At 44.1% G+C, this 129,381-nt stretch overlaps 8 protein-coding genes and 4 non-coding genes across 24 annotated transcripts in view; 9 read left to right on the top strand and 3 right to left on the bottom strand.

Moving 5' to 3' along the window:
* Window positions 1-13,147, top strand: part of LOC124005234 (neurobeachin-like) — a 418,832-nt gene extending 405,685 nt beyond the window's left edge. For all 7 annotated transcript variants that reach the window (XM_046314300.1, XM_046314299.1, XM_046314297.1 and 4 more), the window contains 4 exons: window positions 3,918-4,019; window positions 5,151-5,347; window positions 9,378-9,529; window positions 10,147-13,147. In XM_046314300.1, coding sequence (XP_046170256.1) covers window positions 3,918-4,019; window positions 5,151-5,347; window positions 9,378-9,529; window positions 10,147-10,237 — 542 coding nt within the window. In that variant the 3' untranslated portion in view covers window positions 10,238-13,147. The remainder of the gene's footprint in view (window positions 1-3,917; window positions 4,020-5,150; window positions 5,348-9,377; window positions 9,530-10,146) is intronic.
* Window positions 13,148-16,557: 3,410 nt separating this feature from the next.
* LOC124005823 (serine/threonine-protein kinase DCLK1-like) lies at window positions 16,558-48,317 on the bottom strand. 3 transcript variants are annotated; one of them, XM_046315400.1, is made up of 18 exons: window positions 48,044-48,317; window positions 47,077-47,439; window positions 39,270-39,616; window positions 33,347-33,446; window positions 33,126-33,224; window positions 32,860-32,954; window positions 24,015-24,102; window positions 23,317-23,495; window positions 22,795-22,914; window positions 22,400-22,546; window positions 21,882-22,015; window positions 21,718-21,795; window positions 20,596-20,692; window positions 20,432-20,512; window positions 20,159-20,272; window positions 17,549-19,702; window positions 17,344-17,498; window positions 17,247-17,278 (listed from the first exon to the last, which is right to left on the bottom strand). In XM_046315400.1, the coding sequence occupies exons 2-16, from the start codon at window positions 47,435-47,437 to the stop codon at window positions 19,451-19,453; spliced, it is 2,292 nt and encodes a 763-aa protein (XP_046171356.1). In that variant the 5' UTR covers window positions 47,438-47,439; window positions 48,044-48,317; the 3' UTR covers window positions 17,247-17,278; window positions 17,344-17,498; window positions 17,549-19,450. The 3 variants fall into 3 exon arrangements, with proteins under 3 accessions (XP_046171357.1, XP_046171356.1, XP_046171358.1); XM_046315402.1 differs by having other exon boundaries at window positions 20,596-20,686; XM_046315401.1 differs by lacking the exons at window positions 17,247-17,278; window positions 17,344-17,498 and adding an exon at window positions 16,558-16,674 and having other exon boundaries at window positions 17,580-19,702.
* Window positions 48,318-56,846: 8,529 nt separating this feature from the next.
* LOC124005284 (spartin-like) lies at window positions 56,847-65,413 on the bottom strand. 3 transcript variants are annotated; one of them, XM_046314399.1, is made up of 8 exons: window positions 65,276-65,413; window positions 64,049-64,860; window positions 63,304-63,501; window positions 60,943-61,087; window positions 60,634-60,828; window positions 60,298-60,456; window positions 59,878-59,968; window positions 56,847-58,713 (listed from the first exon to the last, which is right to left on the bottom strand). In XM_046314399.1, the coding sequence occupies exons 2-8, from the start codon at window positions 64,856-64,858 to the stop codon at window positions 58,509-58,511; spliced, it is 1,803 nt and encodes a 600-aa protein (XP_046170355.1). In that variant the 5' UTR covers window positions 64,859-64,860; window positions 65,276-65,413; the 3' UTR covers window positions 56,847-58,508. The 3 variants fall into 3 exon arrangements, with proteins under 3 accessions (XP_046170355.1, XP_046170356.1, XP_046170358.1); XM_046314400.1 differs by having other exon boundaries at window positions 65,280-65,371; XM_046314402.1 differs by having other exon boundaries at window positions 58,573-59,292.
* A 9,676-nt stretch (window positions 65,414-75,089) lies between these two features.
* Window positions 75,090-78,668, top strand: LOC124005283 (pannexin-1-like). Its single transcript, XM_046314398.1, has 8 exons — window positions 75,090-75,692; window positions 75,814-75,929; window positions 76,081-76,265; window positions 76,450-76,636; window positions 76,724-76,824; window positions 76,908-77,127; window positions 77,887-78,205; window positions 78,304-78,668. Exons 1-8 carry the CDS (start codon window positions 75,512-75,514, stop codon window positions 78,387-78,389), a joined length of 1,395 nt encoding a protein of 464 aa, XP_046170354.1. The 5' UTR covers window positions 75,090-75,511; the 3' UTR covers window positions 78,390-78,668.
* Window positions 78,669-83,072: 4,404 nt separating this feature from the next.
* aamdc (adipogenesis associated, Mth938 domain containing) lies at window positions 83,073-86,203 on the top strand. Of its 2 annotated transcripts, none has more exons than XM_046313669.1 (4): window positions 83,073-83,416; window positions 84,070-84,257; window positions 84,348-84,425; window positions 85,831-86,203. In XM_046313669.1, exons 2-4 carry the CDS (start codon window positions 84,126-84,128, stop codon window positions 85,969-85,971), a joined length of 351 nt encoding a protein of 116 aa, XP_046169625.1. In that variant the 5' UTR covers window positions 83,073-83,416; window positions 84,070-84,125; the 3' UTR covers window positions 85,972-86,203. The 2 variants fall into 2 exon arrangements, with proteins under 2 accessions (XP_046169625.1, XP_046169624.1); XM_046313668.1 differs by having other exon boundaries at window positions 83,077-83,416; window positions 84,330-84,425.
* Window positions 86,192-99,949, bottom strand: ints4 (integrator complex subunit 4). Of its 2 annotated transcripts, none has more exons than XM_046313665.1 (24): window positions 99,813-99,949; window positions 99,057-99,251; window positions 96,964-97,081; window positions 96,743-96,849; window positions 96,483-96,615; window positions 96,180-96,280; window positions 95,859-95,909; window positions 95,691-95,779; window positions 95,296-95,416; window positions 95,130-95,201; window positions 93,099-93,273; window positions 92,727-92,932; window positions 90,731-90,873; window positions 90,504-90,619; window positions 90,275-90,408; window positions 89,638-89,795; window positions 89,305-89,398; window positions 89,108-89,188; window positions 88,418-88,548; window positions 88,281-88,340; window positions 87,866-88,025; window positions 87,644-87,787; window positions 87,041-87,161; window positions 86,192-86,750 (listed from the first exon to the last, which is right to left on the bottom strand). In XM_046313665.1, exons 1-24 carry the CDS (start codon window positions 99,864-99,866, stop codon window positions 86,572-86,574), a joined length of 2,943 nt encoding a protein of 980 aa, XP_046169621.1. In that variant the 5' UTR covers window positions 99,867-99,949; the 3' UTR covers window positions 86,192-86,571. The 2 variants fall into 2 exon arrangements, with proteins under 2 accessions (XP_046169621.1, XP_046169622.1); XM_046313666.1 differs by having other exon boundaries at window positions 87,995-88,025.
* On the top strand, window positions 99,920-105,436 carry LOC124004839 (40S ribosomal protein S3). The gene is made up of 7 exons (XM_046313667.1): window positions 99,920-100,043; window positions 100,678-100,808; window positions 101,726-101,819; window positions 102,470-102,564; window positions 103,296-103,483; window positions 104,434-104,640; window positions 105,365-105,436. Exons 1-6 carry the CDS (start codon window positions 100,014-100,016, stop codon window positions 104,631-104,633), a joined length of 738 nt encoding a protein of 245 aa, XP_046169623.1. The 5' UTR covers window positions 99,920-100,013; the 3' UTR covers window positions 104,634-104,640; window positions 105,365-105,436.
* Window positions 102,048-102,196, top strand: LOC124006539. The gene has a single exon (XR_006833794.1). It is a non-coding gene; the product is annotated as a small nucleolar RNA SNORD15 (small nucleolar RNA).
* On the top strand, window positions 102,939-103,085 carry LOC124006557. The gene has a single exon (XR_006833809.1). It is a non-coding gene; the product is annotated as a small nucleolar RNA SNORD15 (small nucleolar RNA).
* Window positions 103,669-103,817, top strand: LOC124006556. Its single transcript, XR_006833808.1, has one exon. It is a non-coding gene; the product is annotated as a small nucleolar RNA SNORD15 (small nucleolar RNA).
* On the top strand, window positions 104,944-105,090 carry LOC124006540. Its single transcript, XR_006833795.1, has one exon. It is a non-coding gene; the product is annotated as a small nucleolar RNA SNORD15 (small nucleolar RNA).
* Window positions 105,437-107,954: 2,518 nt separating the features above from the next.
* Window positions 107,955-115,908, top strand: kctd14 (potassium channel tetramerization domain containing 14). Its single transcript, XM_046315340.1, has 5 exons — window positions 107,955-108,112; window positions 108,927-109,157; window positions 109,310-109,444; window positions 109,743-109,895; window positions 115,048-115,908. Exons 1-5 carry the CDS (start codon window positions 108,059-108,061, stop codon window positions 115,201-115,203), a joined length of 729 nt encoding a protein of 242 aa, XP_046171296.1. The 5' UTR covers window positions 107,955-108,058; the 3' UTR covers window positions 115,204-115,908.
* The last annotated feature ends 13,473 nt before the right edge of the window (window positions 115,909-129,381 follow it).

The raw sequence follows: 129,381 nt of genomic DNA, 5'->3' as shown, positions 1-129,381 counted from the left end.
GAAAGTTAATACGTTTTGTCAGACTTCAGTGCACAGCGCCCTAGAGGCTCTAGAAATGAAAAGTTAGGAGAGTATTATATTGGACAATGTTGATGTTGTAAACCGCAGCAGGGAGAGAACAGTGCCCTCTAGTGTTGCAACTACATCGGCCTGCATCTGTCCTTAAACCTGGGGCCTCATTTATCAAAAAGTGTATGCGCACACAAAAGACCAAACCTTGCGTGCACCAGTTTTCCTGTGAAGGTTGCGATTTATAAATGTTGAACGTGATGGGAAAGTTTGCGTTTCCACGCAAATCTCAGACCATGAGCATGCATAACATCTAGTGGTTAACTGTATTGCAAGCAAATATTGTTATTTTGAGGGAAATTGAGGTGTTTGATGCAGAGGAATTGTTATAATGGTAGGCTAATAAAAACATAGGCCTAATTATAACAAATGCATTTCCCATTGGTAAGGAGATCACAGAGCAGCATGTAGACTAATGTGTTTATTTTACTTTAATTATACGGTGCATTCGGAAGGTATTCAGACCCCTTGACATTTTCTACATTTTGTTACGTTAAAATTCTCAATACACATAATACCCCACAATGACGAAGTGAAAACAGGTATTTATGCAATGTTTTAAAAATTTAAAACAGATACCTTATTTACATAAGTATTCAGACCCTTAAAGAAACTCGAAATTGAGCTCAGGTGCATCCTGTTTCCATTGATCATCCTTGAGATGTTTATACAACTTGATTGGAGTCCACCTGTGTTAAATTCAATTGATTGGACATGATTTGGAAAAGCATCCACCTGTCTACATAAGGTCCCACCGTTGACAGTGCATTGCAGAGCAAAAACCAAGCCATGAGGGTAAAGGAATTGTCCGTAGAGCTCCGAGACAGGATTTTGTCGAGGCACAGATCTGGGGAAGGATACCAAAAAATGTCTGCAGCATTGAAGGTCCCCAAGAACACAGTGGCCTCCATCATTCTTAATTGAAAGAAGTTTGGAACAACCAAGACTCTTCCTAGAGCTGACCGCCCGGCCAAACTGAGCAATCGGAGGAGAAGGACCTTGGTCAGGGAGGTCACCAAGAACCCAATGGTCACTCTGACAGAGCTCCAGAGTTCCTCTGTGGAGATGGGAGAACCTTCCAGAAGGACAACCATCTCTGCAGCACTCCACCAATCAGGCCTCTATGGTAGAGTGTCCAGATGGAAGCCACTCCTCAGTAAAAGACAGATAACAGCCCACTTGGGGTTTGCCAAAAGGCACCAAAAGACTCTCAGACCATGAGAAACAAGATTCTCTGCTCTGATGAAACCAAGATTGAACTCTTTGGCCTGAATGACAATCGTCACGTCTGGAGGAAACCTAGCAACATCCCAACGGTGAAGCATGGTGGTGGCAGCATCATGTTATGGGGGTGTTTTTCAGCGATAGGGACTGGGAGACAAGTCAGGATCGAGGGAAAGATGAACAGAGCAAAGTACAGAGAGATCCTTGATGAAAACCTGCACCGGAGCGCTCAGGACCTCCGACTTGGGCGAAGATGCACCTTCCCAACAGGACAGCGACCCTAAGCACACGGCCAAGACAACACAGGAGTGGCTTCATGGACAAGTCTCTGAATGTCCTTGAGTGGCCCAGCCAAAGCCCGGACATGAACAGAATCAAACATCTCTGGAGAGACCTGAAAATAGCTGTAGATAGATCCTCTCATGCTCCCCATCCAACCTGACAGAGCTTGAGAGGATCTGCAGAGAAGAAAGGGAGAAACTCCCCAAATAAATACAGGTGTGCCAAGTTTGTAGAGTCATCCCCAAGAAGACTCAAGGCTGTAATCGCTGCCAAAGGTGCTTCAACAAAGTACTGAGTAAAGGTTCTGAATACTTCTGTAAATGTGATATTTATTTTATACTTATGCAAACAAAATCTAGGCTTTGTCATAATGGGGTTTTGTGTGTAGGTTGATGCAGGGGGAAAAACGAATCCATTTTAGATTATGGCTGTAACGTAACAAAATATATAAAAAGTCAAGGGGGCTGAATACTTTCCAAATGAACTGTATAGGCCTAAATCATAATCATACCACGGGACATTTATCTCCATTTCTGACATGACTGGTTTATTTCCGCTACACAACAAATATTAGGCTACCATTTATCCATTGCTTATTCAATAGCCAAATATGATTGAAAGTAAATAGACCGGTATTCAAATGTAACAGTAGGGGTAGGGTACAGTACTGCTTTGCGATAGGAGCGCAATATCATAGTCTATTTAAATTCAGAGCCTATACCAAGGCAGGAGACAGAAACACAAACGTCTATTGATAAACAAAGTATTGTACAATGTTTTTCACCTATGAAGTGTGCTACAGCATTTACTTTTATACTGAATAAATCAAACGTGTAGAATGCACTGCCAGTGTTTGGCAGGCGCTATAGGCGGGATGCATTTTTTAGTTTTTGTTTAAAGTAACTGAATAAGAGAAAACATTCTGCCCACACCTCTACATAAATGTCGTATTTGCCATTGCGCTTTCTTCAGAAACTGTCATGAGTCATGACATATCCAAATCAACGTATCCAAATCATACAGCAAATGAGGGCGTTTATTTTGCTTAAAAAAGGTGAATGGAGGTCATTTACCAGGTGGGGTTGTAACACACTGTAATGTAGACGCAGGGAGTCAGGAAGCAGGTGCAGTTGGGGAGTTTAATGTAATCGAACCCATAACGATACAAAAACAAGGAATGCGTCTGAACATGGAAGCAGAGACAATAACGCCTGATGGGAAATAACAACTGAGTGCTACAGTATAAATAGGGGGAGTAATCAGGGAAGTGGTAAGGTCCAGGTGTGCGTAATGAAGGGTTGCCCGGACCGGTGGTTAGTAAACAGGCACTGTCTAACGCAGAGTAGTGGTGACACGTTCGAGAGCTCACAAATATAGTATAGCTCTGATTTAGAAATGAAAACATGCATATATTTTGTGGCAGTTTGATAAATCACAATAATTAGTTGCACAAACAAATCCCAGAATCTCCACATCTGCCAGAATTTAGGGAGGAATGTACATATTTAAATGAGGCCCCTGATCATTAAAATAACTTCCAGCTCACTCCCCCTCCGCCTCTCAGGCCCAGCTCGGCCCATACCACTGAAATGTGAGGCCGTGTGGGGGAGGTAGGGGTGGGGTGGTTGTGTCGGCTGGCTGGCTAAGGGGGGTTGGGGGAAGGGGGGCGGGCTCAGTGCTGGCTGATTGAATCTTTTGTAGGGCAGGTGAGCTGGATGAGTCCGTGGTCTCTCTGGAGCCTTTCTTTGACACATGTCCCATCAGCCACCTCACCGCTGTCCTAGGACTGTCATGTCTGCTCTGGTCCTACTCTCTAAGGGACTGGAGAGGAGAGGGGGATGAGAGGAGAGAGGGGGGGAGAGGAGAGGAAAGAGGGGGTAAGAGGAGAGAGGGATGAGAGGAGAGAGGGGGAGAGGAGAGGAATGAGCGGGTGAGAGGAGAGAGGGGTGAAAGGGAGTAGAGGGGAGGAGAGGAGAGGGGGATGAGAAGGGGAAAGACTCCAGGTGTCCAGGACCCCCCCTCTTTAACCTCTCCCCTAGTCGTCATCAATCATGGGACAGTGTGAGGGGAGGGGAGTTGGGGAAGAGGGTGATCTGTCGTCACAATATTTAAATGACAATTAACCAGGACCTCGCTGGCAGCAGCTGGGTGGGAGTCACTCTCACCATGATTGTGGTCAGTTATTTATCAACATAACAACACATATGCTCAGTCAGTTCTTAGTTCATTACATTACTTTCAGTTGCTCCTTATAAGTCCATCCTCCAGTCAAGTGCACTCTGTTGCAACAATCTCAAGCAGTTGTGTGTTGTTATTAATAAAACCCAACTGTTGTGTTCCAGGTGACTACCCGGCACCGCGAGCTGTGCTGACTGGCCATGACCATGAGGTGGTGTGTGTCTCTGTGTGTGCTGAGCTGGGACTAGTCATCAGTGGAGCCAAAGGTCAGCAGAGACAGCTGGAGTTCTCTGTTCCCTGTGTAGGGCACTTCTTTTGACCAGGGCCCAAGGGCTCTGGTCCAAAGTAGTGGTGTAAAGTACTTAAGTAAAAAATACTTTAAAGTACTACTTAAGCATTTTTTGGGGGGTGTCTGTACTTTACTTTACTATTCATATGTTTTACTACTTTTACTTTTACTTCACTACATTCCTGAAGAAAATAATGTCTTTTTTACTCCATACATTTTCCCTGACACTCAAAAGTACATTTTGAATGATTAGCAGGACAGGAAAATGGTCCAATTCATGTATTTATCAAGGGAACATCCCTGGTCATCCCTACTGCCTCTGATCTGGAGGACTCACGAAACACAAATGCTTCGTTCGGAAATTATGTCTGCGCGTTGTAGTGTGCCTCTGGCGATTTAAAAAACAAGAAAATTGTGCCGCCTGGTTTGCTTAATATAAGCAATTTGAAATGATTTATGCTTGTACTTTTACTTAAGTATATTTTTCAAATTACATTTACTTTTGATACTTAAGTATATTTAAAGCCAAATACTTTTAGACTTTTACTCAAGTAGTATTTTACTGGGTGCCTTTCACTTTTACATTTTCTATTAAGGTATCTTTACTTTTACTCAAGTATGACAATTGGGTACTTTTTTCCACCAATGGTCCAAAGTAGAGTACTACAGTATAATCTCCATCTAATAATAATAATTCATCTTGTATATAAAGTGCTTTTCTCGCACCCAAGGCACTATAGAAAAGAAGTACTATAAAAACGAAGTCACAGTATTTAAAAAACATAACTATGCAGAACTGTCAAAGATGCGAACCAGAACTGGGAAATAAGCTTCCTGGGCGTTTTTGTCACCAGCTGGCTCTGAGAACAGACTCTCTTTTCAGCTAGGATCGCAATGGATATAGTCATAGCTATTAGCTGTGGTACATGGCTCTGATAAGGTGATGGTAATGGTTAGTTAAGGTATGTGAGTTGGCTGATAGGACTGTAATACCACAGTACATAGATATCTTAGTTATGTGTGGAACGTTGAGTAACCTTCTTGAATAGTGTGTGTGCATGTGTTTATGCATCCGTTCGTGTGTAACTCTATCATGCTCCCCCTCCAGAGGGTCCGTGTCTGGTCCACACTATAACAGGGGACCTGCTGCGAGCCCTGGAGGGCCCAGATAACTGCATGTGTCCCCGCCTCATATCTGTGTCCAGCGAGGGCCACTGTATCATCTGCTACGAGAGAGGACGTTTCTGTAACTTCAGCATCAACGGAAAATTACTGGCTCAGATGGAGGTCAACGACTCAACACGGGTAAGACCACAGATACAGTACGTGCCTAGTGAGAGTCAACACGGGTAAGACCACAGATACAGTATGTGCCTAGTGAGAGTCAACACGGGTAAGACCACAGATACAGTATGTGCCTAGTGAGAGTCAACACGGGTAAGACCACAGATACAGTATGTGCCTAGTGAGAGTCAACACGGGTAAGACCACAGATACAGTATGTGCCTAGTGAGAGTCAACACGGGTAAGACCACAGATACAGTATGTGCCTAGTGAGAGTCAACACGGGTAAGACCACAGATACAGTATGTGCCTAGTGAGAGTCAACACGGGTAATACCACAGATACAATATGTGCCTAGTGAGAGTCAACACGGGTAAGACCACAGATACAGTATGTGCCTAGTGAGAGTCAACACGGGTAAGACCACAGATACAGTATGTGCCTAGTGAGAGTCAACACGGGTAATACCACAGATACAATATGTGCCTAGTGAGAGTCAACACGGGTAAGACCACAGATACAGTATGTGCCTAGTGAGAGTCAACACGGGTAAGACCACAGATACAGTATGTGCCTAGTGAGAGTCAACACGGGTAAGACCACAGATACAGTATGTGCCTAGTGAGAGTCAACACGGGTAATACCACAGATACAATATGTGCCTAGTGAGAGTCAACACGGGTAAGACCACAGATACAGTATGTGCCTAGTGAGAGTCAACACGGGTAAGACCACAGATACAGTATGTGCCTAGTGAGAGTCTACACACGCCTTGCACAGTCTTCACATGTTACAGTCTTAAATGACATTTCAAAAATGGGATTCAGTGGGGGGGGTCTACTGATCTCCAGAACCTACTCCACATTTTCAAAGTGAAAGAGAATTATAGAACATATATATTATTAAAGTATCTTGATTGCATATGTCTTCACACCCCATGGTGGAAGCACCTTTGCCAGCCATTATAGTTGTGAATAATTTTGAATAAGATTCTACCAACTTTGCATATAGGGCAATATTTTTCTATATATATTGTTTTTATTTTTTTATTGCTCAAGCTCAGTCAATTTGTTTGGGAATCAGTGTTGAACAGCAATATTCAAACCTAGTGTACTACATAGTGACTAGGGTCTAAACGTCTAAAGTAGTGTACTACATAGGGCCTAGGGTCTAAACGTCTAAAGTAGTGTACTACATAGTGACTAGGGACTAAACGTCTAAAGTAGTTTACTACATAGGGCCTAGGGTCTAAACGTCTAAAGTAGTGTACTACATAGTGACTCGGGTCTAAACGTCTAAAGTAGTGTACTACATAGTGACTCGGGTCTAAACGTCTAAAGTAGTTTACTACATAGGGCCTAGGGTCTAAACGTCTAAAGTAGTGTACTACATAGTGACTAGGGTCTAAACGTCTAAAGTAGTTTACTACATAGTGACTCGGGTCTAAAGTAGTGTACTACATAGTGACTAGGATCTAAACGTCTAAAGTAGTTTACTACATAAGGCCTAGTGTCTAAACGTCTAAAGTAGTGTACTACATAGCGACTAGGGTCTAAACGTCTAAAGTAGTTTACTACATAGGGCCTAGGGTCTAAACGTCTAAAGTAGTGTACTACATAGTGACTAGGGTCTAAACGTCTAAAGTAGTTTACTACATAGTGACTCGGGTCTAAAGTAGTGTACTACATAGTGACTAGGATCTAAACGTCTAAAGTAGTTTACTACATAAGGCCTAGGGTCTAAACGTCTAAAGTAGTGTACTACATAGCGACTAGGGTCTAAACGTCTAAAGTAGTTTACTACATAGGGCCTAGGGTCTAAACGTCTAAAGTAGTTTACTACATGGTGACTAGGGTCTAAACGTCTAAAGTAGTGTACTACATAGTGACTAGGGTCTAAACGTCTAAAGTAGTGTACTACATAGTGACTAGGGTCTAAACGTCTAAAGTAGTGTACTACATAGTGACTCAGGTCTAAACGTCTAAAGTAGTTTACTACATAGGGCCTAGGGTCTAAACGTCTAAAGTAGTGTACTACATAGTGACTAGGGTCTAAACGTCTAAAGTAGTTTACTACATAGTGACTCGGGTCTAAAGTAGTGTACTACATAGTGACTAGGATCTAAACGTCTAAAGTAGTTTACTACATAAGGCCTAGGGTCTAAACGTCTAAAGTAGTGTACTACATAGCGACTAGGGTCTAAACGTCTAAAGTAGTTTACTATAATATATAATAATAATATATGCCATTTAGCAGACGCTTTTATCCAAAGCGACTTACAATCATGTGTGCATACATTCTATGTATGGGTGGTCCCGGGGATCAAACCCACTACCCTGGCGTTACAAGCGCCATGCTCTACCAACTGAGCTACAGAACCCACAGGGCCTAGGGTCTAAACGTCTAAAGTAGTGTACTACATAGTGACTAGGGTCTAAACGTCTAAAGTAGTTTACTACATAGTGACTCGGGTCTAAAGTAGTGTACTACATAGTGACTAGGATCTAAACGTAAATAGTGACTAGGATCTAAACGTCTAAAGTAGTGTACTACATAGTGACTAGGGTCTAAACGTCTAAAGTAGTGTACTACATAGTGACTAGGGTCTAAACGTCTAAAGTAGTGTACTACATAGTGACTAGGGTCTAAACGTCTAAAGTAGTGTACTACATAGGGCCTAGGGTCTAAACGTCTAAAGTAGTTTACTACATGGTGACTAGGGTCTAAACGTCTAAAGTAGTGTACTACATAGTGACTAGGGTCTAAACGTCTAAAGTAGTGTACTACATAGGGGCTAGGGTCTAAACGTCTAAAGTAGTTTACTACATAGTGACTAGGGTCTAAACGTCTAAAGTAGTTTACTACATAGTGACTAGGGTCTAAACGTCTAAAGTAGTTTACTACATAGTGACTAGGGTCTAAACGTCTAAAGTAGTGTACTACAAGGTGACTAGGTTCTAAACGTCTAAAGTAGTTTACTACATAGGGCCTAGGGTCTAAACGTCTAAAGTAGTGTACTACATAGTGACTAGGGTCTAAACGTCTAAAGTAGTTTACTACATGGTGACTAGGGTCTAAACGTCTAAAGTAGTGTACTACATAGTGACGGGTCTAAACGTCTAAAGTAGTGTACTACATAGTGACTAGGGTCTAAACGTCTAAAGTAGTGTACTACATAGTGACTAGGGTCTAAACGTCTAAAGTAGTGTACTACATGGTGACTAGGGTCTAAACGTCTAAAGTAGTGTACTACATAGTGACTAGGGTCTAAACGTCTAAAGTAGTGTACTACATAGTGACTAGGGTCTAAACGTCTAAAGTAGTGTACTACATAGTGACTAGGGTCTAAACGTCTAAAGTAGTGTACTACATAGGGGCTAGGGTCTAAACGTCTAAAGTAGTTTACTACATAGTGACTAGGGTCTAAACGTCTAAAGTAGTTTACTACATAGTGACTAGGGTCTAAACGTCTAAAGTAGTTTACTACATAGTGACTAGGGTCTAAACGTCTAAAGTAGTGTACTACAAGGTGACTAGGTTCTAAACGTCTAAAGTAGTTTACTACATAGGGCCTAGGGTCTAAACGTCTAAAGTAGTGTACTACATAGTGACTAGGGTCTAAACGTCTAAAGTAGTGTACTACATAGTGACTAGGGTCTAAACGTCTAAAGTAGTTTACTACATAGGGCCTAGGGTCTAAACGTCTAAAGTAGTGTACTACATAGTGACTAGGGTCTAAACGTCTAAAGTAGTGTACTACATAGTGACTAGGGTCTAAACGTCTAAAGTAGTGTACTACATAGGGCCTAGGGTCTAAACGTCTAAAGTAGTGTACTACATAGGGCCTAGGGTCTAAACGTCTAAAGTAGTGTACTACATAGGGCCTAGGGTCTAAACGTCTAAAGTAGTTTACTACATAGTGACTAGGGTCTAAACGTCTAAAGTAGTGTACTACATAGGGCCTAGGCTGTCATTTGATGTAGATGTTATGATTATTACTATGATTATTTATTTATTTGAATGTAATGTATTATTATGATGTGCTCCCTAGGCCATTATGCTGAGTAGTGACGGTCAGAACCTGGTGACAGGAGGAGACAACGGGGTGGTGGAGGTGTGGCAGGCCTGTGACTTCAAACAGCTCTACATCTACCCAGGCTGTGATGCTGGTGTCCGTGCCATGGACCTCTCTCACGACCAGAGGTTAGTCCTGTTAGTCTTCCTAGTCTGGTTTCCTCTAATACAGGATCAATGGTGTGTGTGTGTGTGTGTGTGTGTGTGTGTGTGTGTGTGTGTGTGTGTGTGTGTGTGTGTGTGTGTGTGTGTGTGTGTGTGTGTGTGTGTGTGTGTGTGTGTGTGTGTGTGTGTGTGTGTGTGTGTGTGTGTGTGTGTGTGTGTGTGTGTGTGTGTGTGTGTAGAGCAGTATGTAGGCTGTAGAACACTGAAAGGGCCTGTGTGTTTCATGCTTGTCAGGGTACATTTGGGGGAATGGAACGTTCGCAGTTCAGTGAGCTTTGTTTTCTTTAAATAGAACCAGTTGCCATAGAGACATAGAAATTGAAGTGAAAGGTCCTGAAAGCGCACTTGCCTTGGAGCAATACACACAAGCGTCACTTTCCTCACACACACACACATACATCCACACACACACACACTCACTCACACATGCAAACACACACACCTATTGTTTGATGTTAGTAAAGTAGATTCATGTTTGGGAAATAACTAATAAATGACAATGAGCTAATATAATTATTAACGGGTCATATATAGAGGTAGATTGTGTATGTATAGACTGTATTGTGTGTGTCCCCTCCCAGGACTCTCATCACTGGCATGGCATCCGGCAGCATTGTGGCGTTCAACATCGACTTCAACCGGTGGCACTACGAGCACCAGAACAGATACTGAGGGTTACAGAGACAGAGAGGCAGTACAACATGGCTGCTGGTTTGGAGGACACCTGGACACTACTGTTAACTACTGTTGACCAACTATACAGGTTAACCGCTGTTAACTACCTATACAAGTTAACTAGGGTTAACTAACTACATGTTTAAGTGTTAACTAACCATACAGGTTAACTAACTAACAAACTAACCATAAGCTGTTAACCAGGTTAGTAATACAGTGGGGTCTGAATAATGACTGTATAAAATAAATCATTCAAATACTGAGCTATATGATATGCGCCCAAAAAATTGAAAATTATATTATTTTATACTAATACAATTGCTTAGAGAAAGATATTTTGTTTAACAAGTAAACATTTTTTTCTCAAAAAGGTAGGGTTCAAAATGATTGACATCCCTAAATATTCTTATAAATTCAGTAGTCAAAAGTTTAGTATTTGGTCCCATGTTCCTAGCCCTTAATGATTACGTCAACCTTGTGACTACAAACTTGTTGGATACATTTGCAGTTTGTTTAGGATGTGTTTCAGATTATTTTGTGCCCAATAGAAATGAATGGTAAATAATATATTCTGTCATTTTGGATTCACTTAATGTAAATAAGAATAGAATATGTTTCTAAACTCTTCGTAATTAATGTGGTTACAGATCACCATGATTACAGATCATTCTGAATGAATCGTGAATAATGATGAAAGTTACAGAGGGTCAAAGATCATACCATTACCAATAACAGGGGAGGTACGCATGTCTTGGGGTTATGATCTTTGACCTTCTGTGACAATCTGAAGTAGATGTCTTCTGATAGATTACATAAAATCCTTAAAAGATACCAAAATTCTGTTAGTTATTGGTAAACTTCAAAAGTTTCCAGGAAAAAAAACAAGTATATATTACTTGTTAAACAAAATCCTTTTCTCTGAGCAATTGTATTAGTATAAAATAAAATACATATTTTTTTATCATACAATATAGCTCAGTATTTGACATTTTTATTTTATACCAGTAAATATTGCTAATCTTTATCAAGGGTGTCAATCATTTCGTACCCCACCGTATATCATAATGCCTAGAAACAGACAGTTTCAAATATAAGTCATATCAGAAGAAACTCTTAAATTGAAGAGCTTAGAAGAAGAGCTCAGTCATAGCGCTACAGTGACAGTTTCAAAACTGATTCAAAAATAACGAATGTACGATTTTATTCAACTGGTCATATTTAAAACTGTGAAAAATACAAATAAACAAACCTACAGTTAATAACATTTATACAACATTTGTATGTCAAATACATATCAAACTTGGGACACTTTTCTAGGAAAAAAAGTAAAAACTGCTGTATATAAGGATGATGTAAGGAGTTTATTTCCAGAAAAGATTTGAAAAGAACAAGACTCCATTTAGTCTCCATTGAGTCTCCATTTAGTCTCCATTTAGTCTCCATTTTGACAGTTGAACCATAATTCTCTGTTCCAAACCGTGACATGACTCTCTCACATCAAATCTTAGTTTGCTTCCCAAATGGTACCCTATTCCATTTCTAGTGCACAACATTTGATCAGGACCCATATGGCTCTGGTCAAAAGGCTTGCACTATAAAGGGATTAGCGTGCCATTTGGGACAGAGATTTAGTTGGTTAGTAATAATAGCTGATAGTTTGTCTCCCATCATGGAAAACAGTAGTCTATCAATGTACTTGTCAAAAATGACAAATTGTTCTATGTTCATGTGATAATGTGTTTAGATGTCTGTACGGGCAGTTTCAGAACTATACTTATCGTGCAAAATGTGTCCATTGTAATTTGTTTCTTAATCACGTCTCACATTATCAGCAGGAAGTAACGAACCTTGTAATGATTTCTGTACCATTTCTTGTTCTGTAACTATTTTATTTATATTTCAACAAAAGCAAGGGTTTAAAATGACTTTTATATACTTTTAAAATCATTACCACAGGCTAGTCAGATTTAGCACGGAATTCTTTAGTCATCATTGTTTGTATTTCCAGATAATAGATTGATAAGGAAGACATTTGTAGAAACACTTGATGATCACTAGCAATACCATGAGTTTGTTAAAGCCTGCAATCCAGACCTGTTTGGTACTAACATTCCACTCATTGTACTCTGTGTTAAATGCCAAACGTGACATGATGTTTGGCATTGCAAGTAATGGAAAGGAGTGGAATGTTAGCACAAACAGCCAGGCTAAGTGAGAGGCATGTAGCTAACCTGACCAAGAACAGGCTATCGTCATCCCAAAATGATTCTTAACTATTTTGAATAAACAGAAAACATTATAAGTTTGTTTCAGTGCAACAATGTAAAATATGCCACAAGTGTGAGTTGACAGTAAGATGAAAAGGAAAAAAACGAATCACAATATGCAAAGAGTTTGGGTTTCCGTTGTAATGGTACAGACAGCAGCCGAGCTAAACCAGGGACACCGCATGCAGAGAGCTACAGTGGCTGTAATATCTATCTGACTTTACTGCTTTGGTTCATAATACCCATCAATATGAATTTGACATACTGGGTTTATTTTGAATATTTGACTTAAATCTTTGTGTAAGGAGGATTTTGGATAATTTTGCTAAATAAATGCATTTTATTTGTGTTGACATTGTTGCTTTAAAAAACACATTTGGATTTTTTTGTAAAATATTTTGTTGATCTGTATTTTTGTTGATTTAAGTATAGATTTAAGTATATCATGATTTTACAAGTTATTTGTATTTACATGTTGTTTTTTTGTGTAGATTGCAATGTCTGAGGCATTTACCTTGTGTTTGTTTGGAGCTGTTATACATTAACTTATGACAATATATAAAGATTGATGAACAGTAACATTTTTTATTGTTTTCCTTTTTGTTGTGTTTATAATAACAATAAATAAAGCAAGCTCTTATGCGACTGAATTCTCAAATGTTAATTGCAGTTTGAACAAAACTAGTAGTTTGTTTTTCGAATATTCTGACATATAGACTTATAACCAGGCAAGTCAGTTAGGAATAGTGGGTTAACTGCCTTGTTCAGGGGCAGAACGACCTTGTCAGCTCAGGGATTCAATCTTGCAACCTTCCGGTTACTAGTCCAACGCGCTAACCCCTGGGCTACCTACCACCCCAATAGAATATCTATATGTATATTACTCATATCTTAAACAACAAAAAATGGAATATAACCCCATGCACTTAAAAGGTATCTCAATAGTGGAAACTCAAAATGCATGTGTTTGTTGTCTTATTACTACCTTCTAGATCTGGTACAGATTATCCTATACTGCCATCTACTGGCTGGATGTTGTTATTGCTGCGTCTGTGGCTGCTGTTTGTAAATCCCAGATTGTCCGACTGTAGTCCCCCTGGACGGACGCAGTACAATGACCAGGCTCTCAGATTGAGGAAGTGGTTTATTCACAGGTTTGGCTTGGTGATGACCACTGTTAAAGGGTTGCTATACAGGAACAATGACCATTCACTACCATCATCAGGAAAAAAGATGTGCTACTGGTGATGAATCCCGATCAAATTGGCTTCACATGTAGTCACTAATTCTTACATATCATTGGGTATCAATACATATTTTGCATAGCAACATAATTTCAATCTGTACTTTTTCATTCTCTCACAACAGAAATTTGGACAATTACATTCAGCAGATAGATACACTTCACTTCCTCTGTTTCTATGATTAAAACTCGGTACTAACATAGTTGTTTGTCTGTCCTAGAGGACAAACAAGTGTTCCACACATCAATCATCTCATGCTTCTCTTGTGCGTTTTGCTTCTCTCTCTAGACCTGTCTGAATTACTGTTCTTCTCTCCCTAGACCTGTCTGAATTACTGTTTCTCTCTCTAGAACTGTCTGAATTACTGTTCTTCTCTCCCTAGACCTGTCTGAATTACTGTGCTTCTCTCCCTAGACCTGTCTGAATTACTGTTCTTCTCTCCCTAGACCTGTCTGAATTACTGTTCTTCGCTCTCTAGACCTGTCTGAATTACTGTGCTTCTCTCTCTAGACCTGTCTGAATTACTGTGTTTCTCTCTCTAGACCTGTCTGAATTACTGTTCTTCTCTCCCTAGACCTGTCTGAATTACTGTGTTTCTCTCTCTAGACCTGTCTGAATTACTGTTCTTCTCTCTCTAGACCTGTCTGAATTACTGTGCTTCTCTCTCTAGACCTGTCTGAATTACTGTTCTTCTCTCCCTAGACCTGTCTGAATTACTGTTCTTCTCTCCCTAGACCTGTCTGAATTACTGTGTTTCTCTCTCTAGACCTGTCTGAATTACTGTTCTTCTCTCCCTAAACCTGTCAACTCACTGTTCTTCTCTCCCTAGACCTGTCAACTCACTGTTCTTCTCTCTCTCTCTCTAGACCTGCCAACTTACTGTTCTTCTCTCTCTAGACCTGTCTGAATTACTGTTCTTCTCTCTCTAGACCTGCCAACTTACTGTTCTTCTCTCTCTAGACCTGCCAACTCACTGTTCTTCTCTCTCTAGACCTGCCAACTCACTGTTCTTCTCTCCCTAGACCTGTCAACTCACTGTTCTTCTCTCTCTCTCTCTAGACCTGCCAACTTACTGTTCTTCTCTCTCTAGACCTGCCAACTCACTGTTCTTCTCTCCCTAGACCTGTCAACTCACTGTTCTTCTCTCTCTCTCTCTAGACCTGCCAACTCACTGTGCTTCTCTCTCTAGACCTGTCTGAATTACTGTGCTTCTCTCTCTAGACCTGTCTGAATTACTGTTCTTCTCTCTCTAGACCTGTCTGAATTACTGTGCTTCTCTCTCTAGACCTGTCTGAATTACTGTTCTTCTCTCCCTAGACCTGTCAACTCACTGTTCTTCTCTCTCTCCTTCTAGACCTGCCAACTCACTGTGCTTCTCTCTCTCTCTCTCTCTCTCTCTCTCTCTCTCTCTCTCTCTCTCTCTCTCTCTCTCTCTCTCTCTCTCTCTCTCTCTCTCTCTCTCTCTCTCTCTCTCTCTCTCTCTCTCTCTCTCTCTCTCTCTCGAGACTTGCCGACTCACTGTGCTTCTCTCTCTCTAGACCTGCCAACTCACTGTGCTTCTCTCTCTAGACCTGCCAACTCACTGTGCTTCTTTCTCTCTCTCTCTCTCTCTCTCTCTAGACCTGCCAACTCACTGTGCTTCTCTTTCTAGACCTGCCAACTCACTGTGCTTCTCTCTCTCTAGACCTGCCAACTCACTGTCCTTCTCTCTCTCTAGACCTGCCAACTCACTGTGCTTCTTTCTCTCTCTCTCTCTCTCTCTCTCTCTCTCTCTCTCTATACCTGCCAAGTCACTGTGCTTCTCTCTCTAGACCTGCCAACTCACTGTGCTTCTCTTTCTAGACCTGCCAACTCACTGTGCTTCTCTCTTTCTAGACCTGCCAACTCACTGTGCTTCTCTTTCTAGACCTGCCAACTCACTGTGCTTCTCTCTCTCTATACCTGCCAACTCACTGTGCTTCTCTCTCTCTCTCTAGACCTGCCAACTCACTGTGCTTCTCTCTCTCTCTAGACCTGCCAACTCACTGTGCTTCTCTATCTAGACCTGCCAACTCACTGTGCTTCTCTCTCTCTCTCTCTCTCTCTCTAGACCTGCCAACTCACTGTGCTTCACTCTCTCTCTCTAGACCTGCCAACTCACTGTGCCTCTCTCTCTCTCTCTCTCTCTCTCTAGACCTGCCAACTCACTGTGCTTCTCTCTCTCTCTCTCTCTCTAGACCTGCCAACTCACTGTGCTTCACTCTCTCTCTCTAGACCTGCCAACTCACTGTGCTTCTCTCTCTCTCTCTCTCTCTCTAGACCTGCCAACTCACTGTGCTTCTCTCTCTCTCTCTCTCTCTCTCTCTCTCTCTAGACCTGCCAACTCACTGTGCTTCTCTCTCTCTCTCTAGACCTGCCAACTCACTGTGCTTCTCTCTCTAGACCTGCCAACTCACTGTGCTTCTCTCTCTAGACCTGCCAACTCACTGTGCTTCTCTCTCTAGACCTGCCAACTCACTCTTCTCTCTCTAGACCTGCCAACTCACTGTGCTTCTCTCTCTAGACCTGCCAACTCACTGTGCTTCTCTCTCCTGCCAACTCACTGTGCTTCTCTCTCTAGACCTGCCAACTCACTGTGCTTCTCTCTCTAGACCTGCCAACTCACTGTGCTTCTCTCTCTAGACCTGCCAACTCACTGTGCTTCTCTCTCTAGACCTGCCAACTCACTGTGCTTCTCACTGTGCTTCTCTCTCTAGACCTGCCAACTCACTGTGCTTCTCTCTCTAGACCTGCCAACTCACTGTGCTTCTCTCTCTAGACCTGCCAACTCACTGTGCTTCTCTCTCTAGACCTGCCAACTCACTGTGCTTCTCTCTCTAGACCTGCCAACTCACTGTGCTTCTCTCTCTAGACCTGCCAACTCACTGTGCTTCTCTCTCTAGACCTCCAACTCACTGTGCTTCTCTTGGAAGCCAACTCACTGTTTCCAGACCTGCCAACTCACTGTTTTTTGCTTCAGTTCCATTGTTCTAGACCTGCCAACTCACTGTGCTTCTCCAAATTAGACCTGCCAACTCACTGTGCTTTCTCTCTCTTTTAGACCTCCAACTCACTGTTTCTCTAGACCTTGCCAACTCACTTGCTTCTTTCTCAATCAGTCTCTATAGTAGCTTGCTAGACCTGCCAACTCACTGTGTTCTCTCTCTCTTCTAGACCTTATAACTCACTGTGCTTGTTGTCTAGACCTGCCAACTCACTGTGCTTCTCTCTTTTGACCTGCCAACTCACTGTGCTTCTCTCTCTAGACCTGCCAACTCACTGTGCTTCTCTCTCTAGACCTGCCAACTCACTGTGCTTCTCCTAGACCTGCCAACTCACTGTGCTTCTGACCTGCCAACTCACTGTGCTTGTCTTCTAGACCTGCCAACTCACTGTGCTTCTCTATTGGTAGACCTGCCAACTCACTGTGCTTCTCTCTCAGACCTGCCAACTCACTGTGCTTCTCTCTCTCATAGACCTGCCAACTCACTGTGCTTCTCTCTCTAGACCTGCCAACTCACTGTGCTTCATCTAAAGACCTGCCAACTCACTGTGCTTCACACTGGCTCTAGACCTGCCAACTCACTGTGCTTCTCTCTCTAGACCTGCCAACTCACTGTGCTTCTCTCTCTAGACCTGCCAACTCACTGTGCTTCTCTCTCTAGACCTGCCAACTCACTGTGCTTCTCTCTCTAGACCTGCCAACTCACTGTGCTTCTCTCTCTAGACCTGCCAACTCACTGTGCTTATATCTTCACCTGCCAACTCACTCATCAGACCTGCCAACTCACTGTGCTTCTCTCTCTAGACCTGCCAACTCACTGTGCTTCTCTCTCTAGACCTGCCAACTCACTGTGCTTACACCAGGGGTTGGAAGCAAAAGTATTTTCCAATCGCATCGTTTTTAACAAAAACATTTTTTTTGTTCAGTTCCATTGTTCTGACCAGCAAAATAAAGTTCTGAACCGGATTGATTCCCCAAATTAGTAGCAGTTTATATTGTTCCTTTCTGTTCCTTTTTAAACCTCTGCAATCATAGTTTCTAAAAAAACATTGAACTCAACATTAAATTACTTTACCAATCAGTGCGGATATAGTAGCTTGCTATGGAGTGGGCAAGCTGTAGTTGTTTACATGCATTGGACAGACAATTATAGGGAGTGAGATGTGACTAAAATGTTGTGGGTGGGAAGAGAGGGCGGAGGAGGAGGCTTGAAGTGCTGGGCATCTTGTTTTGAACTACATTATTTTCCGGTTTTCAGTTGTGTTCACTGAACCGGTTCCAACCCCTGGCTCACACACAGCAAGCTGAAAACTCAGGCAGCACTGAAAGACGCTGCCATAGCACCTCTGTTCTGACATACATTCACAATGTATGGATTGTTTATAGTTAACAATAGCTTGAAAAAGTCTGTGCTGTCTAATATTGGTGAGAGATCCAGAACCTAATTGCACATGGTCCATTGTGTTCAGGCCAATAATCGTACTTTAAATAGGTAATTATTTCACTATCAACATATTAACATATTAACTGAAACAAGGCTAATTATGTACAAAAGTAAAAAGCCATGAAAATGTCTGTTAATACTCTACCAAATACACAACCTTTTTCGTAGTCCATTAAATGACGACTGTACATGAACTGGCACACTGGCATAACAGTCATGGACAAAAACACAATCAATCAACCAATAGATATGGTATCGCAGAATGCCTGGAGAGCTTCCAGCGCCCCTCTCTGGTCCTCTGTAAAGTGTGTAGTATATTATGTCTACAACAGCACCAAGAACTGGAGAATAGCTGAACACTAGACAGTTGGATAAATGAAAGTGGCCTGGAGTGGACATGACCGTAGTCACATGTCCTTCCAGACACACGTAGATTATATCTTCACGTTACATCATACAGCATGTCTTATTGACATGGAAGTGTTTTTCTACAGAATGAACTGTACAAGTTGTAATGAATTGAGTGCAATATAACTTCACACAAATAGATACCTGACTTGATGCATACATTGTCAAAGTGAATAATAATACGCGGCATTTTGTTTATACAGCACTTTTCAAGGACCCAACGTCATTATTATTATCATTATTATTTTCAAAATGTATGTGTAATCACATAAATACTCAAGATGCCCTATTTAGGGCGTATGAGGTCCCGTCAAGTTAAATGGAAGATTTTGATCTGTAGGTTAGTTGTGTTGCAGTTTAAGCTGTCCTGTTAGCAGGTTGGTTGGCCTGCAGTACTCACCTCCCAACACCAGGGGACCTCAGTGGATCATTATTCAGCATTTGCTGAAATAAGGCTTAACTCTTGTATGCCTGTGTGGTGTCTTAAAAAGATAAGCAGATACAGATTCTCAGCCTTAGTAACCTCTCAGGGCCAGAGCAGAACCCATCCAGAATACACCTTTATCCTTGACCCTAACCTCTAACCTTTAACCCTAACCCCACCCTAACTGACCCCTATGCATGGCTCTGACCCCAGTGTATCTTTTGGTAAACTGACACTGTAGCCGGAATGGAAAATGTTTAATGTTTAAGTAATTGGCAGGCATCTTGTCAGTGTCGTTCGTGAATACAGGGACATGGGCTAGTGTTAGTACAGGGACACGCACCCCCTATCCTTCCTCGTTCTCCCTCCATCCTCCTCTCCCCTCTCTCTTCCTTCGGGGTCTAGAAGGGAGAGGTGGGGGAGCGGACGGTATCAGCGGAGCTAGGAGAGGTGGGGGAGGGGCTGGGGGAGTAATCTTCTGACTCTGAGGTAAAGTCAGCGGGAGAGAGGGCAGGGTTATTGGAGCTGTGGGCAGAGCTTTGGCTGGCACTGGTGGGGAAGCCGGTTGGTTGGGGGCAGGGGCGGGGCTTCAATCTCACATCCTGCTGGTGTCTTAGTCTGAAATCCTGCCGCTCCTTATCAAGAGGGGTGGTCTGAGAGGGAGAGGGGAGAGAGAGGAGGGAGAAAGAGGACAAAGACAGAGAGGCAGAGACGGGGATAGAAGGGCAAATAAAGAGATTCAGAGAGAGAAGAAGAGAGCGAGGAGGGAGAGAGGCAGAGAGACGGGGAGAGAGAAGGGGGGATAAAGAGGACAAAGAGAGAGAGGCAGAGAGACAGGGGGAGTGAAGGGCAAATAGAGAGAATCAGAGACAGGAGCGAGAGAGGAGGGATAGAGGCAGAGAGAGGCAGAGAAGGGGAGAAAGAGGCAGAGAGAGAGAGAGAGAGAAGGACATGCATTAGATGTCAGGGTTACATGTGAAGAACCTAATGTTTTGGGCTGTACACATTCTGAACAGTCCTAAACACCTACACAGCCTTGAGTAAGAATGACTAAGGGGGATCCTTACTGTGATAATAACAGTGTGGTGTGATGGTGTGTGTGTCCCTACTGTGATAACAGACACTCCAGCAGTGGTGCTGCAGGCTTTAGGACCCGTGTTGAAGTGTTTCTTAATCTTCCCAGCCACAGAGAGCTGCTGGTCGTTCACTAATCGCCCATCATCCTGGAACACAGACAGAACCTCTGATAGAGCTGGTCAAGGAACACACACACAAGCACGCACGCATGCAGACACGCACGCAGACACACACACACGCAGACACACATACACACAGTAGACCTACCATATGTATGTTCTATGAGGTATGTTTTAGGTACTCACATTGACCCAGGGGTGATCCAGAACCTGCAGAGCTGTGTATCTCTGTTCCACCTTCACCTGCAGCATCCCAGTAATCAGCTCCTACAATAAATCAACTTGCTTATTTGTATTTATTTTTTTACAAACATGTGTCAATAAGTGCAGGGATAGAACCATAGACCAACCTTAGCAGTGACAGACACGTTGTCCCAGGACGGGGAAGGGAAGTCTAGTTGTCCCGTTAGAATCTGGTCCAACAAAATCTCCTGGTCCTCACTGTTCCTGGACAAACACATGAAAGTAAGTAATTATCATCAGTATTATAATGTGATTTTCTATCTGGGTATACTAAAATACTATGAGCAGCACACTAAAACTTCCGCCGACATCAGAAGCTTTTACTATGAATGCGATCTCTGCAAACTTATGGGAAAATGCCTTTAAACAGCTTATTGTCGGTTGTCTAGTGCGCTGAGTTAGAGCATGTCTGGGATTGAATCCCGGCCTATGACAAATCAGACATAGAGGAGATCTGACCCACTAAAGGGTTATAATGGTATTGTCTAGCTAGGTATCATAGAGCAGTACTGACCCACTGAAGGGTTATAATGGTATTGTCTAGCTAGGTATCATAGAGCAGTACTGACCCACTGAAGGGTTATAATGGTATTGTCTAGCTAGGTATCATAGAGCAGTACTGACCCACTGAAGGGTTATAATGGTATTGTCTAGCTAGGTATCATAGAGCAGTACTGACCCACTGAAGGGTTATAATGGTATTGTCTAGCTAGGTATCATAGAGCAGTACTGACCCACTGAAGGGTTATAATGGTATTGTCTAGCTAGATATCATAGAGCAGTACTGACCGACTGAAGGGTTATAATGGTATTGTCTAGCTAGGTATCATAGAGCAGTACTGACCCACTGAAGGGTTATAATGGTATTGTCTAGCTAGGTATCATAGAGCAGTACTGACCCACTGAAGGGTTATAATGGTATTGTCTAGCTAGATATCATAGAGCAGTACTGACCCACTGAAGGGTTATAATGGTATTGTCTAGCTAGGTATCATAGAGCAGTACTGACCGACTGAAGGGTTATAATGGTATTGTCTAGCTAGATATCATAGAGCAGTACTGACCCACTGAAGGGTTATAATGGTATTGTCTAGCTAGGTATCATAGAGGAGTACTGACCCACTGAAGGGTTATAATGGTATTGTCTAGCTAGGTATCATAGAGCAGTACTGACCCACTGAAGGGTTATAATGGTATTGTCTAGCTAGGTATCATAGAGGAGTACTGACCCACTGAAGGGAGGGAAGCCACACAGCAGGATGTATGTGATTACTCCAGCTGCCCAGATATCGACCTTCAGCCCGTACCTGTCAGAGGACAACACACACACCTGTTAGATGACAATGCACACACCTGTCAGAGGACAACACACACCTGTTACATATACACGTACCCTGTCTCAGCGATGATCTCAGGTGCTACATAGGTGGGGGTGCCACAGACCAGGTAGAGGAGTCCATCCACCAGGCTAGCCAAGCCAAAGTCTCCCAACTTCAGAGACTTACTACCATCCTGATGCTCATACACCTGGGACATACAGTGAAGCATAGGCCGGGATTCAATGGAGGGCGCGTTACAGACTTTTAAAGGTCATCTATGGTTGAGTCGACTGAGCTTCCCTGAATGCGATCTCCCGGAACGTCATGCGTTTAAAAGGTGCATTGTATGGTGTGCCGCACTTTAACACACCTTGCATTGAATCCCGGCTAGATATAAACATAAATAAACAAACACACAAAAACATAATGTACACACACACACACACACACACACACACACACACACACACACACACACACACACACACACACACACACACACACACACACACACACACACACACACACACACACACACACACACACACACACACACACACACACACACACACACACACACACACTCTCTCACCAGCAGGTTCTCAGGTTTGATGTCTCTGTGCACGATGTTGAGGCTGTGCAGGTACTTGATGGCACTGGCCAGGTTATACAGCATCCCACTAGCATCTCTCTCTGTGTATTTACTAGAGGAAGTGATGGCATCAAACAGGTCACCCCCCTGTGGACCAATACACACATTACACCTCATAACACGCAGCGTTGGAATGAACAGAACTGACCTGCATGACTCTATTCATAGCAGGGTGTAATCTATGAAACGCATGGCCAGGTACAGCTCGTCTTGAGCAGCTTGCCAGGGTCTAAGCTCGGGACCACTCAGCCCACTGTCTGTGCCCTTTCCTCTCTGTATCCCTCACTAAACCTGTCTCCAAAATCTACTGTTCTTCTCGCTCTCCTCAAACTCACCTTGACCAGCTCCATGACCAGGTAAAGCTCACTGTAGGTGTCCATTTCCTCGATCAGCAGAACGATGTTGGGGTGTTTGACACGACGGAGGATGGACACCTCGTTCTGGATCATGTGTTCCTGGGGAATAACAACAAGGAATGGTCAGGTTACAGTTATTAATAGTATTCTTAATAGTACTGTAGTACAGGTAATAATAATATAACAATACTACTACTATCAAATTACTGGAGACCATGCAGTCATTTTCATTGGGTGGAGGATACACAAGGAAATATTCAGCGACTTAACGGTCTGCTACTATGAGCTGAGCAAGTCCCATGTTTATGCAAATTGACAGTGGCGCGACCCCTCGATAACCATTCGGAAGAGGTAGGGTCTCACTAGCTCGCTTTCCTGCTTGATAGGCATTAGCGAATGTCATGTGTTCCGAAGATACACCCACAAAAAAAGAGAGCTCTGCGATTCCTTACTACTCTGTAGCTTTCGTTATAACCGGGCTGATATAGGAGTAGTTCTCACCTTTCCCCTACATTTGCCTTTGTTGATGATCTTCAGGGCGTATTCTCTGCCGGTACATCTCTCCACACATTCTTTAACCACAGCAAAGGTACCGTCACCTAAAGTCCTCCCCACCTTGTACCTCTCAGCGATGGACGGAGGGATGGAGGGACATTCATCACTCAGCAGGTTCAGCTCCGCTATCAAACCAGGCAAACAGGAGAGTTCGGTCATGTCTGCTACTGCACTCTCCACTCCACAGTCCCCAGACTAATAATGGTTAAATAAATCTGTATCGAGGAAGATCAGTGCTATAGCGCAATTTACATTTAAAGGTAATTTCCAATTGAGCCGACAAATGCAGCGTCTACCGTAAATGCAGTTTCCGTGAACGTGGGAACATTGCCTTTAATTGTCAGTTGCGCTATAGTGCTGATCTTCGGCATTATGGATTGAATCTAGGACTACATCTCAGTCCCATAGGCACCATACCGCCTATACAGTGCACTACTTTTACTTACTTTGTTTACTGACTTTTTTCTGCACTGGTCAAAAGCAGTGCACTATAAGGGGAATAGGATGCAATTTGGGACACTGCCAATGCCTTCTAGCACATGCTCAATGGGAAGACTGCCAATGCCTTCTGGAGCATGCTCAATGGGAAGACTGTCCTTAAACATGTATACAGTATATCCTCTCTCCTCTCTCCTCTCTCCTACCTTCACTACCTGCTCCGTCTCCCTCATCCATGGAGCTACACACCTTGGTGGAGGCTAGAGACAGGGACGAGCCACTGTGTTGGGACCCCTGAGAGAGGGAGAGATCATAAATGCTTTTTGAACACATGGATGTTGACAGTTTGGGCATCTATAGACTATCTCTGGGGGACTATCTATAGGGGACTATCTATAGGGGACTATCAATACGGGACTATCAATGGAGTATTATATATAGGGGACTCTCTATAAGGGACTATCTATAGGGGACTGTCTACAGGGGACAAGGACCATGCCCTAGGACCATGTCTCAGGACTACCTGACATGATGACTCCTTGGTGTCCCCAGTCCACCTGGCCGTGCTGCTGCTCCAGTTTCAACTGTTCTGCCTTATTATTATTGGACCATTTATGAACATTTGAACATCTTGGCCATGTTCTGTTATAATCTCCACCCGGCACAGCCAGAAGCCTGGTTCCTCTCTAGGTTTCTTCCTAGGTTTTGGCCTTTCTAGGGAGTTTTTCCTAGCCACCGTGCTTCTATACCTGCATTGCTTGCTGTTGGGGTTTTAGGCTGGGTTTCTGTACAGCACTTTGAGATATCAGCTGATGTACGTAGGGCTATATAAATACATTTAATTTGATTTGATTTGATTTGGCAATCTATAGGGGACTATATATAGGGGACTATCTATATGGGACTATCTATAGAGGACTATCTATATGGGACTACATATAGGGGGCTCTCTATAAAGGATGTTTACATACACTTAGGTTGGAGTCAATAAAACCTTTTTTTCAACCACTCGGTTAGGACATCTACTTTGTGCATGACACAAGTAATTTCTCCAACAATTGTTTACAGACAGATTATTTCACTTATAATTCATTGTATCACAATTCCAGTGGGTCATAAGTTTACATACACTAAGTTGACTGTGCCTTTAAACAGCTTGAAAAATTACAGAAAATGATGGCATGGCTTTAGAAGCTTCGGATAGGCTAATTTACATAATCTGAGTCAATTGGAGTTGTACCTGTGGATGTATTTCAAGGCCTACCTTCAAACTCAGTGCCTCTTTGCTTGACATTGTCATGTTTTGTCATTAATTATCATGTCTTGTCCCTGTGCTTCCCATTCTATTCGTTTCCCTCTGCTGGTCTTATTAGGTTCTTTCCCTCTTTCTATCCCTCTCTCTCCCCCTCCCTCTCTCACTCTCTCGCTCTCTCTTCTCTCTATCGTTCCGTTCCTGCTCCCAGCTGTTCCTATTCCCCTAATCATCATTTAGTCTTCCCACACCTGTTCCCGATCCTTTTCCCTGATTAGAGTCCCTATTTCTCTCCTTGTTTCCCGTACCTGCCCTGTCGGATCCTCATCTATAATTCACCGTGCTGTGTCTATGTTTTGCCCTGTCGTGTCGTGTTTCCCTCAGATGCTGCGTGGTGAGCAGGTGTCTGAGTCTGCTAGGTTCAAGTGCCTTCCCGAGGCAACCTGCAGTTCTCGATCAAGTCTCCAGTCTGTTCTCGTCTTTACGAGTAGTATTATGCTTTTTGTTTTGTAAAGTTTATTACTGGATTAAATACTCTGTTTTCGCCAAGTCGCTTTTGGGTCCTCATTCACCTGCATGACAGAAGGATCCGACCGAGGAATGGACCCAGCGACTACAGACGCTCGTAACACTGCCGTCGAGATCCAAGGAGCCATGCTCGGCAGACACGAGCAGGAATTGTCTGCTGCTCGCCATGCCGTGGAGAGCCTGGCCGCTCAGGTTTCCGACCTCTCTGGACAGTTCCAGAGTCTTCGTCTCGTGCCACCTGTTACTTCCTGGCCTGCCGAGCCTCCAGAACCTAGGGTTAATAACCCACCTTGCTACTCCGGGCAGCCCACTGAGTGCCGCTCCTTTCTCACCCAGTGTGAGATTGTGTTCTCTCTCCAACCCAACACATACTCTAGAGAGAGAGCTCGGGTTGCTTACGTCATTTCACTCCTTACTGGCCGGGCCCGAGAGTGGGGCACAGCTATCTGGGAGGCAAGGGCTGATTGTTCTAACAATTACCAGAACTTTAAAGAGGAGATGATTCGGGTTTTTGACCGTTCAGTTTTTGGTGGGGAGGCTTCTAGGGTCCTGGCTTCCCTATGCCAAGGTGATCGATCCATAACGGATTACTCTATAGAGTTTCGTACTCTTGCTGCCTCTAGTGACTGGAACGAGCCGGCGCTGCTCGCTCGTTTTCTGGAGGGACTCCACACAGTGGTCAAAGATGAGATTCTCTCTCGGGAGGTTCCTTCCAGTGTGGACTCTTTGATTGCTCTCGCCATCCGCATAGAACGACGGGTAGATCTTCGTCACCAGGCTCGTGGAAGAGAGCTCGCATCAACGGTGTTTCCCTGCTCCGCATCGCAACCATCTCCCTCCTCTGGCTCTGAGACTGAGCCCATGCAGCTGGGAGGGATTCGCATCTCGACTAAGGAGAGGGAACGGAGGATCACCAACCGCCTGTGCCTCTATTGCGGATTTGATGGACATTTTGTTAATTCTTGTCCAGTAAGAGGCCAGAGCCCATCAGTAAGCGGAGGGCTACTGGTGAGCGCTACTACTCAGGTCTCTTCATCTAGATCTTGTACTACTATGTCGGTCCATCTACGCTGGACCGGTTCGGGTGCTACATGCAGTGCCTTGATTGACTCTGGGGCTGAGGGTTGTTTCATGGACGAAGCATGGGTTTGGAAACATAACATTCCTTTCAGACAGTTAGACAAGCCTACGCCCATGTTTGCCTTAGATGGTAGTCATCTTCCCAGTATCAGATTTGAGACACTACCTTTAACTCTCACAGTATCTGGTAACCACAGTGAGACTATTTCTTTTTTGATTTTTCGTTCACCTTTCACACCTGTTGTTTTGGGTCATCCCTGGCTAGTATGTCATAATCCTTCTATTAATTGGTCTTGTAATTCTATCCTATCCTGGAACGTATCTTGTCATGTGAAGTGCTTAATGTCTGCCATCCCTCCCATTTCTTCTGTCCCCACTTCTCAGGAGGAACCTGGCAATTTGACAGGAGTGCCGGAGGAATATCATGATCTGCGCACGGTCTTCAGTCGGTCCCGAGCCAACTCCCTTCCTCCTCACCGGTCGTATGATTGTAGTATTGATCTCCTTCCGGGGACCACTCCTCCTCGGGGTAGACTATACTCTCTGTCGGCTCCCGAACGTAAGGCTCTCGAGGATTATTTATCTGTGTCTCTTGACGCCGGTACCATAGTGCCTTCTTCCTCTCCGGCCGGGGCGGGGTTCTTTTTGTTAAGAAGAAGGACGGTACTCTGCGCCCCTGCGTGGATTATCGAGGGCTGAATGACATAACGGTTAAGAATCGTTATCCGCTTCCCCTTATGTCATCAGCCTTCGAGATTCTGCAGGGAGCCAGGTGCTTTACTAAGTTGGACCTTCGTAACGCTTACCATCTCGTGCGCATCAGAGAGGGGGACGAGTGGAAAACGGCGTTTAACACTCCGTTAGGGCATTTTGAGTACCGGGTTCTGCCGTTTGGTCTCGCCAATGCGCCAGCTGTTTTTCAGGCATTAGTTAATGATGTTCTGAGAGACATGCTGAACATCTTTGTTTTTGTCTATCTTGACGATATCCTGATTTTTTCACCGTCACTCGAGATTCATGTTCAGCACGTTCGACGTGTTCTACAGCGCCTTTTAGAGAATTGTCTCTACGTAAAGGCTGAGAAGTGCTCTTTTCATGTCTCCTCCGTTACTTTTCTCGGTTCCGTTATTTCCGCTGAAGGCATTCAGATGGATTCCGCTAAGGTCCAAGCTGTCAGTGATTGGCCCGTTCCAAGGTCACGTGTCGAGTTGCAGCGCTTTTTAGGTTTCGCTAATTTCTATCGGCGTTTCATTCGTAATTTCGGTCAAGTTGCTGCCCCTCTCACAGCTCTTACTTCTGTCAAGACGTGTTTTAAGTGGTCCGGTTCCGCCCAGGGAGCTTTTGATCTTCTAAAAGAACGTTTTACGTCCCTCCTATCCTCGTTACTCCTGACGTCACTAGACAATTCATTGTCGAGGTTGACGCTTCAGAGGTAGGCGTGGGAGCCATTCTATCCCAGCGCTTCCAGTCTGACGATAAGGTTCATCCTTGCGCTTATTTTTCTCATCGCCTGTCGCCATCTGAGCGCAACTATGATGTGGGTAACCGTGAACTGCTCGCCATCCGCTTAGCCCTAGGCGAATGGCGACAGTGGTTGGAGGGGGCGACCGTTCCTTTTGTCGTTTGGACAGACCATAAGAACCTTGAGTACATCCGTTCTGCCAAACGACTTAATGCCCGTCAAGCTCGTTGGGCGTTGTTTTTCGCTCGTTTCGAGTTTGTGATTTCTTACCGTCCGGGTAGCAAGAACACCAAGCCTGATGCCTTATCCCGTCTGTTTAGTTCTTCTGTGGCTTCTACTGATCCCGAGGGGATTCTTCCTTATGGGCGTGTTGTCGGGTTGACAGTCTGGGGAATTGAAAGACAGGTTAAGCAAGCACTCACGCACACTGCGTCGCCGCGCGCTTGTCCTAGTAACCTCCTTTTCGTTCCTGTTTCCACTCGTCTGGCTGTTCTTCAGTGGGCTCACTCTGCCAAGTTAGCTGGTCATCCCGGTGTTCGAGGCACTCTTGCGTCTATTCGCCAGCGCTTTTGGTGGCCGACTCAGGAGCGTGACACGCGCCGTTTCGTGGCTGCTTGTTCGGACTGCGCGCAGACTAAGTCGGGTAACTCTCCTCCTGCCGGTCGTCTCAGACCGCTCCCCATTCCTTCTCGACCATGGTCTCACATCGCCCTAGACTTCATTACCGGTCTGCCTTTGTCTGCGGGGAAGACTGTGATTCTTACGGTTGTCGATAGGTTCTCTAAGGCGGCACATTTCATTCCCTCGCTAAACTTCCTTCCGCTAAGGAGACGGCACAAATCATTATCGAGAATGTGTTCAGAATTCATGGCCTCCCGTTAGACGCCGTTTCAGACAGAGGCCCGCAATTCACGTCACAGTTTTGGAGGGAGTTCTGTCGTTTGATTGGTGCGTCCGTCAGTCTCTCTTCCGGGTTTCATCCCCAGTCTAACGGTCAAGCAGAGAGGGCCAATCAGACGATTGGTCGCATACTACGCAGCCTTTCTTTCAGAAACCCTGCGTCTTGGGCAGAACAGCTCCCCTGGGCAGAATACGCTCACAACTCGCTTCCTTCGTCTGCTACCGGGTTATCTCCGTTTCAGAGTAGTCTGGGTTACCAGCCTCCTCTATTCTCTTCCCAGCTTGCCGAGTCCAGCGTTCCTCCGCTCAAGCGTTTGTCCAACGTTGTGAGCGCACCTGGAGGAGGGTGAGGTCTGCACTTTGCCGCTACAGGGCACAGACTGTGAGAGCCGCCAATAAACGCAGGATTAAGAGTCCTAGGTATTGTTGCGGCCAGAGAGTGTGGCTTTCCACTCGCAACCTTCCTCTTACGACAGCTTCTCGTAAGTTGACTCCGCGGTTCATTGGTCCGTTCCGTGTCTCCCAGGTCGTCAATCCTGTCGCTGTGCGACTGCTTCTTCCGCGACATCTTCGTCGCGTCCATCCTGTCTTCCATGTCTCCTGTGTTAAGCCCTTTCTTCGCACCCCGTTCGTCTTCCCTCCCCCTCCCGTCCTTGTCGAGAGCGCACCTATTTACAAGGTACATAAGATCATGGACATGCGTTCTCGGGGACGGGGTCACCAATACTTAGTGGATTGGGAGGGTTACGGTCCTGAGGAGAGGAGTTGGGTTCCGTCTCGGGACGTGCTGGACCGTTCACTCATTGATGATTTCCTCCGTTGCCGCCAGGATTCCTCCTCGAGTGCGCCAGGAGGCGCTCGGTGAGTGGGGGGTACTGTCATGTTTTGTCATTAATTATCATGTCTTGTCCCTGTGCTTCCCATTCTATTCGTTTCCCTCTGCTGGTCTTATTAGGTTCTTTCCCTCTTTCTATCCCTCTCTCTCCCCTCCCTCTCTCACTCTCTCGCTCTCTCTTCTCTCTATCGTTCCGTTCCTGCTCCCAGCTGTTCCTATTCCCCTAATCATCATTTAGTCTTCCCACACCTGTTCCCGATCCTTTTCCCTGATTAGAGTCCCTATTTCTCTCCTTGTTTCCCGTACCTGCCCTGTCGGATCCTCATCTATAATTCACCGTGCTGTGTCTATGTTTTGCCCTGTCGTGTCGTGTTTCCCTCAGATGCTGCGTGGTGAGCAGGTGTCTGAGTCTGCTAGGTTCAAGTGCCTTCCCGAGGCAACCTGCAGTTCTCGATCAAGTCTCCAGTCTGTTCTCGTCTTTACGAGTAGTATTATGCTTTTTGTTTTGTAAAGTTTATTACTGGATTAAATACTCTGTTTTCGCCAAGTCGCTTTTGGGTCCTCATTCACCTGCATGACAGACATCATGGGGAAATCAAAAGAAATCAGCAAAGACATCAGAAAAACAATTGTAGACCTCCACAAGTTTGGTTCATTTTTGGGAGCAATTTCCAAACGCCTGAAGGAACCACGTTCATCTGTACAAACAATAGTACGCAAGTATAAACACTATGGGACCATGCAGCCGTCATACCGCTCAGGAGATGCGTTCTGTGTCCTAGAGATGAATGTACTTTGGTGCGAAAAGTGCTAATTAATCCCAGAACAACAGCAAAGGACATTGTGAAGATGCTGGACGAAACAGGTACAAAAGTATCTATAACCACAGTAAAACGAGTCCAATAGCGACATAACCTGAAAGGCCGCTCAGCAAAGAAGAAGCCACTCCTCCAAAACCGCCATAAAAAAAGCCAAACTACAGTTTGGAACTGCACATGGGGACAAAGATCCTACTTTTTGAAGAAATGTCCTCTGGTCTGATGAAACAAAAATAGAACCGTTTGGCCATAATGACCATCGTTATGTTTGGAGGAAAAAGGGGGAGGCTTGCAAGCCGAAGAACATTATCCCAACCGTGAAGCACAGGGGGTGGCAGCATCATGTTTGTGGGGGTGTTTTGCTGCAGGGGGGACTGGTGCACTTCACAAAATAGATGGCATCATGAGAAGAAAGATTTTGTGGATATATTGAAGCAACATTTCAAGACATCAGTCAGGAAGTTAAATCTTGGTTGCAAATGGGTCTTCCAAATGGACAATGACCCCAAGTATACTTCCAAAGTTGTGGGAAAATGGTTTAAGGACAACAAAGTTAAGGTATTGGAGTGGCCATCACAAAACCCTGATCTCAATCCTATAGAAAATTAATGGGCAGAACTAAAAAAGTGTGTGTGAGCAAGGAGGCCGACAAACCTGACTCAGTTACAACAGCTCTGTCAGGAGGCATGGGCAAAAATTCACCCAAATTATTGTGGGAAGCTTGTGAAAGGCTACTCGAAACATTTGACCCAAGTTCAACAATTTAAAGGCAATGCTACCAAATACTAATTGAGTGTAAGTAAACTTCTGACCCACTGGGAATGTGATGAAAGAAATAAAAGCTGAAAGAAATCATACTCTCTACTATTATTCTGACATTTCACATTCTTAAAATAAATTGGTGATGCAAACTGACCTAAAACGGGGAATTTTTACTAGGATTAAATGTCAGGAATTGTGAAAACTGAGTTTAAATGTATTTGGCTAAGGTGTATGTAAACTTCCGACTTCAACTGTATATGGGACAATATATAGGGGACTCTCTATAGGGGACTGTCTATAGGGGACTATATATAGGGGACTCTCTGTAGGGGACTATATATAGGGGACTATAACTAGGGGACTATCTACATGGGACTATATATAGGGGACTCTCTGTAAGGGATTGTATATATGGGACTATCTATAGGGGACTGTCTATAGGGGACTATATATAGGGGACTCTCTGTCAGGGATTATATATATGGGACTATCTATAGGGGACTGTCTATAGGGGACTATATATAGGGGACTATCTGTAGGGGATTATATATATGGGACTATCTATAGGGGACTGTCTATAGGGGACTATATATAGGGGACTATCTGTAGGGGATTATATATATGGGACTATCTATAGGGGACTGTCTATAGGGGACTATATATAGGGGACTATCTGTAGGGGATTATATATATGGGACTATCTATAGGGGACTGTCTATAGGGGACTATATTATAGGGGACTCTCTGTAGGGGATTATATACATGGGACTATCTATAGGGGACTATATATATGGGACTCTATAGGGGACTATATATAGGGGACTATAACTAGGGGACTATCTAAAGACAGTATTTAGGATACTATGGGCTTTGTTCAATCAGATCCTTTTTAGCCGACATCCGCATATCGGTGGTGTTGGCGGTGACGGAGGTGGAACTGCGTTAGAGCTGTCAAATCTACAAGCGACTCCTGGAATTAAAACCTAAAGCCGACATTGCCCTTGGCTGCATGGAGTCGCATTAAGAGAAATCCCATGCAGCCTTGTTTACAAGTTCAAAATACTGGAATGTGAGACATAATCTACACCTTGATTAGGCTGATATAAATTCTTATTATTATGTTTAATGATTTTCAGTTTCAGCGTCATTATTTCTGTAGGCTATAGCCTACACTTTCTCGTTCTGAGCTTCTAATGGGAGTGGGACGGATGTGACTTCGTGCCAATGATCAAGAGCAGCTGCTCTCCGATGCTCCAATCGGAGAGCAGCTCCAATGCAGCTACACCTCCAATACCGCCCAAAACATTAGCTATGTGGGTGGCAGCTATAACCGGTTAACGCTTGATTCGATTGAACATAGGCTTATGTTAATAAAGCATTGTGATTATATTAGTAAAGCATTGGGTGGTCCTACCCTGCGTCGTTGGAGACTAGCAGGACTGGTGGGAGAGGGGCTGGGGGACTTCCCTGAGCGAGGAGTCGACAGCTGACTGCCTGCCGTCCCATTGGCTACAGTACAGACACAAGAGGTTAGAGGTCAGTGAAAGACACTGCTCATTCAGTTGGTTGATGATAAGAAGGGCAAACACACATTGCTGAAAAATGACAGATGTTGATTCTGCAGGTGACTTATGCACCCGCGCACTCACTCACAAAACACACACACTCACAGGGCCATACCTGAACCTGAGCTTCGGCGTGAGCCTCCTCCTCTGGGTGAGTAGCGTCCCAGCAGAGAGGAGATCCGACCGTATGACGTCGACTTCACCACCCTACACTCTGGAGGGAGAGGACACACAGTCAGATATACCACACACACACACACCTATACACACACACACAAATTACTCCTGTGACATTCTAATTTAAATGTTACGGTACTGTTATCATAACTATCTCACCACTCTCATCTAAGAGGAAGTCATCTTGGTAGCGAAACTTCTCTGGACCACAGGCCATAAAGATGTCATCGTCACCAAAGAAGTCCTGAAGGCATGTCACCTGGAACAGACCAACAGATAGACAGTGTCAGTCACCTGGAACAAGGATACCACAAACAAACTAGTCTTCACATGACCTTATTATCTTTATTATTGATATGACACAGACAGGTAGCCTGGGTACCAGACCTGTTTGTGCTATCATTCCAATCATTGCCACTCCTTGTCATATGCCACACTTCTGATGGTGTTTGACCTATGACAAGGAGTGGCAAGGATTGGAATAACAGCACAAACAGGTCTGGTACCCAGGCTACCGGTCTGTGTCATATCAATAATAAAGATAATAAAGTCATGTGAAGAATAGTTGTTTGTGGTACAATAGTACGCAAGTATAAACACCATGGGACCATGCAGCCGTCATACCGCTCATGCAGCCGTCATATCCACAGTAAAACGAGTCCTATATCGACATAACCTGATAGGCCGCTCAGCAAGGAAGAAGCCACTCCTCTAAAACCGCCATAAAAAAAGCCAAACTACGGTTTGCAACTGCACATGGGGACAAAGATCGTACTTTTTGGAGAAATGTCCTCTGGTCTGATGAAAAAAAAATAGAACTGTTTGGCCATAATGACCATCGTTATGTTTGGAGGACTGTGGAGCACAGGGGGTGGCAGCATCATGTTGTGGGGGTGTTTTTCTGCAGGAGGGACTGGTGCACTTCACAAAATAGATGGCATCATGAGGCAGATAAATGTCTCTGGTACAGAGACTAACAGACTGGGTCTATCTCTGTCTGAACTGTACTTCCTCCCCCTCCCCGTTTAATCTGAGCCTAGAAGAAAGTCTGTCCTCCCTCCCCGTATCCCTCCCACTCCTCTCTCCCCACTTCCCTGTAACCCACTCCTCTCTTCCTTCCCTGTATCCCTCCCCCTTCCCTGTATCCCCCTCCTCTCTCCCCCTTCCCTGCCTCCCCATCCTCTCTTCTTCCCCTTCCCTTTATCCCTCCCCCTACTCACTCCCCGCTTCTCCCACCTCCTCACTCCCTCCTCCGTATCCCTCCACTCTCCCTACTCACCCTGCCCCCTAACTGTTAGAACTGTTAAGACTCCATGGATTGAGGAGGAATTGAAAAACTGTATGGTTGAAAGAGATGGGGGAAAGGAGTGGCTAATAAGTCTGGCTGCATATCTGACTAGCTGACATATGGCAAACTGAGAAATGCTGTGACTAAACTCTTGTAAACTGTCATGGTCAAAATGTATAGATTTAATGGTTGTAAAGATGGGGAGAAGTCTGTCCGTAATAAAGAAATGCTCTGCGTTTTTGACACCACACTACAAAAACAAGTCCTGTAGGTTCTAGTTTTGTCTTATCTTGATTATTGTCCAGTCTTGTGGTCGAGTGCTGCAAAGAAAGACCTAGTTAGGCTGCAGATGGCCCAGAACAGAGCAGCACATCTTGCTCTTCATTGTAATCAGAGGGCTGATATAAATACTATGCTGCCAGTCTCTCTTGGATAAGAGTTGAGGAGAGACTGACTGCATCACTTCTTCTTTTTATAAGAAACAATGCGCTGAAAATTTTAAAATGTTTGCATAATCAACTTACACACAGCTCTGACACACACACTTACCCCACCAGACATGCCACTAGGGTTCTTTTCACAGTCCCCAAATCCAGAAAAAAATCAAGAAAGTGTATTATATAGAGCCATTATTGCATGGAACTCCATTGCATCTCATATTGCTCAAATTATCATGGTTTCAAAAAACAGATAAAGCAACACCTCACGGCACAACGCCTTTCCCCCATATGACCTAGACCGTTTTTGTGTATGTCTTGATATGTAGGCTACGTGTGCCTTTTAAAAATGATGTAGTTCTGTTCTTGTCTATTAATGTTCTGTAATATGTCATGTTTCATGTTTTGTGTGGAACCCAGAGTATCTGCTGCTTTCGTAACAGCTAATGGGGATCCTAATAAAAAAATATATAAAGAATACCCCCCCTCCCCACCTCCTCTCTGTCACCAACTTCCTCACCTCGCCCTCTCCTCTCACCCCCTCCCCACTTCTCCCAACTCCGCACCCCTCCCCCATAACCCTCCTCCTCGCTCCCTGACCCCCACCTCCTCTCCCCCTCCCCGTCTTCACCCTCCCCTCCCCATCTTCACCCTCCCTGCATTCTCCTCCCTCCCACCCCCAGACAGTCATATAGGCCTAAATTAAAGCATGCTGTCCTAATGGATGTACATGAAAAATACTGACTCATACTTACAACATTCCCACTGGAATTAAATGCCTCCCACTCAGAGACAGGCCTTTACAAAGACAGGCTGTTTCAGAGACAGACTTTTTCTAAGACAAGCTACTGACAGGCTGTAGGGCAGGAGGTAGTCTAGCAGTTAAGAGTGTTGGGCTAGTAACCGAAAGGTCACTGATTAAAAAATCTGTTGTGCCCTTAAGCAAGGCACTTTTAAATTATTTAAAGTATGTCAAGATGGGGAATGTATTCATATCAATAACAGGTACAAATAGTCAGGTTGAATATGATTACAGGAGCAATTAGTAACAGAATATTAATGTACTGTAACACTAATCAAACAGACTGAGTAATCATACCACTATGTGTCTGGATATCTGAAATGAGCCAATAACCAGTATATAAATCTCACTGGGTGTTTATGAAGAGCTGAGCAGAGTTCCAGCAGGCTGCTATATTACTACAACAGCATCGCAAATGGCACCTTATTCCCAAATTAAAAGTAGTGCACTATTTAGGGAATAGGGTGTCATTTAGGACACAAACCTGCAGCTGCAGTGGAGGAGATAAATTATGACTGGCTTCCGAGCTGCAAGTCAGCACAATATAGCTCCATTACTGTACTGTAGAAGCTCCCTAACCCACAGTTTCTGTGGAGTCAGACACTTAGCAACACTACATGAAGCAACACTCAATTCATCACTCAGCTTACAGTACTCACATTAGTCCAGTATTCTCAGCCTGTATTTTCACCACAGACAGACTGTACTCTATAGCCCAACCCTGATACCCACTGTATAGAACTGTGCTCTATAGCCCAACCCTGATACCCACTGTATAAAACTGTACTCTATAGCCCAACCTTGATACCCACTGTATAAAACTGTACTCTATAGCCCAACCCTGATACCCACTGTATAGAACTGTACTCTATAGCCCAACCCTGATACCCACTGTATAGAACTGTACTCTATAGCCCAACCCTGATACTCACTGTATAGAACTGTACTCTATAGCCCAACCCTGATACCCACTGTATAGAACTGTACTCTATAGCCCAACCCTGATACCCACGGTATAAAACTGTACTCTATAGCCCAACCCTGATACCCACTGTATAGAACTGTACTCTATTGCCCCCCAACCCTGATACCCACTGTATAAAACTGTACTCTATAGCCCAACCCTGATACCCACTGTATAAAACTGTACTCTATAGCCCAACCCTGATACCCACTGTATAGAACTGTACTCTATAGCCCAACCCTGATACCCACTTCATAGAACTGTACTCTATAGCCCAACCCTGATACCCACTGTATATAACTGTACTCTATAGCCCAACTTTGATACCCACTGTATAGAACTGTACTCTATAGCCCAACCCTGATACCCACTGTATAGAACTGTACTCTATAGCCCAACCCTGATACCCACTGTATAGAACTGTACTCTATAGCCCAACTTTGATACCCACTGTATAGAACTGTACTCTATAGCCCAACCCTGATACCCACTGTATAGAACTGTACTCTATAGCCCAACCCTGATACCTACTGTATAGAACTGTACTCTATAGCCCAACCCTGATACTCACTGTATAAAACTGTACTCTATAGCCCAACCCTGATACCTACTGTATAGAACTGTACTCTATAGCCCAACCCTGATACCCACGGTATAGAACTGTACTCTATAGCCCAACCCTGATACCCACTGTATAAAACTGTACTCTATAGCCCAACCCTGATACCCACTATATAAAACTGTACTCTATAGCCCAACCCTGATACCCACTGTATAGAACTGTACTCTATAGCCCAACCCTGATACCCACTGCATAGAACTGTACTCTATAGCCCAACCCTAAAATCTATCTAGTTTCACTTAGGAGCACAGAGAGCATATTGGCCTCATAAACCAACAACTGAAGAAACAATGATATTGACCTGGAAGTGTGTGACTGGACAACTCTTGTCAATACATTCTAATTCTAATTCATAATGATTTAATGAGACAGTGAAGTTAAACTGAACCGGATGAACAGGGTGAACCGCATACATTACAGATGAATCCCTGAATGCATTTCATCTGCATGATATTGATGATAGAATATACAGCTACTATCTCCGGTCATGTCTGGGCCATACGAGTACCCTGCACCATTCTCTAGCCTTCTTCAATAGCACTGACATACTGTTCTGCAACACTGAGCCACACACACAACATTCCCACTGCACCACTCTGCCGCATAGGCTGTTCCATAGCAACCAGCCCAGGCAACCAGATCACCATAGAAACCATCCAAGAGAGAAAAAAGGAAAACTACATTGGCGTTCCTTTGATAGAACCTATATAAGAGAGGAGAGACTGACTACTAATAGGCATATCACAACTACGCAACATGTTTCCCAACTCTGCTTGCATCTTTCTCATTCACTTCTCCTATTTACTCTCTCTATGGGCTGAGTCACTGGCCTATTGCATGCCGTCACTGACGTGGTCTTTCTATCTGGGTTGGCGCCCCCCCTTGGGCTGTGCCGTGGTGGAGATCTTTGTGAGCTTTACTCTGCCTTGTCTCAGGATGGTAAGTTGGTGGTTGAAGATATCCCTCTAGTGGTGTGTGGGCTGTGCTTTGGCAAAGTGGGTGGGGTTATATCCTGCCTGTTTGGCCCTGTCCGGGGATATCATTGGATGGGGCCACAGTGTCTCCTGACCCCTCCTGTCTCAGCCTCCAGTATTTATGCTGCAGTAGTTTATGTGTCGGGGGCTAGGGTTAATCCGTTACATCTGGAGTATTTATTCCGTCTTATCCAATGTCCTGTGTGAATTTAAGTATGCTCTCTCTAATTCTCTCTTTCTCTTTTTCTTTCTTTCTCTCTCGGAGGACCTGAGCCCTAGGATCATGCCTCAGGACTACCTGGCATGATGACTCCTTGCTGTCCCCATTCCACCTGGCTGTGCTGACCTGTTGCACCCTCGACAACCACTGTGATTACTATTATTTGACCATGCTGGTAATTTATGAACATTTGAACATCTTGGCCATGTTCTGTTATAATCTCCACCCGGCACAGCCAGAAGAGGACTGGCCAGCCCTCATAGCCTGGTTCCTCTCTAGGTTTCTTCCTAGGTCTTGGCCTTTCTAGGGAGGTTTTCCTAGCCACCGTGCTTTTACACCTGTATTGCTTGCTGTTTGGGGTTTTAGGCCGGGTTTCTGTACAGCACTTTGAGATATCAGCTGATGTAAGAAGGCCTTTATAAATACATTTGATTTGACATTTGATTAGTAATCCTGAGTTCAGGACTCTGTGTGTTAAAGGGCTGTGTTCATGGGATTTATTACCATATAGTCATCTGGTCAGCCCTCATAGCTATATTTCAAAAAGATTTAAAGATCATCCATTGGTCAATGTGTGAAAATGTCTCAGTGAAACTGTGCTCCTGAAACTCCTACTGACTTGGTTAATAAAGGATGTCAAACACAGCAGACTGAGTCCCAGAAACCTACTAACTCTGCTAATTGCCTTATAGCCCATCCCTCTGAGTCTGTGGGGAAAGCTAAGCATGAGAACCAGGCATTAACCTCGCTAATAAAACAGTAATTCATAACCTACCAGCTTCCCATCCACGGTGTATAGTCTCTTGACGACCCCAGAGTCCATCTTGATGGCATCTGTGATGTCAGAGAGGACCTGTTCGAAGGAGTGGGCCGTCTTTTTGTTGAGGAGGATGCGGACGGCCTTTCGAGGCTTCACCCCGCTCCGGATGATGGTGACCAGTTTGGGCCGGATGAAGTCCTTACTCTCCCTGGTCTCCGGGGCCCCAGCCTTGGCACTGCCCAGGGAGGATGGGCCACGTGCTGAGGCAGCTGTCTTCACCCCAACTGACCAGTTGGGGTTGACATTCTTAGTGTAGTCCAGCTTCCTGTATGGCTCTATGGAGCCACACACATAGCTCTCCCCTGCAGGTAGGCAACACACAGAGATAGGCCTACAATACTGTCCCATCTCACCCCTTAGGGTTAGCTCCTCAATACTGTCCCATCCATTAGGGTTAGCTCCTCAATACTGTCTCATCCCACCCCTTAGGGTTAGCTCCTCAATACTGTCTCATCCCACCCCTTAGGGTTAGCTCCTCAATACTGTCTCATCCCACCCCTTAGGGTTAGCTCCTCAATACTGTCCCATCCCTTAGGGTTAGCTCCTCAATACTGTCCCATCCCTTAGGGTTAGCTCCTCAATACTGTCTCATCCCACCCCTTAGGGTTAGCTCCTCAATACTGTCTCATCCCACCCCTTAGGGTTAGCTCCTCAATACTGTCTCATCCCACCCCTTAGGGTTAGCTCCTCAATACTGTCCCATCCCTTAGGGTTAGCTCCACAATACTGTCCCATCCCTTAGGGTTAGCTCCTCAATACTGTCTCATCCCACCCCTTAGGGTTAGCTCCTCAATACTGTCTCATCCCACCCCTTAGGGTTAGCTCCTCAATACTGTCCCATCCCTTAGGGTTAGCTCCTCAATACTGTCCCATCCCTTAGGGTTAGCTCCTCAATACTGTCTCATCCCACCCCTTAGGGTTAGCTCCTCAATACTGTCCCATCTCACCCCTTAGGGTTAGCTCCTCAATACTGTCCCATCTCTTAGGGTTAGCTCCTCAATACTGTCCCATCCCTTAGGGTTAGCTCCTCAATACTGTCCCATCCCTTAGGGTTAGCTCCTCAATACTGTCCCATCCCTTAGGGTTAGCTCCTCAATACTGTCTCATCCCATCCCTTAGGGTTAGCTCCTCAATACTGTCCCATCCCTTAGGGTTAGCTCCTCAATACTGTCCCATCCCTTAGGGTTAGCTCCTCAATACTGTCCCATCCCTTAGGGTTAGCTCCTCAATACTGTCTCATCCCCCATCCCTTAGGGTTAGCTCCTCAATACTGTCCCATCCCATCCCTTAGGTTAGCTCCTCAATACTGTCCCATCCCTTAGGTTAGCTCCTCAATACTGTCCCATCCCTTAGGTTAGCTCAATACTCATCCCTGTCTCATCCCACCCCTTAGGGTTAGCTCCTCAATACTGTCCCATCCCTTAGGGTTAGCTCCTCAATACTGTCCCATCCCTTAGGGTTAGCTCCTCAATACTGTCCCATCCCTTAGGGTTAGCTCCTCAATACTGTCCCATCCCTTAGGGTTTGCTCCTCAATACTTTCCCATCCCTTAGGGTTAGCTCCTCAATACTGTCCCATCCCTTAGGGTTAGCTCCTCAATACTGTCCCATCCCTTAGGGTTAGCTCCTCAATACTGTCCCATCCCTTAGGGTTAGCTCCTCAATACTGTCCCATCCCTTAGGGTTAGCTCCTCAATACTGTCCCATCCCTTAGGTTAGCTCCTCAATACTGTTCCCATCCCTTAGGTTAGCTCCTCAATACTGTCCCATCCCTTAGGGTTAGCTCCTCAATACTGTCCCATCCCTTAGGTTAGCTCCTCAATACTGTCCCATCCCTTAGGGTTAGCTCCTCAATACTGTCCCATCCCTTAGGGTTTGCTCCTCAATACTGTCCCATCCCTTAGGGTTAGCTCCTCAATACTGTCCCATCCCTTAGGGTTAGCTCCTCAATACTGTCCCATCCCTTAGGGTTTGCTCCTCAATACTTTCCATCCCTTAGGGTTAGCTCCTCAATACTTTCCCATCCCTTAGGTTAGCTCCTCAATACTGTCCCATCCCTTAGGGTTAGCTCCTCAATACTGTCCATCCCATCCCTTAGGTTAGCTCCTCAATACTGTCCCATCCCTTAGGGTTAGCTCCTCAATACTGTCCCATCTCCCCCTTAGGGTTAGCTCCTCAATACTGTCCCATCCCTTAGGTTAGCTCCTCAATACTGTCTCATCCCACCCCTTAGGGTTAGCTCCTCAATACTGTCCCATCCCCTTAGGGTTAGCTCCTCAATACTGTCCCATCCCTTAGGGTTAGCTCCTCAATACTGTCCCATCCCTTAGGGTTAGCTCCTCAATACTGTCCCATCCCCCCTTAGGGTTAGCTCCTCAATACTGTCTCCCATCCCTTAGGTTAGCTCCTCAATACTGTCCCATCCCTTAGGGTTAGCTCCTCAATACTGTCCCATCCCTTAGGGTTAGCTCCTCAATACTGTCCCATCCCTTAGGGTTAGCTCCTCAATACTGTCTCATCCCACCCCTTAGGGTTAGCTCCTCAATACTGTCCCATCTCACCCCTTAGGGTTAGCTCCTCAATACTGTCCCATCTCTTAGGGTTAGCTCCTCAATACTGTCCCATCCCTTAGGGTTAGCTCCTCAATACTGTCCCATCCCTTAGGGTTAGCTCCTCAATACTGTCCCATCCCTTAGGGTTAGCTCCTCAATACTGTCCCATCCCTTAGGGTTAGCTCCTCAATACTGTCCCATCCCTTAGGGTTAGCTCCTCAATACTGTCCCATCCCTTAGGGTTAGCTCCTCAATACTGTCCCATCCCTTAGGGTTAGCTCCTCAATACTGTCCCATCATCCCTTAGGGTTAGCTCCTCAATACTGTCTCATCCCACCCCTTAGGGTTAGCTCCTCAATACTGTCCCATCCCTTAGGTTAGCTCCTCAATACTGTCCCATCCCTTAGGGTTAGCTCCTCAATACTGTCCCATCCCTTAGGGTTAGCTCCTCAATACTGTCCCATCCCTTAGGTTAGCTCCTCAATACTGTCCCATCCCTTAGGGTTAGCTCCTCAATACTGTCCCCCATCCCTTAGGGTTAGCTCCTCAATACTGTCCCATCCCTTAGGTTAGCTCCTCAATACTGTCCCATCCCTTAGGGTTAGCTCCTCAATACTGTCCCATCCCTTAGGGTTAGCTCCTCAATACTGTCCCATCCCTTAGGGTTAGCTCCTCAATACTGTCTCATCCCATCCCTTAGGGTTAGCTCCTCAATACTGTCCCATCCCTTAGGGTTAGCTCCTCAATACTGTCCCATCCCTTAGGGTTAGCTCCTCAATACTGTCTCCCATCCCTTAGGGTTAGCTCCTCAATACTGTCCCCCATCCCTTAGGGTTAGCTCCTCAATACTGTCCCATCCCTTAGGGTTAGCTCCTCAATACTGTCCCATCCCTTAGGGTTAGCTCCTCAATACTGTCCCATCCCACCCCTTAGGGTTAGCTCCTCAATACTGTCCCATCCCCCCTTAGGTTAGCTCCTCAATACTGTCCCATCCCTTAGGGTTAGCTCCTCAATACTGTCCCATCCCTTAGGGTTAGCTCCTCAATACTGTCCCATCCTTAGGTTAGCTCCTCAATACTGTCCCATCCCTTAGGGTTAGCTCCTCAATACTGTCCCATCCCTTAGGTTAGCTCCTCAATACTGTCCCATCCCTTAGGGTTAGCTCCTCAATACTGTCCCATCCCTTAGGTTAGCTCCTCAATACTGTCCCATCCCTTAGGTTAGCTCCTCAATACTGTCCCATCCCTTAGGGTTAGCTCCTCAATACTGTCCCATCCCTTAGGGTTAGCTCCTCAATACTGTCCCATCCCTTAGGGTTAGCTCCTCAATACTGTCCCATCCCTTAGGGTTAGCTCCTCAATACTGTCCCATCCCTTAGGGTTAGCTCCTCAATACTGTCCCATCCCTTAGGGTTAGCTCCTCAATACTGTCCCATCCCTTAGGGTTTGCTCCTCAATACTGTCCCATCCCTTAGGCTCCTCAATACTGTTAGCTCCTCAATACTGTCCCATCCACCCCTTAGGTTAGCTCCTCAATACTGTCCCATCCCTTATGGTTAGCTCCTCAATACTGTCCCATCCCTTAGGGTTAGCTCCTCAATACTGTCCCATCCCTTAGGGTTAGCTCCTCAATACTTTCCCATCCCTTAGGGTTAGCTCCTCAATACTGTCCCATCCCTTAGGGTTAACCCCTCAATACTTTCCCATCCCTTAGGGTTAGCTCCTCAATACTGTCCCACCCCTTAGGGTTAGCTCCTCAATACTTTCCCATCCCTTAGGGTTAGCTCCTCAATACTGTCCTATCCCTTAGGGTTTGCTCCTCAATACTTTCCCATCCCTTAGGGTTAGCTCCTCAATACTGTCCCATCCCTTAGGGTTAGCTCCTCAATACTGTCCCATCCCTTAGGGTTTGCTCCTCAATACTGTCCCATCCCTTAGGGTTAGCTCCTCAATACTGTCCCATCCCTTGGGTTTAGCTCCTCAATACTGTCCCATCCCTTAGGGTTTGCTCCTCAATACTTTCTCATCCCTTAGGGTTAGCTCCTCAATACTTTCCAATCCCTTAGGGTTAGCTCCTCAATACTGTCCCATCCCTTAGGGTTAGCTCCTCAATACTGTCTCATCCCACCCCTTAGGGTTAGCTCCACAATACTGTCCCATGGCATCCCTTAGGGTTAGCTCCTCAATACTGTCTTATCTCACCCCTTAGGGTTAGCTCCTCAATACTGTCCCATCCCTTAGGGTTAGCTCCTCAATACTGTCTCATCCCACCCCTTAGGGTTAGCTCCACAATACTGTCCCATGGCATCCCTTAGGGTTAGCTCCTCAATACTGTCTTATCTCACCCCTTAGGGTTAGCTCCTCAATACTGTCCCATCCCTTAGGGTTAGCTCCTCAATACTGTCTCATCCCACCCCTTAGGGTTAGCTCCACAATACTGTCCCATGGCATCCCTTAGGGCTAGCTCCTCAATACTGTCTCATCTCACCCCTTAGGGTTAGCTCCTCAATACTGTCTCATCCCACCCCTTAGGGTTAGCTCCTCAATACTGTCCCATCCCTTAGGGTTAGCTCCTCAATACTGTCCCTTCCCTTAGGGTTAGCTCCTCAATACTGTCTCATCCCACCCCTTAGGGTTAGCTCCTCAATACTGTCCCATCTCACCCCTTAGGGTTAGCTCCTCAATACTGTCCCATCTCTTAGGGTTAGCTCCACAATACTGTCTTATCCCACCCCTTATGGTTTGCTCCTCAATACTGTCTTATCTCACCCCTTAGGGTTAGCTCCTCAATACTGTCCCATCCCTTAGGGTTAGCTCCTCAATACTTTCCCATGGCATCCCTTAGGGTTAGCTCCTCAATACTGTCTTATCTCACCCCTTAGGGTTAGCTCCTCAATACTGTCCCATCCCTTAGGGTTAGCTCCTCAATACTGTCTCATCCCACCCCTTAGGGTTAGCTCCACAATACTGTCCCATGGCATCCCTTAGGGTTAGCTCCTCAATACTGTCCCATCCCTTAGGGTTAGCTCCTCAATACTGTCCCATCCCTTAGGGTTAGCTCCTCAATACTGTCCCATCCCTTAGGGTTAGCTCCTCAATACTGTCTCATCCCACCCCTTAGGGTTAGCTCCTCAATACTGTCCCATCCCTTAGGGTTAGCTCCTCAATACTGTCCCATCCCTTAGGGTTTGCTCCTCAATACTTTCCCATCCCTTAGGGTTAGCTCCTCAATACTGTCCCATCCCTTAGGGTTAGCTCCTCAATACTGTCCCATCCCTTAGGGTTTGCTCCTCAATACTTTCCCATCCCTTAGGGTTAGCTCCTCAATACTGTCTTATCTCACCCCTTAGGGTTAGCTCCTCAATACTGTCCCATCCCTTAGGGTTAGCTCCTCAATACTGTCTCATCCCATCCCTTAGGGTTAGCTCCACAATACTGTCCCATGGCATCCCTTAGGGTTAGCTCCTCAATACTGTCTTATCTCACCCCTTAGGGTTAGCTCCTCAATACTGTCCCATCCCTTAGGGTTAGCTCCTCAATACTGTCTCATCCCACCCCTTAGGGTTAGCTCCTCAATACTGTCCCATGGCATCCCTTAGGGTTAGCTCCTCAATACTGTCCCATCCCTTAGGGTTAGCTCCTCAATACTGTCCCATCCCTTAGGGTTAGCTCCTCAATACTGTCCCATCCCTTAGGGTTAGCTCCTCAATACTGTCTCATCCCACCCCTTAGGGTTAGCTCCTCAATACTTTCCCATCCCTTAGGGTTAGCTCCTCAATACTGTCTCATCCCACCCCTTAGGGTTAGCTCCTCAATACTGTCCCATCCCTTAGGGTTAGCTCCTCAATACTGTCTCATCCCATCCCTTAGGGTTAGCTCCACAATACTGTCCCATGGCATCCCTTAGGGTTAGCTCCTCAATACTGTCTTATCTCACCCCTTAGGGTTAGCTCCTCAATACTGTCCCATCCCTTAGGGTTAGCTCCTCAATACTGTCTCATCCCACCCCTTAGGGTTAATGTAATGTAAATGTAAGGGTTAGCTCCTCAATACTGTCCAATGGCATCCCTTAGGGTTAGCTCCTCAATACTGTCCCATCCCTTAGGGTTAGCTCCTCAATACTGTCCCATCCCTTAGGGTTAGCTCCTCAATACTGTCCCATCCCTTAGGGTTAGCTCCTCAATACTGTCTCATCCCACCCCTTAGGGTTAGCTCCTCAATACTTTCCCATCCCTTAGGGTTAGCTCCTCAATACTGTCTCATCCCACCCCTTAGGGTTAGCTCCTCAATACTGTCCCATCCCTTAGGGTTAGCTCCTCAATACTGTCCCATCCCTTAGGGTTAGCTCCTCAATACTGTCCCATCCCTTAGGGTTTGCTCCTCAATACTTTCCCATCCCTTAGGGTTAGCTCCTCAATACTGTCCCATCCCTTAGGGTTAGCTCCTCAATACTGTCCCATCCCTTAGGGTTAGCTCCTCAATACTGTCTCATCCCACCCCTTAGGGTTAGCTCCTCAATACTGTCCCATCCCACACCTTAGGGTTAACTCCTCAATACTGTCCCATCTCACCCCTTAGGGTTAGCTCCTCAATACTGTCCCATCCCTTAGGGTTAGCTCCTCAATACTGTCCCATCCCTTAGGGTTAGCTCCTCAATACTGTCTCATCCCACCCCTTAGGGTTAGCTCCTCAATACTTTCCCATCCCTTAGGGTTAGCTCCTCAATACTGTCTCATCCCACCCCTTAGGGTTAGCTCCTCAATACTGTCCCATCCCTTAGGGTTAGCTCCTCAATACTGTCCCATCCCTTAGGGTTAGCTCCTCAATACTGTCCCATCCCTTAGGGTTTGCTCCTCAATACTTTCCCATCCCTTAGGGTTAGCTCCTCAATACTGTCCCATCCCTTAGGGTTAGCTCCTCAATACTGTCCCATCCCTTAGGGTTAGCTCCTCAATACTGTCTCATCCCACCCCTTAGGGTTAGCTCCTCAATACTGTCCCATCCCACACCTTAGGGTTAACTCCTCAATACTGTCCCATCTCACCCCTTAGGGTTAGCTCCTCAATACTGTCCCATCCCTTAGGGTTAGCTCCTCAATACTGTCCCATCCCTTGGGGTTAGCTCCTCAATACTGTCTCATCTCACCCCTTAGGGTTAGCTCCTCAATACTGTCCCATCCCATCCCTTGGGGTATGGTTAAGGGTTAGCTTACCTTCCTCCAACTGCTCCATGCCCAATATCTTCTTGGTCCCGTCAATAGAGTAGATGGTCCTTACCCCCTGGGGCAAGTTCACATTATCTGACAGGGAGCGGGTCAGATCGGCTAACAGGGCGTCTATAGACCGAAATCTGTCCTGGGAAATAGCGTAGACAATCCCTTTGAAGTAGCGGTCTCCGTTGCGATAAAAGCGGACCTTCTTGGCTTTCTTCTCCGAGGCCAGGGACTGCAGTGTCCGGGTCCTGTACAGACTACAGTGGGCACTGTGAGTGGGGCTCGGCAGCCCGTTGTTCCTGGAGCCTCGGCGGGTGTTTCTCTGGGCTTTCTCCCGCTCGTCAAAGTGCTCCAGCTCCATAACTGTAGTTGTGTTACACAGAAAGAGCCAAATCGGGGAGGGGAACATTATGGATGAGAAAATTTAAACCTCAAGCATATTTTCCTTTGCAGAATAAACAAGCCATTCTTTAGTTTTAGTTGAATGCCATATAGGCCTACTGTGGAGAGTAGAGTCAATTGGATTTCTGCATGAACTCTTGAGGACGGGGCCGACATTCAGTGGTGCTGAATGGACAGCGCCGCAGGTGCGGTTCTGCTAGCTACCAGCTAGCTAGTCTGACAGGTAGGCTATAGCGGTGGCAGTAGTCAGAATGAACTCCCCGGTGACAACGTGACAGCGCTGCTGGCTAGCCAGATAGAATTCTGCTGTTTGTGGGCAGTTTGTCACGTACTGAAAATGTGGTATTTCTGAGGGACATAAAAATCTGATTGTAGGCTATAGCACGCTCGCACATGTCATGCTCTCTAGTTTCGTCCCCCACCCAATTGCAATGTGATTCTAATCAAATGTAATGTTTGTTTTGATCATATTAATTTCTGACAATATAACTCAAGCTATTGTTAAATGACAGGGAAGAACACATTATGGCATCTTAAAATATGTTTTGGGCAAAGAATTGCTTACCTTAAATTGAAGTCTGATGCAGTCAACCGCGTCAATTCTTTAGCAATTGCATATAGCAGCTCTCCAATAGACTGTGTCAGTGCATATATGTGTAGTATAATGGCCCGAGCGATAGAAAAAGCATCCGTCCCTTTGTTGCCCTGTGATTGAGCAAGTGTGCGCTGCAAGAGCTGCAGCTGGTTTCTGTGTCTTAAGCAGTGATTTCCAGATGGCCGTCCCTCATTGACATGCAGGCCTTCCGAGGGAAGCACCAAGCATCTCACCTCGCGAATGCTCCCTCCTCTCTCATCTTCTCTCCTCCCCTCTAGATGCGCTGAAACAAGGGGCGTGGTGCAGGCGGTCATTACACTGCTAGCCCCTCAGTGCACTAACTGCACTGACAGACACAAGGATTTTCAGCAACATTCTTGTTGATAACGCAGATAGATAGATACAGGTTTATGTGGCAAAATCCCTTTTCTCTTGACAATGCAGGGTAGGTTAGAGTTATAGACCCCCCCTCCACCCATAATCAGTGGATTATTCCAAATGTAATGGCAGCCTATTCCCTATATAGTGCACTACTTTTGACCAGGGCATAAAGGTCTGGACAAAAGTAGTGCAGTAGGGAATAGGTTCCATTTGGTAGGCAGACATGGGCGTCTGTATGCTGGTGCTGAGGAGGATGTCTAGCAGTGTCTGAATTCATGTACCATACTGCATGCACAAACACAGGGCAACCAAACCCAAACCTGTCTAACAATCTAATAACGATAAAGCTGTACACACACTGAGAGAGCGAGAGAGGGGAGGAGAGAGAGAGAGAGAGAGAGAGAGAGAGAGAGAGAGAACTCCAGAGAGAGAGAGAGAGAGAGAGAGGAGAGAGAGAGAGAGAGAGAGACAGAGAGAGAGAGAGAGAGAGAGAGAATGAACAGAGCTGATTGTCAGATCATTAACAACACCCTCAGGTTATGTACAGTACCCGTATTGATGATTGGGCAGACAGAGGGAAAATACAGTTGTGACCTGATTGGTTGTCTAACTCAGGAGGCAGTGGTATAGGGAGACAGAGAGCTGTAATGTTGTCTAACTCAGGGGTAATGGTATAGGGAGACAGTGAGCTATAATGTTGTCTAACTCAGGAGGTAGTGGTATAGGGAGACAGTGAGCTGTAATGTTGTCTAACTCAGGGGTAATGGTATAGGGAGACAGAGAGCTGTAATGTTGTCTAACTCAGGGGTAATGGTATAGGGAGACAGGGAGCTGTAATGTTGTCTAACTCAGGGGTAATGGTATAGGGAGACAGTGAGCTATAATGTTGTCTAACTCAGATGGTTGTGGTATAGGGAGACAGAGAGCTGTAATGTTGTCTAACTCAGGGGGTAATGGTATAGGGAGACAGAGAGCTGTAATGTTGTCTAACTCAGGGGTAGTGGTATAGGGAGACAGAGAGCTGTAATGTTGTCTAACTCAGGGGTAATGGTATAGGGAGACAGAGAGCTATAATGTTGTCTAACTCAGGGGTAATGGTATAGGGAGACAGAGAGCTGCAATGTTGTCTAACTCAGGGGTAATGGTCTCACTAGGGGCAGACAGTGAGCTGTAATGTTGTCTAACTCAGGGGTAGTGGTATAGGGAGACAGAAAGCTGTAATGTTGTCTAACTCAGGGGTAATGGTATAGGGAGACAGAGAGCTGTAATGTTGTCTAACTCAGATGGTAATGGTATAGGGAGACAGAGAGCTGTAATGTTGTCTAACTCAGGGGTAATGGTATAGGGAGACAGAGAGCTGTAATGTTGTCTAACTCAGATGGTAGTGGTATAGGGAGAGACAGAAAGCTGTAATGTTGTCTAACTCAGGGGTAATGGTATAGGGAGACAGAGAGCTGTAATGTTGTCTAACTCAGATGGTAGTGGTATAGGGAGACAGAGCTGTAATGTTGTCTAACTCAGGGGTCATGGTATAGGGAGACAGAGAGCTGTAATGTTGTCTAACTCAGATGGTAGTGTATAGGAGACAGAGATCTGTAATGTTGTCTAACTCAGATGGTAGTGGTATAGGGAGACAGTGAGATGTAATATTGTCTAACTCAGGGGTAATGGTATAGGGACACAGAGAGCTGTACTGTTGTCGAACTCAGATGGTAGTAGTATAGGGAGACAGAGAGCTGTAATGTTGTCTAACTCAGGAGGTAGTGGTATAGGGAGACAGAGAGCTGTAATGTTTTCTAACTCAGATGGTAGTGGTATAGGGAGACAGAGAGCTGTAATGTTGTCTAACTCAGATGGTAGTGGTATAGGGAGACAGAGAGCTGTAATGTTGTCTAACTCAGGGGTAATGGTATAGGGAGACAGAGAGCTGTAATGTTGTCTAACTCAGGGGTAATGGTATAGGGAGACAGAGAGCTGTAATGTTGTCTAACTCAGGGGTAATGGTATAGGGAGACAGAGAGCTGTAATGTTGTCTAACTCAGGGGTAATGGTATAGGGAGACAGAGAGCTATAATGTTGTCTAACTCAGGGGTAATGGTATAGGGAGACAGAGAACTGTAATGTTATCTAACTCTTGAGGTAGTGGTATAGGTAGACAGAGAGCTGTAATGTTGTCTTACTCAGATAGTAGTGGTATAGGGAGACAGAGAGCTGTAATGTTGTCTAACTCAGGGGTAATGGTATAGGGAGACAGAGAGCTGTAATGTTGTCTAACTCAGATGGTAGTGGTATAGGGAGACAGAAAGCTGTAATGTTGTCTAACTCAGGGTCATGGTATAGGGAGACAGAGAGCTGTACTGTTGTCGAACTCAGATGGTAGTAGTATAGGGAGACAGTGAGATGTAATATTGTCTAACTCAGGGGTAATGGTATAGGGAGACAGAGAGCTGTAATGTTGTCTAACTCAGAAGGTAGTGGTATAGGGAGACAGAGAGCTGTAATGTTGTCTAACTCAGGAGGTAGTGGTATAGGGAGACAGAGAGCTGTAATGTTTTCTAACTCAGATGGTAGTGGTATAGGGAGACATAGAGCTGTAATGTTGTCTAACTCAGATGGTAGTGGTATAGGGAGACAGAGAGCTGTAATGTTGTCTAACTCAGGGGTAATGGTATAGGGAGACAGTGAGCTGTAATGTTGTCTAACTCAAATGGTAGTGGTATAGGGAGACAGAAAGCTGTAATGTTGTCTAACTCAGGGGTAATGGCATAGGAGACAGAGAGCTGTAATGTTGTCTAACTCAGATGGTAGTAGTATAGGGAGACAGAGAGCTGTAATGTTGTCTAACTCAGGGGTAATGGTATAGGGAGACAGAGAGCTGTAATGTTGTCTAAATCAGGGGTAATGGTATAGGGAGACAGAGAGCTGTAATGTTGTCTAACTCAGATGGTAGTGGTATAGGGAGACAGTGAGCTGTAATGTTGTCTAACTCAGGGGTAATGGTATAGGGAGACAGAGAGCTGTAATGTTGTCTAACTCAGATGGTAGTAGTATAGGGAGACAGTGAGCTGTAATATTGTCTAACTCAGGGGCAATGGTATAGGGAGACAGAGAGCTGTAATGTTGTCTAACTCAGGGGTAGTGGTATAGGGAGACAGAGAGCTGTAATGTTGTCTAACTCAGGGGTAATGGTATAGGGAGACAGAGAGCTGTAATGTTGTCTAACTCAGAGGTAGTGGTATAGGTAGACAGAGAGCTGTAATGTTGTCGAACTCAGGGGTAATGGTATAGGGAGACAGAGAGCTGTAATGTTGTCTAACTCAGGGGTAATGGTATAGGGAGACAGAGAGCTGTAATGTTGTCTAACTCAGATGGCAGTGGTATAGGGAGACAGAAAGCTGTAATGTTGTCTAACTCAGGGGTCATGGTATAGGGACACAGAGAGCTGTAATGTTGTCTCACTCAGATGGCAGTCGTATAGGGAGACAGTGAGCTGTAATGTTGTCTAACTCAGATGGCAGTGGTATAGGGAGACAGAAAGCTGTAATGTTGTCTAACTCAGGGGTAATGGTATAGGGAGACAGAGAGCTGTAATGTTGTCTTAACTCAGATGGTAGTGGTATAGGGAGACAGTGAGCTGTAATATTGTCTAACTCAGGGGTAATGGTATAGGTAGACAGAGAGCTGTAATGTTGTCTAACTCAGATGTTAGTGGTATAGGGAGACAGAGAGCTGTAATGTTGTCTAAGTCAGGAGGTAGTGGTATAGGGAGACAGAGAGCTGTAATGTTGTCTAACTCAGAGGTAATGGTATAGGGAGACAGTGAGCTATAATGTTGTCTAACTCAGGGGTAATGGTATAGGGAGACAGAGAGCTGTAATGTTGTCTAACTCAGGGGTAATGGTATAGGGAGACATTGAGCTGTAATGTTGTCTAACTCAGGGGTAGTGGTATAGGGAGACAGAGAACTGTAATGTTGTCTAACTCAGGGGTAATGGTATAGGGAGACAGAGAGCTGTAATGTTGTCTAACTCAGGGGTAATGGTATAGGGAGACAGTGAGCTGTAATGTTGTCTAACTCAGATGTTAGTGGTATAGGGAGACAGAGAGCTATAATGTTGTCTAACTCAGGGGTAATGGTATAGGGAGACAGTGAGCTATAATGTTGTCTAACTCAGGGGTAATGGTATAGGGAGACAGAGAACTGTAATGTTGTCTAACTCAGGGGTAATGGTATAGGGACACAGAGAGCTGTAATGTTGTCGAACTCAGATGGTAGTAGTATAGGGAGACAGTGAGCTGTAATATTGTCTAACTCAGGGGTAATGGTATAGGGAGACAGAGAGCTGTAATGTTGTCTAACTCAGGGGTAGTGGTATAGGGAGACAGAGAGCTGTAATGTTGTCTAACTCAGGGGTAATGGTATAGGGAGACAGAGAGCTGTAATGTTGTCTAACTCAGGGGTAGTGGTATAGGGAGACAGAGAGCTGTAATGTTGTCTAACTCAGGGGTAATGGTATAGGGAGACAGAGAGCTGTAATGTTGTCTAACTCAGGGGTAATGGTATAGGGAGACAGTGAGCTGTAATGTTGTCTAACTCAGGGGTAATGGTATAGGGAGACAGTGAGCTGTAATGTTGTCTAACTCAGGGGTAATGGTATAGGGAGACAGAGAACTGTAATGTTGTCTAACTCAGGAGGTAGTGGTATAGGTAGACAGAGAGCTGTAATGTTGTCTTACTCAGATGGTAGTGGTATAGGGAGACAGAGAGCTGTAATGTTGTCTAACTCAGGGGTAATGGTATAGGGAGACAGAGAGCTGTAATGTTGTCTAACTCAGATGGTAGTGGTATAGGGAGACAGAAAGCTGTAATGTTGTCTAACTCAGGGGTCATGGTATAGGGACACAGAGAGCTGTACTGTTGTCGAACTCAGATGGTAGTGGTATAGGGAGACAGAGAGCTGTAATATTGTCTAACTCAGGGGTAATGGTATAGGGAGACAGAGAGCTGTAATGTTGTCTAACTCAGGGGTAATGGTATAGGGAGACAGAGAGCTGTAATGTTGTCTAACTCAGGAGGTAGTGGTATAGGGAGACAGAGAGCTGTAATGTTGTCTAACTCAGGGGTAATGGTATAGGGAGACAGAGAGCTGTAATGTTGTCTAACTCAGGGGTAATGGTATAGGGAGACAGAGAACTGTAATGTTGTCTAACTCAGGAGGTAGTGGTATAGGTAGACATAGAGCTGTAATGTTGTCTTACTCAGATGGTAGTGGTATAGGGAGACAGAGAGCTGTAATGTTGTCTAACTCAGGGGTAATGGTATAGGGAGACAGAGAGCTGTAATATTGTCTAACTCAGGAGTAATGGTATAGGGAGACAGAGAGCTGTAATTTTGTCTAACTCAGGGGTAATGGTATAGGGAGACAGAGAGCTGTAATGTTGTCTAACTCAGGAGGTAGTGGTATAGGGAGACAGAGAGCTATAATGTTGTCTAACTCAGGGGTAATGGTATAGGGAGACAGTGAGCTGTAATGTTGTCTAACTCAGGGTAATGGTATAGGGAGACAGAAAGCTGTAATGTTGACTAACTCAGATGGTAGTGGTATAGGGAGACAGAAAGCTGTAATGTTGTCTATCTCAGGGGTAATGGTATAGGGAGACAGAAAGCTGGTAGAGAAATGGATGTTAAATGAATTCCCAATTGGTAGTTACAGTCTTGTCCCATCACTGCAACTCATGTAAGGACTCGGGAGAGGTGAAGGTCGAGAGCTGCGTGACTTTCAAAACACGACCCTGCCAAGCCACACTGCTCACTTTACCTGGAAGCCAGCTGCACCAATGTCTCAGAGGAAACACCAAATACAACTGGTGACGAGTCAGTGACACTAGAGCGCGATGGGACAAGGACATCCCGGCCGGCCAAACCCTCCCTTAACCCGGACAATGCAGGGCCAATTGTGCGCCATCTCATGGGTCTCCCGGTAGTGGGGCGACAGCGTAGCCTAGTGGTTAGAGCGTTGGTCCTTCTGTAGCTCAGTTGGTAGAGCATGGCGCTTGTAACACCAGGGTAGTGGGTTCGATCCCCGGGACCACCCATACGTAGAATGTATGCACACATGACTGTAAGTCGCTTTGGATAAAAGCGTCTGCTAAATGGCATATATATATAACCGGAAGGTGGCGAGTTCAAACCCCTGAGCTGACAAGGTACAAATCTGTCGTTCTGCCCCTGAACAGGCAGTTAACCCACTGTTCCCAGGCCGTCATTGAAAATAAGAATATGTTCTTAACTGACTTGCCTGGTTAAATAAAGGTCAAAAAAAAAAATAAAAGTGGAAGGCTCTCACACAGCCTGGGATCAAACCTGGGTCTGTAGTGACACCTCTAGCAGTGCAGTGCCTTAAACCGCTGCACTACTCAGGAGGCCTGCTCCCTCAAAACTTGAGACATCTGTGGCATTGTGTTGTGTCACAAAACTGCACATTTTAGAATGGCCATTTATTGTTCCCAGCACAACATGCATGATCATGCTGTTTAATCAGCTTCTTTACATGCCACACCTGTCAGGTGGATAGATTATATTGGCAAAAGAGAAATGTTCACTAACAGGGATGTAAACAAATGTGTGAGAGAAATAAGCTTTTTGTGAGTATAGAAAAATGCTGTGATCTTTTATTTCAGCTCATGAAACATGGGACCAAAACTTTACATGTTGCATTTATATTTTTGACAGCACTGGGCCTTTAAATTCTGCAAATCAAAAAATATCAAACTCTGTCTCATTTGAAGAATGAATTCTGACATGTATGTTTCAGTGAGAAGCTCTAATATGAGATTTCAGCATCTATGGATCTTCTCAACCTTCTCAGTGATGGACCGATGGTGTGTGACATACATAGCCTATCATTTCAGCATCTATGGATCTTCTCAACCTTCTCAGTGATGGACCGATGGTGTGTGACATACATAGCCTATCATTTCAGCATCTATGGATCTTCTCAACCTTCTCAGTGATGGACCGATGGTGTGTGACATACATAGCCTAATTTCAGCATCTATGGATCTTCTCAACCTTCTCAGTGATGGACCGATGGTGTGTGACATACATAGCCTATCATTTCAGCATCTATGGATCTTCTCAACCTTCTCAGTGATGGACCGATGGTGTGTGACATACATAGCCTATCATTTCAGCATCTATGGATCTTCTCAACCTTCTCAGTGATGGACCGATGGTGTGACATACATAGCCTATCATTTCAGCATCTATGGATCTTCTCAACCTTCTCAGTGATGGACCGATGGTGTGTGACATACATAGCCTATCATTTCAGCATCTATGGATCTTCTCAACCTTCTCAGTGATGGACCGATGGTGTGTGACATACATAGCCTATCATTTCAGCATCTATGGATCTTCTCAACCTTCTCAGTGATGGACCGAACATACATAGCCTGCATCTATGGATCTTCTCAACCTTTGATGGACCGATGGTGTGTGACATACATAGCCTATCATTTCAGCATCTATGGATCTTCTCAACCTTCTCAGTGATGGACCGATGGTGTGTGACATACATAGCCTATCATTTCAGCATCTATGGATCTTCTCAACCTTCTCAGTGATGGACCGATGGTGTGTGACATACATAGCCTATCATTTCAGCATCTATGGATCTTCTCAACCTTCTCAGTGATGGACCGATGGTGTGTGACATACATAGCCTATCATTTCAGCATCTATGGATCTTCTCAACCTTCTCAGTGATGGACCGATGGTGTGTGACATACATAGCCTATCATTTCAGCATCTATGGATCTTCTCAACCTTCTCAGTGATGGACCGATGGTGTGTGACATACATAGCCTATCATTTCATTTTGAGCAGAAAGAAATTCACTCTGCTCTTTATCAAGAACCCATCAGATACAGGGTGGCTTTCAGCGCTACAAGCCATGTCTGTCTTGATCACAAATTGACAAAAACACACAACTCAAATGTCAATCGTGAACAAAATATACTAGGTCTTAAACTTCAAATAATAGTAGTGATATGGTATTGTGATTGAGGAGTAATGCAGCCTAATAATAATGGTGGCCTCGGCTTTCTACTCATTAATCCTTGTTAATAAAACAAACATGCTTCCATTTGAAATTGCATAAACAATTTAAAGAAAACTTACTTGGATTGAATGTGATCAAACTAATTGGAATGAGCTCCTTTGCATTCAGGATAACGTGCTGCAAAACATTTGAAAATGATCCTATTTCACTATCTTGATTTGATTGCCAGGTAAAGTGAGTGGTGTTTGCGTGAAAATGCTCCATTATGTAGTAGACAGACAGACATGTGACATGCTCTATCCAAAACAAGGAAACTAATGATATACAACTCATTCTTCAATAGCTTTTTATTACCCATCAGATATTTCGTTTATCATCAGACCGTGTGACTATTTGATCACATAGGGCCACAGAAGCACAGAGACATTATTTTGAAAAGAATGCTGGTGTGTATTCAATGCCTGCATGATATTTCAAATTCACACCAGAAAGACAGTCTGCCTTCACTTAAACCCTTAAGGGGAAATATTACTGAAGACAATTCATGTTGAATCAACATCAGCCCAAGGTCAATCATGAATGGTAGACAGCATTACAAGTTAAATACAGTATGTTGAGAACATAACATGTACAGCGACACTAATCTTAAAACACACACTCCAAAACTTCCCACAGACGTACAGATTGTGCCAAAACAGTTGATGTATTTATAGCTATAATTTTGCCATAATCATTTCTTCCAGGAGTCATAGTTAAAAAAAAATATATCCCTTTCTTTGCATCACGTGAAAAAAAAGTGTACTTTCATAGAAAATTAATATCACAGCTTTAACAAGTACAACCAAGATGAAAGTAGCGTGGCCTTGTTTGGTTAGAGTAGCATAGAGCATGTAGTAACTGGTTAAGGCATACGAAGCAAGCCAAGGATCATTCTCAAACCAGTTCAACACTCCCCTGGTTCTACGTTTGGAATGATTCTTTCCTCTGCATTACAAAGTCATATGACAAGAGTATACCTTGTTCAATCTTATCCAGTACCCTCAGCAGCTATACAAACTACACATATTCCTGTGCATGCTTGGATTCATCTTGTTTCACACATTAACATTATTTCATTGATTAAAATGAACCCAAACATGTATTCTTATAGCACATAGTTAGCATGCTGCTGCTGGCTACAGTACTACTGCAGTAATACTACTACTGTTACTACAGTATTACTACAATAGGTCAACAGCAGTAGTCTTGAAATGTAACAAAACAAAAAAAAAAAAAGAATCCTGTTATCAGTTTATATTTCTATCACATACGTGACTTATTCTATTCCAGTGTCTTGCAGACAAATCATTTAGCAATAATACATCAGCCTACCTACATAATGTTCCTCCTAGTTATTATATTAATGACATTATAATGTCATACCATTCATTATAAAGATTGAAGTGCTTAACAGTTGTATCAAACACTGGTAACATATCTATAGGCTATTAGTCAACTAGTATGTAAATATAAAATATGTATTGTAAATAATGTATAGATTTCTTTATAGAAGAATACAAATTGTGTGTTAATTAAGGCTCTAAAGGAAAGAGAGGAGGACATGGGTGCATCCCAAATGGCACCTCATTCCCTTTGTGCACTATACATTGGGAATAGGGTGCCATTTGGGACGCAAGTCCTAGCCTCTACCCTCTAGGCACTAGGGTATCATCTGAAAGAAAATGGACACGTTTAATCAATATGGTAGTACCTCAGCCTTTCCCTATGACAGACTAGGCAAGTAGAAGTTTTGCCGTTTTGCTCACACCTATCCAGTCCTCTCATATCTACACCAGTGCTCTGTGGGTAGGACTGGGGTAAGTGTCATGGGGCTTGGGGTTGACTGTGTCCTAAAACACACCCTATTCTCTATATTTTGCTCTGGTCCAAAGTAGTGACTATTTAGGGAATAGGGTGCCATTTGGGACATAAAACTTATTCCTGGATGGGGCCTATTTGTCCCGTTTCTCCACTTGTTTCTGGTTAGTGTTAGGGTCCTGTAGCTGGTAGTCCTGCAGAATGGCCACAGCCGTCTGTTTGCCAGTCTTCTTCACCGCAGCTTTGATGCCCAGGTTGTCAATGTTGAAGGCGGTGACGCCCATGTTAATGGCAGAGTTCACAGCATGGTCTGTGGCCTGGCCGGCTGCTACCCCATACCTTATAATCAATCACACACAACCAACTAGTGAGAGAGGGAAGGCTGAGGGAGTGACACGGGGGGGGGGTGAGGGCAATTATAGGGAAAATAAAGGACAGCAACAACATGCAAGTAGGAATAAAGCCCCCACCCATGCAGAGCATGCATTCAACAGAATTATTCAAGTTGTCTGACTATTCAGTAATCTGTAAATATACAACTGATTATATTGTGGGGCTGGTGATTGCACATATAACACACATAAATGCAATAATTGCATCAATTCATACGATGATTATGCATTAGGAATAGTTATATTGTTTTCAATGAAGTAAGGAATAAGAATTGGTTAGTTAGAAACCAGAGAAACCAGAGAAATCAGAGTAAGCTTCATGATGAATTACAGGTGCATAGCCCAGTAGGATAGAAGAGTAGACTGTTTAGAGAGTAGAGGTGAATCTAACAGCTGTACATTCAGACCATCCAGAAACAGAGGCTATGACCATGCTGCTCGTTACTGTTAAGGAGGGTTCATTCAAGAGAAAATACATGTCTTCTTGTCATTAGGTGGGTCTAAGATGTTTTGTAGACCCCTAAATCTGAAAAATAAGTGGAAGAGGGAAATGTACAGTAAGTGCTTGCTTGTTTTTGCTTATAAAACACGAGTGTTTAGCAAAACCTGATCTAGAAAGCAAAGTAACAGACATACACATCAGAGCTGGGTGGACAGGAGCAAATGTAAACAGTCAAGCAAGTAGTACTACCAATCACACATGGTGAATGAACCAAGCACAGAATACATTCGGCAGGTAGCCTAGTGGTTAGAGCGTTGGTCCAGTAACCGAAACTGTTGCTGGTTTGAATGCCCAACCTGAGAAGGTGAAAAATTCTGTTGATATGTCCTTGAGCAAGGCACTTAACCCTAATTAACTCCAGGGGTGCCGTACTACTATGGCTGACCGTGTAAAACAACACATTTCACTGCACCTATCCGGTGTGTGACAATACAACATATATATTTATTTTGACATGATTGCATCTCAAATGGTACCCTATTCCCTATATAGTGCACTACTTTTGACCAGGACCCATAGGCTCATCGGGTGCCATTTGAGATGCACCCATGTTGATTGAGAAGAGCACAGACAACACACGTTGGTTGAAGTGTACAGAGAAAGACCTACTTATGCTTGACAGTGTTGACGGTTTCGGAGGCAACAGAGACGGTGATGTTCTTTGCTGCTACTTCCAAACCAGTCCACATGGTAGCGAAGCCTTCAGGTAGAAACACAGGAACCACAACAATGACCACACTTGGTAGAATAGGGGGCACATCATCCATGTGAACCATCCTTAAGGATAAGACAGACCGATACGAACGGCGGCCACGCGTAGCAGGTGGCCGTCCCATCGCCTCTGACCAAAACATCGGCAGTCATTATCTATTCATTTCTCGTAGATTCTACATTGAATCTCCACCGTTTGTTGACAGCCAGCAGGTGAACTACTGCGCACGGCCAACGTTCGTGTCGTTCTGGCTTGTCCTGTACAATCACAATCACTAGCCTAGTGACTATAACAACCGCAACAGTGACTATGTGTACCTTGAACTCCACTGGCAGCCACCACCATGGCGCCATCGATGTTGGATCGTCCATCTTTGTCTTTCTTCATGGACTCTGGGACCAACTTGCTTCCATGTTTCTTCACATGGGGAGCCAGCTCCTTACCCACACACCCTGCCACCATACACACGCCGTCCACTACACACAACACACACCCCGTCATAACACAACGTCCACTATTAACACAACAGCATACCCCGTCATAATACAACGTCCACTATTAACACAACAGCACACACGATACACCCATCCACATCCAATCAGACAGTCAACTCCTTCCAACACCTGAAGCAATCAGTCAGACACACTTCCCACCCAGGAACTGGCTGACGCGGACAGCGCCCCCGGTGGCCTGTTTGGCTACATGCAATCCCTTGGAGACGGAGGGGCTGACATGGGCTGGCTTGTCCTCGGGGGTGATGTGCTCCCGCAGTTTCGAGGCCCCCTTTTGGATGGCTGTGCCAGTGAACTCAGCCCCCTTCACCAGGCCCCAGCTCAACAACGATGCCCCTGGATGGAAAAAAAACACAGTAGGTGTGAGTGAGTGATACACAGTATACAACTTTAACCCTAACCCCTACAGCCTCGGGTTAGGGTTGTAGGGGTTAGGGCCCTGGGTCTGACCTGTGAGGATGCCACTGGCCACCTTCTCACTCCACTCTGGCAGGTTCTTCTCCTCCTCTCCTGCTGCTGGGTCTTCTTCTTCCTCGAGGGGAGCGAGGGACACCTTCTGGCTCAGGTTGATGCCGTCTGCTGCCTCATTTGGAGCCTGCAGCAGCAGGACTTGTATTAATATGGTGTTTTGCAACAGTGGTTTTATGACACCTGCTGGTGCATACGTACAGCATTGGCAGAAGAACAAAGTTTGATTAACTCTGCTTCGTTGTCACGGTCCTCTTCGTTTTCTGTAACTTACCGCTGTTACAGGACTGGTTAGCCTAGCTGGAGCCTAGCAGACCCTGCCTCATAGTAACCTCAAATGCCTTACCCTCCTAGTAACCACCTAGTAACCCCCTAATAGTTGCCTCCTGCTACCCTAGGGTACCTCCTCTCCCTCTATCCCCATCCTGATAACAACGTCTCATTCTCCTCTAAACAAAGACATAGTCACCAGACACATTTCAGATGTCTCCTTGCTTGAGGAAAACAGACAGAGGGGTAATGTTCTAACACCATCATTGCTATTCTCGACAAGACACAACCTCCTAAATGTACATATATTAAATATGTGCTCATGAAAAGCCTACTTGCTTATTGGATTCCATTCCAGAAGCAGCTGTCCATGTGACAGGTAGTTTATCAACAACATGCCCTCAGTCAGAGCCTGGCTGAATACTGTTGCTCTGACTCCATCACTGTGATGACTACGGAGGCTGTGTTGTGTTCTAGCCAGATAAGAGCATTAGCACACATTAATGCACTTCATCTGCCTGTTGTTCTAAATTTCCTAACTGCTGAGGTGTATTCAGGGAGCAAGCAGTGCAGTAGAGCCTTTAGTGTTGTATGCCAAATGGCACCCTATGTCCTACATAAGAGGTCGACCGATTAATCGGAATGGCCGATTTCAAGTTCACAACAATCGGAAATCTGTATTTTTGGGTGACGTGTGTGTGTGTTTTTTAAATATATTTTTTTTACACCTTTATTTAACTTGGCAAGTCAGTTAAGATCACATTATTATTTTCAATGACGGGCCTAGAAACGTTCTGTCTCGTTCAGGGGCAGAACGACAGATTTTTACCTTGTCAGCTCGGGGGAACCAATCTTGCAACCTTACAGTTAACTAGTCCAACGCTCTAACCACCTGATTACATTGCACTCCACGAGGAGACTGCCTGTTACGCAGATGCAGTAAGCCAAGGTAAGTTGCTAGCTAGCATTAAACTTATCTTATAAAAAACAAACAATCAACAACTGTCATTGCTCCAATGTGTACAACCATAAACATCAATGCCTTTCTTAAAATCAATACACAAGTATATATGCATTTTATATATATATATATATATATATAGGTCAGGTGAGAACAAATTCTTATTTTCAATGACGGCCTAGGAACAGTGGGTTAACTGCCTGTTCAGGGGCAGAACGACAGATTTATACCTTGTCAGCTCGGGGATTTGAACTTGCGACCTTTCGGTTACTAGTCCAACGCTCTAACCACTAGGCTACCCTCCATATTTAAAAAAAGCGTCCAATAATCGGTATCGGCGTTGAAAAATCATAATCGGTCGACCTCTATCCTACATAGAGCACTACTTGGGACCAGGTTCCATAGAGTTCTGGCCCAAGACCAGCAGGTGAAGTAGAGCGCCTTACAGCAGCAAGCAGACATTTTCACATCAGAATAGAGCAGCATTTACATCATCAGTAGTTCTGGAATAACACCAGAAATCTCGACCAATCAGAGTCATTATTGAGGCTAGAGAGCAGAATAGCTTATGTTAATCTACTACCATACTAAATGGTACACTATTCTGTATGTTGTGCACTATTTTGACCAGGCTCTGGTCAACGGTAGGACACTATGAAGGAAATAGTGTTCTATTTTGGGCCAAATCCCTCATTTTAACCTTATATCCCTGCCAATGATCCCAGTGGAATGTAAGAAAACAAAGAACACTTGGAAATAGTCACTCTTCCTGAATCTGAACTGCTGATTAAGAATGGATGTAGGCAACCCTGTCATTCTTTTCATGCAGGGTCCATAACCTTCTGCACAAGGACACGTGTCATGGTGTGGTGGTTTGGCATTTCTTTGGTACCTTTAACATCTTTCAATGACTCAAATACACCTGGAATTGACAAAACCATCTGCCAGAGAGATGCGTTTATTACTCTATTACCATTCCTCGGGACATTCAGCCAACCCCTAGACACCTTCATATGGGCCAGTCAGAGAGCAGGACCCTATGGGCCCTGGTCAAATATAGTGCACTATATAGGGAATAGAGTGACATTTGAGACACAGCCTCAGCAGCTCACCTGCACCCTGAGGTCTGTCATCTGGGACAGCATGTCCTGGAACAGTTGTCTGTCTTCAACAGGCAGTTCAGAGGACAGCACAACGCCCACGTAGGATCCCGCGGCAGACTCCATCATGTTCGGGAACATGAACACCCCTGTGTTACACAGCAGGACAGGGGAGTCAGTGGCCATCAGTGGGTACAGCCAATCACACACCTGGAATACATGAACAGTATAACCCATCAACAGTACAGCCAATCACACAGGACAGTGTAGGAAGTTTATATGGAATGACTGTCTGTCTCTCTGCTGTAACACAGATCTCTGAACCTGACCCGATGGCTACTGGGGTTTTTCCCACCATGACATCATAGCGAACTCCTGCCTGAGATTAGGGCCACTGAGTCACTCATCACATGATGCAGGACACAGATCATTATCTGGCTGCAGTGCTTCTGATAGCCTATCCCACACACACAGGAGCCCAACCCTATTCTAAACAACACACACACACCACACACACACACACACACACCTGTATGTAAATGTATGACAAGATGGAGTTTATGAGCTGAGGCAGAGCAAACCATTAATGATGAAATTGTGTTAGAGTGCACAACAGATAGAGAGGTCAAGGAAACAGATTCCAAGAACCCTGTGATTTCATCACACACTGAAATGCTGAATACAATAAGTGCTGACACTATTTTAAACAACACGTAGACAGTGACTAGAATTCATCACCCCCCCCCATCCCTCTTACCTGCAGGAAGGCTGGTGGGCGGTTGGGCACTCTCTCTGACTGCTGGCTGGTGAACTTGACCATCCGCAGGTACCCTGGGTAGGAGGGAGCGCTGACCTGGCCGTCAGGTGTGACAAAGAACATCTGTACCCCGTGAGACAGGAAGAAGAGTTCCTCTCCATCCTCCCCCAGGCTCTGAGGAGAGGGGGACATGTGGCTGTAAAACTCCTCTCCTACCAGCGACATCTCTCCAGATTCTGTCCCGTAGGAGATAGTCAGGTGGCCATCAGCCGCCTGGGAGGAGTAGGCTGGGGGCAGATCGCCAGGCACCACAGGCTGTCTAGTGGGAGAAAGAGGCAGGGAGGGAGACACAATGTCTCCCACAGCTCCAGCCTGGCAATTAGTCATTAGTAGCTTGGGTGGAGATCGCTGCTCTGGTTTCTCCTTCTCCAGTTTGGGGTAAAGGTAAGAGTTAGATGCTGTCCCGGGGACTCCATTAGAGGCATCTAGAGGTGGTGGGATTTCAGGGTCTGGGCTAGTCTCTAGGACCGCCAATCGAGTGGTGATGTTGTTCAGAGTCTCCTGCATCTTGTGCTGCATCTGGCGAGCTGACTCCCAGGAGCACCCCACACACTCGTGCCCCTGTGAGGGCACACTGATGGCCCTGAGGAGGTGCTGGCGTCCCTTTGTGTACTGGGCCAGGGCCTGGGCCTTGTGGCCAGCTTCATCCTCGGTCAGGCCTCTATTGATGCACTCAAATGCCTTCTCATAGCCGTCTTTGATCACCTGCAGCCTGGCTCTGTCAAAGGCATCTTGATTGGCTTCCTCCATGTCTGTCAAGAAAACAAGAAAATACATACATTTTGACCTAGCTGGCAAAGGTTCAATGATACTAATTAATTATCAATAGCTAAATTCAAGGAAGCAATAGTTGAGAATCTTAACAACAGTTAACTATTTAGCTAACTAGCATAACTCGTTACGATACTTTTGCATAAGGAGGCTGGCAGGCAAAGGCAAACATTTCCATTACTGTAACTACCTAGCTAGGTTTGTAACGAAAAAACAGTACTGTGTCTCATGAGATGTCAGGCAATAACATCTAGCTCCTCTGCTTGGATAACAAGCAAGCAAATTAGTTAGTCAATTGTGTGTACTTTACTCTTGGTGTTTCGCTAGCTATCATGAAAACAAACATAAACTAGAGACATTTTGTCAATCAAAAGCCATCTAAATCTGATACATTACCCACTAACGTTAGACGACAAACTCTTGTCTAGTGAAGGAGGCGATCAACGTCTGACGTCTGTCTTTTTAGCTGTTGGAGCTGGATTTCAAGCTTTGCTGACAAGAGGCTGTCAGTGTCATGCGCCTCCTTCTTCTTCTGTGGATTTTATGGCGGACAACAACCCCAAAAGGTGTATTGTCGCCACCAACTGGACAGTTTGAAACCATGATTTGAAACCATCATTTATATATATATATATATATATATACACACAAATATACATATATACATATATATGTATATTTGTATCCATACGTAATAGTGAAACATAATTTAATCCATCCTATTAAAAAGAGTACATTGCCAAAACAAACAAAACTCCCACTTCTTCCTCCTTTTAGATCTCCATATCTCCATTATCCGGCTCTAGGACTTGAGAGGGTGGTACGGCTTGTACCAATATTGCATAACTCCTTTACTGAGAAATCTTTCAGCCCCATGAACCGCCGCAATCACTATGATTTCTATCTTCATGGACCTTCTCTCCACCTTGGCAGTGCCATTATATACCATAACTATAAAGGTCCACCTTCCTAACCTTTAAAAAATGTTGGGCTCCTGTGTAATATGATCATTTACACAACTTGGACATCTCGGCTTATCCTTTCGGGAAACACTTGCTACATGACTAAAACCTTTACAATGATCCGAACTCAATTGGTCTTGGGATAAATGCTCTGACTATGTAGTTAATATACTCTAACTGCACTTGAGTAGGGAGAAACACCATATTAACAAACAAAATAACAGATAAACTCAGTTTTCTTCATTCACCTACGATTCTTCATTCACCTACGATTTATCGGACTTGCATCAATTACTCCTGGAATATTGCTTTTTATCTCGTCACCATATACTTACAATATGCCAGATATAACCCCCTTGAGATGTGCCCTGTTCCTAAGAGACACACACGACACTTCAAACTTATCAAATCGGGTGAGATGCAACACACATTTTTTTCTATTCCTCAGAAGCACAAAAAATCTAAACAAACCCGCCTCTAGTGATCATCACAACCTTCACTCTTCCCAGCACTCTCTACAACAGTTTGGATATTTCAAATGGATTCCTCAAGATTGGTAATTCGTTCAGCTGTTCCTCATTTACAAACCGTACTCCTACAAGATACGAAGTGACATTCTCTTCTCTGTACTCTACTTTGCTCCCTTTTCCTTTCTTTTGGACAATATTCCAATTCTCCTTGATTCTACCCCTATTAGATTCACAATTCACTTCATCATCGGCTTCCGCCATTTTCACGTCCAATTTCTCCAGCCACCTCCACACGCTTGCTGTTCTGTTCGTTATGTGCCTCCAACAACCATGTTTGACTAATCAACAAAATCAAATATGGCGACAGCGAGATCCCCGACCCCAAAGAGTTGAACTGGTGGAACAGTTTTGTAATCTTCTCTGTTAACATATTTTCTACAAGGGACAAACAGTTCAAAGTCATCAAGTAAGTCACGATGAGCCAGAAGAGGGCTTGCCTGACAAGGGCTACAGTTCTCCCCCTTTGCCCCAGCCTGAAAAAGTGAAAGCAAAACATAATCTAATAGGGGCACAGCTGCGGGAAGTATGTGTGCCCCCTCCACCCCCCAAAATATTATATTTTAGGGGTGTATTTTGCTCCCCTCTCTGCTAAGGAGTATTTTTTCTGCTCATACATAAGTAATAAAAGCCTAGTGCACTAATTTGGTATTCTACATTTTATTTAACTAGGCAAGTCAGTTAAGAACAAATTCTTATTTTCAATGACGGCCTAGAAACAGTGGGTTAACTGCCTGTTCAGGGGCAGAACAACAGATTTGTACCTTGTCAGCTCGGGGATTTGAACTTTAATTTTGATTTATCAATCTTTCCAGTGGCTATGCATTAATTATTGAGTCATTGTTAGTTTTATACTTAAGACATGAGTGTTGTTAGCTGTACACATAAGACATGACTATGTAGTTGTGCTGTAACATGTTTGAATTTTGTCTCTTGTATAATCAATTCTATACATTAGTTTATACTGGATTATGCATACATTTTCGGTAACTCATTTCATTAGTTAGGTTCCAACACTCCCTCCATCTTATGCCAATATCAGTTATTTTTAAGTCTTGGTTCCAATAGTTTATATACTTTTTTAAGAGACTGTCAATTGGGGAGGCTCTCTGCAAGGGTTTGTATGGCTTACCTATCATATGAGTATCCTTTTCTGATTCAAATAGGATTCCCTTAACATTGCTCTAATTTCCAATAGATTTCAGGTCGAAGTTGCATGAATTTGAAAATGTCTCCATTGGTCAGTCCAAAATTGTTTTTGAATTCTGTCATGGAAGTAATATTATTTCTTATTACCAAGTAATTTACAGTTACTATGCCTTTCGTTTTCCATGTGGGCCAATTTATCATTGACTTCTGACAGCTACTTTACATTAGCGGCAGGGCTCCAAACAATTTTCTCCCAGTGCCAAGCAAGACAACTGAGATGGTAGTCAAAAAGTAAGCGATTTCATCGAACATATCCAGAGAATGCATGATGGATATTTTAATGTGCAAGAATGATCAGAATTATCATCTTTGTGCATATTGGCCTAGTGGTCCTTCTGTAGCTCAGTTGGTAGAGCATGGCGCTTGTAACACCAGGGTAGTGGGTTCGATTCCCGGGACCACCCATACGTAGAATGTATGCACACATGACTGTAAGTCGCTTTGGATAAAAGCGTCTGCTAAATGGCATATATTATTATTATTATTATTATTATATTATTGACCAAGGACCCGATTCCCACCCTGAGCTCTGTGGATAGGCCTGAGTAATCGATTATTCCATTCTTCCAGAAAACTTCCTGTAAGATCCCCCTCAAATGCCAGTTGGATGAGTTTAGTTTTCCTCGGGTGTCGCTTGCCTCTTCTGTGCTGACTGAACACGTTTGTCAACGTGTGTGTTCTTGAATGTAACTATGGACTCCCCAAAAGTCAGCTCATGTTCCAGCCCATGTTCCAGTGCAGTAAGCACAGCAGAGAGAGGCCCAGAGAATCATTGCAGGATATCAAGAGGGGTTCATTTGTCCTCATTGGAGCCACAGTGGGTGATTTCAGTCTGCAAAAACTGTAGTGAGACTAAACACAGCTTCCACCAAATCTGTAAAACTTAGATCCAGCAGGGCTTTCACCTTTTTCACATCTAAAAAGTTATGGCTTTCTGGGTCAAGTGCAAACAGGGCCTCCACCATTTAGCCCCCTTTGTGGAACCGGGCCAATATAGCCTACTATCGTACACTCTTCTCCCTATTATAATTATATGTACAGTAATCTTCCAACATTACAACATTACCATGGGTTGAAGAACTGAATATGGCACTTTTCAGAATTTATCAAACCACCATTTTCTTTTGTGCATAAAGATTCTCAAACCCTGTTTTTTATGAATCATAAATCATTTTCTAACCCTAAAAATCAGATTATTTTTTTATTTACCAATTGGTGCTGAAACGGAGACGAATATGCATATATTTAGATGTCTTTCTTTCATTGATCTAATATTTTGAACCTTTTCTCTCGATATATTCTATTGAGTCTGTCGACACAATTCTAATTAAAAGGTACACAGTATTTAATGGAATGATTTAAGATAAATGTACTGAAACCCCTATTGAATGAAAACTTGAAGAGAAAATATGTTGGCCAGCATGTGGGAGGGTTTTCAGCGTACGTTTATTCAGCGCGCACAAGGGAACCACGCCTGCAATGCCCATTATGCACCTTCATACGGTAAGTCTAAATACCAACTACTGAGAAGTGCATAGGAAAGGCTTGCTTCAAAAATGTGTAATTTTCTAAGTTGTAATGGGGCCCTATCTGAGGAAGTGGGAACTCTAAACACTCAGCTATATTGCTAACTCTCAATATGATCGTGTTACTAGATGTAGCATTAGGCATACTAGTAAAGTGGTGCTATTAACTCAATATTGACAGATTATAAATAAATAATATATTGATAGCCTGTGACTCTCCTCGCTGTAACTAACTAGTGCAACAGTAGTTGCTTTGAAAATTTTATTTTTCCGGCAGTTGCATTTTGACAACTGTCGTATGCTTGTGTTTATCAGAATGCATCTCTCTCTCCTCCCCGAGCCAGTTGGGAGAGGAAGCGAGGCTCGCTCACAGAGCAGCCTTTCATAGCAGTAATCAACATGATGCATAAGCTATTACTTTGGACCAAATAATGGTTTTAGAACAATCTACAGGAACATTAGTCAAATCACATCGGTATAAGAGCAAAGCAATGTCGTTGTCGGTGTTTTGCGCTTTATCATTCCAGCTCTATTTGGGATACAACAAATGTAACCATAAAGGTGAAATAAAATAACAAATAAATAAAAATGCATATTGAAAAATGATTAGTTATGAGAGGAGCCTGAGAGATGAGGGGAGGGCCTTCTATTGCTCAGTTTGTAGGTTGAGCATGGTTGCCTGGCTACCCAGACTCCTTTCTCCGCCAAACGCTACATCACTCCCTTTGGATGTTAGTCTTCTTCGCAATAAGACTGGATCTGAGCATCTCCCCTACTCTTCCCCGAAAGCGAACACATTTGGCGCCGTCTGATTGGTCCAGAAACCTATTGGTTGGGCCAGAGCCAGAACACGTGGGTAAAACCAGAAAGGAAAAGGCGAAGGGAGTGGGTTTATACTCTGCTCAAAATCTCTCCAGGTTAAGCAGATCAATCAATAATTATTAAGCAAGCGAAGAGTTTTTTTGAGAGAGTGTCAAATTTAGTTTAAAGTTTCTTGTTTTTGTTGTTGGTATACATCGTCCAACCAAATGCTTACTTGGAGGTCATTTTCTCGACAATGTAACAACAATAAGAAATAATAAAAGCTAAGAATACGAAAATAAAGTAAATTGCTCAGTAGAATAGATTACATATTTTAGCATACGTGTAATACTGGAAGGCACAATTTACAGTTCAATATTTACACGTGGGGAAGGGGGGAAATGTATAAACTGAGGTTTAGGGTCTGGTAAAAGCAGTTGTGATATGTGTGTAGCCTGAATGTATATGTGTGTATGTCTCTGTGTATGAGTGAGTGCATGTGTGCTAAGGTGTGGAGAATCAGAGCAGCTGGTCAGTCCTGTTCAAAAAATGTTTTATTAGATATAAACTGTCTCTGAGCCTGTTGGTATCAGACCTCATGCTCTGATACCGTCTGCCCGATGGTTAGGGAGAGAAGATGTACCATAGATGTACAAGTAGATGTCCTGGATGGGTGGGAGCATGGTCCCTGTGATGTACTGGAGTGTCTTCACTGCCTGCTGGAGGGCCTTGCGGTCATAAACGGAGCAATTCCCATACCAGGCCGTGATGCAACCGATTTTTTTCAGCCACTAGGAAGTAGAGACGCTGTTGCGCCCTCTTGAGAAGAGTGGTGATGTTGTTGGTCCTTTCCAAATCCTCTGTGATGTGGAGGCTGAAGTCCTCTGGTGATGTGGAGGCTGAGGAACTCAAAGCTCGTGACTCGATCTACTGCAGTCCCATTGATGTCGATCGGGCATGTTCCCTCCTCTGCTTCTTGAAGTCAACAATCAACTCCTTTGTTTTGCAGACTTTTAGTCAAGATAAAAATGAATAGCTATTTTTATACGCGAGGCTTATTTTATCTAATATAAGTTTTGTAATGCTTAGGTTGTTACGAGTGTACTGATATAAGTGTGATGTACGTGACATCCCGGCAACATTGAGAAAAAAACATTTTATATCAGAGTTGTCTCTGTTGATATTCGAGACGTCTATGCATATTCATGAGGCTAGCATAGCATCTCACTTCTCATTTAATACAGGCGTTTGACGTCAATACCCCTCATCGAATATTTTAAAAAGTATTCAAATAGAGAGATGTATCCATCAATCCAAAGAGAGGAATAGGCGGGAGCTTGACAGCCCGCGGGTCCGCTCTGTGGACAACGAATCCTATTGTTAGGGCAGAGACACAAGCGTCTTGTCACTTTATCTAGTATCTCTGGTAACACGCAGGTTTGAAAATGTGTACTTGGCTTTGATCCTCTGATTGGTTAGAGACGATTCAATCGCTGATGACTGTTTTGTACAACGCCCCTAATCACCACGCACAACTTCAATAATGGCAGTCTCAAAAGACTGTATATAGCGAATGACAGAGCAGCAGAAGAATTTAGAAGAATTTAGTGTGAATCGTCAGGCTAAGCGCATGGTGCATGGAGCTTGCCACGCCAGGATAGTGGGTTCGATTCGTAGGAACACCCTTATGTAAAATGCATACGTTGCTTTGGATAAAAGCGTCTGCCAAGTGGCATATGTAATATACACTGAGTACACCCAAACATTTAGAGCACAAAATGGCTACCCAGACTATTTGCATTGCCCCCTATCCCTTTTACACCGCTGCTACTCTCTGTTGTTATCATCTATGCATAGTCACTTTAATAACTCTACCTACATGTACATATTACCTCAACTAACCAGTGCCCCCGCACATTGACTCTGTACAGGTACCCCCCTGTGTATAGTCTCACTATTGCTATTTTACTGCTGCTATTTAATTACTTGTTACTTTTATTTCTTATTCATATCTAACTGCATTGTTGGTTAGGGGCTTGTAGTAAAGTAAGCATTTCACCTGTTGTATGTGTGACTAATACGATTTGATTTGACCTTCCTAATATTGAGTTGCACCACCCCCTTTTTCCCACAGAACAGCCTCAATTATTATAGTTGTTTACATCCCTGTCTACATCTCCTTTGCCAAGATAATCCACCCACCTGACAGGTGCAGCATATCAAGAAGCTGATTAAACAGCATGATCATTACACAGTTGCACCTTGTGCTGGGGACAATAAAAGGCCACTATAAAAGGTTTAGTTTTGTCACACAATGCCACAGATGTTTCAAGTTTTGAGTGAGCGTGCAATTGGCATGCTGACTGCAGGAATGTCCCCCAGAGCTGTTACCAGATAATTGAATGTTAATTTCTCTACCATAAGCCGCCTCAAATGTCATTTTAGAGAATTTGGCCAGATTATCTGAGACCAGTCATCTGAACAGTTGATGAAGTTGAGGAGTATTGCTGTCTGTAATAAAACCCTTTTGTGTGGATAAACTCATTCCGCTTGGCTGGGCCTGCCCCCCCCCTAGTGGATCAGCCTATGCCCTCCTAGGCGCTGTCATGGGTCCAGAGATTAGGGTCTAATGAATTTATTTAAATTGACTGATTTCCTTATATGAACTGTAACTCAGTAAAATCGTTGAAATGATTGCATGTTGCGTTTATATTTTTGTTCAGTATAGATGTTGGCAAAATACCTCCCTGCACGTTTTTACTGCAGATTAGGAGCAGTTTAGGGGGTGTGTGTCTGTGTTATTTATTTATTTAGACCACGTAGAACCTCTACATGACTGACTAAAATACAGTACATTATGGTTTAGAAACTCTGTGACAGACTGACATGAGTCAGACAGGGCACTGATCCACCTGGCCTGCTCGCCTCCCTACCACTGAAAACTGTAATGGTGGAACAAACTCCCTCACGATGCTCAATCACCACCTTGCACCTGAAACCCCACCTCTTTAAGGAATAATAATAATCCCTTTTTTAGATGCACTATTGTTATCTGTCCCACTGGATGTCATAAGGTGAATGCACCAATTTGTAAAATAAGAGCGTCTGGACTTAAATGTAAAATGTAATGTAAAGATAGATGCTTACTTGCACCCGAAAATAATGTTTTTTTTCTTATCACGAAATTACATAAAATACTCGGATCATAATCGTATCCAGAAAATTGCCCGTATCCATTACAATACTAATTTTGTCCACACCCCTACCTACTACCATACCTGTTCAAAGGCACTTACAATTGCGTCGGAAGTTTACATACACTTAGGTTGGAGTCATTAAAACTTGTTTTTCAACCATTCCACAAATTTCTTGTTAACGAACTACAGTTTTGGCAAGTCGGTTAGGATATCTATATTGTGCATGACACATGTAATTTTTCCAACAATTGTTTACAGACAGATTATTTCACTTATAATTCACTGTATCACAATTCCAGTGGGTCAGAAGTTTACATACAAGTTGACTGTGCCTTTAAACAGCTTGGAAAATTCCAGAAAATTGTGTCATGGCTTTATAATCTTCTCATAGACTAATTGACATAATTTGAGTCAATTAGATGTGTACCTGTGGATGTATTTCAAGGCCTACCTTCAAACTCAGTGCCTCTTTGCTTGACATCATGGGAAAATCAAAAGAAATCAGCCAAGACCTCAGAAAAACGGGGGAGGCTTGTAAGCCAAAGAACAGAATCCCAACTGTGAAGCACGGGGGTGGCAGCATGATGTTGTGGGGGTGCTTTGCTGCAGGAGGGACTTCTATTTTACTTCGCAAAATAGATGGCATCATGAGGGAGGAAAATTACGTGGATATATTGAAGCAACATACAAGACATCAGTCAGGAAGTTAAAGCTTGGTTGCAAATGGGTCTTCCAAATGGACAATGACCCCAAGCATACTCCCAAAGTTGTGGCAAAATGGCGTAAGGACAAAAAAGTCACGCTTTTGGAGTGGCCATCATAAAGCCCTGACCTCAATCCTATAGAAAATGTGTGGGCAGAACTGAAAAAGCGTGTGCGAGCAAGGATGCCTACAAACCCAACTCCGTTACACCAGCTCAGGAGGAATGGGCCAAAATTCACCCAACTTATTGTGGGAAGCTTTGTGGAAGGCTACTCGAAACAAGATTTGACTCAAGTTAAACATTTTAAAGGCAATACTACCAAATACTAATTGAGTGTATGTAAACCTCTGACCCACTGGGAATGTGATGAAAGAAATAACATCTGAAATAAATAATTCTCTCTACTATTATTCTGACATTTCACATTCTTAAAATAAAGTGGTGATCCTAACTGACCTGTGAGGACATTTTTACTAGGATTAAATGTAAGGAATTGTGAAAAACTGAGTTTAAATGTATTTGACTAAGGTGTATGTAAACTTCCGACTTCAACTGTACATTATTTGTCTTTCCTATTCACTCTCTGAATGGCACTGTCTCTTTCCTATCATCTACTTTGACTGAAGTAGATTTAACAAGTGACATCAATAAGGGATCATAGCTTTCACATGGTCAGTCTATGTTATGGAAAGAGCATGTTTTGTATTCTCAGGACACCTCACGCTCTCTCCCTCAGGCCTCAGGTAATAGCACAGCTCCCGTTAGACACAATAACAACATGTACAGTAGCTACAGTGCATGCAGAGAGGATGGAACAGTTTATTACGTTTAAGTCAGTGCAACTGCAGTGTCCTGTTGACTTTTGCGAGTGATTCAGGTGACACAGTGAAAGACATTTAGGAAAAAAGGAAATAATAAAGAAAGCAAGGGAGTACACTATAAACTCCAAGGCATTTTTTAGAAAAACACCTGTAGTAACTTCAACTCAAAGTCAATGAAAAGTCATTATTACTTCAAATGTTTGTGGTATGGACTCAAATCTAAATGAGAAGTCCCACCAACTAGATTTAAAAAATATATGATATATTAACTTTTTTCCCAACACGCTCTACTGCAGGTTGAATAAAAAAATAAAAAAAATAAGACAACAATAAAGTAAATTACCGAATTCAACAAGTATCTCTCAATCACTAACAAATACAGTCATGGGTGGTAAACTTTACAATTCAATCCAAAAGGCAAGGCACACTGGGAAGTTATTGGGGGCGGGGCTAAGCGTTACATTTAAGTATACCTTATTTCCGGAATCCTTGGGACGTCTTATATATGCAATCTACGCGACGGCCTTACCCCCTCTCAGAAAGGATATACAACTCTCGCATTTAAATTGGTTCACAGCAATTGCTTTTTTGTGCACCACCAAAGATTTTACAGCACAGGTAGCTAATTTCAACCAGAAAGTGTATTTTGCTAGGTCCATTCACAGCATGACTTGATTTGTTGTTGGGCCAAGCGTACAGTACACGTGCCACACTCAATTACATTAATTTTACCCGTGGCGTAGCTAGCTGTTGTCAACATTTCAATTGTGAGTCTTTCAGTTTCAACTGCAGTGTTGTCATTTCGAGCTCGCGAGGGACGAGGGTAAACTAGTTTAGAAAAGTAACAGTGGGTCGATCTCTGCTAAGTAGACAACCGAGCCAGAGATGGCTATCGCCCACGTCGCTACAGAGTATGTGTTTAGCGATTTCCTCCTGAAGGAGCCGGGTCAGGCAAGGTACCGCGCCGTGCGCACTGAGCTAGCCATGGACAAGATGGTGACGTGCGTGGCGGTGGGACTCCCTCTCCTCCTTATCTCTCTAGCCTTCGCCCAGGAGGTCTCTGTGGGTGAGTAAGGTCACGGGTGTGGGGGAAGCTACTTGTGTGTATTAATTAATCACTAAATTATAAATGATGATGCTATCACTTGGTGATTATTCAGTGTGTGTGTTTTCTGTCTGTCTCCCAGGTGTTCAGATCAGCTGTTTCCCTCCAGCTAACTTTTCCTGGCGTCAGGCCATGTATGTAGACTCCTACTGCTGGGCAGCCCTACACACTCACACACTACCCTTATGGCTACACAAGGTAACACACACACACACCCACACACACACACAGCCATACACTTATGGCTACACAAGGACACACATAGGGAACTAACACTTAACCGTTCTCTTCTCCTTCCTCTCGCCCTTTGTCCACCCTCCTTTCTCTCTCCCTTCCCCCGCTCTCTCAGTTCTTCCCCTATATCCTGCTGCTGGTAGCAGTAATTATGTATAGTCCAGCGGTGTTCTGGCGTTTCTCTGCCTCTCCTCTGCTTCAGTCAGACCTCAGCTTCATCATAGAAGAGCTCGACCGCTGCTACAACCGTGCTGTCACTCTGGCTAAACGCATGGCCACTGCTGGAGAACATACAGACAGGTAGGCTAACTAGGTTGTATTCATTAGGCACCGAACAGAAGAAACCGACTGAATGGCTGGAATGAAATTAATGGAACGTAGTCAAACACATGGAGAACGTTTGAAGTGTTTGATACTGTTCCATTCATCCATTCCAATGGGTCTGTCCTCCACCACTGCTAACTCTCTCTGTCTCTCTCTCCAGTGGTGTGTCCGACCCTACTGAGGGCTGTTTCATGTACCCGGTGGTGGAGCAGTATCTGCTGACCAAGAGGAAGAGTGTCGTGGTGTTGTGGCGCTACCTGCTGTGTCGAGGCCTCAACCTGCTCACGTTGCTTCTGGCCTGTGTCTACCTGGGCTACTACCTCCGCCTCGCCTCCCTCACTGACCAGGTAACTAACCCTGACCCTAACTTATTGATCTTGTGCTGTGAGTTATCTGGCTAACTTATTGGTTCTACATTGTGATCCTGCCCACAGTTCGGCTGTTCCCTGCGTACCGGACTCCTGGCCAATGACACCTCAATCCCCGACCAATTACAGTGCAAGCTGGTCGCCGTGGGAGTATTCACTTTGCTAAGGTTTTTACACCACATTTTTATCTTTTAGTCAGTCATTTTTGTTGTTCCCTTTTTAAATAAGGTTTACTGGATTGTGATTTCAGCTTTGTTAACCTGCTGGTGTACGCCATGCTGGTTCCCGTGGTGATATACTCTGCTCTGCGCCCCTTCTTTCAATCACACACCCATTTCCTGAAGTCCTACCAATCACTGCCCACCATCAGTGTTCTGCCCCTCCCGCAGGGCCAATGGGATGACCTGACGCTCTACTTCCTCTTCCTGGAAGAAAACCTCAGCGAGCTCAAGTCCTACAAGTACATGAAGGTGTGTGTATAGTGCTGTGTTGTAGGTGGTGGAGTTTCAAGTTTTTATTGTTACATGCACAAGTACAGTGAAATGCCTATCTTGCTTGATCTTTCCCAACAATGCAATAATGAATATCAGTAGTACTATAGCAAAAACTATAACAAAAACACACTAGAAATAAGAACATAAGTTAGCTATATAGATCAGTTCCATGGTCAGTGCCAACACCATATTTACAATGTTTAGGGATACTAGTGTGGCAGGGGTAGATATGTATAGGGGTAAGGTGACTAGGCATCAGGATAAACAGAGTAGGAGCAGTGCATATGATTGTTAATGTGAGTGCGTGTAGAGTCAGTTAAATGTGTGTGTGAGAGCAGATTGTCTTGGGAGTGTGTAGGGTGCATAGAGTTAGAATGGTCGATGTAGATAGTCTGTGTAGCCATTTTGTTAGTTACTTAGCAGTGTTATGGCCTGGGGATAAGGAGGAGCCTGTTGGTGTCAGACTGGTTGCTCCAGTACTGCTGCGTGGAAGCAGAGAGAACAGTCTATGACATTGCGTGGCTGGAGACTTTAACAATTTTCCAGGCCTTCCTTTCACACCGCCTGATAGAGGTCCTGGATGGCAGGGAGCTTGGCCCCAGTGCAGTTGCCATACCAAGCAGTGTTGCAGCCAGTCAATATGCTCTCAATGGTACCGCTGTGTAACTTTAGGGGGATTTGAAGGCCCTGCCAAATCTGTTTCTCTATGTGTAACTGTATAGCTCTGTGTTGTAGGTGTTGGAGTTGTTGAGGAGGAAGGGTGTGTGTGAGGGGGAGGACTTTGATGCCATGGGACTGCTTCAGATGCTATGTCTGGTGAAGACTGATGTCACGGACGGAAAGAAGAGCACCGCAGCTACCTTCAATGCTAGTGACAAAACGACCAATGCAAATGCTAGCCTTGATGCTAAAGCTAATGATAACCCTATTGCTAAAGTCAGCCATATTTCTAATGCTAACCCTGCTGCTGAGGAGGCTAGTAGCAAGGTCCCAACCCCCAGCCCAGCGTCCCCAGACTCATGCCAAAGCCAGACCAGTGCCACTGAAATGACAGGTGAGTCTGAAAGGATGAGGATGGGGAGAGGAAGCAGAATTGGAATGATGGGAAATTAAATTGCAAACTGAAATTCATAATGTTCTGTTTCCCGCCAGAATTCTCTGCTTTGTTGCCAGGCAACAGTGCAATGACAGGCGGAGGGCGGAGTGACGAGGGGGCGGTCCGACAGCGAATTATCTGATCGTTGCCATGAAGCAACAGCCCCAGTGGGTTGTGGGACACTAGAAACCAGAGGTTCTAATACCCAGAGATCCAACAAGCCTTTATCTAAACGACTCAGACTAAGGTGAACCAGAGATGTCTTTATGTCAATGGGACAGAGTTGTATTCAAATCAATCTTTATTTTCCACATGTGCCGAATACAACAAGTGTAGACTTTATCATGAAATGCTTACTTACAGTTGAAGTCGTAAGTTTACATACCTTAGTCAAATACATTTAAACTCAGTTTTTCACAATTCCTGTCATTTAATCCTAGTAAACATTCGCTGTCATGTGTCAGTTTGAATCACCACTTTATTTTAAGAATGTGTAATGTCAGAATAATAGTAAGGAATGATTTCAGCTTTTAATTTCTTTCATCACATTCCCAGTGGGTCAGACGTTTACATCCACTCTATTGGTATTTGGTGGCATTGCCTTTTAAATTGTGTATTTGGGTCAAACGTTTCGGGTAGCCTTCCACTAGCTTCGCACAATAAGTTGGGTGAATTTTGGCCCAGTCGTCCTGACGAAGCTGGTGTAACGGAGTCCGGTTTGTAGGCCTCCTTGCTCGCACACGTTTTTTCAGTTCTGCCTACACATTTTCTTTAGGACTGAGGTCAGGGCTTTGTGATGGCCACTCTAATACCATGACTTTGTTGTCTTTAAACCATTTTGATGCCATCTATTTTGTATAGTGCACCAGTCCTTCCTGCAGCAAAGTACCCCCACAACATGGTGCTGCCACCAACGTGCTTCAGGTTGGGATGCTGTTCTTCGGCTTGCAAGGTTACCCATTTTTCCTCCAAACATAACTATGGTCATTATGGCCAAACAGTTATATTTTTGTTTCATCAGACCAGAGGACATTTCTCCAGAAAGTAGTCTGGCTTTACGGTGGTTTTGGAGCAGTGGCTTCTTCCTTGCTGAGCGGCCTTTCAGGTTGTCGATTTATAGGACTCGTTATACTGTGGATAAAGATACTTTTGTACCCGTTTCCTCCAGCATCTTCACAAGGTCCTTTGCTGTTGTTCTGGGATTGATTTGCACTCTTCACACCAAAGTACGTTCATCTCTAGGAGACTCCTTCATGAGCGGTATGATGGCTGCCTGGTCCCATGGTGTTTAAACTTGAGTACTATTGTTTGTACAGATGAACGTGGTACCTTCATGCTTCCAAGGATGAACCATACTTGTGGAGGTCTACAATTGTTTTTCCGAGGTCTTGGCTTATTTATTTAGATTTCCCCATGATGTCAAGCAAAGAGGCACTGAGTTTGAAGGTAGGCCTTGAAATACATCCACAGGTACAACTCCAATAGACTCTAATGATGTCAATTAGCCTATCGGAAACTTCTAAAGCCATGACATACATTTCCGGAATTTTCCAAGCTGTTTAAAGGCACAGTCAATTTAGTGTAAACTTCTGACCCGCTGGAATTGTGATACAGTAAAATGTCTGTTAACAGTTTAAAAATGACTTGTGTCATGCACAAGGTAGATGTCCTAACTGACTTGCCAAAATTATAGTTTGTTAATTAACAAGAAATTTGCGGAGTGGTAGAAAAACAATTTTTTTAATGACTTCAACCTAAGTGTATGTAAACGTCCGACTTCAACTGTACAAGCCCTTAACCAACAGTGCAGTTCAAGGAGAAGAAAATATTTACCAAGTAGGCGAAAATAAAAAGTAACACAATAATGAGGCTATATACAGGGGGCACCAGTACAGAGTCAGTGTGCATGGGTACAGGCTAGTTTAGGTATTCTGTACATGTAGGTGGGGGTGAAGTGACTATGCATAGGTAACAAACAAACAGAAAGTTGGGTGGGGGGGGGTGGTGGTGTGCCAATGTAAATTGTCTGGTGGTGATTTTTATACATTGTCCAGCAGTCTAATGGCTTGTGGGTAGAAGCTGTTGGGGAACCTTTTGGTCCTAGATTTGGCGCTCCGGTTCTGCTTTCCATGTGGTAGCAGAGAACTGTCTATGACTTGGGTGTAATGCCAATGGGACAGCATTGTATTAACTAATGGCAGTGGTACTAGCCAACAATTCCAGGAAGTTTCTTTAACGAGATCAGGGATTTGAATTGGACAAGCCGTTTCTGGATATCTTCTTATACTGAAAGCCATACTGCCCAAGGTGTGTGTGGTGGCGGCATACTGTCCCACAGAAGGGTCTTTCTATAAACTAGAGTACCACTGAGGATTTCTTACACTGGACAACTTGTAACAGCTGTTGATAAGTCATTGATGTTGATTTACAGCCGGGTCACCTTTACATTTAACAGAGAAAGCCTTAAAGTAATGAGTTAATGTTTCTGTGCCTGGGCTTGTACTGTCTACTGTGTGAAATTGTGTTGGATGGATTATTGCGCAACACCCAAGTTAGTGGCTATGTAATGCTATCTGGTAATGAAACATGTCAAATACAGTTTATTTACCATGTTACACCTGCAATTTTACGCAATACAAGGAGCTTGAAGTAGCCTACTTTCTCATTATAAAAACAGCGACAGTGAGATTAATGCTACCCCTATCCTTGGATTTATGTGTCCCTGGGTCGGCCACATAGGCTACAGTAAAATCACCATGCATGCATCCAATCTATTTAGTAAGGCAATTTCCACATTATTTTTCACATTTTTTAATGTAGTGATATTCAAAATATTGATGGCTTGGCAAGGCCTAAATAATGCATTATTCTTAGTGGCAATGATCTACTTTTTTGCATGCTTTTTGGGGGGAGGGGTTATATATATATTAGGCCGTATATGTACAATTGTATAAATAAGGTTGTATACCATGGAGGTCCTTGACAATTACAATGAAATGCTTGGAAAAAGTACCTGCAAGTCACTGAGTTTGACTTGCCAATGTCTTTATTTACCCTGATTTTAAAGGATGTATAGTCCTAGGCCTATGCCGTTTAGGTGGAGTTAGGGGCCAATTTGCATACAGTTGAAGTCAGAAGTTTACATACACCTTAACCAATTACATTTAAACTGTTTTTCACAATTCCTGATATTAAATCTCAGTAACAATTCACTATCTTAGGTCAGTTAGGATCACCACTTTATTTTAAGAATGTGAAATGTCAGAATAATAGTAGAGAATGATTTCAGCTTTTATTTATTTCATCACATTCCCAGTGGGTCAGAAGTTTACTTACACTCAATTAGTATTTGGTAGCATTGCCTTTAAATTGTTTAACTTGGGTCAAATGTTTTGGGTAGCCTTCCACAAGCTTCGCACAATAAGTTGGGTGAATTTTGGCCCATTCCTCCTGGCAGAGCTGGTGTAACTGAGTCAGGTTTTGTAGGCCATCACTGCTCGCACACACCTTTTCAGTTCTGCCCACTAATTTTCTATAGGATTGAGGTCAGGGCTTTTTGATTGCCTAATCCAATACCATGCCTTGGTGTCCTTAACCTAGGATGGTGTTCTTCAGCTTGCAAGCTTCCCCCTTTTCCTCCAAACAAAGTATGTTCATTATGGCAAAACAGTTATATTTTTGTTTCATCAGACCAGAGAACATTTCTCCAGAAAGTAGTCTGGCTTTACGGTGGTTTTGGAGCAGTGGCTTCTTCCTTGCTGAGCGGCCTTTCAGGTTGTCGATTTATAGGACTCTTTATACTGTGGATAAAGATACTTTTGTACCCGTTTCCTCCAGCATCTTCACAAGGTCCTTTGCTGTTGTTCTGGGATTGATTTGCACTCTTCACACCAAAGTACGTTCATCTCTAGGAGACAGAACGCATCTCCTTCCTGAGCGGTATGACTGCTGCGTGGTTCCATGGTGTTTATACTCGCATACTATTGTTTGCACAGATGAATGTGGTACCTTCAGGCGATAGTTAATTGCTCCCAAGGATGAGCCAGACTTGTGGAGCAAAACATTATTTTTTGAAGTCTTGGCTGATTTCTTGATTTATCCCATGATGTCAAGCAAAGAGGCACTGAGTTTGATGGTAGGCCTTGAAATACATCCACAGGTACACCTCTAATTGACTCAAATTATGTCAATTAGCCTAGCCAAGCTGTTTAAAGGCAGTCAACTTAGTGTATGTAAACTTCTGACCCACTGGAATTGTGATTTATTTCGCTGTGTCTAAACAATTGTTGGAAAACGTCCTGTGTCATGGAATTGTGATACTGTGAATTATAAATGACTTGTGTCATGCACAAAGTAGATGTCCTGACTGATTTGCCAAAACTATAGTTTGTTAACAAGAAATTTGTGGAGTGGTTAAAAAATGAGTTATAATTACTCAACCTAAGTGTATGTAAACTTCTGACTTCAACTGTATTCACTTTTATTACTTTAAATACACGTGGAACTGCATGAAAATCATGTTTGTCACACATTGGCCCCATTTATTAATTGAAAGACCCAGAACTGTTATTTTTACATGTGGTGCATGCAGAATCAAAGTCCTTTTTAGTCCAGAAATATGCTTTCTGGGCCCGGAAGCCAGCTTGTGATACATATGTTTTTGTGGATAAACAGAAATATATTTTTATTATCAAATACGTTTGCAGCATCATTGTTTCCCCTTTCGACAGTGTACACATTGGCTGACTTTAGTGACGTAGAAAGAGGAATGGGAACCTAAAGGCAGTATAATAGCCTTTTGGGGGAACGGGAGTGACTCACACACACACAACTTAAAAGTCAACGTAGAAATGCATTTTATAAATAAAGTACATGGTTATTGGATGAACTCGGTGGGACAAACAGCCATTGCTTCAAACGTTGTTACAATTAACCTTAACCAGTCCACATTTTGTCATCGCCACGTTCAGCAGGAGACAACGTTGTCTCACGTTCATATAGGAATGTATGATGTAGAACAAATATACTTCTATGGTATGTAGAATAAGTAATCACATCAGCTCATTGAATATCTATCTGCAACGTTCCACAACGCTGAGGTATCAGCTACTTAACCTAACGGTCCGGAACACACCCCTTTACGAAAGTAGCACAGGAGGCAACGAACTGGTAAGGAAAAGAAGCATTCACGAATGACGGACATAAAATTAATACTTTTAAAACCATGACAAGTCGTTAGTAAATGATAGCAAAGTGACATTTCAGCGATAATTCAGTTTCGGTTCATAAATGATCGTTCGGTTTCAAACACTTGTTTGCGTGAACATGCTACAAGTTCGCCAGGGTTTGTTTACATGGTCACGTTGACAGAAATACGATCTAATAATAGTTCATAGGGATTCAACTTTAGGTACGTTTATCACTAGATATGCTTGTTTTACAATAATACTTTATTTATCCATATTCCTTGGAGCATTGATCTCAAGTTGACAACCCATCTGAGAGAAACCAAGGCCCAGAATCTAGAATATGCATATAATTGTCAGATCAGGATAGAAAACACTCTAGTTTCCAAAACTGTCAAAATATTGTCTGCGAGTATAACAACTGATATTGCAAGTTGTTTTTCCTGAAAGAGCAACCCCTTAATGGCTAATCGGGCGCTATGTCACAAAGGCAGGATAGTATCTAGGATACTGATGCCAGCAACTCTCCGGTTCCTGGCCCACCGTTACTTTGATCACACCGACTGCTTCATTGCATTTTGGTACACCAGAATTACATTAATTTCCAATGAAAAGCTGCATTTGCCTTGTGTTTAGTTGAAAACGCTGCGTTTGTTTCCAAACGTGCCTGGAGCAGCCGAGACATCTGACCTATGTCGTCACCAGAGATCGCTTCCCTGTCCTGGGGACACATGAAGGTGAAGGGCTGCTCCTCTTCCTATAAGGACTGTAAGGTGTGGCCCGGGGGTAGCCGCGCATGGGACTGGAGAGAGACTGGGACGGATGTAAGTTAAGACATGGACATTGTCTCAAATGGCACCTTGTATGATGATGACGATGTGACTGACTGTGTGTAGCATCACCCTGGAGTGCAGCCTGCAGATCTGGAGGAGGTGCTTCAGAAGGGTGTGGCGACTCTGGTCATCGGGCGGGGCATGAGTGAGGCGCTGCAGGTATCCCCCAGCCCCATACACACACTCTTCCCCTACTCGTTTACATGACACTTTCCCAAGACCTAACAATGGGAAAATGTTCTTAAAGATGGAAGGCAGGCAGGCAGGAGGTGAGATCAGGTGGGAATATTCTAGCCAATGAGAGGGCAGATAAGCTTGTGAACAATAGGCCATCGCGATATATAGAGGACTCTTTGTATCTCCCTTTATAGCGTCTGTGACTCCATTTTATTTTCCTTCATTGGCTGATTTTTCCTACTCCGAAGAATCCCCACCCAGTTGACTACTTTAAAATGTTGGAAACCTTCAATGGCAATGTCCATGCTAAAATAGATCATATCCACAATGAGTCCTCTCTTTATGACAACATGCACAACTCCGATATAGTCGTTTTTGGGTTGCCGAAATGCCAAGGGCGTCCACTTATTACACTGCATTCGTAACAACCTATTACGAAACTTTTCAATCAAATAAGAACAATTACATTTTTCAAAATCAAATTCGACACTCAAACCTCCATACGAAAATTCCTCACTTTGCGTGCTTATTTTGGGTGGAGTAAAACCTCTCGCTTCCTCTCTGTTTACCCTATCCTTCACTTTCCCTTGCCCCGACAAACATACTTTCACCATGTACATTACCCTTCCTCAGCCCTACACTTTCCCTAGCCACTACACAATTCCCCTGATTTCTCTCTGGCCTTGTTCGAGATGCATCAAAACTGATGTACCATGGGTAAATTGAATGACTGATCTATAAATAATATTGAATATTTATGATGCAACGTGATTTGTAGATCAGTTAGTCTTGACTCGCCTTTTAAACTCCACCCAAAAATATGTGAATTTGTTTTACCCCCCTTTCTCCTCAATTTCATGGTATCCAATTGTTAGTAATTACTATCTTGTCTCATCGCTACAACTCCCGTACTGGCTCGGGAGAGACGAAGGTCAAAAGCCATGCGTCCTCCGAAACACAACCAAGCCGCACAGCTTCTTAACATAGCGCACATCCAACCCGGAAGCCAGCCGCACCAATGTGTGGGAGGAACCAATGTGCACCTGGGGGCTTTGGTTAGCGCGCACTGCGCCCGGCCCGCCACGGGAGTTGCTGGTGCGCGATGAGACAAGGATATCCCTACCAGCCAAGCCCCCCCTAACCCGGACAACGCTAGGCCAATTGTGCGTCGCCCCACGGGCCTTTCAAAACCCAGAATCATATGATGCAAATTGCATCAAATTCTGTATTTTGAAAGTTACATCTTGAAAACTTGATTGCTGACATGCAAAACATGTTGGAACTATGCTAACAATGGACTAATGAAACAAATACAAAAATATCATTTTTGGGCAGAGTTTTCCTTTAAAGATGGCTGCAATGTTGAACTCTGCGCTCTCTCTGTAAGGTCCCGTCCTCAACTGTGGACTTCGTGAGACAGAGAGGAGTGGAGCTGATAGTTCTGCAGACAGAGAAGGCCATCGCAGAATACAACAACCTGGTTGGCCAGGGAGCCACGGTGGGTGGCATCTTCCACTCTACCTGCTGATGACATACCACAGGTGGCCAGTAGGAGAACTCTGAAAGCCTGGTGCGATTCAACATGTCATTCATTACAGCACACCATAGCAAAATGTTTTGCAATGGACACGTCCATGTAGTCCCTCCCTGTTTGGTGCCTGATGAACACAACCCTGGGGTGTATTAGCGAAGTGAAACATTCAGAACACCTTAATGAATAGCTAAAATGACTTGCTGTGAATAAAGGCTTGTTTTTGTCATCTGGTTTCATTTATTGTCATTCAAAGAAAAATGGCCCTTAACTATAGCAGGAATAGCAACACACAGATCAGACAGGTGACCTCAATGACTCTTGCTCAGTCTCAGGATGAAATCCCAAATAGCACCCTTTTTCCTTTAGTGGTCAAAAGTAGTGCACTATATAGAATGCATCCTCAATTTAGTTGAGCAGTCAGCCAGGAGTGCCACACAGTTACACACTAACAATATAAACATATTGTTTCGTAAATATGTATGCAGTAAGGAACAGCCAATGGCTGAGGACTAGAGGGTCAGGGGTGGGAGAGGGAGAAAACAACAGACAAGATAAGAGAGAGAAAGCGAGATGGATGCTTAGAGGTGTTTGGGGTCAGCGGCGGGCAGGTTTAGGCATGATGAAGACCTTGACAGGTTTGCCGAAGGGAATGGTTCCCTCAGTGGCACCCTCTGCTGGCTGGAGTCCTTCAGTGCTGCTGTCGCTCCACACCGCCTTACAGAGACGAGATGAGCTGTAGGCCAGCAGCAGCCTCACCTCGATCTGACACGCCTCTGAGACAGAGAGAAAAGGGCCGGGGGTGAGTTTGTGTCCTCACCAGTCCATGCAGAATAAGACAAGCTAGAATGTTGGTGTGCCCCCCACTAGTCCTTCTGTAGCTCAGTTGGTAGAGCATGGCGCTTGTAACGCCAGGGTAGTGGGTTCGATCCCCGGGACCACCCATACGTAGAATGTATGCACACATGACTGTAAGTCGCTTTGGATAAAAGCGTCTGCTAAATGGCATATATTATTATTATATTATTAGTCCATGTGCTGTGAGACCGGAAGTGTGTGTCCTCACCAGTCCATGCAGAGTGAGACAAGTAGACCTGTGTGATGAGGCGGTGGCGGTGTGGTCCAGGACTTCTGAAGTCTCCAGGTTTAGGCTGAATCACATGAGACTGGCCGTCTGGATACAGCACCTGGAGAGAGAGAAAATGTGTGTGTGTGTGTGTGTGTAAAAGACTAAGCAAACTATTACAACTTGGACCAACACTTCATCCATCAGCAGGAGAAAGGGCACAGCTTATATACATACTGCTAGGGTCCTGGACAAAGGGTTCATTCTGATTCTCTATCCTTCACCCAGAAATGTGCAGGTGTATCCAACTTATGCATTTACATTGGATTGGTGCAATGTGTGTATAAGACAGTAGTTTTGGAATTGTTAGGTTAGATTACTCGTTGGTTATTACTGCATTGTCGGAACTAGAAGCACAAGCATTTCGCTACACTCGCATTAACATCTGCATGTGACAAATACATTTGATTTGATTTGCATGGCTTGAGGGAGTTTCCACTATATTCTAGGTAAGGGTGAGTGTACGCTTTGGGAGAAGTTTGGAAAATCATAACCCAGCCAAGGGGTGTGTGTACCAGAGACTTTATATAACAGGGTGTGTACCTGTACTTTGACAGTGTTGTGGGGGTCTTGCACGTGCTCCAGCGTAGCATCGATGTCTAGTGCCACCACCAGGCCAGATGTGAAACGCAGCGGGTTGTCAGACTCTCCTGTCGGCTCGATGATGGTCGCCGACGCACGCTGGACCTGCCAGCCAATACAAACCACACCTGGGTCAAATACCTGTGTGTGCGTGTGTGTGTGTGTGTCTGTGTGTCTGTGTACCTGTTTAGGTAATTGAAGGTTTAAGAAGCCACTCTGTCTCAATGTGGTCTGAAGGATCTTGACTAGTTCTCCAGGCTTGCAGGCCGACAGCTTGGGACTCAAGTCCAACAGCTTCCCCACAAAACTTTCCTGGAGGTGGGGCAGCTCCACCACAAACAGCCTGGAGGCATAGAGGTCAGGATTCATCAGAATACCAAAAGAAAAGGGTGTGCTTTCTGCAAGGTCAAAGTTGCCACCTTGTGGCGATAAATTAAAACAAAATTCAGTTCAACAATTCATTTAGGATGCACCAGTTTCTGTTTGTCTTATATAGGACAAATAGTCTGTCTTATGTTTTCAAAGATGTCAAAAGTTGATTAAATAAAACAGATTAAATAGGTATATTAAATGATGGTTAAAAAAAGAGATAATATACCTCTGAAAGGATTCCACCTCCTGAAGGAACTTCTCACAGACACTGATGAGAGGTTCAACTCTGCAGAGAGATGAGAGGGGTTGAGCTGCTTTACAGTTATAGACATGGACGGTGGGGGTGTTTATGTGTGTACTAACCCTCGTCTGGTACGGGCAGTCAGGACTAGCTGTAAGGCCTTAGCCTGTAGTCTGACGTGGTGTATGGTGGCCACCTGTCTGTTCTCCAGACCACTATATAGGAACTCCAGTTTATATGTCTCCTCCAACATCTACAAAAACACACACATCACATTAATGTCTAGGGGTAACGCCAATGGCTGAAGACATACACTGAGTGTACAAAACATTGCTCTTTATATGACATAGACTGACCAGGTGACGCTTATTGATGTCACTTGTTTTATCCACTTCAATCAGTGTAGATGAAGGGGAGGAGACGGGTTAAAGAAGGATTTTTAAGCCTTCAGACAATTGAGAGATGGATTGTGATTGTGTGCCATTTAGAAGGTGAATGGGCAAAAATATGTAAGTGCCTTTGAACGGGGTATGGTAGTAGGTGCCAGCTTCACCGGTTTGTGTCAGCATCCCTGTGGAATGCTTTCAACACCTTGTAGAGTCCAGGCCCCAATGAATTGAGGCTGTTCTGAAGGTATGCAACTCAATATTAGGAAGGTGTTCCTAATGTTTTGTACGCTCAGTGTATATGCTTCTCTTCCCACCGGAGATCGGGGTTCAATCCCCCCTTCAACATGTATCCCCCATTTCAGGTGTCTAAATAAAGTGAAAAATACTATTAAAAAAAGCACAATAGTTTGTGTGTGTGTGTACCTGTTTGGCAGCAGCAGTTGCCATGGCGTTGTGTTTAAGGCAGAGGGGGACGGCCATAGTCCACAACTTCTCCTGCAAGGCCTGTGGGAAGGACACAAGGAGGGGAGAAAAGGGGATGAGGAAAGGCAATACGATTTGGGCATTCTGGTCAAATGTAATGCAGACAGACACCGGTCTATCCAGATGCAGAAACACACCTTGGTGAGCAGTAGTTGGCAGCGGAGGTAGGTGGCAGAGAAGTCAGCAGCTCCTGCCAGCTCTGTCTGTAGCTCCCCTAGTCTCTGTAGGTCTCTGAGAGGATACACACACACAAAATATTTGCTTCAAAAATGGTTGGAAATGTTTTGATAGTAATAATAATAATAATAATATATGCCATTTAGCAGACGCTTTTATCCAAAGCGACTTACAGTCTTGTGTGCATATATTCTACGTATGGGTGGTCCCGGGAATCGAACCCACTACCCTGGCGTTACAAGCGCCATGCTCTACCAACTGAGCTACAGAAGTATTAGTGTGTATGTATGTACCTGATAGTAAAGTTGAGCAGGTCCTGAGCCCCGGGGTCCTGTAGGTTGTGTATAGTGCTAATTCTGCTCAGACTCTGTTGGAGGAACAGTTGAGCAGACTCCACACTGCCGGAACCTTCTATACCACTCACACCTGGGGCCTGCGTCCTCCCTGGTAACTACACACACACACACACACACACACACACACACACACACACACACACACACACACACACACACACACACACACACACACACACACACACACACACACACACACACACACACACACACACACACACACACACACACACACACACACTATATTGGGTGGTTCAAATCCTGAATGCTGATTGGCTGACAGCCGTGTTCTATCAGACCGTATACCACGGGTAAGACAAAACATGTATTTTTACTGCTCTAATTACGTTGGTAACCAGTTTTTAATAGCAATAAGGCACCTCAGGGGTTTGTGGTATATGCTCAATATACCATGGCTAAGGGCTGTATCCAGGCACTCCACGTTGCGCCGTGCGTAAAAACATCCCTTGGTATATTGGCCATATAGCACATCCCCTCGGGCCTTATTGCTTAATTATGACACAGTGGGTCTTAACATATAATGGTGAAAGGGGTGTGTGTGTGTGGGTCTTACCCTGAGAGGAGGTACTAGGTGAGAGAGACTGTCCCGTAGGTAGGTGTAGTGTCTAAAGGTGTGGTCTGAGAACAGAGCTGTCATGGTGGGACAAGACTGAGCTGCGTTGAACACCAGCACCAACACTGCAATATCTGTTATGCTAGGTCAGGAACACACAACACAGAGGTAGGTGTGTGTGTGTGTGTGTGTGTGTGTGTGTGTGTGTGTGTGTGTGTGTGTAGGATACAGGCAGGGTCGTCCATGTCTGGTTCAGGGGTGTGGAAGTAGGGGTGAGTACTGAGCAGCTCTGGAACCAGCGGTAACACCAGGGTTGGATGACGACAACCTAGAAACTTTAGACACCTAGAGAGAGAATGAGAGGGATAGAGAGAGATGACGAGAAAGAGTGTGTTGAGTTTTAAAAGTGTTTTTATTGAATCACTTGCAAAGTTATACACACAGACAGAAGCTTACTTCCAGACAGAGTTGCGGTCGGTGGGGTACTTGGTGAGGTTTTTCAGCAGCTCCAGCAGGGCCAGTTGGATACACTCTTTAGTCGACACATTGGTAAAACACAGCAACTCATGTAGCGCCTCTCTGATGTCACGAGACGAATCCTACACAAGTTACACATTTCAGTTATTATTTTTATTCTTTAAAAAAAATGGATACAGCACCAGTCAAAAAGCTGACACACCTACTCATTCCAGGGTTTTTCTTTATTTTTACTATTTTCTACATTGTAGAGTAATAGTGAAGAAATCAAAACTATGAAATAACACATATGGAATCATGTAATAACCAAAAAAACCAGTGTTTAAAAAATATTTTATATTTGAGATTCTTAAAAGTAGCCACCCTTTGCCTTGATAACAGCTTTGCACTCTTGTCATTCTCTCAACCAGATTCATGAGGTAGTCACCTGGAATGCATTTAAATTAATAGGTGTGCCTTGTTTAAAGTGAATTTGTGGAATTTCTTTCCTTAATGCGTTTGAGCATTAAGTTGTGTTGTGACAAGGTAGGGGTGGTATACAGAAGGTAGACGTATTTGGTAAAAGACCAAGTCCATATTATGGCAGGGACAGCTCAAATAAGCAAAGAGAAATGACAGTCCATTACTTTAAGACATGAAGGTCAGTCAATTCGGAAAAAAGTTTCTTCAAGTGCAGTCACAAAAACCATCAGGGGCTATGATGAAACTGGCTCTCATGAGGACTACCACAGAAATGGAAGACCCAGTTACCTCTGCTGCAGAGGATAAGTTCATTAGTTACCAGCCTCAGAAACTGAAGCCCAAATAAATGCTAACCAGAGTTCAAGTAACAGACACATTTCAACATCAACTGTTCAGAGGAGACTGTGAATCAGGTCTTCATGGTCGAGTTGCTGCAAAGAAGTCACTACAAAAGGACACCAATAAGAAGAAGAGACTTGCTTGGGTCAAGGAACACAAGCAATAGACATTAGACCGGTGAAAATCTGTCCTTTGGTCTGATGAGTCCAAATGTGAGATTTTGGATTCCAACCACCATGTCTTGGTCAGGCGTAGAGTAGGTGAACAGATGATCTCTACATGTGTGGTTCCCACTGTGAAGCATGGAGGAGGATGTGTGATGGTGTTGGGGTGCTTTGCTTGTGACACTGTCAGTGATTTATTTAGAATTTAAGGCATACTTCACCAGCATGGCTACCACAGCATTCTGCAACAATACACCGTCCCATCTGGTTTGCGCTTCAATTGTTTTTCAACAGGACAGGCTGTGTAAAGGCTATTTGACCAAGATGGAGAGTGATGGAGTGCTGCATCAGATGACCTGGCCTCCATCATCACCCGATCTCAACCCAATTGAGATGGTTTCGTTTTTGCGACTGCACTTCAAGAAACTTTCAAAGTTCTTGAAAATATCCAACCTTCTTGTCTTAAAGTAATGATGGACTGTCGTTTCTTTTTGCTAATTTGAGCTGTTCTTTACCAAATATGGCTATCTTCTGCATCCCTACTATGACACAACATAACCGATTGGCTCAAAGCACTAAGAAGGAAAGAAATTCCACAAATTAACAAGGCACACCTGTTAATTGAAATGCATTCCAGGTGACTACCTCAGCTGGTTGAGAGAATGCCAAGAGTGTGCAAAGCTGTCAAGGCAAAGGGTGAATACTTTGAAGAATCTAAAATCTATTAAGATCTATTAACACTTTTTTGGTTACGACATGATTCCATGTATTATTTCATAGTTTGATGTCTTCACTACTTTTCAACCACGTAGAAAATAGAAAAATAAAGAAAAACCATGGAATGAGTAGGTGTGTCCAAACTTTTGACTAGCACTGTATATTCTAACATTTAGAAATGTTCTTCTTTCCTTGTAATTGTGGGTGTGTGTGTGTGTGTGCATGCATGAGTGTGTGTCTTGGCACGTGCATGTGTGTGTATGCGTCTCCATATGTGTGTTGGTCTGTGTTACCTCTAGTACAGCCAGTACAGTATCCAGCTGGTCTTCTCTCAGGGTGATGTTAGTAGAGATCTGTCTCAGGACGTGGATGGACTGCAGCCGGACTTCCTCAATCTCATCATTAAACATGTCAACCAGGAAGTCCAGGCACTTCTCGGCAAAGCTGGCAGATGATTGGGCAAGAGCAGAGAGTGCATCCACAGCAGCAATACGCACCTCTACAGATAAAACACACATAGGAACATTATAATTTACACACATAAAACCCATGCGCACACAAAAACACACTCTCTCTGAGCCTCCACAGCCTTCACAGAAACAAACAAAACATAACACACACAGAGACAACCCCAAACACACTTACCGACACACACACACCCTTACCGTACATCTCGTCCTCCAGTCCGTGTACGAAGGCTCCACATGCCCCCGAGGCGATCAGGTTGACAGCTGAGGTGTCCACCTTCTCCTTGGGAGCATCATCAGCCCATTTCCTCCCAGAGGAGAACTCACCTGACGCATAGAGCTCCTTGGCACGCTCATGAGCAGTACGTTTCCTCTGAGATATATATATATAACATTATTATTAACATATTGTTGTGTTGTAATTTGAAATACTTGCTACACCAGAAGTGAATGGTTATATGTAGGAGGAATGTATATGGTGGGGTCAACAAGGTTGGATATGAGCTAGGGGCTTGGAATATTACCGAGTAAGGGAGAAGGCAATGGGGTGTATAAATGTCTGTCTTTTCATCTGTGTGACCCAGTGGGTGAACAAACTTGGTTTGAGCTTCCCTAGTTGTCTGATGGTTTATTTAGAACCCGAGTAAAAACAAACAATATATTACACTACCATTTGAAAGTTTGGGGTCACTTAGAAATGTCCATGTTTTTGAAAGAAAAGCACATTTTTTGTCCATTAAAATAACATCAAATTGATCAGAAATACATTGTAGACATTTGTTTTTCGTTTTCTTACCCCTTTTTTCTCTCCAATTTCGTGGTATCCAATTGGTAGTAGTTAGTCTTGTCTCATTGCTGCAACTCCCGTACGGACTCGGGAGAGGCGAAGGTCGAGAGCCATGCGTCCTCCGAAACACAACACAACCTAGCCGCATTGCTTCTTGACACAATGCATATCCAACCCGGAAGCCAGCCGCACCAACGTGTCAGAGGAAACACCGTACACCTGGCAACCTGGTCAGCGTGCACTGCGCCCAGCAACTCCTGTGGCGGGCCGGGCGCAGTGCGCGCTAACAAAGGTTGCCAGGTGCACGGTGTTTCCTCCGACACATTGGTGTGGCTGGCTTCCGGGTTGGATGCACGCTGTGTTAAGAAGCAGTGCGGCTTGGTTGGGTTGTGTATCAGAGGACGCATGACTTTCAACCTTCGTCTCTCCCGAGCCCGTACGGGAGTTGTAGTGATGAGACAAGATAGTAGCTACTAAAACAATTTCCTACCACGAAATTGGGGAGAAAACAGGGTATAATTCACAAAAAAAATAAAAAAAAAAGAAGGCCAGCATCCCAGAGTTACCTCTTCACTGTTGACGTTGAGAATGGTGTTTTGCGGGCACTATTTAATGAAGCTGTCAGTTGAGGACTTGTGAGGCGTCTGTTTCTCAAACTAGACACTCCAATGTACTTGTCCTCTTGCTCAGTTGTGCACAGGGGCCTCCCACTCCTTTCTATTCTAGTTAGAGCCAGTTTGCGCTGTTCTGTGAAGGGTTTAGTACACAGCGTTGTACGAGATCTTCCGTTTCTTGGCAATTTCTCGCATGGAATAGCCTTCATTTCTCAGAACAAGAACAGACTGACAAGTTTCTGAAAAAGTTATTTGTTTCTGGCCATTTTGAGCCTGTAATCGAACCCACAAATGCTGATGCTCCAGATACTCAACTAGTCTAAAGGCCAGTTTTATTGCTTCTTTCATCAGTATAACAGTTTTCAGCTGTGCTAACATAATTGCAAAAGGGTTTTATAATGATCAATTAGACTTTTAAAATTATAAACTTGGATTAGCTATCAGAACGTGCCATTGGATCAGTGATGGTTGCTGATAAATGGGGCTCTGTACATCTATGTAGATATTCCATTAAAAATCTGCCATTTTTAGCTACAATAGTCATTTACAACATTAACCATGTCTACACTGTATTTCTGAATAATTTATGTTATTTTATGGGACAGAAAATGTGCTTTTCTTTCAAAAACACAGAAATTTCAAAGTGACCCCAAACTTTTGAACGGTAGTATATGTAATGTATTATATTACATCTAGATTACATAGAGCTCATCGACTGCTTATGAGCCGTACGTTTCCTCTGAAATATACATTATTATAAATAAATTACAAATAAAATGATGCATGCTTCCTCTGAAGAGACACTTTACACACACACAGTGTACGTACCCTGAGGTCTGACATCAGCTTCTTGTCCAGAGTCTGCTCTAGGAAGTGAGGACTGACCTGCAACATGTTACCCTGAGGAAGAGAGGAATGAGTGGAGGGGGAGGAAAGGAGAATCATGACTATCTGACAAGTAAGATGCAATTGTTTTGTGTGTGTGTGTACTCACCAGTGTTTTGGCGGCCTGCACCCTGACCACCCAGGATCCATCAGAGACCATGTGACTGATCTTCCCAAACGAGTCGTCGACCAGACGGACTTGCTCATTGGACGACGGAATCGGCACAATGCTGATTGGACAGATGCCACCTTTATTCATCAATCACACAGCAGTTTTCACCCCCCACCAGTCAGTGAGTGTGTGTGTTCAGTGTTGGGCTTGTTTGACATTGCAGCCGACATTGCAGGCGACTGCTGACTGATGATCTACAAATCGACTTGCATCATAAATAACCACTCATTATTATTTGTAGATCAGTCTGGCAGTCACAATTTACCCACAATGAATCATGGATTTGGTGATCATGAACACAGCCAGTGTGTGTGTGTGTGTGTCTGTCTTACCTCTCTGGATAGAGCTGACTCAGGACCCACACCATCTGAACGGCAGCCGAACGAACCTGCTCATAGTCATCACACAGCAGCTGACAGGCCTAGACACACAATTAAAGAGAAAAGCTCACACAAAAGAACCTAGCGGCTGGGAAAGAAACACACGCATACACACTTTACCTGATCATAAATGGTCTGTTGAATCTTCAGTCCCCTTTCATGCAGTTGCAGCTGAAAGGAAGAGCAGAACATTTAATTATCAATCAGTCAATATATACTCTATCTAGCCTGTACACATGCCAATAGTCTAGAGAGGCGTCCTATATGTTTGGAGTAGGGATCCAGCTAACTTTCACCTGTCCTGTATTTTCAGAGCAGAGCAGACTATCGAGAGGCCTCTCAATATCCACTCAATAGACTGAAGCATTGTTTTGGGCATGCATTCTAAGTGAGCATGCTAGGATGTATATTGGGACATAACAGGAGGAAGTAAGGTCATACCATGGCTTTGATGGCTGCCGTGCGCACCCTTGGGTCCTGGTCTGCAAAGTAGTCACTGATGAGGCTCTGCGCGTCTCTCACACACACTCCACCAGACACCCCTGGAAGGAGGAGGAAGGGAGAGTGGAAAGTAGTCACTGATAGCACACTGCTGCTGCACATCCCACACACATCTCTCAGACATGATGATGTAATGAGGGGACTACTGGTTCAATTAAATTAAGTAAATAAACATGTCATGTAATAAATGTTTTTATTGTTGTTGACTCAACTACCCTGGTTAACACAAATAAATATACACACCTGGAGCACTTCCCCCAATAACAGCTGGAACCAATCCCTGTCCATCTTTATTTAGGGGCGTGTCCACGTTTCCCAGGCAACCCAGGAGTTGTAGGCATTTATTCCTCACACCGAAATATGTGTCTGACAGGTGCTGAGAGAGAAATGAGAGGGATATGATGAAAGACGGGGATGAGAGAGATCGATGAGAGAGAGCGACATGAGAAAGAGGATGAGAGATTGATGAAAAAACTTGCAGACCACGATTGTATGCGTGTTACCTTGTAGGCCACCTCTATGAGTCTGTGTCTAACAATAAGGCTTTCTGGGAGCTGGGTGCCGATGACCAGCAGAGTGTCCAGCAGCTGAGCCAGGACCTGATGGGACTCTGGACACACACACACAGAGAAGAAAACACAGAGACAGACATGGACTAGGTCAGAGAAGATATGGGAAAGAGTGCGTACGATGTACTAAGTGTGTGTATCAGAATGTAACTTACTCTCTGTGTTGAATGTGTTGAGGGTGTCATCTAGGATACTCTCAGGGTTGAAGTTCTGGGTCTTACTTAGCAGGCCGATCAGAGAGGCAATCTTCAGCCGCACAGAGTTATCCTGCTCCTACAGAGACATAGATACACAAACAGTTATCACTCTTCTACAGCAAGATACAGGAGCAAGGTGAGGGAAAGAAGGGATGGAAGAAGAGGCAGAAAGGATAGATGTAGGAGGGGAGAAAGGAGGGACCATCGAAGGAGGGGCGAGGATAGCTGCTCTTAGCAACGCAAGTGTATTTACAGTGGGGCAAAAAATATTTAGTCAGCCACCATTGTGCAAGTTCTCCCACTTAAAAAGATGAGAGAGGCCTGTAATTTTCATCATAGGTACACTTCAACTATGACAGACAAAATTAGAAAAAAATATCCAGAAAATCACATTGTAGGATTTTTAATGAATTTATTTGCAAATTATGGTGGAAAATAGGTATTTGGTCAATAACAAAAGTTTATCTCAATACTTTGTTATATACCCCTTTGTTGGCAATGACAGAGGTCAAACGTTTTCTGTAAGTCTTCACAAGGTTTTCATACACTGTTGCTGGTATTTTGGCCCATTCCTCTGCAGATCTCCTCTAGAGCAGTGATGTTTTGGGGCTGTTGCTGGGCAACATGGACTTTCAACTCCCTCCAAAGATTTTCTATAGGGTTGAGATCTGGAGACTGGCTAGGCCACTCCAGGACCTTGAAATGCTCCTTCGTTGCCCGGGCGGTGTGTTTGGGATCATTGTCATGCTGAAAGACCCAGCCATATTTCATCTTCAATGCCCTTGCTGATGGTAGGCTTTGTTACTTTGGTCCCAGCTCTCTGCAGGTCATTCACTAGATCCCCCTCGTGTGGTTCTGGGATTTTTGCTCACCGTTCTTGTGATCATTTTGACCCCACGGGGTGAGATCTTGCGTGGCGCCCCGGATCGAGGGAGATTATCAGTGGTCTTGTATGTCTTCCATTTCCTAATAATTGCTCCCACACTTGATTTCTTCAAACCAAGCTGCTTACTTATTGCACATTCAGTCTTCCCAGCCTGCTGCAGGTCTACAATTTTGTTTCTGGTGTCCTTTGACAGCTCTTTAGTCTTGGCCATAGTGGAGTTTGGAGTGTGACTGTTTCAGGTTGTGTACAGGTGTCTTTTATACTGATAACAAGTTCAAACAGGTGCCATTAATACAGGTAAAGAGTGGAGGACTGAGGAGCCTCTTAAAGAAGAAGTTACAGGTCTGTGAGAGCCAGAGATCTTGCTTGTTTGTAGGTGACCAAATACTTATTTTCCACCATAATTTGCAAATAAATTCATTAAAAATACTACAATGTGATTTTCTGGATTTTTTCTCTCTCATTTTGCCTGTCATAGTTGAAGTGTACCTATGATGAAAATTACAGGCCTCTCATCTTTTTAAGTGGGAGAACTTGCACAATTGGTGGCTGACTAAATACTTTTTTGCCCCACTGTACATACACTCCTTTCAGTTGTATTGGGTTGCACAAAAACAGTCCTCGGGAAGCCAGAAGTTAAATACAACTCCAATTCAACTTATTGTGCCGGTGGGCAGGAAGCTTGGTCATTTTGACGGGTGGAATTTGTGACAAAATATCTAAAGGATCGGATTATTAAACAGAATTTCCAAACTGGTCTGTTGTAGACCCACTTCTTCTCTGCTTACCTCATGTCAAAATAAAAGTCCCGATAAAGTTATTCATTTTTTCCCCCACATATGGAGCATGTGCAGGATTTTTATTTTGACATGAGGTAAGCAGAGAGTACATCGGCACAAATGTAATAGTATTAAACTTCTGGCTTTCCACTGACTGTTTGTGTGCAACCCAATACAATTGAAAGCAACGCTAGTGTATGTAAATACACCCGCATTGCTAAGAGCAGCTAGGGAGAGTAGGGCTGCTTTACCTTGTAATAGTGTTCCAGGAGGAGAGATGGGAGAATGATGAAGGACAGAAAAAGAAGAGAGAGGACAGAAGGAGAAGATGGAGGGATGGAAGAAGAGATGTGAGAATGGAAAGATTAAAGCCAGGGCTATCATACCTTGTAGTAGTGTTCCAGCAGTATGCGCACAACCCCTTCCACACTCTCTGCCTCCACGGAGCTGCGGGCGAAGTGCAGCAGGTACTGCAGGGCATCAGTGGGGTTGGAGGCCTTACACAGGTCAATATGCAGCGCTGCAGACTTACTTGGCTTGGTCAGACGGAGCTTCTTGGCTGGAGCCTCCTCTTGGGGAAGCTGTTGATCAACAGAGACAATTTAATCAAAACATTTTAATTTATGTGTGGTGATATGGATCTGGACAGCCAAACGGCATATCTAAAGCTGTAGGAATCAAACTATAGCATGGATTTAGACAAAGCTCGCCAGGTACCAGATCCCTTTGTACTGTTGCCTACTCTTTTGCTGTCCTTTTCATGATTTGCATAATCATAACACAAACAGACTGGTACTCAGGCTAGAACACTATTGCAAATGTACACCAGCTAGCTAACTAAAAGGAGCTACCACTGGTCATTTGTTCAGATCCATGTGACCCAACGTAGCTAGTTAGCAACGATTCTACGAGCCCTATATAATATCTCTAACTACCTAAAGTTAATGAAATAGGATGCACTATGTTATCAAAAATGCGGATGTTATTTCGGGATGCAATACGTTAACAGTTGGTTAGCTAGCAACGAAACACTCACACAGTCTGGGTCTAACGTTAGCTAGCTGACTTGCTAGTATTGTAAGAACATCGACAATTAAAATGTGAATATTTCGGGGCTTTTTCGTAACCATGCGTCTACCGACCTGAACAACTTTGGAGAATTCCTCGTAAACTCGCTTTTTGAGATGTGCTGCCATTTCCAACGAAAATAATTTTGAAATATTTTTTGTTGTTGAAAGCGCCCAGCACCATCGTAATCAAGCGTCGACGGAACTCGCCATTATGTGTATAAATATACTTCCGGTTCCTTAACTATTTCTTTCCTGTCAGCGGCCTGAGGCAAAATGGCGGTGCAAATCTCCAAGAAGAGGAAGGTTAGTTCACGTTTCTTACCAAAATGGTCTTCGTAACTGATGCATTTGTAGAAAATTGGGATGCCATGTGTTAGCAGCATGAGTACGGAGTTGATTGTCGTATTGATCGGTGTCCTCGTCCTCTAGTCTAAAGAGGATTGACAAAGATGTTACCTACCCGTACAAAGAATCCTCACTTCGCTAGAGAACGTGCAAAGGGGTGCCTTTTATACCGTACTAGCGATTTAAGTATAGCCATAATGGTACCATTCAAAAAATGTAATTGCGAGTCTGATTGTCAGTGGTGTGTAGGTGGCTTGGTGATCGGTGTCCAGTTGGTTAATATTAACATTACTTAGGTGGCAGGCTACTTCATTTTAACATTGGCACTTAAAGAGTAAAAGTGCTCGGTAATACTCTTTAAAAATATGTTTTATTTTTTTTTATTAACAACAAATCAATACATAAAGCACATGAGGGAACACAAGCATACATAGATTACAAACAATGGACATACTCTGTAATACTCCGTAATAGTAACTTGCTGGCCAGTGATGTCACCAACAGTTGCAGGTTCGCTAGCGGCTATGTGACTACTACAAGCATGTTCCCTACAACCTAGCTAACGATATACTCAATTTGTGTGCCTGGTTAGTTCGTCGCGGACGGAATCTTCAAAGCCGAGCTAAACGAGTTTCTGACGCGCGAGCTTGCGGAGGATGGGTACTCCGGTGTGGAGGTGCGTGTAACCCCGACCAGGACCGAGATCATCATCCTGGCCACAAGGTAATGTTACCGGTATGTTGGTAGTTAGGGGGTTATGCTGTCTTGAAAATGTGTACTGTTGGTATAATAATGAATTGGTGTAGGGTTGTGTGGGTATCACGATTTCCGTGGGGAGCCTGTGCCATCCCGTGATATGGTATTACCGGTAGTGCACAAACGTTCACGTAGGATGTCTTTGTAAATACGTATTTTTTCTTAACTGACTTGCCTAGATAAAGGTAACAAGTTTTTTTAAATTCTCCAGGCGCAAAAGTCCTCATCGTCACTTAAGAAATGCTAACAAGTGCTAAGGAATTCTCATAGCGGATGCTAGGTAAATGCTATTGAGCACATGCGAACATTTCCTACTAGGACAGACAATGAGGCTCGTGCAAGTATCTCAACTCTGTTTGCAGCAAGCACAAAATAAATATTAGTTGGCATGGATGCTGTTAACAAGAAGCTTGGTCTTTGTTAGGCAACGTAGGCATGTCTCAGTAAAATGCACATGACAGCCTGCTTGGAGTTTGGTAAAAGGCATTTAATGGACTTTCAGACCATAAGAAACAAGATTCTCTGGTCTGATGAAACAGTCAACTCTTCTGCCTCAATGCCAAGGTCACGTCTGGAGGAAACCTAGCACTATCCCTACGGTGAAGTGTGTGGTGGTGGTGGTGGCAGAATCATGCTGTGGGGATATTCTTCAGAGGCAGGGACTGGGAGACTAGTCAGGATTGAGGGAAAGATGAATGGGGCAAATTACAGAGATCCTTGATGAAAACCTGCTCCAGAGCGCTAAAAATTGATTTGAATGAAATGGATCATCTTGGGTTTTAAATATGAAAACTTGTTCAATTCAACTGGAACTTTCAGGAAAACTAGATGACTAACTGATTGCATAGAGCACGTTTAGTAATAGAGTGCCATTGTTGTTTCAGGACCCAGAATGTTCTGGGAGAGAAGGGTCGTCGCATCCGGGAGCTGACCGCTGTTGTTCAGAAGAGGTTTGGCTTCCCTGAGGGCAATGTGGAGGTAAACAAACACTACAGTTGCATACATGTACTCATTAGACATACTCCCTACCCACAATAGCAGGGAGCTGAGAACTGTGGTTCAGCAGAGGTTTGGCTTCTAAGGGCAGTGTGGGGATAGAAGAATATGAAGTCTAAATGAAAACAAGTGTGAATTCCACAGATGTTTACATAGGGAAGATTTGAAATGTCAAGTGTGTCTGAAGGTAGAATCTGACTGGAAAAGCTCCTTCAGTGATGATACGATGACGAGTCGGAACGGGACACAGTCAGTCTCTGGGGTCGCTGGGTCAGGGTCATGTTCTGTGTCTCTGGGTCCAGTTCCCCAGCGCAGCGCGTCTCTTCAATTGAAGACATCGAGGCATTTGTCTGAGAAGGACTGAATCCAGTACAGGAAATGTGTGGATTCGTATGGTTTCTTGTTAGGTAGTCCGGTAGCTAGTTGGCTAATATAAAGGTAGTCAGGGATGCATGAAGTTGTAAGCGTTCTAGAGACGGTTTCTATCACAATTAAGAATGTGAATTGCGAGGCTACACTTCTCTGCTGTGGTGGTTCCACAGCTCACATTGCAGCACCCGCACCAAGCTGTAGGCTGTGTAGCCTCTTTGTATTTGTAAAAGGTTAACCTCCTCCACTTTCTCCCCCTCTAGCTGTACGCTGAGAAGGTTGCAACCCGTGGTCTTTGTGCCATTGCTCAGGCGGAGTCTCTGCGCTACAAGTTGCTGGGAGGTCTGGCTGTACGTAGGTAAGACTAACCCTGGCCGCTGACCTCGAACCTGTTGCACCTAGACACTGATCTAAGGTCCGTTATGCATTAACCTTCAGTGGTGCAGGTTTCACTCTTAATGGTACAGGTTAGGAATTGGGAAGGTAAGCGGGTTCTAGATCTGTTCAGGAGAAAGTTGCCAGAAGTTGCCCCCCCCACACTAATTTGTGCTGTCGTCGTTCACCCCAGACCATTTAAGTTAATTTGCAGTATTTAGGTATCTTGAGCAGCCACTGGTTAGCTTAGCATGCTACGATCAGTGTCTCCAGGGATCTATTGAGCAGAACATGCCCCTGCTGTTACAGTCCACTTTCTTAAACTTCCTTTCTCATGACATACAGTAGAATGTCTCCCTTCAGTGATGATACGATGACGAGTCGGAATGGGACAGTCTGTCTCTGGGTACACTGGGTTGGTGTCACGTTCTGTGTATCTCATTTCAGTTCCCCAGAGAGGCAGGTCTCTTCAGTTGAAGACATCGAGGCATTTGTCTGAGAAGGGCCAGGAAAATGGCTCATAATGTCAGATGTGATCTCACAGTCCTGTATAAGTTGATGTGCATTAAACCCATTTTCTTTCTCATACCCCCCCCCCCCATTTTTGCTCCACCTTTCGTCCCCCCCCGCCTTTCTTCCTCTCTCCCCACACACTTTTCTGCGCACTCTTCACCATCTCTCTTCTCCTACCTCTCCCTCCACCCCCCCTCCCAGAGCTTGCTATGGTGTGCTGAGGTTCATAATGGAGAGTGGCTCTAAGGGTTGTGAAGTGGTGGTTTCTGGGAAGCTGAGGGGTCAGAGGGCCAAGTCCATGAAGTTTGTTGATGGCCTGATGATCCACAGTGGAGACCCAGTCAACTACTACGTAGACACCGCTGTACGCCACGTCCTGCTCCGGCAGGGTAAGTACCAAATCAACCCCTAGACACTACACTACTACTCTACCCCTAGACACTACTAATGGTTAGACAAAGTGAATACCAAATCAGCCCCTATACCCTAACCCTAGATTATTCTGATCTGTCAAGGTGAGTCTCATCAACAGCAGAATTTTTGGTCTGTTGCTTTTTAAAGGTGAAATATTTTCCTTCAGTGATGATACGATGACGAGTCGGAATGGGTCACGGTCGGTCTCTGGGGTCACTGTGTCAGGGTCACGTTCTGTGTCTCTGGGTTCAGTTCCCCAGAGCAGCGTGTCTCTTCAGTTGAAGACATCGAGGCATTTGTCTGAGAAGGGCAGTCATATTAGTCAAGTCATTATGATCAACCTCTTACTTGCTATATCACACATGTGCTAACCCTCATACTCTATTCCACAGTGCCTTCAGGAAGGTTCAGAGCCCTTGACTTTTTCCACATTTTGTTAGGTTACAGCCTTATTCTAAAAGTGATTGGTGTTTTTCCCCCCATTAATCTACAAACAATACCCTATAATGGCAAAGTGAAAACGGTAAAACTAATCTTCCCAAATCATGTCCAATCAATTGAATTTACCACAGGTTGATTCCAATCGAGTTGTAGAAACCTCAAGGATAATCAATGGAAACGAGATGCATCTGAGCTCAATTTTGAGTCTCATAGGAAAATGTCTGAATACTCATGTAAATGTATTATATGTTTTGGCTTTGTCGTTTATGGGGTATTGTGTGTGTAGATGAGGATTTTTTATTTTTTTAAGGATTTCTAAATAAGGCTGTAATGTAACTGGAAAAAAGTCAAGGTGGCTGAATACTTTCCGAAGGTACTGTATACGTTTCACTGTTCTACGTCTAGGTACGCAGAATAACCGTTGGGTAGAGGGTCCGTGTAAGCACTGATGTGTTCATCTATGTGTTTTTTTTGTCTGTCTCAGGTGTGCTAGGCATCAAGGTGAAGATCATGTTACCATGGGACCCCAGTGGTAAGATCGGCCCCAAGAAGCCTCTGCCAGACCATGTGAGCATTGTGGAGCCCAAAGACGAGACTATCCCCTCCACCCCTGTGTCGGAGCAGAAGGGTGCCAAGCCAGAAGCCCCAGCAGCCATGCCACAGACTCCTGTACCCACCGCATAGTAGACAGGTACTATAACCTAACACTAACCCAGCCACTGCATAGTAGAAATGTACTGTACTATAAATTAGTGGTTCTCAGCTGGTTTTGCTTTGGGACTCAAAATTTAACCAGGTTGCCTCAGTTGTGACTCAATTTGCATTGTGGGGAAAACTAGATTGATAATGTAGTAATTGTTGAGGAGCCTTGTGGTCGTGAAAGGACTCTCCATAATAGTGTCATTTAAAATGCTGCACGAAAGTGTATCTCAGAGTGTGATGCACTTTGTTTACTTTCAGGGCGACTATTAGTTTAGTGTTAGTTTACTCTTCCCTTCGGTGATGATACGATGACTAGTCGGAACGGGACACTGCCTGTCTGGGGTCACTGGGTCAGGGTTACGTTCTGTGTCTCTAGGTTCAGTTCCCCAGAGCAGCACGTCTCTTCAGTTGAAGACATCGAGGCATTTGTCTGAGAAGAGCTTCCTGACTTGATCAAATATCTGTGTCCCAAATGGTACCCTATTCCCTTTTATATTGCACTACTTTTGACCAGGACCCATAGGGATCTGTTCAAAAGCAATACATTGTATTGGGAATCGGGTGCCATTTGAGTCTGTCAATATACTGGTGCCTGAATAAATATTTCTAGACTGTTGAGCAAGTAGCTAAGCAACTGTGTGTGTAATTCATAAACTGTGATTCCGGCAGGTTTAGGTCTGGTATCCTAATGTCTGTTATTCTTTTTCTTCCAGGTATCAAACATTGTTTGTAGATGGAAGCAGGACCCTGCATTTTCTGTACAAAAATAAAACCTGGAAAATACACCTTTTTGTTGTCTGTCTCAACTTGTGAAGTATTCCTGCTCCCAAACATGGCAATTAATTAGTTAATAATTGGTTGGTTTATGGTACTTTTGGAATTGGAGAATGGCAACGAGTCTGGGTAGACGGGTAAGGAAAAGCTACCCCAATACTAAAAAAAAAACCTAACTCTTCATAACTGTCAGTACCAACAAAGGACCTAAAACTTGTTCATAAACGGGGCCTGTTTTAGCCCATGGTCATGATCTAAAACTCGCTGTCATGCATAGTAATTCCTTTATGCGCTATAGGACATTCAACAAGTAACTATCCTCTATCTGAAGGACAACTGAACACTCTTCTGGTAATTAACTCTATCAAATCATATACTGGCCTTTCCACACTCGTTGTGGTTATTTACTTGTTGCTAGTAGCTTATTTAATACTGAACAAAAATATAAATGCAAGCTGCAACAGTTTCAAAGATTTGACTTGAGTTACAGCTCATACGAGGAAATCTGTCAATTGAAATGCATTCAGTATGCCCTAATCTATGGATTTCACGACTGGGAAAACAGATATGCATCGGTTGGTCATACCTTTAAATAAAAATGGCCTCATCGTGGCATCTGCATTCACATTGCCATTGATAAAATGCAATTGTTTTCATTGTCTGTAGCTTATGCCTACTGTTACTATAAACCATGTAACTGAGTGGATGCGTGCATATATGGTGTTGAGGTGCCGAAACGAAAGAACAAGCCACAACCAACATCCAACCGTGTTTACATGGAGAGTCTCCTTGATGTATGACAGGTGTATTTATCCCTGTGACACACCTGAGCCCAGGTGTGTCCCATGATGACCCACCCAGCTCTGCCCACTGTCATATACATGGTCTGCTATTGTGAGGACAGTTGGATGTACTGCCAAATTTTCTAAAGCCTCCAATGTTTTTGGGAAAAACTTAAATTAAATTCTCTGGTGGACGTTCCTGGAGTCAGCATGCCAATTGCATGCACCTTCAATTTGCTACATCTGTGGCATTGTGTTGTGACAACTGCACATTGTTGTGGCCTTTTATTGTTCACAGCACAAGTTTCATGCTGTTTAATTTAGATTGATATGCTACACCTGGTGGGTGGATTACCTTGGCAAAAGATGCTCACTAACGACTGTAAACAAATTTGAGAGGTATTTTTTTTTCTGTGGAAAATGTGTGGGATCGTGATTTTGGTTTGCAATGGCGTACACCACTGACAATTTGAAATGGTCCACCCACAGACCGTGTGGTGAAGGTCCAATGGAGCCTGTTCAACCTCACCAGGCTGAAGAAATGTGGCTTGGTTCTAAGACCCTCAAACTTTTGCAGATGCACCATTGAGAGCATCCTGTCAGGCTGCACACCACCTGGTACTGGCAACTGCAGTGCTTTCCAGAGTGTGGTGCGGTGCGGTCTGCACAATGTATCACTGGGGGGCACATTGCGTGCCCTACAGGACACCTACAGAACCTGATGTTACAGGAAGGCCAAAGGACATCAACCAGCCAAGCCATGGCCTGTTTGAGTGCATCAAAGCTAGGACTGAGAAGCTGTTTTTCAATCTCAGGGAGACCAGACTGTTAAATAGCCGGCCTCCACCCAGTACCCTGCCCTTAGTCACTGTCATTAGCTGGCTACCACCTGGTTACTCAACCCTATGTACATATTCATGGGATCACTGGTCACTTGAATGTTTACATACTGTTTTAGTAATTTCATGTTTATACTGTACCCTAGTCAATGCCACTCCGACATTGATCGTCTTGATATTTGTATATTTCTTTATTTTACTTTGTGTATTGTTGTGAATTGTTAGATACTACTGCACTGTTGGAGCTAGGAACACAAACATATAGATACACCCGCAATAACATGTTAAAAATGTGTGTGACCAATAAAATTAGCTTTGAAACATGGGATCAACGTTTATATTTGTGTCCAGGGTACTTTCCATGAAGAACTGCGCACCGTTGGGGAAAAACATGCAATTCAGTACAAACCGTCACGCACAACCGCCCAGAGCCTTGCCTGGGAGATGCCGAGACCATAGAAATAGTGATGCCTGAAACTCCGTATTTGACCACGCCCACAGAAACATCTAGGCGCAACTGAGGTTGTTCGATTTGTTGTTCGATTACCGGGATATGGCCCGAGACATTAACACACGTGCTTGGCATCATGCCCCATGTGCTGTTGTCTGTGTCCAATAATGTTTGTACCATGTTTTGTGTAGCTACCATGTCATGTGTTGCTGCCATGCTATGTTGTTTTAGGTCTATCTTGTCATGATGAGTGTTTTGTCCAAAATGTGCATTTAATCCCAGGCCCCGTCACCGTAGGAGGCCTTTTGCCTTTTGGTAAGCCGTCATTGTAAATACGAATTTGTTAACTGACTTGCCTAGTTAAATAAATATCATTACGCCGGGAAACCCGGAGGCAGCCTCGTTACAAAATGCAATCACTTTTCACGTGCATTTAAACTCCTCCTACATGGTGAACCGGGCCATCTTAATCGAATCCCCTCACTTGCTGTTCCTTGAGCTTGTTCGAGCGAGACGTGTTGACACAGTCCAAAACATTTCCCACAACAGCCAGGAAAGAAAATGAGTCTTCCAGACTCCAGATCCCCGGGCAAACAGTCTTCTCCGGGGCTACAGGTAAGGAAAAAGTGTTCATTGTGAACTAGTCATTCAGTACAAGCATCTGGAATGTTTGGAGGAAGTTGTTTATTTGTTAACTTCTTCAGCTTTTCAATTACCTTCAGCTTGAGACGGTATAGAGTAGCCAAAATGTTCTCTCCTTCAAGGTAATGAATACAGTCTGCTTTGTCACCAATTTACGAGTTTGTTCTAAAATAGTAGCCTTATGATGACATGTGTATTCTACACTGTTACGATCTCACGCAAATCTGGGCCAGTAATTCACGAAGCGTTTCAAAGTAGGAGTGCTGCTCCAGGAACAGTTTAGCCTTTTATATCATAATGAATATGATTATACGAGGGACCTGTTCCTAGAGTAGTACTCCTCCTAGAGTAGCACTCCTCACTCCTCCTAGAGTAGCACTCCTACTCTAAGAACTATAAGTTCTTGGCTCTCATACTGACAAGTGTGGAGGGTGTTGCTGCTCTGCTGACCAGGCAGGTAGGCACATCCTTGAGACGACAGTATTTATCTACGGTGTAGCAGTTGGACGATTCCTTATCTCACACTGAGTCAGTCCACCTCTTGAGACAAATAACTTAGAAATGGACCTGCTGACTGATTGCCACGTTGTTATGTAGGCGGTGTTCCTACCTCTATCATCACATAATTAAATATATTATTTGAAACAATGAATTTAATGTTTATTTGTGCTTCATTGATGTGAACTGGGCCTTTACCATACTCCGTTCCTAGCCCGTTCCCTAACAGTTTCTAACCCTAACCTATATCCCTCCCTGTACCTAACCTTAGCAGTCTCCCTGTCCCCAGAGTTGTTCTGTAGTGCAGCTGAATGTGGGTGGTCATGTGTTCACCACATCTCTGTCTACGCTGCGTAAACACCCTGACTCCCAGCTGGCCTTCATGTTCAGTAGTGGTCAGCAATCCAAACTGCCCACCGACGCCAAGGGACGCTACTTCATCGACCGCGACGGGACGCACTTCGGAGCCATTCTTCAGTTCCTACGCACCCAGCGCCTGCCCACAGAGAGTGTTCTGGAGGTTCGTGACAAACACGCACACTAGCCCATATGTTGGAACCCTGAACCAATGAGGTAGCCCATCATGCATTGTCATCATCCCTGAGATCTTTTGCCCCCAGTAGTTACGAAACTTCATAATATGAGAGTCCTACGTGTGGTTGTGTGTAACAGGTTTACCAGGAGGCGCTCCACTATGACGTCAGAACCCTGGTGAAGCAGCTGCAGGACTCAGCCCAGCTGTTTGGAGAAACAGTGGGGAGGCAGCAGTTCATCTCCAGGGTCCCCAACTATTTGGAGAACCTGGAGGTACAATAACAATACCTAATGCCTGGGGTGATCCAGCAGCCTCAGCCGCTGTCTCTGGATTACATGTGTTGAACTATTGTGGCGAGTATGGGTTTGAATCCGACCCAGTGCTCTAGCACTCTCTCTGCGCCCATCTACTCTATCTATCCTGTCCAGTAAACACAACACATGTGAATGGAGTGGGACTGACCCACTCCTTAAAAAAAAATACAAAGACTGCCTCTACATCGTCCCTGTCAAATAACTGATATCAATTCATTTGAGTTATTATTTTTGGTCACTGTTCTATGACTACCAGGTGTTGGTGAGAGTGGCCCGAGCAGAAGCCATCGCAAGCCGTCACTCTGCTGTCATCGTTTGTGTTCTGAGGACCGAGGAGGACCTGGGTCGCTATGACCATGCCGTCAACAACCTGGAGGAACAGGAAGTGGTGCGGTTCGGACCGTGGAAGGTGTGTAACTGTACTTGTGTTTTAGTGTGTGTACCTGTACTTAATAGTTTATGTATATGACTACTACTGATGATGCCACAAAGGCACTTTCAACTGGAAAAGTAGGCTTTAAATGGTGCTGGGGTTTCTCTTTCAAATACTCGTTTCGATGTCCCACGATGGGATTTGCTGGATAGGAGGATCACTACGGAAGAACCAGTCACATAACGTGTTACACGGCTAGCTATCGAGACCTGGTTAGCCCACGCTGCAAAACATAAGCTAACTTGGTCAGCTCGCTGGAAAGCAAGCTGACCACACTAGCATTCATACTTGCACAGCGGCAGTGTTACTAGCTCCCTTCTCGTTTATTTTAACCTACGTTCACTCGTTTGTTTCTTCACTGCAAATCCACCGGCCGAGGATGAGCTTCAGCTCCACACAACCCTGACGCCATTTGTGGCGAGGTTATGGATTCAGATTGTCATTGGGTCTACACTCATGTAGCCTTAATTAATTAATGCATCTTGCAAAAAAAAGATGTTGGAACACATGAAAGGGGCTGAGATACAGGTCCAGAGACTGAAGAGGAAGCGAGACACCCCACAATTGTATTTATTCTGGTTCAATGAACTAAGTAGATCATAGACACCAATGCAATAGCAACTGGCGATTGCAGACACACTCAGTTAAATAGACTAGAACAACAACAACAACAACAAATGGCATGGTAAACAGCATTAGTGAACTATGCTATATATGTATGTGGAAACCCCTTCAAATTAGTGAACTATGCTATATATGTATGTGGAAACCCCTTCAAATTAGTGAACTATGCTATATATGTATGTGGAAACCCCTTCAAATTAGTGAACTATGCTATTTCAGCCACACCCGTTGCTGACAGGTGTATAAAATTAGGCACACCGCCATGCAATCTCCATAGACAAACATTGGCTGTAGAATGGCCTTACTGAAGAGCTCAGTGACTTTCAACGTGGCATCCTTAGTTTGTAAAATGCTATTGTTATTGTGAAGTGGAAACTTCTTAGTGCAACAACAGCTCAGCCATGAAGTGGTAGGACACACAATCTCTCACAACGGAACCGCCGAGTGCTGAAGCTCGTAGCACGTAAAAATAGTCTGTCCTCTGTTGCAACACTCACTACCAAGTTCCAAACTACCCCTGGAAGCAACGTCAGCACAAGGACTCTAAGTCGGGAGCTTCATGAAATGGGATTCCTGGCCGAGCAGCCACACGCAAGCCTAAGACTGCACACAAGACATTGGACTGGAGCGATTTTTATTTTACCTTTATTTAACTAGGCAAGTCCATTAAGAACAAATTCTTATTTTCAATAACGGCCTAGGAACAGTAGGTTAACTGCCTGTTCAGGGGCAGAACGACAGATTTGTACCTTGTCATCTCGGGGGTTTGAACTTGCAACCTTCCGGTTACTAGTCCAACGCTCTAACCACTAGGCTACCCTGCCGCCCCAATCACGATTCACCATCTGGCATTCCGACGGTCAAATTTGGGTTTGGCGGATGCCAAGAGAACGTTACCTGCCCCAATGCATAGTGCCAACTGTAAAGTTAGGTGGAGGAGGAATAATGGTTTGGGGCTGTTTTTCATGGTTCGGCTAGGCCCCTTAGTTCCGGTGAAGGGAAATCTTAACGCTACAGTATACAATTACATTGTAACTATTCTGTGCTTCCTACTTTAGCAACTGTTTGGAGAAGGGCCTTTCCTGTTTCAGCACGACAATGCCCCTGTGCACAAAGCGAGGTCCGTACAGAAATGGTTTGTCGAGATCAATGTGGAAGAACTTGACTGGCCTGCACAGAGCCCTGACCTCATCCATTGAACACCCTTTGGAATGTTGACTGTGAGCCAGGCCTAATCGCCCAACCTCACTAATGCTCTTGTGGCTGAATAGAAGCAAGTCCCCGCCACAATATCCCAACATCTAGTGAAAAGCCTTCCCAGAAGATTGGAAACTCTTATAGCAGCAAACCAACTTCATAATAATGCCCATGATTTTGGAATGAGATGTTCGACTAGCGTGCCTCAGGGAGATGATGGACCTGTGTTACTAACACCGCCGGTACCTCCCTCTCTGGAAAGGAGGGCTAATCTGCCTCCATTCTTCAGAAGATGTACAAAGCCTCAGTCCGAGCACTCAACGTGACCTCTTTATTGCTAGCTTACCAGCAAAAAGTTACTGGAGGAGGTGGGGGAAAAAATGAATTTGGACATTTTAAGGCTGTGGTTGTACCATGAGTGGTGAGAGCGAAGGTACTTTGGTTAAGCTTGTCCAGCTTGACAGACAAATAAAAAGTGGGCCTACTCGATACACCGGTAACACGCAAGGAGTGGTTTGGTCCAGCTGCCGTGTGTCAGAAGTGTATTTGTATGGAAGAAGGCGACGACATCTGGCAGACCTGGGCCCTGTTGCCGCCTGTTGGTTCCTGCAACTATCCTTCCCAGCCTCACAGCTGAGTTGGGGAAACAAGCTGGTTTTGAAGGACCAAAGCCCCTGGCAACACAGCAGACTGCCAATACCCAGGTTCGAAACTTGAACCAGGGTAACCCTGGGGGTAAACAGTCTTTTGCCGCAGCAATGTTCCGCCCTCTTAACCTCCCTAAGGGAGGCAAGAGGGGTCGACTAACCTACTATTTTCCACATTGTAGAATAATAGTGAAGACATCAAAACTATGAAATAACACATATGGAATCATGTAGTAACCAAATAAGTAGCCACCCTTTGACTTGATGAAAGTTTTGCATGCTCTTGGCATTTTCTCAACCAGCTTCATGAGTTAGTCACCTGGAATGCTTTTCTAACATTCTTGAAGGAGTTCCCACATATGCTGAGCACTTGTTGGCTGCTTTTCCTTCACTCTGCGATCCGACTCATCCCACACCGTCTCAATTTGGTTGAGCTCAGGGGATTGTGAAGGTCAGGTCATCTGATGCAGCACTCCATCACTCTAAATCTTGGTAAAATAGCCCTTACACAGCCTGGAGGTGTGTTGGGTCATTTCCCTGTTGAAAAACAAATTAGAGTCCCACAATGCCCAAACCAGGTGGGATGGCGTATCACTGCAGAGATTGCTGTGGTAGCCCGCTGTTTAAGTGTGCTTTGAATTTTAAATAAATCGCAGACCGTGTCACCTGGAAAGCATCCCATACCATAACACCACCTCCACCAGGCTTTATGATGGGAAATACAAATGCGGAGATCCGTTCACCCACTCCGCATCTCACAAAGACACGGCGGTTGGGACCAGAAATCTCCAATTTGGACTCCAGACCAAAGGACAGATTTCCACTGGTCTAATGTCCAATGCTCGTGTTTCTTAGCCCAAGCAAGGCATCTTATTGGTGTCCTTTAGTAGTGGTTTCTTTGCAGCAATTTAACCTGATTCACACAGTCTCCGCTGAACAGTTGATATTGAGATGTCTTTTACTTGAACTCGGTGAAGCATTTATTTGGGCTGCAATTTCTGAGGCAGGTAACTCTAACTTCTCCTCTGCAGCAGAGGTAACTCTGTGTCTTCCAATCCTCTGCCGTCCTCATGAGATCCAGTTTCATCATAGCTCTTGATTAAATTTTCCGGATTAACTGACCTTCATGTCTTAAAGTAATAATGGACTGTTGTTTCTCTTTGCTTATTTGAGCAGTTCTTGGTCTTTTACAAAATAGGGCTATCTTCTGTATACCCCCTACCTTGTCACAACACAACTGGAAGGAAAGAAATTCCCACAAATGTAACTTTAACAAGGCACATCTGCTAATTGAAATGCATTCCAGGTGACTACCTCATGAAGCTGGTTGAGAAAATGCGAAGCTGTCAAGGCAAAGGGTGGCTACTTTTAAGAATCTGAATTTGTTTAACACTTTTTTTGGTTACTACATGATCCCATATGTGTTATTTCATAGTTTTGATGTCCTCACTATCATTCTGCAATGTAGAAAAATAGTAAAAAATTAAGAAACCCTGGAATGAGTAAGTGTTCTAAATCTTTTGACCGCTAGTGTGTTTCCTTTGCAGCAGCACACGTTCATGGAGAATCTGCACTTTACCCCCAAGCGCCCTCCTCCCCTATACTCTCCCCTTTGCGCCTGTTCAGGTTCCAGCCAGGAAGTCCACTCTCCCGGCACCCTTAGCTGTCTGGGCCTCTGTCGCCTGATATCTGGTACTCCCAAGTCCACAATGCTCAGGCTTTCTCATCATCCCTTTTTTATTATTATTATTTTTTTAACCCTGCACTTGGCTCACGCAGTTGGGCCACTGCCCGCTCTACCTCCTTTTACTGGAGCGAGCGGCTGAGGATACTTTTGCTGTTGTTAACCTTCCTCCCCGGAGTAGGGGCAAGACAGGTCAGACACTGCTTTACTGCAAGGGTGATATCTTTTTCTCTCTCTGTTAAGCAGAGTGATGGAACAAGGCTTATCCCTCATCTTAGAGCCTCTCGACAGCCAGGGAAGCTCTGGTTGCCAGAGATCACCCTCCTGCTTTACAACCAGCTCTGGCAGCTACCATTACCCAGTGATCTTTTGGCCCAAGCGACCAAGATTTTCCACCCTGCCCCAGGAACCATTTCCCTCTGGGCCTGGCCCATGAGAGGATGAATCTGAATGTGACAAGCTTTCCACTCCAAGTCAATGAGACGATCCAGAGTGCCAGTGTCTCTTCTACACTATGGAACTAGTGGTGTGTTTTTGAGAAGTGGCTATCCCATTGGATAGTGGAGGCTGTTATACTGGCGACCCCACATACATTTGAGGTTTTACCGACTGCATGTCACTGCACCTTTCTTTGGCGCATACTGCCCTTAGTGTCGGATCCTGAGGATTGATCATGCCGGACCGTGATACGGGAGTTGGGCATAGCCCATAGTGAGACATCGAATTAAGTATTTGAGAGCAAACTCCAGGTTAACTGCGCCTTATAAAGAGTGAGGGACACCTCATTCGCCATCTGTCACACAACCCAACGTTGTGTGATTGGTTCCCCCGTAGCGATCTGCCTATCCAGTGAATCCCATAGTGAGACATTATTCTCACTCATATTCTCAGAAAACCAGGGTTAGGCAGAGAACATGTGTTACGCAAGTAACCTTGAGTTATGTTTCTCTCATTGTGTGTGTTTGTGTCGCTACAGGCCCCTCCGACTGCCATTGACCTGTTGGACTGCATCAAGATGGATGTAGAGGCCAGGGGATACAAAGTGAGATACGAGCCTCACAGCTCAGACAGAGGCTTTTTGTTCAAGACCAATGATGGCTTCCTGTACAAACTCATCTTCACTTGGTGGTAACAGAATGACGATGTCAGTGTGGAGTAGAACATCTATGGCGGCCTTCTGATTCTCTACCCTTCTCCAGAAGTGTGCACTCCCCCTTCATGCATTTAAAACCATTTGATTTGTGTTACCAAGTCTGGAAGGTCTTTCCACCATATTTATTACACCAGTCCGTTCCTTTTAAATCCACGAGGGGGACTGTATGAGTGCTCACTTCACCCTTCACGTTCCCAGACAGAGACGTGCACAGAGATTATATTAGAATCTATTTAGAAAATAATTGGATCATATTGAAGTTCTAATGTGTCATTCTATGGAGGTGTGTGTGTATGTATAGATGTACGCTCCCCTATGTATTTATTTGGACAGTGAAGCTAAAACGTTTAGTTGGGATCTATACTCCAGCATTTGGATTTGAAATCAAATGTTTTATATGAGGCGACAGTACAGGCAGTACTGTCACCTTTTTATTTGAGGGTATTTTCATACATATTTACTGTTTTATGTATCTAATCCCCCCCCCCCATTTGAAGGTGTGTAACACTGGTTAACCCTATCAATTCTGAGACCCCAGCAAAAATCAGCATGTCAAACCAAAAACTGTTTTTTTTCCAAATGTTTGCTAATTTATAATACAAAAAAAACTACAGCAATATCACATTTACATAAGTATTCTGACTCTTTACTCAGTACTTTGTTGAAGCACCTTTGGCAGCAATTACAGCCTTGAGTCTTATTGTGTATGACTCTACAAGCTTGGCACACCTGTATTTGGGGAGTTTCTCTCATTCTTCTCTGCAGATGCTCTCAAGCTCTGTCAGGTTGGATGCGGACTGTCGCTGCACAGCAATTTTTAGGTCTCTCCAGAGATGTTCAAGTCTAGGCTCTGGCTGGGCCACTCAAGGACATTCAGAGACTTGTCCAGAAGCCACTCCTGTGTTGTCTTGGCTGTGTGGTTAGGATTGTTGTCCTGGTGAATATTCAACCCAGTCGGATCGACTGAATACTCTGGAGAAGCTTTTCATCAAGGATCTCTCTCTCTCTCTCTACTTTGCTTCGTTCATCTTGCCTCGATCCTGACTAGTCTCCCAGTCCCTGACGTTGTAAAAATCCTCCACAGCATGATGCTGCCACCACCATGCTTCACCCTAGGGATGGTCCCAGTTTCCTCCAGATGTGATGCTTGACATTTAGGCCAAAGAGCTCAATCTTGATTTCATCAGACCAGAGAATCTTGTTTCTCATGGTCTGAGCGTCTATAGGGGCCTTTTGGCAAACTCCAAGAGGGCTGTCATGTGCCTTTTTACTGTGGAGTGGCTTCCGTCTGGCCACTCTACCATAAATGCCTGCTTGGTGGAGTGCTGCAGAGATGGTTGTCCTTCTGGAAGGTTCTCCCATCTCCACAGAGAAACTCTGGAGCTCTGTCAGGGTCAACCATCGGGTTGTTGGTCACCTCTCTGACCAAGGCCCTTGTCCCCGATTGCTCAGGTTTGCCGGGCGGCCAGCTCTAGAAAGAGTCTTGGTTGTTCCAAACTTCTTTCATTAAATAATGATGGAGGCCACTGTGTTCTTGGGGACCTTCAATGCTGCAGACATTTCTTGGTATCCTTTCTCAGATCTGTGCCTAGACACAATCATGTCTCGGGGCTCTACGGACAATTCCTTTGACCTCATGGCATGGTTTTTGCTCTGACATGCACTGTCATCTGTGTGACCTTTATATAGATGGGTATGGGTCTTTCCAAATCATGTCCACTCAATTGAATTTACCACAGGTTGACTCCAATCAAGTTGAATAAACATCTCAAGGATGACCAATGGAAACAGGATTCACTAATTTCGAGTCTCATAGCACAAAGGGTCTGAATACTTATGTAAATACATTTAAAATTTGTTTTATACAATTGCTAAACATTTCTCAACCTGTTTTCGCTTTGTCATTATTGGTTATTGTTTGTTGCAGAGGATCATTTTTCTTAAATCCATTTTAGTCTGTGACGTAGCAAAATTTGAAAAAGTAAAGGGATCTGAATACTTTCCAAAGGCACTCTATATTTACCCTCACAATGAAGTGTTTTACAATTATTATTTTTTGGGGGGACCACCAAGGTTACAAGTAGGACACAACAAAATTTGCTTTCATGAGTTTATTGACAAATGTCAATTAAAGTATCAACCCGATAAATTTAATTGATATGAATGCTGTAAGTAGTGACGGTGACAACTTAGTTGATGCCGCAAACTCCACAATCTGAGCTTATTATAGACATTGTGTCCTGGGGTTTCCTATTATCTTCTATGTAGAATGATCCCTTAACTTCTAACCAGTGGTGTAAAAATACTTGAAAGTACTACTTAAATAGTTTTTAGGGGTATCTCTACTTTACTATTTTATATTTTTGATAACTTTTGCATTACTACATTCCTAAAGAAAATGATGTACTTTTTACTTCATACAGTTTCCCTGACACCCAAATGTACTTGTTACATTTTGAATGCTTAGCAGGACAGGAAAATTGCCTAATTCACACACTTATCAAAAGAACATCCCTACTGACCCTGATCTGTCATTCTCACTAAACACATGCTTCGTTTGTAAATGATGTCTGAGTGTTGGAGCATGCCCCTCGCTATCCGTAAAATAAAAAAAACTGGGAAATGATGCCATCTGGTTTGCTTTATGTAAGGAATTTGACATTTTTGATACTTAAGTATAATTAAAACCAAATAATTTAAAAGGTTGTGAGACTCATAGAGCAAGACGTTGGTTGTTGCTCTAACCATCCAGACTCTTGTCTCACAAACACAGCTGTTGCTCAGCCATTCATGACATCAGTGGAATGGAACTTTGCCGAAATACTTAGGCCAGGATTCAAGCCGATCACCCATTTTCTTCTCTGCACCATTTTAAAGGCAACGTTACCCTTGTTGCAAAGATCGCATTCAAAGTAAATGCTGCAGATATTGGCTCAATCCTTTAAATGTCGAATGCTGGCCATAGCCATTGTTCAGCTGGAACTTGTATTTTTGCTATCACAGTAACTAACCGCTGACACCATACATAAAACAGAATGTGTATCATGAGTAACCTTGCTTGGGATCTTGTGGTAGAGAGACCTGGGTTAAATCTAGTCTCCTCAGATGGGTCTAGAAGCGTCACAGCGGCTGTTTGGCCATTTGGTGAACCACACTGGCATGTGGATTTTTATCTTGTGTGAGACCAGAAGACTTGCGTTAGCTCCCCCGAGATACAAACCGATTACACCCTGGAACTGTTTTGTGGTTATGCCCTGCTCAAGCGCATAACAGCAGGAGTTGGCATCTAGGATAAAATGCCAACAGCTCTCCATTTGCCGGTTCACATCCACCAGATTATTCCATTTAGACCAAGGATTCAAACCAGCAACCCTCCGGTTGTTGGCCCGCCCCTCTAACCTCTAGGCTACATGCAGCACCGTAGTTCAGCAAACGATTTTTGCACTTACCTGATCAAGATGGTCCAGTTTTCTGAATGGCTGAACTGCGGACTCTCAAAAATGTCAAACATGCATCAGCATAGAGACCCACTCTGACTCTCATCAGTCAGCCCAGATCATGGATTGTAAAAAAACTGAACGATGGTGCCAAAAAAGTTAGGCTCAGAAAAAGGCTCTTGAGGTAGACTCTGCTAAATGTGTGAAATTAACCGGCTGGTTCTGCTGGTGTGAATGTTTTCTCAGCTGCTGCTGAGAAAACGGACAACGACACACACACTGACAGATTTAGCTGCTGCCATTTACAGTTTGCCTGTATATCATATGCTAATTATTTAGATAAAAAGCAGTAGCACTGGTATTTAATCCAGTTTCAAATACAAGTCATGTATTACAATGAAACACTGAATTAATGCATAATAATTGCTAAATCATATTTTAAACGTCAATCCGGGGACTGTAATTTGAATAGTTTTATCTGTTTATTCGCGTCTGAATTTGTCTCGCCAGTGGGTCTTAGTTTATGATCTGGCAGAGGGAGAGCCTGCCAGATCCTTAATATAGCCATTGAATGTATTATACAGCCAATACATTAAGGAACTGTCCCTCTCTTGACGTAAAGGCTCCTGCCTTCATAAAATAATTCATAACCATGAATATTGCAGTATCATTCATAATAACCTTCCTACCAAATAAATACCCGATGAAGATCCTTTCAGGATCAAAACATTTTGTTTGTGAATAAAGGTACCTCGTGGAGCTTATGCGTGTGCGGTCTCTATTTAATACAGCATCAATCACATGTCATTTAAAACGAAAGTTCTGTTTTCATTACAGTATTGCTATTATTATCACGTTGTTTTTATAGTAGAAATATCTGGTGGGATTGAGCTGGGTGGTGTTACTCACTAGGTTTAGTTCTGCGTCATCCAGATCTGGGTTAAAATAGTATTTAATCTTTCCAATAATTTGAGCGTTTGCTTGAGCCTGCCTGACGTGCCAGATTGATGGGTTTTGCAATTTTGGGACTATTCCATGTCCATCAAAATAAGGGAAAGAATACATAGAAATATTGATTTTGGTAAGTTTTATACATGATTGGTTGAAGTTATTCATAAACATTTGCTACTCCCCTGATAACGTAATACCCCCCCCCCCCCCCCCCCCCCGATGACATAATAAGCAGAAAAGTTATTACGGTAACTTGTCAATTTATTATGTTATCGGTTCTATTCTGTGTTCTGATTTTATTTAGAAAATTGTCATGAATAGTTTCAAAGGTTTTATGAATGCCAATCTATAATCAAGTAGAGTATTACCTGTGTGTGTGTGTGTGTGTGTGTGTGTGTGTGTGTGTGTGTGTGTGTGCATTTCAATGTACTTTTTAGTGTCTACTATATGTATGAGTATTAAATTACTTTGGCGTCTGTCTGTGCATGTGTGTACAATTCGATGTGTGCTTGTGAGCAGGGTTGTGTGCTTGTGAGCAGGGTTGGTGAGTAACTGTAGTCTGATAAATAAAAACACTTGAATAAGTAACATTAAACATACTTTTGAGAAAAAATATTATTTTAAATTCAGAAAGTTTTTTTTATTTCACCTTTATTTAACCAGGTAGGCCAGTTGAGAACAAGTTCTCATTTACAACTGCGACCTGGCCAAGATAAAGCAAAGCAGTGCGACAAAAACAACAGTTACACAAACAAATGTACAGTCAATAACACAATAGAATAATCTATGTACAGTGTGTGCAAATGTAGAAGAGTAGGAAGGTAGGCAATAAATAGGCCATAGTGAGAAAATAATTACAGTTTAGCATTAACACAGGAGTGATAGATGTGCAGATGATGATGTGCAAGTAAAGATACTGGTGTGCAAGAAGGTAAGTAATAATATTGGGATGAGGTAGTTGGGTGTGCTATTTACAGATTGGTTGTGTACAGGTACAGTAAGCTGCTCTGACAGCTGATGCTTAAAGTTAGAGAGGGAGATATAAGACTCCAGCTTCAGTGATTTTTCGTTCCAGTCATTGGTAGCAGAGAACTGGAAGGAAAGGCGGTCGAAGGAAGTGTTGGCTTTGGGGATGACCAGTGAAATATACCTGCTGGAGCGCGTGCTACGGGTGGGTGCTGCTATGGTGACCAGTGAGCTGAGATAAACCAGAGCCTTTATCTCGCAAAGACTTATAGATGACCTGGAGCCAGTTGGTTTGGCGCTGAATATGTAGTGAGGGCCAGCCAACAAGAGCATACCAGTCGCAGTGGTGGGTAGTATATGGGGCTTTGGTGACAAATCGGATGGCTCTGTGATAGACTACATCCAATTTGCTGAGTAGAGTGTTGGAGGCTATTTTGTAAATGACATTGCCGAAGTCAAGGATCGGTAGGATAGTCAGTTTTACGAGGGTATGTTTGGCAGCATGAGTAAAGGAGGCTTTGTTGCGAAATAGGAAGCCGATTAGATTTAATTTTGGATTGGAGATGCTTAATGTGAGTCTGGAAGGATACTTTACAGTCTTACCAGACACCTAGGTATTTGTAGATGTCCACATATTCTAGGTCAGAACCTTCCAGAGTAGTGATGCTAGTCAGGCGGGAGGGTGCGGGCAGCAATTGGTTGAAGAGCATGCACTTAGTTTTACTAGCATTTAAAAGCAGTTGGGAGGCCACGGAAGGAGTGTTGTATGGTGTTGAAGCTCATTTGGAGGTTTGTTAGCACAGTGTCCAAAGAAGAGCCAGATTTATACAGAATGGTGTCGTTTGCGAAAAATACATGAAAGCTGTTTTCTTAATGACATTCAATTCAGCATTTAAAATTTAAAGTTTATCACTTGAGCAATTCTGAACAGAAGTCAGAGACCACTATGATGACACACCAAATGCATTTGGATACTTTTTGTCTTCTTTTCATGCCATTTAAAGAAATTCTTCTATACTTTTTAGCCAGTAGTTTTGAAAGTAGTGCTCACGAGCCAAAAGTGGTCCCCAGAAATTGCGTACTATGTCAAATACTGTATGTGCACCACGTCATTGCTCTCTCTTGATCTGCTGTGTGTGCACATCTTGCTGTCTTTCACTCAAATGGCGAGGGGCTGAAGCTCCTTAGCTAGAACCGGAATTGCTAGGTGGCTGGGCCATGTGGGAGCAAATGCCGGGATAAGGGCGCAGCACAGCTTCCAGTAAAATAGTAACATTTCAAACAATGGATTTCATGGCTAATTAAGGTAAGGCGGTAATTCTGTCCATAGATTATGCATGTATGAAGTGCACATTTACACATCCAGCCCAAAGCGGGAGGTTTAAAGTTCTAGAGGATGTCTTTAAAGGCCTAGTGCAGACAAACATGATTTGCCTATGTTTTATATATTTCCACACTGAGGTTGGAATAATATTGTTAAAATTATGATTTTTGCCTTCTTAGTGTAAGAGCTGTTTGAAAAGACCGCCTGAAATTTCAGCCTGTTTCTTGGTGGGATGGAGTTTTGGCCTGCCTTGTGACATCACCAGGGGCTAAATTGGTTAAGAGTTCCAAACCTCACTGCAAATAAGAGCATGTTTTCAGTTTTCCCCTCCCAATTCAGACCACTCCCAGACAGTCCTAGCAAAATTACTGCTTGAGAAATTGCGCTCTGCTGAGAAGCAATTTAATTTTTTACCATTTTAATTTAAAACAATCACAGTAAGGTACTTAATTGTTACCCAGAAATGATTTGATATTGAGATAAAAACGGCTGCATTGAGGAAAGTAATTCAAGAATAAGTTACTGAATTTGGGTAATCCAGAAGTTACTTTACTGATGACAATTTTGGACAACTACACTGCCTATAGAAGGTCTACACCCAAATCAAATGTATTTATATAGCCCTTCTTACATCAGCTGATATCGCAAAGTGCTGTACAGAAACCCAGCCTAAAACCCCAAACAGCAAGCAATGCAGGTGTAGAAGCATGGTGGCTAGGAAAAACACCCTAGAAAGGCCAAAACCTAGGAAAAACCTAGAGAGGAACCAGGCTATGAGGGGTGGAGATTATAACAGAACAATGCCAAGATGTTCAAATGCTCATAAATGACCAGCATGGTCAAATAATAATCACAGTAGTTGTCGAGGGTGCAACAAGTCAGCACCTCAGGAGTAAATGTCAGTTGTCTTTTCATAGCCGATCATTAAGTGTATCTCTACCACTCCTGCTGTCTCTAGAGAGTTGAAAACAGCAGGTCTGGGACAGGTAGCACGTCCGGTGAACAGGTCAGGGCTCCATAACTGCAGGCAGAACAGTTGAACACCCTCCCCCATTTTGCTGCCTTAAAATAAAAGGGATTAAACTAGATTTGTTTTTCCTACAGATCTACACAACCTAATAACATTTTCAATGTGAAAGAAAGTTTTTTTTTTTTTTTTTCCTCAAAATATATAATTGGTTGTGTGAGTGAGTATTACTATATGATGTGCATGAGTTTGTTGTAATTGGCAGTGGGTGGTGGTATGTGCATCAAATTGAGGGAAGTGGTACATACCCAGCTGGGCCGATTCCAGCTGCGAGTCAGGGCACTCGGCCGACATCATGTGACCCAAGTCTGGGCCACCTTAGGCAGTATTACTTATGGCTAGGATGCAAGGGTTGAGCTCGGGACGATTCCGGTGTGAGTTATCTGGCCCAAATGTATTACTTGGGGCTCGGGCCGATTGGGGCTACTCTCTGGCAGATGATTACATGGGCTGCTTTATATAACATTTTATTTTTTATTTTTACATATTTGCTCATTGTTTCTGTGATACAAAAATACAATGAACATTTAAATTAAATTATTTTAAGATTGTTATATAAATCTAATATGAAGCGTTACTAGCAGACCAAAGCTCTGGTTACAGTCAAGTCTAGAGCCTGTGTGCAATAACATGATTATCCGAAGGACACACAGCTGCCATCACGCAAATATACTCCCCTGTAAACTACAAAGAGCAGCCTGCAACAATAACGAGCTGAGAAGTGCCAAGCTATCTCACTGACATTGACCCTTGCATGCACTCCTGCAAAGACAGGAATCACCTGGGCCTAAAGCAGACATTACCAATATCCACGTTTCCTTGACACACATACATTTCATGAGCACTGAGCACATGAGCACACACACACACTCTACCCCCCCCCCCCCCCCCCCCACTGGTCGGGTGCCAAGAGCAAAGGACTTTGCTGTGCACCAATGGGGCCGCTCTGGCTAGAGCAAGGCCCGCCTCCAACTCTTCAGGACCAGTCAGAAGACCAACACGACGAGACTCCACCTACATTATTCTATGTATACATTCTGCTGTAAACTCTGGCTGAGCAGCCTAATTATTCTGACTCCTCACAGGAGTCACATTCCTTAGGTCCGTGCACGATAAACGGCAGGACAGGATATCTTTGACCAATAAACGGCCTTTTTGATACACCCGATTCCACTCTGTCCAGCGTCGTTGTTTTGCATTCCCTCTCCAGTATAGAAACACCAACAAGATTCCTGTTTAAGTAGTATTTTGATACTTTTCAAGGCAATTGATTAGCATGAAAAACTTTGGATGGAGTCTCCCGAGTGGCGCAGGTCTAAGACACTGCTACAGATGCTAGTTCCATACCTGTGCCTGCAGCGAACGGGAGATTGGCCTAGCATTGTCTGAGTTAGGGGAGGGTTTGGCCGGCCGGGATGTCCTTATCCAATCGCGTTGAAGCGACACTTGTGGCGGGCCAGGCGCATGCACGCTGACACGGACAGCAGGTGTTTCCTCCGACACCATTTTTGGGGGGCGGTGGATAGGTATAATTTCTATGCATAAAATGTATAATAGTAATATTTAAAATTGGGTAATTTTGTATACATTTATTTACATTTGCATCGAGTTGCTTCTGGCGGGATTTTGGTAAGATGTTGGCTGAATTCCAGTAGACAGAAACGGCCCGATGTACTTGGGACAATTCTGGGCAGTCATTCATTTTGATTCCGGGCTGAGTCCGACACCCAATTCAGGCCCCCCAGAAGAGGGCCACTTCTGGGCCAATTCCTCATTGCAAGCTGGGTAACATTGATTTTGGTATGTTGTCACATGATTATTTTTTGATGAATTACATTATTCATCAAAAAAGTTGTTACTCACCGGTTAATGTTATAACTTATTACATTTAGCGGAAAAGGTTAACCGTTCAACATTTGATTATATTAATCGGCATGTTATTACATGAACCTGTTATTACATAAAAAGTTATTACAAATAGAAAACTTGTTTATTACATCAACCGTTGGAAAATGTATTACATTAACTGGCGTTACAGACCTCACTGACCATTTTACTCGGCCTAGCAGAGCTGGTTAGACTTGTTTTCAAATAATCTGGACAGGTGAGGGCCTATACCATAAGTGTGTTACTGTTTTTGCATGTACAAGACACATTCAAGAAACACCCACATCTAAGCACACTTCCAAGACACAATTCTCACATTTCTTAATGAGGGCGAGAAAAACCGAGGCAAAATCAGCTGCCAATCCAGCCCGTCTAACTTAAATGGGTGTACACTCCATTTAAAACCAGTGGGACCATACAAACGTTTGCTTAAACCGAGGTTTATACCTGGGTCTAAAATGGCTGCTATAGCTTTTCTCTTAGGCCGACCAGGCACAATTAGTCATTATGCTGTGGACGACCAACTGAGCACATAATTATATCAAATTGTAATTGTCACATGCCGAATACAATAGGTATAGACCTTACAGTGAAATGTTTACTTACAAGCCCTTAACCAACAATGCAGTTTTAAGAAAATATCTATGGAAAAAAAAAGATATGGAAAAAAAGATAAGGATAACAAATAATTAAAGAGCAACCGATAACAGAAAAATGAATGAACCTATCATAGACCTTACATAGTAGAGCCACCATCCAATCATATTTGTTAAACAGGTCAACTTGGCCACCAGAGGTTTATTTTGTTACCTGTCTCTGTCTAAATTTCTGACCCGGCACTAGCTGTATGTACCTAATAAACTGTCCGCTGAGTGTGTATTGCATGATGCTTCCTTGACTAGGCTACTGTGACGTTACACAACATTCAAAAGGCACGTTTTTGCATATATGATCAAATTCCACACAAATCCATATACTTTTACAGAAGAAAGTAAAGGATTATATAACATAAGTTTGGATAGTCTACTTTGATTATCAGAACGTTCCAGTGGACTTCTGGTAAGGATGCTTTGGTGAAAATGTGTTGGATCACGTCCAACTACATCACTATTTTCTAATGGGAAGATGTAATTATGTGCTTTCCCGATCAGTGTCGTGGCTCCTTTTTTCCTCATTGTTATCCTTTTTCTTCTCCTTCTTTCTAGGCCTACAGTACACTTTCAGGGGATGACGGAAGGGTTGTGTCCCAAATGGCACCCTACAACTTTTTTTTCATCATTTTTACAGGATGGATGGAATACATTGACCAATGTGTATTATAAATATATCATGACCTTCACTGGATTATTTGGGTCAAACATATCTCACAGTGATCCTGGAGAAACTAGATGCCTTATCTCAAGAACGGTATCTGGCCAGTTTTGACACTAAAGCTTTTTAACGACACACAGTTCAAGCCACAGTTCAACACATTGATTGAAACTGTCTCTATGTTCTATTCTCTAAGCAGATAGCTTCTCGGGGCTTGATCTAACATAAGTTTACATATTCTTGACCATATCATGATTTTCACTCTCAGGTCACAGGTCAAAAATGTGTGTTTATAGTTTCTCATTGTTGCATCATTCACACCAGACCAGTCTGAAGGGAGGCAATTAAGCTTAATGACACTCTGCACCTCCCTGGGACTAACCCTTCAATTGGTGTAACGAGAGACGAGACAGCGACCAAGGGCTACCTCTGTGGTTGTTCCAGCCTCTCTGGTCTCACAGGTAGGTGTTTCTAAATTGTTTTCAAGGGAATTGAGAGATACAGTGGACTAATGACCTGTTCTCTGAAGACTGACAGACAAATTCAGTAAACATGTTTTCTTGCTCAATTGACCAGCTTCTACATACTATACCCTAAGACATGAGGATAATGGGCAGGCATTCAAGTCATCTACTTAGCATCCCAATGTCTTTGGGGTTTTATGTGGTATACACTTTGTTATATCTCAAACACACAATATTACATACCATTGTTTACCATCCCTTGAAGATATAACCATAGAAATAGGGTGGCAGAATGTTACCCATTTTGAACCACTGAAACCCCAAAGGAGTTGTCTTTTTAATGACAGAAAGGTTCAGCAAGACTAAAACAAGTGGCCTTCTGTCAAGTTTCAGGTATAAGGGTATTGTGTTTCAGTCATCCCTAACCCAATATAAGTCAGGCCTGTGTACTACAGATGTAGGATCTTAAAACTATACAAGTCTGGGCCTCCCGAGTGGCACAGTCGTCTAGCCGGAGACCCATGGTGTGGCGCACAATTGGCTCAGCGTTGTCCAGGTTAGGGGAGGGTTTGGCTGGCAGGAATGTTCTTGTCCCATTGTGCACTAGCGACTCCTGTGGCGGGCCGGGTGCAATGCATGCTGACATGGTCGCCAGGTGTACGGGGTCTCCTCCGACACATTGTGTCAAGAAGCAGTGCGGCTTGGCTTGGTTGTGTTTTGGAGGATGCACGGCTCTCGACCTTCGCCTCTTCCGAGTCCGTACGGGAGTTACAGCGTTGGGACAAGGCTTTAACTACCAATTGGATACCACGAAATTGGGGAGAATTTTTTTTTTTTATAAAAGTCTAAGCTGTTTTGGTGGGTTGTAAGCGAAGATATGAAAATGTTTTATGATGGTCATACCATATTTGATTTGGAATTTTAGGACCCCTTTAGGTATATTAATAAAAAAAATATTGACAAATTATTTCAGAAAATATTGAATTTGGCCTTTATTACTTTAGCCCAAAGAAACACAATGAATAACATTCATGAATGGCAAAAAATACAGTAAAAAAAAAATCACAAGGAATAAGATATTAAAGTTGTCTGTCCCATATCTAGGAGATATAAGACAGCTCAGGAAATGTGTTTTTTTTTTGGGCACAAACTACCTCCATACTTTCTTTAATTTGTATGGGTTACATTCAGATGAGTCTGTGACACTTGTGAGCAAAACAGAGAACGTGGTGTCCAAAGTGGTGTCATATTAGTTTGTAGCTCAAACGGTACAGACAGAAGTTGGCACATCAGCATTATCATTTAACATTTAAGTCATTTAGCAGACGCTCTTATCCAGAGCGACTTACAAATTGGTGCATTCACCTTATGACATCCAGTGGGACAGTCACTTAACAATAGTGCATCTAAAACTTAGGGGGGGTGGGGTGAGAGGGATTACTTAACCTATCCTAGGTATTCCTTAAAGAGGTGGGGTTTCAGGTGTCTCCGGAAGGTGGTGATTGACTCCGCTGTCCTGGCGTCGTGAGGGAGTTTGTTCCACCATTGGGGGGCCAGGGCAGCGAACAGTTTTGACTGGGCTGAGTGGGAGCTGTACTTCCTCAGTGGTAGGGAGGCGAGCAGGCCAGAGGTGGATGAACGCAGTGCCCTTGTTTGGGTGTAGGGCCTGATCAGAGCCTGGAGGTACTGAGGTGCCGTTCCCCTCACAGCTCCGTAGGCAAGCACCATGGTCTTGTAGCGGATGCGAGCTTCAACTGGAAGCCAGTGGAGAGAACGGAGGAGCGGGGTGACGTGAGAGAACTTGGGAAGGTTGAACACCAGACGGGCTGCGGCGTTCTGGATGAGTTGAAGGGGTTTAATGGCACAGGCAGGGAGCCCAGCCAACAGCGAGTTGCAGTAATCCAGACGGGAGATGACAAGTGCCTGGATTAGGACCTGCGCCGCTTCCTGTGTGAGGCAGGGTCGTACTCTGCGGATGTTGTAGAGCATGAACCTACAGGAACGGGCCACCGCCTTGATGTTAGTTGAGAACGACAGGGTGTTGTCCAGGATCACGCCAAGGTTCTTGGCGCTCTGGGAGGAGGACACAATGGAGTTGTCGACCGTGATGGCGAGATCATGGAACGGGCAGTCCTTCCCCGGGAGGAAGAGCAGCTCCGTCTTGCCGAGGTTCAGCTTGAGGTGGTGATCCGTCATCCACACTGATATGTCTGCCAGACATGCAGAGATGCGATTCGCCACCTGGTCATCAGAAGGGGGAAAGGAGAAGATTAATTGTGTGTCGTCTGCATAGCAATGATAAGAGAGACCATGTGAGGTTATGACAGAGCCAAGTGACTTGGTGTATAGCGAGAATAGGAGAGGGCCAAGAACAGAGCCCTGGGGGACACCAGTGGTGAGAGCGCGTGGTGAGGAGACAGATTCTCGCCACGCCACCTGGTAGGAGCGACCTGTCAGGTAGGACGCAATCCAAGCGTGGGCCGCGCCGGAGATGCCCAACTCGGAGAGGGTGGAGAGGAGGATCTGATGGTTCACAGTATCGAAGGCAGCCGATAGATCTAGAAGGATGAGAGCAGAGGAGAGAGAGTTAGCTTTAGCAGTGCAGAGCGCCTCCGTGATACAGAGGAGAGCAGTCTCAGTTGAATGACTAGTCTTGAAAACTGACTGATTTGGATCAAGAAGGTCATTCAGAGAGAGATAGCGGGAGAGCTGGCCAAGGACGGCACGTTCAAGAGTTTTGGAGAGAAAAGAAAGAAGGGATACTGGTCTGTAATTGTTGACATCGGAGGG

This window comes from Oncorhynchus gorbuscha, linkage group LG19 (assembly GCF_021184085.1).
Source record: "Oncorhynchus gorbuscha isolate QuinsamMale2020 ecotype Even-year linkage group LG19, OgorEven_v1.0, whole genome shotgun sequence".
NCBI classification, from domain to species: domain Eukaryota; kingdom Metazoa; phylum Chordata; class Actinopteri; order Salmoniformes; family Salmonidae; genus Oncorhynchus; species Oncorhynchus gorbuscha.
The sequence above is the reverse complement of the archived record's forward strand: the minus strand, read 5'-3'. Positions and strand labels throughout refer to the sequence as shown.

Excerpts from the sequence above, each read along its gene's own strand:
- aamdc (XM_046313668.1), top strand. The coding sequence starts at position 84,126 with ATGTCGTCACCAGAGATCGCTTCCCTGTCCTGGGGACACATGAAGGTG. Across the intron at positions 84,258-84,329 it reads GGAGAGAGACTGGGACGGAT|CATCACCCTGGAGTGCAGCC; the intron begins GTAAGTTAAGAC and ends GACTGTGTGTAG. Across the intron at positions 84,426-85,830 it reads GCATGAGTGAGGCGCTGCAG|GTCCCGTCCTCAACTGTGGA; the intron begins GTATCCCCCAGC and ends TCTCTCTGTAAG.
- ints4 (XM_046313665.1), bottom strand. The coding sequence starts at position 99,866 with ATGGCAGCACATCTCAAAAAGCGAGTTTACGAGGAATTCTCCAAAGTT. Across the intron at positions 95,910-96,179 it reads CGGCAGCCATCAAAGCCATG|CTGCAACTGCATGAAAGGGG; the intron begins GTATGACCTTAC and ends TCTTCCTTTCAG. Across the intron at positions 89,189-89,304 it reads GCCAACTACTGCTCACCAAG|GCCTTGCAGGAGAAGTTGTG; the intron begins GTGTGTTTCTGC and ends TCCTTCCCACAG.
- LOC124005284 (XM_046314399.1), bottom strand. The coding sequence starts at position 64,858 with ATGGAGGAAGCCAATCAAGATGCCTTTGACAGAGCCAGGCTGCAGGTG. Across the intron at positions 61,088-63,303 it reads TGACAGACCTCAGGGTGCAG|GCTCCAAATGAGGCAGCAGA; the intron begins GTGAGCTGCTGA and ends CTGCTGCTGCAG. Across the intron at positions 60,457-60,633 it reads CCGCGTCAGCCAGTTCCTGG|TGGACGGCGTGTGTATGGTG; the intron begins GTGGGAAGTGTG and ends TGTTGTGTGTAG.
- LOC124004839 (XM_046313667.1), top strand. The coding sequence starts at position 100,014 with ATGGCGGTGCAAATCTCCAAGAAGAGGAAG. Across the intron at positions 101,820-102,469 it reads TCCCTGAGGGCAATGTGGAG|CTGTACGCTGAGAAGGTTGC; the intron begins GTAAACAAACAC and ends CTCCCCCTCTAG. Across the intron at positions 103,484-104,433 it reads CCACGTCCTGCTCCGGCAGG|GTGTGCTAGGCATCAAGGTG; the intron begins GTAAGTACCAAA and ends TGTCTGTCTCAG.
- LOC124005823 (XM_046315401.1), bottom strand. The coding sequence starts at position 47,437 with ATGGAGCTGGAGCACTTTGACGAGCGGGAGAAAGCCCAGAGAAACACC. Across the intron at positions 32,955-33,125 it reads ACGCCGAAGCTCAGGTTCAG|CCAATGGGACGGCAGGCAGT; the intron begins GTATGGCCCTGT and ends TCTGTACTGTAG. Across the intron at positions 20,513-20,595 it reads ACGTGTCTGTCACTGCTAAG|GAGCTGATTACTGGGATGCT; the intron begins GTTGGTCTATGG and ends GATTTATTGTAG.
- LOC124005283 (XM_046314398.1), top strand. The coding sequence starts at position 75,512 with ATGGCTATCGCCCACGTCGCTACAGAGTATGTGTTTAGCGATTTCCTC. Across the intron at positions 76,637-76,723 it reads TCGCCTCCCTCACTGACCAG|TTCGGCTGTTCCCTGCGTAC; the intron begins GTAACTAACCCT and ends TCCTGCCCACAG. Across the intron at positions 76,825-76,907 it reads GGAGTATTCACTTTGCTAAG|CTTTGTTAACCTGCTGGTGT; the intron begins GTTTTTACACCA and ends TTGTGATTTCAG.
- kctd14 (XM_046315340.1), top strand. The coding sequence starts at position 108,059 with ATGAGTCTTCCAGACTCCAGATCCCCGGGCAAACAGTCTTCTCCGGGG. Across the intron at positions 108,113-108,926 it reads AGTCTTCTCCGGGGCTACAG|AGTTGTTCTGTAGTGCAGCT; the intron begins GTAAGGAAAAAG and ends CCCTGTCCCCAG. Across the intron at positions 109,896-115,047 it reads TGCGGTTCGGACCGTGGAAG|GCCCCTCCGACTGCCATTGA; the intron begins GTGTGTAACTGT and ends GTGTCGCTACAG.